We start from the raw sequence: 122,095 nt of genomic DNA, 5'->3' as shown, positions 1-122,095 counted from the left end.
ATTATCTGTGGCTATAACAGTAAGATTATAGACTGGCCAGACTTCTCTGTCCAGTGGAGAGTTCACAGAAATGATACCATTAGATGGATCAATAGAGAAGGAGAAATTCGTATTTCCATGCTCAATGCTGAAGAAGAAATGATTCCAGTTAACAATGGAGTCCTCATCCACAGCACTCACAGTTGCCACAGATGTCCCAGATGGGCTGTCTTCTGTAACATTCGCCATATAGCGTGGAGATGTGAACATCGGAGCTTCATTTGTGTCAATCACACTAATGTGGACAAAAGTCTCATCTATATCTGCGCCAGTGATTACACCAGAGTTCTTGGCCAGAACTTTCAAAACTACATGGCTGTTACCTTGTTTCCTCAAACTATTGGTTGTATATATGTCTCCAGAACGTTCGTGAATTTCAAAGCTCATATTTTTTTTTCTGGCAAACAAAAAGAAAAACACTTGACCTTCAGAGCCTCGGTCACCATCTGTAGCCGTCACTTTTCCAATAACAGTTCCAATAGGCACGTTTTTAAGTACTGAGAAGTTAAATTCTTTTTTGATGAATCTAGGCGTGAACTCATTAACATCTGAGATTTGGATGACAACATGTGCTAAACTAAATAAAGCATGTCCTCCAGTATTGGAACCTTTGATGGTTAAATCAAACATCTGCTCTTGCTCATAATCAAACATCGCCAAAGTGGTGATGGTGCCATTTCCTGAATCAACTGCAAATTTATCTATATGGCCACCAATGAGAGAGTAGAATATTTGTGCATTTGCACCTGAGTCAATATCTGTGGCTGTTACGTCGAGAACATTCGTTCCAACAGCTGAGTTTTCACGAACTGATGTTATGTACTCTGAGGATGAAAAGACTGGGGGATTGTCGTTCACATCCATGACTAACACTGTGACATTTAATGTGCCAGTTTTAGAGAACCAGCCCTCATCTTTAGCTTTAATTTGGAAATGATAAATAGTTTGTTCTTCAAAGTCAAGCTCTCTGATCAGTGTTATCAGTCCAGAAAATTCTCCCACAGATAGTGGTAAAAATTGATTTTCTGGGGTAATGTTGTATGTGATCGCCCCATTGGGACCATAATCCCCATCTTCTGCTTGAATTTTTCCTATTACTGATCCTACAGGCAGGTCCTCAGGGACAGAGAAAGTAACATAAGATTCGCTAAAGCTCGGAGTAAATTGATTCCTCCCAGTAATTTGGAAAGTGATTTCAGCTTGGGATATTAAAGGGGGTGTGCCCTCATCTTCAGCCACAGCTATTAAAGTGAGGATCTGATTTTCATTCTCTCCTAAAGTCTGATTTAAAATGAGTTTTCCAGTGTCACCTTGAATCCAAAAGAAATCAGATGCATTCCCTCCATTCAAAAAATACTTAATGCTACTATTGCCATTGACATCCAGATCTACTGCTGTAAACTGGACCACCTCACTTCCCACAGCCAGGTGATAAGGAATAGCCATCAAGGGTTGTAAAGGGAAAAAGATAGGAGGGTGGTGGTTGTATTGTTCTAATCTTACTCTGATAGTGACATTACTATGCAGGGGGATACTGCCACGGTCAAAAGCAGTAACCATAAATTGATAGATTTCAAAATTACAGTCACGTAACATCAGGGGCTGCTTTGTATAGATTTCACCAGTGGTAGCGTTCACCCAAAACTCCTCATGTTGAGGGTCAATAACATAGAAAATCTCACTGTTTTTCCCAATGTCTGCATCTGTAGCAAGAATCTGCAAAACAAACGCCTCTTCATCTTTTGTTTCAGGGAGGATAATGCTATAGAAATTTTCAGAAAATACTGGTCTGTTATCATTGACGTCTAAAATGACTATAGTCACATCTGTGCTTATACTCCATGCTGAATCATTTGCACTTACTTTAAGGATATAATGATCCTGCATTTCCCTGTCCAAAACTCCTTCAATGGTGATGTAGCCAGTGGTGAAGTCAATATTAAAAAGCATATCATCACTTTGCTCAACTATTGAGTAATTAATCACTGCATTGGCATCAGTGTCATCATCTGTAGAGCTGACTTTTATAACTGTCTCTCCCACAGGGGTATCTTCAGACACCTCTGTGAGAAAAATCTGAGAAAATCGAGGAGCATTATCATTTCTGTCTAAAACAGTGATGATAACAGTTGCTTTGTCTTTGTGAAGCGTGTTTTCTAGTCCTTCTGCTTCAACCGTTAAATTAAATTCAGGAATATGTTCTCTGTCTAAACTTACAGTGGTACTCAAGTAACCATTTTCAGGGTCAATTGTGAAGAGGTTATCATGGTTTCCGTCTGTTATGTTGTATTGCACTGTGCCATAATAGCCAGAATCTGCATCAATTGCAAGTACATCACAAACCACGGTAGGCGGGGAGTTCTCAAAAACCTCACACCTGTACTCAGCTTGAGTAAACTGTGGGAAATTATCATTTGCATCAGTGATGTTTATGTGAATTTCAGAAAAAGAGGAGAAAGGAGGCAAGCCTGAGTCTCTGGCTTCTATCAACAAAGAAAACTCGTTTTTGCTCTCAAAATCCAATGGTCTCTCTACTATCAGGGCTCCACTTGAATGATCGATGTGAAACATGTTTTCAAAGTTTCCAGAAGAGAGATAAAAAGTGACAGGTTCAGCTCTAATACTCAGGGCAGATACCACAGCCACCAGTGTTTCCACTCGCTCATCCTCTGTGAGGGAATAACTCAGAACATCCACGCTCATCTTTGGGAAATCAGAGATGTTCTGAAACCTGATAGTAACAGTTGTGGTGTCAAATTTGGGATCTTCCGCAGAATCTTCCACATGCACAGTGACAATAACATCATCCACTGACTGTAGAGCCGCTGAAGTGAAAACAGTGCCACTGTAAGGATCGATTGAAAACATATCAGAGCTTTCTCCCTGTAACGAATAATGTAGTTCTGCATTGATCTCAGTGTCGTCATCTGATGCCCTCACTGCACAAACAACAGAGCCTGCAGAAAAAGGGGGGAAAAATAATACAATATTAATACAATTGCCAATATTACCCAGAATAAAACATATAGCTGTCAAATAGAAAGGTAATCTCTCACCTGGGGCTAACTGGGTTGGCACATAGGCCACATAAGGCCCATTCATAAACTGGGGCCAGTGGTCATTAATATCTCCAATAAGTACAGTAACAAGCACAGAGCTGGACAGAGGCTGAATAGGATGCTTATCACTCGCAGTCACTTCCAAATTGTAAATGGCCACTGTCTCCCTGTCCAGTATGTTTGTGGTAAATAGCTCTCCAGATGTTTCATCAATGGCGAAAGGTACATTGAGGTTTTCCATAGAATAGCTAAACAAAACAAATAAAAATAAAAACACTGCGCTATGCAAAACCCTGAAAGTTACTCTAATATAACACAGTCATTAAATTCAAAAGATTATAAAAATACTATAAAAGCATTTTGTTTTAAGAAACAAATTATTATCACATTTACCTTACTTCCCCACTGACACCCTCGTCGACATCAGAAGCAATTATCACAGCAAACACAGTGCCTATAAGACTGTCCTCAGGCACTATGGTGTTGTAGACTTCCTCGGTAAACTCTGGGTGGTTATCATTGACATCGTCAACTATAATGTGCACAGTCAAAGTGCCTGTTAGAGATGGCAGTCCTTCAAATGACAGTGGAAATCATTATCAAACAGTGTGAAGTGAGTATTAGAAAAGCATAGACCATTATTTCCATACTGAATTAAGTATCTTGCAGTTTTATTTGGATATAAGTTACCTGAATCAACAGCAGTGATGGTGACTATATATAGCGACTCCTTCTCTCTGTCTAGGGTGTGCAAAATATGAAATGTGCCACTGGGAGTGATAGAAAATAAATTATATCCATTTCCTTTCTCTATAAAATAGGTAAGCTGACTGCTGTTTCCTAAATCTTCATCCAAAGCTGAGACCTGGCAAAATTTTAAAAACAAAAAGAAAAAACAATAACAGAAAATAAATAAATAAATAAATAAAAAGACAAACATTAAAATGCTGTCGTTTTTCAGCAGAATTTTACTGCACCTGATATGTTAGCTGAGTTGGATCCTCCTCATTCTCCTTCATGTGAATGGTCAATGTTTCTGGAACAAACTGGGGTGCAAAGTCATTGACATCTATCACTGTGATATGGATTGCAGCAGTAGCAGATCTGGGTGTGTTCCCCCGATCTACAGCAGTTATGATCAATGTGTAGTTTGAGTCCCTCTCTCTATCTAGTTCATCCATGATTGTGAGAACTCCTCGAACTATGTCCACCACAAATGGACCTATCTGGGCCAACATGTATCGTACTTGTCCATTGGATCCAATGTCTTGATCGTGAGCCTGAACCTGCAGCAGGCTTGTTCCCCTGGGGATATCCTCTCTGACTGTCAGGCTATAACTGCTTTGTAAAAACTCAGGGTCATGATCATTCACATCCTCAACATGCACTGTGAGGTTCATAGTGGTTGCCAGCATGGGTAAGCCTTCATCAGTAGCTATTATAGTAACAGTCAGAGTATCTACTTCTTCTCTGTCTAATTTCTCCTCCAGGTATATCTTTCCACTTCTGTTATCAATGCTGAATATCCCACCAGAGGTGTTTAAATAATACAAAACCCTCCCATTGGATCCAGCATCTTCATCCTCAGCATGAGCAGTTATTACAACAGAATGCAGTGCAGTGTCTTCTGGTAAACTAACACTTTCGGCTGACACAAACATTGGAGCATTGTCGTTGACATCTTCAGTAATCACAATAACATGCGCTGTACTTGTGAATTGTAAAGATGCAGGCTGGGCACAGTCATTGGCCGCCACAGTCAGATTGTAGTAGGACTGTCTCTCCCTGTCCAGAGGTTTGTTAAGGCATAAGGTACCAGTTGAATCTGTGAGAAACACTTCCTCTTCGTCACCACTGATCACTCTCAGTGTCATTTTTCCATTATCACCTTGCAGACAAGAAAAGATAGCATATGAATTATTAAAAAGGCTTAGACTTGGTGTCAAGTAAGATATCAGTTATAGACATCGATTATAGACCTTTCTTGGAAGCATAACCAAAAATGATAAATGCGTCATATTATACTTTCTGAAATCACATTTGTATCATAATCCTTATATTTTCATTGCAGTTGTCTTAAACCTGTATAAATCGAAGAGCAAAATAAGGCGCTTGAATGTGAACTGTGAAAAATGTGTGTTTTTACATCAATGACTTATAGGGCTACAGTTCAATCTAGCTGCTGATTCCTTTTATTTATATGAATTATTCGTTTGAATGATCATGATAAATATAGAAATATAGAATTTTTGTGATGTAATATTTTCCTAACAAATATACTATTTCACAGAATACTTGACAACAGGCTCTAATTAACTTTATCTGAACAGTGAAATACAGGGATGGTTATGGGTGTGATCCCCACTGACTACCTGAATGTATAAATCATTTGCTTGAGGAGCAGCTCCAATAAAAAAAATAGAATGTATCCTGTATTACTACAAATGCAGGATTCATTTTCATGATTAGGTATACAGAGACCCTGATGCAAGAAACAAATGTTTGTTTTTCACACTTGCTACATAATAAAGTCTTTCAGTAATATACAGTCTGACCAACACTGCTCAAAAGAGATAATGTTTTGCATAAAAAAGCAGAGATGTTTTCACACTGAGTGCATTTCCCTTTTGTTATTTAACTATAGCCACTGGAGGGAGTAGCTCACAGGTGTATGTATATCCATGTAATATAATGTACAGTCACTGGCCATTTTGTTAGGTACACCTGTTCAGCTGCTCTTTAACACAAAGGAATCAGCCAATCACATTGCAGCCACTCAGTGCATTAAGGCATGTAGACATTGTCATGATTAACTGCTGAAATTTAAACTGAGTGTCAGAATGCAAAAAAAGGTGATTTAAATGGCTCTGAATGTTGTATGAATGTTAGTGCCAGACGGATCTAAGGAAACCATCTCTAAGGTTTGCAGAGAATGGTCTGAAAAAGAGAAAATATCCAGTGTGACATTTCTGTTAGAGAAAATGCCTTGTTGATGCCAGAGGTCAGAGGAGAATGGCTAGACTGCTTCAAGCAGAGACAGGAGGGCAACTGTTACTTAAATAATCACTTGCTACTACCAAAATATGTAGAAGAGCATTTCTTCTGCTCTTCTCTACATCAAACTTTGAAGCAGATGGGTTACAAAAGCAAACGACCACACTGAGTGTCATTCTTGTCAGTAAAGAACAGGAAACTGAGGCTCAAATTCACATTGGCTCACCAAAATTGGACAATAGAGTGGTAGTATTCTTATTCATCTGTAGGCATGAAAAAAGATTTTTGAACTTCATTTTTTTAAACATGTACTTTTCAAAGAGTCTTTTACATGCCCACTTAGGTGGACAACATCACCTTTGGAGTAGGTGGCAGGGTATGAGTGACACATCAGTTTCCAATGTAGTGGTTTATGTGCAAGTACACACTGACACAAATACAAGAAAACAGCCTTTGAATAGCTGTCCACTGTAGTGACCACTATGCATGAAAGGGTTAAGGTAAAAGTAAAATCCATTGAATGTATGATGGCAGTAACAGTTCATATTCACTTTGCACACTTACCCTCATCTTTATCTGACACATTCAGAGTCAGGAAACAAGTTCCAATGTTCGTGTTCTCCAATAACACTGCAGAAAAGGTATCTTGACTGAAAACAGGGGGGTTGTCATTCACATCTAGCAAATTGAAATACACCCTGATACCAGATACCTGCAGATCCCCCTGCTGCACCTCCACTGTGAGAATGTAGAACCTTTGTGCTTCAAAATCCAGGCTGCGGGTTAATAAGAACTCCCCCGAGAAAGGGCTGAGGAGGAATAGGTTCTCACCGTCATCCTCCTGAACTGAGTATGTGATAGCTGTGAGACTCTCAAACTGTGTTTCCACTTTTCCCACAATTGTTCCTGTAAACACAGTGAAAAATAATTTCATACTAGTGGATTGAACAGCAAAGTTATGTCAAAATGGAATAATTTGAAGTATATTTGAAATGGGGACCCAAAGTTACACATTAATATTTCAAAAAATAATCTGTCAGCTAACATGCGCTTACATGGGGAAAGATGACTAACCTGGTAGTGTGTCTTCTTTCACTTGAAACGAGTAAACAGTTTTGGAGAAAGCCATCTGTGTTCGCCATCTGTTATGAGGGTGTAGGCTTACTTCACCATGCTCCAGCACAGCATCAACAGACGAAGGATACCAGGAGGGGAGCGCATGCTGTCCTAATATGATATCTGCAAGCTCCCTCACACTACTTACATTCACCCTATTTCCAGATGAAAGTTTATGAGATGATGCAGTAATAAACACCTGAAGAAGGCAAGGAGTCACAGTTTCGAAGCAAGCATAAATTGTCAACTTCTGAAGTAATGAAATTATTGGAGATATGTAAAATGTGCTGGAAGCGTTAAAAACAAATAGACATCCAAACTAAATTCAAAGCCAGTTATCAAAACACATCAACCAACAGGCCAACTTACCACAAAGTGAATAAATATAATTATATATTTCCTCCTACATCTGATAGAATCCATTTTTACTTTACTTCTTCAGCACCTCTTTGTTGATCATAGTTAGAAAATCAAGTAATAATAGCAAACAAAACAGACGTGGCATTAAAAAGTAAAATCCTGGAAACTGTGCAGCCCCCACACAAGCCCAACAAATGGTAAACTATTAAAGCTGTATCCATAGTGATTACTCAATCTGTTCAGCTTGTAATCCTGACTGACACGCCTCTTTGACATCACTCTATGCAAATCCTGCAGCTGGGGAGGAAAAAAAAAGTTTTGTGGGACTTGAGAGTGAAGCAGATTACATTTTCTTTTCTACTTATTTGCTAATGAAAAAAGCAGAAGGTTGAAGAAAAATTACCAGGTAACAAGCAGTAATAGTATATCCAGCTATGGTTTACTGAATCAGTATGTTTTATATTCTCGACTTGGATTTTGCTATTGAGGTTATTCAGCGTAGGCATCAAATGGACTCTCTGAACAGTTGGCTGCAGTAAGGTAGCCTAGAGGCAGACTTTGGTGTTGCATATCAGATGGGGTTTTCATTCAGAGACAGAATGGCATTCATTGGTAAAAAGGGAGTGAAAAGAAGGGGAAAAAACTATTCAGAATCACAGGTCTCAAAACTGACTTCACTTGATACTGTAGCGCCATGTCAAACAGACAGAAACTGATTGCCAACTACAAGGCAATGTCTTTTAGAGCATATGTAATTCATTATTAATCATTTTAGCTGATAGTGAATTATTAACTTTTTATTTAATATTCAAAATTCAGTTGCTGCTGGACTTACTAAACTCTTGTTTGTAAACTGCCACAAAAAGAGAAAGAATCTGGGCTTTTACCATCTTTATGCTTGCTTCCAATAAAAAACAACTGTTGTGACCCTAATGTTAACTACATGCAGGAACACTGAGCTTGTTTGTGTGTCAGACCTACTGAAAGGAGAACACAGTGGTTTCATTCATATTTGCTAACACTTCTAAGAACGGTTACTGCAAAGGAAAACACTACTGAGAAAAGCCTGATGAATGGACATGTGAACCCCCTCTAAGTGATGGTGAGGCCACCGGGCCTGTGAGCCTGCCTCCAGTTACAGGGAATTGCAACTCAATACTACCAAGGGATCACAAAAGGTCCCTGCCTTGGGAAAGAGAGCACTCGGAGAAGGAGTACTTTTCTTATGTTCATTTGGTACTTTGCTGGGAATAAAATACATCCATAATAATATCATGTAGTAGAGCATCTTCGGTGCTTTTTGCTAGAGATGGACCGATCCGATATTACGTATCGGTATCGGTCCGATACTGACGTAAATTACTGGATCGGATTCGGGGAGAAATAAAAAATGTAATCCGATCCATCAAATATCAAAAAAGCACCTCACAAAACTTGCGACACGGCGTAACTCGCCTCATAACCGTAGCAGGTCCGAGCAGTAGTGATAGAGCTGCTGTGTGTATTTGTAGCCTCGCTAGCAATCCAGCATTTCATCTCCGAGGAAGTTATCCCAGAGAGAAGTAAAGCAAGTGTGTAAGTTCATCTCTGAATGTTTGTAAAGCGTACCCACGTTAAGCTTAACAACCAATATATGGAGCGACTGCCTCTCTCTCTCTCTCCTGCTGCTATTGTGAAACTGATTAATGATCAGCTGATCGGCTTTTCTGTCGCGAGTCCGTCTCTCTTCTTTGTTTTTGGCCCACTTTGCGCCAGAAAGAGGAAACCAGCGGCTGAACAACAGCAGCACGTTTAACCTTGATAAGCTGTTGTTAGAATTTATTTAATATTACTTTCTAGACCAGGATCCTTTTCTACGTAGCTGACAGCTGGTAACTGTGCAGGGACGGATCTAGCAAAGTTTAGCCAGGAGGGCCGATAGGGCATGAACAGGGAAAAGGGGGGCACAAAGACATACTTTTCTTTCTTATTCTCATTTAAAATGTCTAGCTTTTAATAAATAATTATCTGAATCTTACACCCAAAGTTTTAATCTGATGTAAAATGTATAAAGTCTATTACTGTATATAGTAACTGTTAAGTCCAATATACCCTAGTAAGCTATACTACTTTTTCCTTTGGGAAAGTACCATCTGTGCAGTCTGCAATTCTGTAGAAGAAAGATGTTGAATCTATTTAATTATTCTTGAAAAATTATTTATTTCTGTGCACTTTTTTTTCACACTGCATCAAATTAAAGTTGATTACGTCGATTAAGCATCATGAGGTGGAGGGTGGGGGGTTGTTCCCTATTTTTTTTTGCTGGGAGTTTGCAACCCTGTTAGTTAGGTTGCTTAATATTTCTGCTAAGTACTCTTTAAAATACCAGAATAGGAAGGATGCAGTAGGTTTAAGTTTATTAGATTGATCATTATTGCTGAACTATGAAATATTTTGGGTGCAGTGTATTTTTTACATACAGGTATAACAGAATAGCTTTAGTGTTGTTGTTTATTTAAACTTGAGTATGAACTTATACAAAATGCAGCAAGATATTAAAAAAACAGTTTTATTGATATTCATATCGGTATCGGCAGATATCCAAATTTATGATATCGGTATCGGACATAAAAAAGTGGTATCGTGCCATCTCTACTTTTTGCATTGATTATCCAAGCCTCTGGAACTCTCCAGGAGGAAAACAAAAACTATTCCTACAAAAGAGATTCCCTAATCTGGTGTTTTGATCACTTTTTGGTGAGTGCTAACAGCTGTCCCTTTAAACCAGTCAGTGATCCCTCGTGTCCTACAGATGGAGTCATTGTCATCCTGAAAAAAAAAACACTCTGTAGAACCTATGGACTTGTCGCTTGTGTGCCATGACAAAACAAGTGTAGTTTAAAGTTTTTAATGCCACACACACACACATACACATACAGGTTTATTATATCATGGCGCCACCTTCTGGATTGAGGTTGCTCAAACTACTGTAGCATGATCAATGTTTCTTACTTTCCAGAGTTTATAAAACATTGTTGAGGATGTGAATGCATTAGCACTGCCCAAATAACAGCCATTGGGCAATATCTTTTTCTTAAACTGTTAAAATCAATAAAAGTTTATTTTCCAATAAAACAATGTGCTATCCTTAATTGTGTTCGTATTACTTGCTATTGACAAATATCTGTCCTTCTGGCTTCATAATTCCATGAGTCCAGTACTGGTAAGGATTATTACTTGTCAATTATCCTTAGTCATTTGTGCCATTAGCAATCTGTTTACATAAAAAGCCTCAAACTCTGAATTCCTCATAGATGAACTAGTATTGTGAACTTGATTGAAAAAGGTACATGTATTAATCAAGACTTAAAAAATGGACTACTGACTTGACAGGTTTGCAGATAAGTATGGTTATCCTCCACAAGAGGTTAAGTCTCACTTGTGAAAAAGGCTAGCCGTTTGCAGACTGCTGTATTTAAACAGCTGTCTAAAAGGGAAGTGTGATATAAAGAGAAGATTGTCAAGATAAGTCAAATCAGGAACTTGGGAGAGCTTTGCAAACAGAGAACTGAGGCCGGTGACAGAGGATCAAGATCCACCACACATAGATGTCTAGTGGTTCGGTATTAGGAAAGGAGCTACAACTGCCGCATTCCTAATACTGAACCACTAGATTTTAGAGTACTTCTTGCTTTCCACTGCTGACAGGCTTTATAGAGATTCTTATTTCCTTTTACAGCAAGATCTAGCAGCTTCCCACAGCGCCAAAACTATCAAATAGCTTGCTGACTGCATTATTGGGCAGCTAACAAACCTGAGCCCAAGAGGAAGATGAGAAACACCCAACACAGAATTACAGATGGACTGAAGGCCCCTATTTGCATGTAATGAATATAGAATATACATGGAAGTTTGGTAGTTTTTAAATATTGTGAGATGATTACAATTAGAAGAAGGAGGAAAAAAAAACAAACTTGTTAAAAAAAAAAAAAAAAAAACGACCTTTATTGAAGACATTCTTGAATGTCGACAGCTGCATTTGATATTAGAGTGGTATTCAAAGAACAATAAAAAGACATTGGGACAGCACATAAAAAAATATTTTTCAAAATAAACAAAAATACACTAGCAACTCAGAAATCTCATTTTTGAGTTGTAACACCTAAAGACTAGTTACTTTCATACTTATTTGTAGTCCTCCTAGACTGTTACATAATATGGCAGGGATAAAGTACTACCACTAGAAAATTCCAAACGCAAGATATGTAGTGTTGACTTTACAAAAAAAAAAACGAAAGAAAAAGAAAAGGAGAATAACACTGTACATCTTAAAAACATTAAATATACACATGATCTTGGTCAATCTGACTTCTGTTTTTCAAGATGGTGAATTGAGATATAAGGATATATGGCATAAACAAAACTGCAGGTCCCATCCCCAAGTGAGCTACTCATCATCATCATCCTCATCTTCTTCTTCCTCTTCTTCTTCTCCCTCCTCCTCCTCTTCTTCATTATCATCATCATCAGCTGCAGCAGCTGGTCCTGAATCCACTTTTCCCTTTGTGCGGTAAGCAACAATATCCTGCAACAGATAGATAAGCTCTTTTCCATGCTCCACAAACAATAGCATTTTTCTATCAAATCAACAAATTTAACTTCCATGTCATTTTGGATTATCACCTTGTCATATTTCTCCTTCAACTTGGCAGCCTTCTTCTCATATGGCTGCTTTTCTTCTGCAGATGAGCTATTCCACATCTCTCCCAACTTCTTTGCCGTGTCCCCAATGGAAAGGCCAGGATTTTCACTTTTTATTTTTGGGCGAAAATCTGCACAGAAGAGGAAGAATGCAGACCTGTGGGGGGAAAAAAGGAAACAAAACAGAAAAACACTTTGCTGTTTAATCGCTCAAAATACACTTACAGTCTGAAAGAAAACGAGAAATGTGACAAAGTGTTGATTATGGCACATACGGTGGTCTCTTGGGGGCATTGGGGTCCTTGAATCGCTTCTTCTTCTGGCCCTTGGGAGGCACGTAATTCTTCATTTCCCGCTCATAACGCAACTTGTCTTGCTTGGCCATGTCTTCAAACTTGCCTTTCTCTTTTGGTGACATTGTCTTTGGAGAAACACAGCCAGTTTTAAACAATCTAAAAAATAAAATACTGAATTTAGAAAATGGAAAATAAAATCTGATATTGTGAATAATTCCTTTTACCTTCCATCGCTCAGAGCATTTCTTGGAGAACTCTGAGAAGTTGACACTGGCATCAGGGTGTTTCTTCTTATGCTCCTCCCGGCATGTCTGCACAAAGTAGGCATATGAGGACATTTTGCCCCTCGGCTTCTTTGGATCCTTCACCATTTTGGCTTACTAAATTTTAAGGAGAGAAAATACAGTTTTAAATTCAAAGTATACTAGCACTTTCATGCAATTTAAGTAACAGCATCTGAATGGCCCTGGCCAGTTGTCTGCCTCCTACTCCATCAGTTCCTCAGATCTATTGTTTAAATTGGGTGGTGGGAGGAGGGTGCCTGGGGTGACTGATGATCCATTGTATGAAGAGGCCAGCATTTATTAAAACTACAATCAGCTACACATTACTCTACTGGCGCGTTAGATCAAACGTTTACCCATATAAGCCAGTAAAACAGTATAGTGCTGCTTAATGTTAGCACTCCGTGAAGCAAACCGGCTTGAGGTTCTACGTGAACACATTAGCTTCCACCTCATTTGATTGTTCATTAGCTTTTAGCCATCTTGCTTTGTGTTCTCTTGCTATCAGCGTTAGCCTTCAAGCTAGGCTAGCATGTCACGGTGCTCATCTCGGGAGACGATTATGAAAATGGCTGATTAGACTGCTAACAATGGCTAGCTGCCTTTTTCAAACACCCCTCACGTCCTTCAGGACAAATTCCCCTGTTACTGGTGTCACCTGTTTGAACGCTACAAATTATTCGACTTAAAGTTTAGTGAAAGTGGCACTAATGCCGGAGAATGATGCTCTGCCTGTATCACCGTACTCCGGTTGCCTCAGCACCAGTCAACGGTATTAACCTACCTACATTCAACAGCCAGCTAACGCTAGCCTTTATGGTAGCATCCAGCCACCTTTAGCACGCACCACAGCAGCGGACGTTACGTTAAGCGAAGTGCGGCAGACAGTTAACTCGACCATCAGGGATCTTGTCCTTTAACCCAGTGGGCACTTTATTTTAGTTATTACTCATGGCCGCGGTGAATGTCACTGTACGGTAACTACTTAGCCAAGTTAGCAAGATAACGTTAAACACCAGGAGCTTGACACTGAGTTAGCATCCCATTCAGCTCAGCCAAGCAACCAACTACGTACAACGGTAATGTATACTGTGCAAAGCATATCGCAGAGCATTGTTTCATTCATAAGAGCCGCACACTATTCGCTTTGTTTAAGATTACGTTTATAGTGCTTACCCCTACAGCGCTATATGAGGCCAGCCGCACGTCGGTACGTCTCAAACAATGGGACGAAAAGCACCGTCAGTGCGCGGTTTTTTGGCTGCGAGGATCCGTCTGTGTTTATTCTGTGTGTTGGGCACCGGCTGTCGGACATTGGCTGCCGCCAACTCTTTGGAGTATCTTATTGGACACGCGCTGTCAGTCCTGCTTGTTGAACGGTTGGTTGTTCAAAACACGGCGGTGTGATGGCGCTCGGCTTGAATGGCAGTGAGTTTAACTGAAGGGAAGAACAAACGGAATGAAATGCAGAGCCCATTAGTAAAAAACAAAAAGGAAAGACTCCAGTAATTTTAAGTTACTCCTACGCTTACGTTAAAGTTGCATTATCAACGAACCATATCGTTTACGTGACACATTGCTTTGAGAATGGATAAAAATTGTCCCCGTTCCCATTTATTTATTGTCTATTTACCACATGTACATGTTCAAGCAAGTTTTAATATTGGACAAGAATAAATTAAAAAAAATGTTTTTAAATGATAGTTTTATTTGTTCAGTGAAATATTAATTATTATTAAATATTAATCAATTAAGTATGATTTAACACATTTTTTGAAAAGCGGAGTTCAATTTCACTGGCTATAGAAAGCAATTAATTAGGTTTTGACAAAATTAAGTGGTCTAAAAGATCTCAAAATCATGCCACAGTCTTTGTACAGGAAACCTTTCCAGGATTTTCCAGCCTACTAAAATGACTCAAAAGAGTGGATTGACAACTCGTCCATGAGGTCATAAAAGAACCCAGAGCAATATCTAAAAAACTCACAGTCTCACTAAAGTCGGAATTTCCAAGTTCTCAGTTGCAATTGTTGAATTTATTTCAGTTCAATTAAGTTTTTTTTTAAATTACAAAAACAGTTGCCTTAAGATGCTTTTTTTTGTTGGTCTGGAATGCCCCCTCGACTCCAGTCTTCTTCTCTGAAAGTTGGACCAGCCCCACCAACCTGCAGCTGTGCATAATACAAATACAGCATATTACAAAAAGCAAGTATTATGCTGTATTGCTTGTGACACAGGAATGGCTCTTCCTTGTTAAGAAGCAAATCAAATCCTGTTTTTCTTTGTATTTATTACTGACATGCATTCACTCGGGAGTAACATCACTCCCAAGTTCTGTCACCCAACGTATGAGGTAACTGGAATGTGCCAATAAGGTCAGTGTTCATAATTCAACAACAAGAAAGAGACTGGGAAAAAAGTAGCATCCATGGGCGAGTTCACTGCTGATCAACAAGAACACATAGGCTTGTCTCGCATCTGCCAAAAAACATCCTCCAAAGAACATCCCAAAACTTTTGAGAAAATATTCTGTGGACTGATGAGACAAAAGTACAACTTTTTGGAAGCCTTGCATAAAACAAACACAGTATTTCATAAAAAGGACATCATACCAGCAGTCAAACATGGTGCCAGTGTGATGATTTCAGGATGATTTACTGCTTCAGGTTCTGGCCAACTTGTCGAAATTGATGGAACCATGAATTTCTGCTCTCTACCGGAAAATCCTGAAGAAGAATGTCCGGCCATCAGTTTGTGACCCAAAGCTGTGAAGTGCAGTTGGGTTATGCAGAAGTCTAAGTCTCTGAATGTCTCAAAAAATAATAAATAAAAGGACGGTTTTAGAGTGGCCTACTCAAAGACCAAGGTTAAATCCAATTAAAATGCTTTTGCGTGACCTAAAACAGGCCATTCATGTTTGAAAATCCTTCAATGGTCCTGAATTAAGACAATTCTAAGATTCATTGCCAGTTATCACTAATGCTTGATTGTAGTCATTGCTGCCAAAAGTGGTCAAACTAGTTATTAGGTTTAGGAAGCACTCACTTTTAAGTTAGGGAATGTAGTGTTATCATTTTTAGCAGCAGCAAAACTAATGATAGCAAAGTTTTGAGGTGACTTCTAATAGTAAAAACTTCTGAAGTCCATTTCATTGTGTGAACATGGATGGATGAACAAAGCCAAAATGTTAAATGTTTACCTCCTGCAACTATGAAATATCTTATTTTATGTCATGTACTATTTTTAGAAAAAAAAATCATGATATTATCTAAAGTATAGTTTATACAATTAAAAGATTTGCAATACAGTTGAAAGAAGTGCAGTACAGTATAATGTTTTTTATTTATAAAATGTTCAGGAACTATTAAATCTATTGCTGTATGTTATTTCTCTTTGAATTGTTGATCAGTTGAATATTGATTACCGAAAAATATACCCAAATGTACTTAGTTACTACCCACTATCGCCAGTAACAGACATATAAGGCACCTGTAACAACGCTAAATTTTTAATTCAACATCTCCCCTGCTGTGCTTCTGTTTAAATGTTGTAGGTCTCCATAACCACAGTGCATACTACATCCTGCTTGGATCAGCTTTGACACTGTGTAGATAAAGCTTGTGTACGTATAATGCTCTAATTTTAATACTCACAGGAATTGTCAGCAGATGCTTTTCATCAGGATACCAATGAGGTGACTTTTCATCTAAAAATTAAATGGATTTAAGTACACTGAAATCAGCTATAAGAGGAGATGCTAAAACAAACCAGCAGTCACCAATGGCAACGAAAGGTAATGTTAAACCAAGGATAGGTAAACACAGAAAGAAACCCAGCATGGAACTTAAAATGTTTTCTTACATTTCTTTTGCATGTTATTGTAACTTACATGTTATACCAGTTTTGTGTTTTTTAAACTTACTTATCTGCTTACTTATGTTTTGTTTTTTCTTGTTTTAAAATGTTTAGTTTTTATTAATTTTTGGTGTTATTTTTAGTTGTTTGTTGTTGTAATATGAGTGTTTGGCAGATTATAAGATTTGAGAAGTTAGGAATTGTTTTGCCCACTATCACCCGTAACAGACATATAAGGCACCTTATATGTCTGTTACTATATATATAAGGCACCTCTAACAAATCCTTATAATACAAGCGCATCAAACACAGTCACAATATCCCATTTTATACTCCCTATTAAACAGATGCACCAATTACTACTCATGTTTTACGTGGCAATTTTTGACCAAATTGACTAACAGTAAATTTTCCTGTATGTTTTCATTTTATTTGATTTTTGAAATCCATGTTATTGTTTTATTTCAGTTAAGTATTTTTTTTTCCGTATGTACAGTCTTATAAATAGAGGAGCCTTGAGGAACCTTTTGAGGTTCCTTGAAGTTCCTCTGAGAAAATTTCTTTCACAGATCCACTTTGCAGTGTTAGAATTCATTTCTGAACTTATTATTAAGTAATAGTTATTGTAGTATTGTAGTAGTTATCTATTGTCAGTAGTGCTTTAGTAGTATTGAAAATACATAAATCATAATTGTGATTTTATTTACTCATAGATAGCAAGAGACAGCACATAAAAGTATTTTATTATTTCAAGTAAAATCTGTATGATATTAAAAGTACAGAGAAGTACAGAACTTAGAAGTACAGTTTTATATTTTCAGTACAAGACTACATTTTAATAGATCAAAAAGTGACATTTTAAGCACAGTTACATTACAGAGGTATTAGACTTTCTAGCCTTTGTTGTACTGCTGTCACTATGTAGATCAAAAAGTTTAATTTGAACCCAGGTTTAGATGTTTATGTTATGCCATGTCTACACTGATTAAAATACAAAAAAAGAAGTTACAGTATAGTAGTATTTTTTCCCAGGGGGGAAACAGTGGTGGGATCCATATGAAACAACTCACAAAAGGCAATTCGTCTACCAGCCCAGTTCAGCTGCAGATATTTTCCTGTAAGCAAAATCATGGACTTATAAGGGCTCTAAATAAGCACATTATGTATGGTTGTGTGTTTAATTGTGCGTCTGTGCTGGTACTTCTGTAGGAAGCCCCTGTCAACGTCATTGATAGACTCATATTCACAGTCTGGACCTTTTGGTTCAAGTATATACAGTAAGGACTTTAGCTGGAAGCCTGCCTGTAAACCTGAATGCATTCGTACAGGAACAGCCTCAGGACAGAGGAGAAATAACCCACATCCCAGCAAGGTTAGTACCAAGCCTCAGTTTTACATTTTTGTGAAATGGCATGCTTGACCTTTCACAGTGTATTGTAACCTTTAAATCAAGCTATTTTTCCCCAAGTCTTTCATGATGTGGAGGCTGCCAAGGGATGTTGCAAGAAACTCTGACCATATTGCATTCCCTTTGAAATGTCTCCCTTCTGAGGGTGAGATCCGTAAAGCCACACAGTACCTCTCCACCTACAAATGTGACTTCATGGGTACACCTCAAGGTACACAATTTTCAGTCAATCTCATGTATACAACAACTTGTTAGAATGGCTGAAGACATCCGTGCACACAGGAATATCCAGATGTCATAACATTTCATAATATTTCTCTCTACAGTTCATTTTCCATTTGCCATTCATTTTCTTTTTGTCATGGTATTTTCTTTTTGACAGGGTACAATGACACTGAAAAAGCAGCCAGGTGGCTTGCACCTATGCACAACAGGCACCGCATATCACTCTCTACTGACACTGTGATGAGGGCCAATTACCGCCAGCCAAACCAAAAATCTGAACTCGTGGCCAGTGTTTCTCACTGCTGCAAAACATATCCAAATGTGACCTGCCCCGGTATAGGTACTGTCTACTCAGAAACTATAGAAGATGCATGTAAACAGCAGCTCTGGTGATTTGCAGTGTATTAGATGATGATTCTCTATGTTACAGTTCCCACTGTTGTACCAAGAAACTTGCAGATTCAGAAGAAACGTGCTAATGTAACAACCTATGACCATTTTTTTGGAAAGCCAGTCAATACTGTCACATCTGTGATGAAGTCTCTGACACCCCAGGAGCTGGAGCAGTTACACAGAATTTTACCTGAAAGGGGTTAGCACCAGTTTGTGTTTTTGGATGTTTTAGCATCATAACAGATTGTTCAGTGATTGTGATTTGACAGACGTGCCTATGTTGGTTTTTATCTTTTGGCTTTACAGAGCAGGAGGCTTTAAAAGTGGTTTTGAGTAAAGATGTCTGTCCAAACAATAAGGAGAAAGTCAATAAACTTCCAGCAGCTGTGCGTGACTCAGACTCGCCAGAGTGGAGCTCAAGCTGGCCAGGACCTCACTGAATTTCATCATTTTATATTAGCTGTTTGTGTTTTTATATAATCTCATTTCACTCTGTAAAATCAGCACAATAGTATTATGAATTAAAGATGAAAGAATTCATTTTTGCTGATTCAGTTTTTGTGTGTGTGATAATTGTGACCTAACCTCTGTGCCCAATAATCAAATGTTCCCTTCCTCTCTTAATTTTATATCCCATATATTCCCCCATCTGACTCAACTCAATTTTTATACAGGTTGATAACAATAAAACAAAAATGCTTAACCTTTGTTGACACATATTAGCAACTGTAGGTTTGCAATGTAAATTAAATGAAATGAGGGTTAAAATGTGGCACAGTAGTTTAAAGAACAAGACAATATTTCAATATCTTATATTTATCCATTTGCAATGTTTACATGGTCACAGCCCTGATTCTTTGCAAGCACTGGGTCTTGTTTTAAGCCGTGTAGTCTCAGTTGTCACTTTTGGTGTCTTAGTTACCAAGGGGCCACCTGCTCTGTTCAGGTGTAATGCATAAGTGAGTATCAGGTGAGCTAGTGTAAGATCTGACTGATTAACGTCTGTTTGGAGGTCTCTTTGAAGAAATGTTTAACACTAAAATGTGCCTTTTACATCACACCAACCTTTAAGATACAGGAATTAAAAAGAATGCCTTTGGGGAAAAAGGTTCGCTCTTCTTCAGCTTCAGGAAGATTAGAGACTCAACATGTACACAGGTAATCTGCTCTGTTATTGTTTACCCTGCCGCCACTGGAAATCACATTGCTTTTAAATGTCAGCTCCAACAGAGTTTAAATGTCTAGACAAGTGATAAAAGTTGAAGCCTTGCTTTGTTCTCAGTCTTGGTTACAAAATGTTTGCTGTAGTCATGGGGCTTGTGTTGCCATCTGTGGTAGTACTTAGTAGTTATCCTGTAATGCAGGAAGTGCTGTCACCTGGGAATCATAATCACATTCCTAGGATTAAACAGATCATGTGCAACATCGCTAATGTTTCTTTTTCAAACATGTGAGAATTTTGATTCCTCTAATAAGTCCCTTATTGTATAACTGAAGGCCAAACATTATTTACCCATATATCAAATCCTCCAGCATCCTCTCAGAACTGAGTGGTTTAGGGGAGAGGACAAGAAACACATCTGGGCTGGGATATCGGGATGAGAAAGCAGATGATTCTTCAGTACCAAGACAACTGACTGACAGCGAGGATGGAAAAGAACAGCCTGATTGGTTGGTGAAAGAGCTGCTCAAACAGAGCAGACGAAGACACTCTGTCACACTCGGAGATAAAGAGAAAATCACGAGACAGCAATATCACCTTATCAATTCAACTTACAACCTCAAGGTAAAAATCAAAATATCTAGCTAAATGTGAAATGAAATGAGTGAATAAATGTTAACCAAACCATCTCTCCAAGAAAAAAGGCCAGGTGGGTTAACGTCATTATAGATTTTCACACCTTACCCATGAGCTTTCTTTTCTAGAGTTGCTACATTTAGCCTGAAGATGTCACTAGAGTGCTGCAGTTCTGAACTTGACTTTACAGACCCTGTTACAGATCCCGAAGAGCTTTTAAACTTGACTACAGCTGAAGCACATCCTACCAGTAGCAGCATGGATGTGAGCTAATGCCAAAAATGCCATTTTAAATCAAGTTGATGATCAATTTACTTGCTCCCTGACAGCACATCGGGCAGGACAATCTATCCCACAGCCCAGGATGGCCATGTGTCAGGCCAAAGTAAAACAAACATTGTGGCTGAGCCAACTACTTAAAAGGTCCCCAGTAGATTCAAATTCAAGCTTTCAAGCTGACAAAAATGATAGAATTATGTGGGAGGCTGGTGCAAATGCAGCAGCTCAACTTAGTGGGTTTCAGTTGCAGATGTCAGTCAGACTCCTAGCTAATGTAATGAGCAGTGCGCCTTAACAGATTAGGCAGAAAAGGCTCAGGAGTTCAAAGTTATGCATCTCTTATAAAGGGATCTGCAAGGCAGTCGAGGTTATGTGAACACTTTTAGTCCTTCCATCACTCTGACTGATTAAACAATTATCTCCCCAGTTCAGGAGATACCGTGGGGAAACCTCAACCCTAGTTTCATCCTTGAGGAATTAGGCTGTTTATCCGTGTTATTTATTAATGATAGATCAAAGAGCTTCATGGATCAAGGACCAGTTGCTAGGAAACCATGGAAAATCTGAGGATAGGCCATTAACACAGAGAGCGTGGCCTGCCATACGGCCTTGTGGAAGCATCTTCGAGACATGACATTGCTGGTGGTGCCTGTGGTGACCATTACAGATAGTCATTATACTCTGAGGTTGAGCCCTAATCCTATGTGCTGATAATGGTTCAGTGTAAAATAAATATATACATAAATAAATACTTTTAATTTGCATTTTTAGCATTCAGATTTTAAGAACTGCCTGGTGAGTGGATTTAAATGGAGTGAAAAAAAATGGAAGAAGCATATTTGCCAATTGCACTTAATTACTTGTTTTATTTTTCATCATGCTGATTTATTGTAATAATCCAGGCTGTCTTGCATAATAGTAACTGTTACAATTCCCTCCTTCCGATTAAGATTGATGAGAAAATATCACTTGAGACCCTCGAGAAACTGAAACTAGCATTTGAGGTATTGTGTGATCTCTTCTTTTTTTAAAAAATGTACTGTCAGGTTATTCATTTCAGAAATGTGATTTGATTTTTTTTTTCCTTGCAAAGGAATTTGAATCAGGTGGATTGAGATACATTGATGTGGCCAAATTTGGACCTATGATGAAGAAGTGCTTGGATTTACCTAATGCAGTAAGCCAGCATGACACATCTTTTTGCATCTCTGTCTCAGATTTTTTAAAATCTGCCTCGTCTGTATTTCTGTTTATCTGCAATTAAGGCAATTGCCTGAATAACTTACCATAGAAAAGTGTCAGCTCATTCTTCCACTCTTTAAATTTCACAGACCTACATGGAGATTCAAGGGTTATTTAAGAAGATTGATTATTTAGGCAAAGGGACGATTTCATGGGTGAGATTATTTATATGTTTTTTGTGGAGCATACACCCCTTCAAAACACTTTCCCATGTATGTAAACACCAGGATTATGCAATTTAAAAAAAAAAGCTAGACAGCAGTAAAATCACTTTGGCTAGTGGGGATTTGTGAACGAAGTATAACTAATAATTATCAGAGCCCTCCTAGCGCTAGGTTGACTGTAAACTAATATATTCATCTTGTGCAGTAATAGTAATGTATCTTCCCTGCACATTGGATTATGACCTTTAATTTAATTGCAAAATTTTAGATTAATAAAGAAAAGGCTAAAAATAATTCCATAAAGAATTGATACAAATGCAATAATAATAATACACAGAAGAACACTGGCATTTCTAACACACAACATAATGTGATACAGGGTGAGTTCTGCACATACATGCTGCAGCAGTATAAAGGGCAGGAGGAAACTGCAAGACGCAACAACCAGGTGGCCTTCATTCTGCCAGCCACCATGAATTCCTTTAATCATGGGATTCCTATTGTCAACATCCAGTCTACCCATGATGGCACCATCGTAACAGTGCGAGAAGACGGGCGTGCCTGTCACTGGAGTCCTGAACTTAAACCCCAGAAGACCAAACACCTATTTGTATGTTTCAGCTTGTGCACATTTACCTGAATGCTTACCGTCAACACATCCCATGATCACTTCCTGACAACTTTTTAAAGTCTGTTGCATTCAGCCTTGAGTTAAGCAAGCAAGCAAGCAAGCAATTTATTTATATAGCACTTTCAGATCAGCCCCCAGCTGAACACAAAGTACTGTACACTTGACATGCCAAAAATGATACATTGAACATGTTAAAAATGAATAATAATAATAATAATAATAATAATAATAATAATAATAATAATATAAAATAAATAAAATATATATATAAAAAGATTATTAAAATGACATTTAAAATAATAAAATTAGCACAAATAGCAAAAACAATAATAAAATAGTATAAAAAATGATGATGAGAATTACATTTAAAACAATAAAATCAGCACATTAGATTAAAACAATAAAATCAGTAAAATCAGGGTCAGACTGCATCATAAGCCAAGGAGTTAAAATGGGTTTTAAGACGTGTTTTAAAAGTGGACAGTGAAGGGGCCTCTCTAATGTGCTGGGAAAGATTGTTCCACAGATTAGGAGCAGCAATAGAGAAGGCCCTGTCCCCTCTGAGCTTTCTCTTGGACCTGGGTACCTCCAGGAGCAGCTTGTCAGCTGACCTGAGAGACCTGGGGGGTGAGTAAGGATGCAGAAGCTCAGAGAGGTAAGTTGGGGCAAGACTGTTTAAACATTTAAACACAAACATGAGAATTTTAAAATGAACTCTAAGATATATAGGCAGCCAATGGAGTGAAGCCAGGATGGGAGTTATATGCTCTCTTTTACAAGTTCTGGTTAAAAGTCGTGCAGCAGCATTTTGGACCAGCTGCAGACGACAGAGAAGATGCTGACTAACTCCACAATACAGTGCATTACAGTAATCTAAACGAGATGAAATAAAAGCATGGATTACCGTTTCAAGATGCGGCCTGGATAAAATAGGTCTTATCTTTGCCAAGCACCTTAAATGATAAAAACTGGACTTGATAGTAGCCCTAATTTGACTGTCTAATTTAAAATCACTGTTGAACATTCTTTCAAACCAGCTTACCAGTGTATATATATATTTAAAAAGACCAGTAAGTTCCTAAAAGAGGCAGGTATTGTGACACTGTGGAAATAATTACTCATACTGGAATATGCAGCACATCAGGGAGGAGGGCATTTTTTCCACAATGCTCTAAATTTTTAAAAAAAAGAAAAAAAAAAAAAAGCATTTAGGCCTTTAAAATTGCATAGTAAACAGCAAACTCAGAACAGCAGGTCAATTGTAATTTCAAAGTGACCTTGAATTTTGTAATTATGAGTTTTTAATGTATTTGTTCATTCTCACAGAATGAAGATCCAACAAATACAAAGTCAAAATGGGCAAGTGATTTTGCTCTGATGAGCGAGTACAACAAGCTGATGATCGGGACAGGGTAATGAGAAGTGGTGAAATAAAATTTACTCTCGTTAACTACAGATCCTGGGCTCTGCTAAGTTTGTTTATGTGGATATCTTTACTATCGTGCAGGGACAGAGAGCTCCAGCTTTATAACCTTTCCTCTCTGGAGCCTTATTGTCAGATCAGTGAACTAGAAACAATACCCCTGACAGTGGACTACAGGTGAGCAGCAATTCTTTATGCTAGCATCGTCTTATGATTATCTAAATAAATTCTTTACACATTGCTGTTTGTTTTTCTGCTCACAGCTACAATGGCCAGGATAAATGCTGTGTTCTATATGGAGACTCTGAAGTAGGTCTTGTTATTAAAAGCTGATTGAATTATCAAACAAAAATCTGGCAGAGATCTAACCGCTTTGTCTCTTAGGGATGTGTGACTATCATTTTAATATCCTCTGCTGGAGATACCTTCAGGTAATGTTGCTTTTTCAAATACTTACACTCACTTAAATTCAAGTTTTGTTTCTGTTTTAATTTGTTCAAGCTATTATGAATGCATTTTAAAGATATTTTTTGTGACATTCATATAGAGTCACTTTAAGCAAAACATTTTGGCTATTCAAAGTTAAGTATTACCTTTGATTTTCTCCACTACCAGATGATCAAAGAAAAGCCTGGGAGAGGCATTAACCATTCATAGACAATCATATTTCATTACTTCAATACTAGTTTTTCTCCCAAATTGTGATCTTGCTTGATCAAAAAGAACTTGCAAGTTAAAAAGAAATGAGAATACCACAGAAGACAAGATATATTTAAAATTTGTTTGGTGATTCTTGAGCATAATACACAGCAATTAAAAGTTTGGGATGCTCTACTGAGTAATATCACCCACTTTACAATAACTCCCACACCACTTTAGTTGCATAGTAACTGCAATACTGAGGCTATTATAAGATGGCTATTATGATTTGCTTTCGTGAGATTTTCTTTTTCTCTCTTTTTTTTTTAATTTTAAAATTAAGGTCAGTTTTTCATCCTCCACTGACTGTGGAATATGGATCCTCAGTGGAGGATCATCTACATACACTATAAATCCAATTTACTGCTTCCTCTAGCACAGTATAATTTTCAACTTTTATATATTTATAAAAGCCAAGTGAAGGAATTTTAACATCAGTCACTTTTGGTGCCACCTGGTTTTTAACTCAGTGATTTTTAATAATTTATTTTGTTTTATTTTAATTATCATGCAGTACAACGGTAAGTTACCTTGATTTGATTCACCTTTTAACACTTTTGAGAGTTTATTTTTAGACTGTTTCACGGAGGATTAAAACGTGTATTTTACTAGTACTGTTACTACTACTGTCATTAAATTCAAATTATAAAGCAACAATCTGTAAACGGAAAAATACAGAATATTAGTCAAATCGGCAACTTCATGTTGCTGGTTATGGTTATGTGAATTAAAATTATACCTCAGATTCTATGTGTCCCCTAATTATGCATAACCTACATGAAGTTCCATCTCTGAATGTCTGATCGTTTTCAGGCCTGACTGAATATCTCCACATCTCTTTTTATAGGTTATGGAATAAAATGCCAAAGACTAAAACTATACCTAACATAGCAATTGACCATGCAGTTCTTTCTCCAAACGTGGCTTTTATTAGATGGAAGGTTCATCATGACTGGGTGACACAGGTGACATTTTACCCTTCTGTGGTTATGCTCCATACGAAGAAATATATTGAGCTTTGGTCATGGTGTGATATTTTACCTATATTATGAAATGAAAGTCCTAAAACAGAAACATTTCTTTCCCAATTTAGATTAAATATTTTCATAGTCTTCAGGTTGTTGTCTCCTCATCAAATGAAGAATCTTCTTCTCTTGTTATAGGTAATTTCTGTTCAGCTCTATTTCCGTCTTTCAGATATTCAGCACAATACCAGAAAATCATACATTTATTGTTGTTACTTGGATGTACATATTTACTTGTCTGTTTTGGATGCATACAGAGTGTCTGTAATGAGAGGACCAAACCGAAAATCACGCATCCTTAAGATGGTCGTTAAAAAATAGATTTTAAAAATCAACTCCTTTGTATTCTACAGTGTTCAGTAATTAAACCCAGTGTTGAACATTAGGTAGCCTGGATGGATAGCTGTGAGAAATGACTCATGATGACTCATCTATCACAAATTCACCAATCTATTCCCACCTGTCTGTGTGCGTGATCACCCCGTATGTGGGCATGTCCACTTGCAGACTTGGTCATTTATTCTGATAATGACTTACCCTTGGTGCAAAAGGCATGTTTTGATTGATGCTTGTACACAAAGCCTAAATAAAATGTGTATTGTCTATGTTTTGTTTTGTTTTGTGTTTTTTCCTTCTTGAGGCTGCCTGCTGCCTTTAACAGATGCTGAGCAACAGTTGAGTGAAATTAAAGAGACCTGTTATGAAGGTAAATCCAAGAAGATCCAACTGAGTTGGACACCACAGGTCCGGGCATCATGTGATCAGACTGTCTTTAGCATCTACAAAGGTGTCAGGACCTTTGACCTCTGTCAGAAGCACAGATTGCTGATTACTGGAGGCATGGATAAACTTATACGCCTGTGGAATCCACATTATTCTGGGTAAGGGACCTGAAGTCACTGGGATTTTGTTCTTTGAAGTATCATGTTTTTAAAACATAATAATTTTTTCAATTTCAATTTTAGAAAACCGACTGGTATTTTGAAAGGCCACTCTGCTCCTATCGTCTCCATCCGCATCTCCTCAGAAGACAATCAAATCTTCTCTGTCTCAACAGACTGCACTGTGAAAGTGACTGATGACTCATTTTTATGTTTTACATGTGATTTTATGTTTTCCAAAATTTATTCAAATGATTTATGATTCTTATTGTTGTACAGTCATCAAGCTTGTGGGCATGTCTCCAACAGTGTTAGAAAACTTGATATAAGGTTAACTTTGCATTAGATTTACAACTTAAGTCTAGCTTAGTTTCCTATTCACTTTTCAGTTTAGTGCCACCATGTTCCAGTGGGGATATATATACTTTTCTTTTTAGTCCACTGCATTTTAAATTTGACAGTGAGTTGCAATTGTATCACAGTACTTGATAGATGATTACAGATGAATCATAATAATAAGGATTCAGTGGTACAATATAATACTGATAGAAGCCATCTGACTGTATATACGGTCACATAAAAAAGAAAGTTTCTATGCTGTTCTGTGAAAAAGTAAGTGCCCCGTTAGTGTTGGCCTGGGCTGCTAATCAAGCACACTTGACTGACCGATCATCATTAAGTTTGCTAATTTGGAGCAATAATTGTGTGTTAATACAATGATCAATCTTCCCAGGAGTAGACAGATTCACCCCAAGGTCAGACCATGCAATTCTCAGAGAAAGTAGAAAAACTCCAAGAGCTAAATCTCAGACACTACAGGTCAGAGTTAGCATATGAAATGTTCATGACGGTACAATTATTAAAAAAAAAAAAGAAAAAAAAAAGACTGTTCTTGTTGCTGGGAGAAAGCCTCTTCTTTCTACAAAGAACAGCAACATGGTTTAGGATTGCAAAGCTGCATTTTAACAAATCACAAGACATCTGAAATAATGTTCCTTGTACACACCAGACCAAAGTGGAGCTCTCTAGCCACAATGAATGATGCTATGTTTGGCAAATATCAAACACAGTATATTAGAACAAAAACCTCATGCGAACAGTTGAGCATGGTGGTGGAGGTGTGATGATTTGGGCTTGTATTGCACTGGACCTGGGCACCTTACAGTCACAGAGTAAGCTATAAATTCCTCTGTATACCAAAGTATTCTAGAGACAAATGTGAGGCCATCTGTTGGACAGCTGAAGCTTAAAGGGGGTTATGCAACAGAACCGTTATCCCAGACACATCACTAAATCTGATTTGTCTGGTGAGTGGGCCAAAATTCCAGCCCACCAGTTTCTCATACACCAATATGAGAAGCTGATCAAGTCATAAAGAAAATGATTACTTGAAGTTATTGCTACTAAAGGTGAATATGCAAAGTATTGAACACATAGTATTTAGATGTAGGATGTAAAAAATATATTTTTCACATAACTGTATAACTCTACTGTATTTTATTCTCTCATAAGACATAATTTATACTGTGGTTAAAAGGGTAAACAGTAAACAGTGTGAGGTCTTTCACTGCTGTTCATCTGTTTACTTCAGATTTGGCATCTTCAGGATCAGTGTTGCCTGTTTACAGCAGACCCCAAAGCAAGCCGGATTCATGGTGATATATCTGCATGCGCATATTCCACTGCAATGAAGTCTCTGTATATTGCAGCGGACTGTATGACTATGCTCCCTCTGAAGTTAAGGTAGGATGTCATGCCTTTGAGCTCAGTTAGCGAGGGGATCTAATATGCTCTGAAGTTCAATACAGCTGTTGATTTTAAACTAAAATCCTGCTTTCCATCAGAACATGGAGATTTATTTTTGCAGAGATGACTGTGTCTCCTTAATACTAATCTCGCTCTAGTTATTTCATTCATCTTCTTATCTTTTTCTTCTGTCAGGCAGCGGCTTCACCGTCACTTCACTGTTTCTCATAATGAGCCTGTTTCGTGCTGCGGTTACAGTAAGGAGTTTCGTCAGGTAGTCAGCTGCACTGAAGGATCTGTGAGTAAATTACTGCTTTGCAACACGTTAACCACCTTAGGAGAAAATGAATCCAGTGTCTGTTAAAACACATACCCACCATCATATTAGATATTCTGAAAATCAAGTGTTTAATAAACCTGAGCTGTTGCTGGTTTTAGGTTGTGAGAGTCTGGGATTTTGACACTGGGTGTCAACGTTTTGAGTTTGGTGGCACTCGCGAACTGTCTTCTATCACTTGTTTGACATTTGATCCCAAAGGGAGAAGGTATGATACAATATTTAGTTTCACCTTTTATATAATATAATAAGCCACTACCTTATCATGCTTATATTACGTTGCCATAAGATGCCATTCTCACATCGTATCTTCTTGAGTCTGCAGACTTGTCACTGGTGGAAGAGATGGATCTTTAAAAATCTGGAACTTCAACAATGGTCTATGCCTGAAGACATTAAAGAAAGGTATGGGTTTCTTTTTTCTTTTTCTTTTACTCTCTCAGAAAGTTTGAAACACTAAATTATCTGATCATTGAAAAGTTACTTTAACCCTTGTATGGTGTTCGGGTCTTGAGACCCATGCCATTTTTATATACCATCAAAACCTGCAAAATATGGTATAAGGATATGTACACTTGATTAGAACTGATTTTATTTTTTTTATAACATTTTATTGACAAAAAACGAGAAGCACATTAATTCATAAATGTGATCGAACAAAGGTAAAAGGAAAAAATTAACCATGTTTGCTGTTCACATGGCTCGTAATTGGGATAAAGTAAACATCTGTTGAGTAATTTAACATAAAATTGTTTGATAGTGTTAATTGGAAAGCCAAAACTCTAGCGGGTCCACCAGACCCATGAACACTGGCTGAGTAACAAAAATACGAACACCATACAAGGGTTAAATTTTTATTCTCCCCGTAGATGGTGAATGTCGTGAGGTGTGTGACTGCATCTTTCTCCAAGTCCACAGGAATTTGTGAGTAATGATGTGATATTTGGAAGTGTTTTTGGCTTAGAATAAATTTGAATCCACGCTGAGCTTGTGCAATTTATGTTTGAAGCTATGTGATGTCAGTGGGAAGGGACCGGAAGATTGACATTTACCCAGTGAGTACAAAAGAAATGAACGAATTCAAGGTATTATTTGTCAGTTGTATTTCAGAAATCCCCATCCAATTATTTCTTCTTTCCTCCATCCTTCCATCATGTTGCATCCTATTTGCATTTGTTTACACTGCCATTACCAGCTAACCTCCATTCTGAAATAGAAAAAAAAGACAGTTCATATCACATATGCCCTTCTTAAAACTGTTTTATAAAACCAGATAAATGAGGGAGAAAAATGGTGCACATTTTTAATCCCATGTCTAATGACACGTTTTATCCTTAAAGGATGTTTTAAAGATGAAGGGACAAAAAGGTATTGCTAATATAAAAAATACAAAATGCCTCCCTGTTTGCTGATTAAACGTCTGTATTTTGTCAGGACATACCTGAGGATCTTCATCATGTCCAGAGGCCACAGGCTTCATGGCAGGATGATCTGGTAATTACGAACACTACTACAAATATTCTTTTGACAACAAGTCTAACAACAAAAGTTATTGTTAAAAAGGTGTTTAGTGCCCTCTGATCAAGCTTGTGTTCCTTTGTGACATGTATTTTAGGTGAAGCTGATGTCAGCCAAAGCAAGGGCTTTTGTACTAAAGTGAAAAAAGGGCAAAGTGAGTCTAGTGGAACACATTAAAAAACCAGAGTTGTAGTCTATCTAGCTGAATCACACCCTTATTTGTGTCAAATTATCATGGTGAAGTCAGTGTGTTGTTTTAAATATACATTGGAGATTATTCAACAATGCACATGATCATAGCATGGAACATAATCTTATAATAACTGTTATAACCTGGTTGTATACAAAATATTGAATCACATCCACCATTAAAATGCTTTTCATACAACAATTGTAATGCATTCTCATCATGTGCCAGTGCAAATTCCTGGTCTGCCAGAGCATTTTGCTGGTCATACTTTTGTGTGAAATTTTAAATGCGGAAAATTGCCAATGACACAGTGTGGTATTGCTACATTTAAGTAAAAGAAAATAGCTACACCTACCTCTTGTATTTCTAGACAAGCTGAAGCCTGCATCTGATTTTTCAGTACCTACTTAGGTTTGCCTGTGTAATCAGAATGCTACACACCACACCGTGGTGCATTTTATCCTTCCTGTCACAGAACAAATCATCTTTGTACATTATTTAGTAGCGGCTGCCGGGCCAGTCCTGACCATGATTTGCCTCAGTCACTGTTGCACCTACAAACAGTGAAAATAAAGCTTCCCTACTGGTCCTGTGTTCATATTATACAGACATATAAAGAATACTATAGTCTTAAGAAAGTCCAAAGAATAATTTTTGCTGACTGGCTGAAAAGCTCAGAGGGAGAGATGGGTAACAAAGCTTCCCTGATCTCTGCCCTGCTGTGTTGCATTGCCTGCAGACAGATTTTAAACTCAAGCAGTGAAATATCCCTTCCCGCCTCACTCTCCTCTCCTAACCTCAGTTTTGCACCTTTACTCCTCTCATAAAATTGTCCTCATAAATGTCTGACAATACTTAACTATGCTGGCATTTTACTAATTTTATTCCATACACATCAGCGTCCTCACATCACTTCTTTGGGTCTTAGTTCCAGTGCAGCTGAACTCTAACCTGTCACCTATACTTGCATTTCATGGCACGCTCTGCTCCACACAATCTGAGATTCTGCTGAAATGAGGATGTTTCTCTCACTGATTTAGTCCAGAATGCAGACCTTGAACACTAATATTACAGTGTCTTATAAGGTTTCTTATTATTTTGTGTATACATAAAATAATATCATTGTTTGTTCCTAAAGAAAAAATACTTGAAAATTGGTTAAATCTTATTGCAATACCATTAAATGCAAACCAAATGCAATCTTCTCTTGATGAAGAATCAGAGAAGATGTGTTCTTTTACCACCTTCTAGTGTATTAATAAACAAAGACTCTATGTTCTTATATAATGGCATTTGGAGATGAATATTGCTGATATATATGTAGTTAAAAGATTCCGAAGTATGTTTTGTTCTATTTTAAGACACAAGAGGAAAGCTCACTATAATCTCTTTTGTCTGACCATCATATCTGAATATGATGAGGCAATGCAAATCTGCACCCCAAAAAACAAATTATGCTGCTTTGGACACTAAACAATTAATCCCCTCTGCAGACCAAGTGAATCCTCACTTCATTACCAGGTAAAACTGCCAAGTGCTCAGATTTCTTTCCATTTTCTTGAAGGTGACTAGTGCTCTCAAAGCTGCGTAATCAACCCCTCCAAATATCAGCTCATAAATTACAGTTTTTGTTTCATCTGATCTCACCTGACTAATTTGGTGGAGTTATCTCTGACAGCGGGACACAGTTCTGCATACATGAGCTGCAGGAGAAAAACTGATTCTCATTAATGCCGTATGATTCATTGAATGAGGCAACTCCCATGCCCTTCCATCTCTTTCATTATGCCTCATGGTTCCTTTCACCCTCAAAGACGCCCATTAGCAGAGCAGAAAGGCTACATTACAGTGGCCAAGAAGAAAAGTGACCCCTTTGATTATCTACAGCGGGCTCTCTTGAAATTGTTTTTCATTAATGGCCTGGAGGAGGAAGATCAATGGGTTGTTTTATATGTACTGCTCTCCTCCCCATTACCCACTGAGCCTCCAGTTCAGTGTGAATTTTTCAGTTCCTCCAGATGGTCAGTGTTGTGTTGCATCTCATTAAACTTTAAAAACATGACCTAGTTCCGCTAAATATTTCACTTTGGCACGGAATATAATCTAAGTTCAAAATGCCATCTGCTTTTTCCGGTTCGTGGTGTATACAGTTTCACATTGGCAGCATCACTCCAAGCAAAATCCTCCTGTTGAGTGCAGTGAGAAATAGGCACACGAAGAATGAGATGAATCACTTTGTATCAGTGTGTGAAGTACAGCAGCAGGAGTAATGTTTGGCTTGTCTGCTTGCTCAGGGGTTTGACATCAAATGAGTTGCTAATCCATGTGTGACATATTTGGCTCGAATATTTTAGGCAAAATCAAGACTTCAGTGAAAACTCTTTGACATTGATATTAGGCCTGAAATAACTCGAAATATTCTCTATCCTGGTTCCTCCCAGCTCTTTAATCCTTTGATTTTTCATTTCCTGTAAATTATTGGTTAACAGAAGTTGACCTTTCTGGCATTTACTTTTTCTACGAGGTGCACAAACTTCTTGATCATTTTTAAGCTAATAAGATTAAGGAATTGTTTTGGCAATATTTTACAAAGTATTCACAATCACGCAGAGTTAAATGAGAACACTGATATATTGTTCAAATTGCGCTGGTTGTTTCCTTTTCCTTTCTTTCTTTTTTAATATATGAAAGAACTGAGAAATGACATAAGTTAATCAAGCTAGCTCTTAGAGGTCCCGTATATGATTTGTATCAGTGGATATAGAACATGTGTAGGATTCATTGTTTACTAAAACGTGTTTAGGAATAAAAATCAAGTGAGAAAAGGTTGGTTTCCAAAAGAAACAGTACTTCTTCAGAAACATGTGCATGTATTCAAATTGTTATGTATTTAAGTAGTTATAAGCTGTTACTGTAATGTAGATAACACACAATGAAATATAATGAAATAACATATGTGTATGTGAATAGAATCCCCATTAATAGTTCCATATATATACATTTGTGTGTATGTATGCTATCAATCCAAAAATATAGAACATAGTTTTACTGATTGAACACAGAGTGTTACAATCACTTTGACCTTCCTATCAATCTATTGCCCTTGAATGAAGTGTCAGAGGTAAAATGTGACATGATATTTTAAATAATTATATAGTACTTGTTATATGTTGACGTTGTACACACCACCCTTGTGTGACGACCCACTGCACCCTGCCTTCCTTTTGGCTTATGTGTGTCTTGTTTGGAGGCGTTGGAGAGGCAGAATTCCAGTTTATGATCAGTGACACTGGCAACACCTGGGCCAGTGTGCCAGGACTCTATATAAAAAGCTTCTAGGGCACAGTCGTTTTTTTTGGCTCTGAGACACCATTTTAGACTTTGGCTGCGTTAGGTTTGACTTTTGCTTTTGACACTATTACATGCATCATCTTTCCACTCATCCACTCCCTAACACTACTGATGGTACTGACTACACACACCACTGTTTGTTTTTGACAGAAGGGTTCTTTTGGGTTTTATTTGTTTAAAAGAATAAAGCAGCTTGGAATACATTCCTAACCATGTCTGGGCTTTTTGTCATGATGTGCGGCCCAGTTCGTGACACTTGTAAAAAGCAGCTTCTGAGTAATAAGACCTTTTCCCCATTTTGATGTCATCTTGTTAACACGATCCCACTCTACCCCACTCTACCATAACCATAAGCTATGCATTTTACCTTGTGTAAAGATAGATAGAAACTACTCAGAATAACTCAAACTGGACTGCAGTTTTTGGTTTAGGATTAATCATTTTGCAATTATACTGACACTAACAGTTTGCCTCTCCTCAGAAAAATGGACACAAGGATGACATCCTTTGTATGGCACAGTGTCCCCCATCTTTTGTGGCCACTGGCAGCTCTGATGGCGAGATTATAGTGTGGAACGTGGATTCTGGACGTATACAGTGTCGGTTTGTTAGTCCTATTGTAGCTGAACAGCAAGATGTTAAAGGTGATTTTGGAGCTTCAAAGTGAAATTTACTGTGATCAAATCACTGCATTTGTCTCACATTTTCTCTCTCTCAATTAGGTCTGGATACGAGTGTTCCAAGCATAGTTTTCCTGAAGGATTCCTATTTAAAGCAGTTTTCCTCAACTACAGCTCTCCTGTCATCTGGGGCCGAAGGTCAGTGCTATAAACAGGTCTAATAAGCAAGACTGCACTTGTGCAACCTTACAGAGTGTCCTCCATTACAATGTTAATTATATATTTTTCTCTTCTTAAAGGCTGTGTAAATCTCTGGAATGTGATCGGCGGAGGAAAGTTTGTTAGCAGCTTCAAAGCTGTAAGATCTTTTACTCTGCAATGTTTCCCTGTTTCCCTTTCGGCAATCAAGGAATACTTATTTTCTTTCTCTTATCTTTAAAACAGCTGAATAAAAGCAGGATAATATATAGTCTGCATGTTCTTTGCTTAGCTCTAGATTTTAAGAAACTACCAGGTACATTCCTTGCAGCTAAGTAATGCAAAGCAGGGCCTCTTGCTTTGGGAGGTGGGTGAACATGAGGACATCCAAGCAGTTCTCCAACCTCCTCAAAGCTGAAATAAAACACACTGTATGCCTAAACAATTCTGCTGAAGTCAGCACAAATAACACAAGAAGCAGCACAAAAATATTAACAAAGACCTGCAAAAATCTTCAGAATCAAAACAGTTGTTGGTTTCACCCGTGTTTATTAACCAACCATCAATGGGTCGCATATTTGCAATTTTTTTTGTTAACAGTCAATACAGCTTTTATTCTATTATGTATATGTCATATTATTTGAAGAGGAACGTTATTCAGTGAAATGTAGGCTATTAAGTCCCTCGGCGGGGAAGGTAACATTTGGTCACGACGGGGGAGATAAGTGTTATTGTTTGATTTTGTTCCTTTTATTCTGTTCATTTGAGCTGAAGAGAGCCATTACTGAATAATGAATTTCAATAATCAGTGATCGGTCTGTACAGAAGTATTAAGTAAATTCCAATTTTTATTTCCATCTGCACTTTGTAGTCCAAATTTCAACAAAAGATAACAAAACTGGCCAAAACAGAGAAGGATGTTCTGCTGTACATGGCTGACAGAATTGGTTACATCTATGTCTACAGCATGGAAAAGCTAGACCCTGAGAAGACATCACTAAGAGGTTAGTATATTATTTTTTCTTTGATTTCTTCTTTGGTTTGGCAAATGGTGAAATTTAGATATTCTCTTTATCAGGACACTTTTTTTCCTTTATTCCTTTAGCTGAAACCTTTTGGCGCGCCCACACCAACACAGTTACTGGGTATGTAAAATACAGAAATAGAGCAGAGCATTAATTCAGGCGGGTCACAAAATCAAGCTCAGTCTCAAGCCAGGCAGCTGATATCAGTGCCAGCCCACACGAGCCACTCTTCTAGGATCCAATTCACACATTTCATATAGGACATGGTATTTAAGCTGTTTTAGTCTGCTTTACTGTGTATCTGCAAACTGCTTTGCAACCCACCTCCAGGCCAGCTCCTCTTTTCATGCTGTGTCTGACTTAATCAGTGTCATATGTGTTATCATTGGTGCCTGCTCTTTTCGCTCAGAGGTCTTGCTGCTACCCTCCCCACCTCTGGCTTTACATGTATGCATTTGAAAGAGTAGGAAGGCATAGAAAAGAGCCATACCATGAAATATAAATTACTACAGCTGGAAATGTCATCCCTTTTTTGACTATAGTGGACCTGACTGAATTAGACTCTTTGTGTGCTTAACTTTTAGTTAGTTGCATGCTTAAAATTCCTCATGGGTACATCCTTAGTGAATCCACTCATTCTCAGTCTGAGGTGTCAGCAGCAGCTGCAGCAGCAGCAACAGAAACAGCTTACCGGTAACTTCCTTCTGCTGCAGTACATAAACAAAGTATAGAAGAGACTGCATGTGGGAAGGGCTTAAATGTACAATCAGTATAGGTGAGAAGCTGCCCACAGTGCATCTGCCATCTTACGTACCAACAGGGTAGATGATTTAGTGTGTTCTGCCAGAAATGCCTTCTCCCATTTCATCTCATGTCTCTTTATTCTGGTCCAGCCTGCATGTTGTTGACAATGATCAAGTGGTGCTTACCTCATCCACTGACTACACGGTGCGTCTTTGGAGTGCACAAGGAGAATTCATAGGTAGGTGACATTTTCCACATGTCAATCCTCCTGTTCTAGACTTTATTAAACAAAACAGCATTAATGTTAATGAATTCAGTGTGAGGGACATGGCTCAACTGACCAACTGGAGGGGTTGGGGGTCAACTCTTTCTGTATTATGCATATGCTCTGTCAGCTTCAAGTACCCATTAGGTATAATTAAATAGGCAGTACTCCTACAATACCTGCTGTTTGGTTTGGTGCTGATTTGTGTGGCAGCAACTGGAGCAGAAGAGCTGTAACAGTTTGGTTAGAATTGTAATTGCTTCTTTCCAAACCAAAAGAGGACGTTTAAACAAACCAGCTGGAAAACAGTGAAGTGGGAGCCTTCTGAAGCTGGAGTCCTTAGGAAAATGTGTTTGATATCAAGTTTTCATCACAGAGACACATAAATATCCTTTTAAAACTCAATTTGAGCCACCACTTTGAGCCAGATGCATTTTAATAAAGAGTTTCATCCACTGACTGAATTGCAAAGAAAACTGAAAGCAAAATTCAAACAATAATTTCCCTTTTTTTGTTATTTACAGGACAGCAAACCTCTTAGAAGGTCTGCTGCCCAGTTGGATAGCGCTGTAGAAAAATGACTTTAAATGGATTCAGACATTGTGACATTTTAAGAAGCCGTAGTTTTGGCCATGTCACTTGTGTTCAGCACCACGCTGTGCAAACTGGTAAAATATCAAAACTGATCATTTAGTTCCCTCCCCACAGGCACCTTTGGGCAGGCTGAGAGCTGGAGCATTCACATCTCTTCGTCCTGGATTCATCCTGGTGTCCCCTTTGAGGTTCTGACTGATCCGCTGAGTATGCCAGATCATGAAATTTTGAATGTAAAAACAGGTCTATCTCAAGCAATCAATCCTGACATGACTGAGGAGGATAGAGGGGAACTAAAGGTGAACTGCATTATTTCACAAAAACTTACCTGAGCTGTGCAAGATACGGTATCCCCCCTTTGTCACTTCCCCTGCAAAAAAAAGAAGAAGAAAAAAGATGCAAATTTTGCTGAAAGGAATAGAAGACTGGGTGAGACAGAGTTATAACTATTCTTATGGCAAAGACTACTGTACATACGCAATACAAGTCTTAACTCAGTCTCAGCTGAAAAAAGTGGGAGATTTAAATTTAGAGCAAGTGTGTCTTCTTTTGCATTTCAGACTTTGCGATGAAATTGTCAGGCATACTAACAAGCTATCGAACCACTCCGCTCTGAAATGCTTTGATGCTGTGGCGCCACCACACACCAGTGAACCACCTGACCTCTCCCTCGCTTCTATTGATCCTATCATAAGCAGCACTGATGAACTGAGTCAACTGAAAAAAAATGAAACTGTATTGATCAGTATTGGGAAACTGGGTCATTGCAGCATCCAATACTTTTAAAGACAGAACATGGAATATACAGTAGAATGAAAAAATAGTGAAAAATTAGGCCTCATGTAATCATATACAGTTGACTCTCTCATCAGGAAAATCAAACCAAGTTCATTAAACCAACAAAGACAGCACGAGTTCACCCAAAAGGAGATTTATATAATTTATGGAAGATGTGGAGCTGTTCATATTCAGGAGGACACTGGGTCACCTGCTGTTACAAAAATTTGTTCTGCTCTCATTTCTATTTTGAAACACTTTTGATCTCATTGCTGACATGAAGCAAAGTAGGAAGCAGCACTGCTGAATTTTGACACTCATTACTTTAAACTGTTAAGATGACATTTTCTTCCGTGTCACTGAGTAAACAAATTTAGCTACTGATTTTTTTCAAAAAATACCTTTGTGTTGAACAAACAGAAAAAAAAACATGCTAAATTTTATTTTTATAGCCTAGTCAAATATTAAAGCAAAGCATTTCATTCTTTCAAAGGATGATTATTTTTCAAATCTCTGTACTTTATAATTAGTATCTAAATTCATAAGAACAGATCCCACACACACCTGCATTTATCTGAGAGAAATGACGAAGCAACAGGGAATGATCACCTGACATTTCTCTTTACAACATCTTATAGCTCATACTTTTAGTTACAACCTAAAATGTTATTGTTTTCACTTCCACTGTTTTTACTTACATCATGAATCAGTTACTCAGAGTCACCAAAATATAATTGGTTAGTAAATATTTAAATGTAGGAGAGCATGCGAAAACATTAATTCATTGATACTTTTCTTTCTTTCTTTTTGTTGTTTGCTTGAGAATTTAACATTATTGGGGGAAAAAAACAGAATCGTAGAAAAAAAATGGGTTTCAATTAGCAGAACTCTGGTTTGCACACTTTAATGAGATTTTTAACCAAAATATATGTATATGTATATGTAGATTTATATGTCCATTATTCATGATTTTTTTTTTCAGACTAACATACAGTACTGTGCAAAAGTCTTGATCCACCCCTATTTCTTTATATTTTGGTTGCAAAAAGTCAGACTTTTGTCATTTTTTAAAGTGGCCTTTAAAAAATAATAATAGTAATTCTCCAGGCTTTCCGAAGGTCGTTAAAAGACAGCACTGACTTATGAATCATTCAAGCATTAAAAAGTCACCCAGTGCAAGGGAAGAACCAGTGCCATATGCTCACCAGACAACTTAGCAAAGAACCAATTTTAATTGTATTTTAGGTGCTTAGTTAGCTGCCTGTCACAAAAACAAATAATTTGTTTTTGTTTTGAATGTAGAAAACAATTACACAGTACTGTGCAAACGTTTTAGGCAGGTGAGGATGCTGTAAACAAAGAATGCTTTCAAAAATGGAAGTGTTAATCAGTTATTTTCATCAATCAGCAAAATGCACTGAATTAACAAAAGAAAAATCTAAATCAAATCAATATTTGGTGAGACCAAACAGCATCAATTCTTCTAGGTACACTTACACACAGTTTTTGAAGGAATTCAGCTCGTAGATTGTTCCAAACATCCTGGAGAACTGACCACAGTTCCTTCTGTCTCTTCATGTAATCCCAGACACACTCGATGATGTTGAGATCAGGGCTCTGTGGGGGCCATACCTGAAGATAGTTTTTGAAGATAGTTCTTATATTTATATACTTATATATATATGGAGGTCAAGAAAGAGGTACAACAGTGAGTGTCTACAACCATCTGGGCAGAATTTCAGCCAGTGTTGTTGGGAATCTTGTCAAAATTGATAGAATTGGGAACACAAAAAAGTGCCACTATGCAAAACATCTGACTGACAATGACTTCATTTATCAGCATAACAATGATCCCAAAGAAGAAATGCATACCTGGATAGAAAAACACATAATGGGCCTCTATCAGCCACGGGCTGATGTCCTCAGAGTTCCAACCTTAACATTACTGAAGCAGTGTGGGATCATCTTGACAGAGAATGGAACAAAACAACCAACATCCAAAGAAGAGCTTTGAATGTCCTTCAGGAAGCCTGGAGAACTATTCATAAAGACTACTAACTTAAAGAAAGTACAAGAGTGCTTATCTAAGAGAGTTCAGGCTGTTTTGAAGAATAAAGGTTCAATATTGACTTTCAAGATCAATAGCACTGTATAAACATATACATTGTATGTCAGTGCATATCAATAAATTACCCCATCCACAGTACTGTACATTGTCTTCTTAATAAAAGTCTGCTTGCTTTCAGATTTTTCATTCTTATCATTTAGAAATAAAGCATTGCAGTTTACATTAAATGCCCTTCTCTGTTTTTCTGTTTTGAGCACATGAATGAGAAGGATCTATCTGATCCTTGAGTCTAAACAGGAGTGTAATAGTCTGGAAACACAAACAGGAAGTGCAGTGGAACAAAAGTATTTATTTGCCATACAGCTCTCCTTACAACAATTAACTCCGAGCTTCTTCACAGCACAATATATCCTCCTCTAATGACAACCAGCAGCCTTAAATATGTTCAGCTGTCACAGACTTATTCCACTCTTAGGTAAATTCTTAAATCCCAACCTTCCACCACAGTATACAATATATCAATTAGAATAAATAAATACATTTCACATTTTCATATTAATAAATAGTTCACACTTTAATGTTACACCAAACCCAATATTATAAAACCCAGAAACCCAAGCACAAAAAAGATTCACCACACTCTCTTTATCAATGGTCTCTCCGGAACCTTTAAATGGTGTCTGGACCCGGGGAAACATTTGCCCAAACACCCTGAAGAGGACACAGGCAAGAAAGGTGAGTAATCATTATCTTACAAACACTTATTTGCGCCACTTTTCTTCCTAGATTTCTATTTGCATTACACTGGTAAACCTTAATCATCATCTCAATCACCATTCTTTCTCCTAACAGACAACCACCACATTCCTTGACATTTCTGAATCAAGGCTACCAACTGATTTTAAAAAATAAATAATCAATAAATTTGTGTGCAAATGTTTTACTGCAAATTCATGCCTAAAGTGCAATGCTAAATAGTGCTTGATAAGGTGCTTTTAATAAAGTGAAAGGTGTGCTCAGTGCTATACAGATAATACCACAAATAAATGTAGGAGTCCTCTTCCTTACAAGGAGACACTTGCTTGACGTATAACAGAGATGGAGACTTTCATCAGAATAAAGACAATGGCAAATTAAGCGAAAAAAACAAAACAGAAATTATCTTTATGTTTAGTGACTGTGGTAAAAAGATGTGTCTAATACATCCAAAACATTCCATGTGATTCACATCACATTTTCATACTTATTAAACCATTTAGTGACCCGTATAGATTGGAGTCTCATCATCCTGGAAGAGACCACTCATCGGGATAGAAATGTTTCATCACAGGATAAAGGCTAATCTCTCACAACCATTCTGTATTGATTTCCCTCTAAGGGGACAAGTGGATCCTGATTCTCTTAGTAAAAAAGTTCCAAGAGCCACCAAATCACTTCACTGTAGGGGTCAGGGGTTTTAATTTGTCACCTGCCTGTATAAACCAAGTAGTGTGGATGGCAATATTTTAGAAGGAATTTATGCATGTATTTCAGGTAAAAGTAAGGGGAATGCACCGCTGTAGACGGAGTCATCTTTGTGAAAACAAAATGAAATGTGACATAAAATGAAAAATGAGGGAATGAGATAGTGTGCATAGTGTGTAGTTCATCAAGTAAATTGTCACTATGGTATTTATTTTTTTTCTTCTGGACCTCCATAGAAACAATATCCATGGAGAACTTTAAAACCTGCAATCCATCATCCTTTTTCTTACACACACATTCACACACACACACCTGAATAGTCCCCAGTCCTTCTCTTACTGGGAAAGCATGAGGGTTTGTAATATAATGTTAACAAACAATAATTAGAAGAGAAACCCAGGGGAGGTTATGCGCGTCTGATTTGTTTTTTGATTACAGTAACGATTAAATCTTATAATAGTTTATGTTTATAGTTAATAACATTATAATTACAGGTTAAAGCTCTCCAGAAATTCACATTAGTTACACATTTAGGACACAAAAATATGTTAATGTTATTATTTAATGTTTAATATAGACAGAAAATGTAGTAACTTCAGTGACAGTGGACTGGGGGCAAGTTGCTTCATATGTTAGCACTTAGAAACCAGTCAAGTTGACTTTGTCTCTGTAAAATCAAGTCACCGTCATTGTTCACAAACTTGCTCTTTCATGTACTGTCACTGGAGGGAAAAAAAACAAAATCCGGTAAGACACTGTCTTGATTTTCTTTTTTCTAGCTGCGTTCATAGTCACAAATCTGTCAAAGTGCAACTGAATGAATGCTGCCTTCACAGGATGTTGGAAAACGTGTTTCTCACATCCCACGTGAAAGATGAATAACAGAAAGCAGTGAATTTGAGCCACCCCAGTTGCCAAAATGTAACATTTATAGAGCTTGGAGCACAGAGATGCTGCCACCAATTGAAATTCAAAGTCAATTGGGCCTATTCTTCTGTATAATCATAAAAAGACATTTTGATTTTCATTACTTGTTTTAGTTTTAACAGTGATTTTTTTTCCCCATTAAATCACAATAAGCAAATAACAATAAAAAAAATTGAGCTACTGCTGATCTTAGATGCCTAATTTGTACAGGATCATTAAGAGCTAATCTACATTGCAGCCCTCAGAAAAGCATTCAATTTCCAAGGATGAAAAAAATGATGAAAAAAAAATACAAGAGAAAAAAACTAAAAAAAAAAAACCCCCAAAACTAAAATGCAATATAGTAAACATGCTATAATGTTAGTTAAGCTTCTGTTTCAGATGCAAAAATGTCCCCTCAATTTTAAGATATGTTCCCATAACGTCACATTTTACAACATAGTGACATGGCTACAGAAAGCTATTGATTTGGTTACTCATACCATAACATAAGAAGCTCAATATTACCATATTCTCAATAGAACAAGGTAATATTATGCAGCTGGTAACGGCTATGTTACGACTTAACACAGTTTCAGACCCAGCACATAACGGTTTTAAGTTATTGTGCTAATTAGGCCCCTGCTCACATTTTGCTGGGAATTAATGACGTAACTAATCCACTGTCTCCTAATTAGAACAATAAAGGTGTAAGCTGTCCCAGTCTCACAAGTTCAAATTAACTCCAGATATGAAGGAACCAGAGTCTGTTCAGGAGAAGTGTAATCAGGCAAAAGTGCACATTGACTTTGTAGGGGTTTTACTAGATTTCTTGTCATAGCAGGAAACAGTAAGACATAATAACATAGAAACAGTAAACTAGATGCACAACACTATCATGACATTGAAAGAGCTAAAGAAGGGGATTTTTTTTATTGAACTTACATATACTCACCAGTTTCATTATATATACTTTGCAAGTATGGGGTTGGATCTCCTTTTGCCTTCTGAACTGCCTTTTAATTCATGGCCCAGATCCAACAAGGTGCTAAAAACATTCCTCACAAATTTTGGTCCATATTGACATGGTAGCATCACAATTGCTGCAGATTTGTGAGCTGTGTATCCATGAGCACGATCTCTGTTCCACCACACCCCAGTGCTCTATTTGGATTGAGCTGTGGTGACTGTGGAGGTCATCTGAATTCAGTGAACTTATCGTCGTGTTCAGAAAACTAGTATGAGATCATTTGAGCTCACGACATGGTGCATTATCCTGTTGGAAGCAGACATCGTGAACCATGCTTTCATGTTGTTTGTACCAGATTTTGACCCGACCACCTGAATGCCATAGCAGAAATCAAGCCTCGTCACACCAAGTAACATTTTTTTTTTCTTCTGTTTGTGCAATTTTGGTGAGTCTGTGTGAATTTTAGCCTCAGTTTCCTCTTCTTAGCTTACAGAAGTGGTGCTCAGAGTGATCTTCTTCTACTATAACCCATCTGCTTTAATGTTCAGTCACAGTCTGCATATGTTGGTTGTAACGAGTGGTTATTTGAGTTATTTGGCTTCCTACCAGCTTGAAGCATTCTAGTCATTCTCCTCTGACCTCAACAAGGCCTTTTCACCCCGTTTCCCAAAGAACTGCTACTCCCTTGGTTTTTGTTCTTTTGGACAATTCTCTGTAAACCCTAGAAAAGGTTGTGTGGGAAATTCCCAGTAGATCAGCAGTTAGTGAAGTACTCAGAGCAGCCTGTCTGATACCAGCAAGAGTCAGAGTCACTTGACTTCCATTCTGATGCTCATTTTGATCTTCGGCAGGTCATATATGAATATATGCCTAAATAGACTGAACTGATATTTGAGATATAAGATATTTGCATTAGCAAATAACTGAACAAGTGCACCTAAATAAAAAACAACAACAACAACAACAAAACAACTAATGGCATGTATAAAAAACAATGTGAAAAATGAAGGCTTTGGAAAATGTGAGTCAGAAACATGGCGACAGCTGCTTTATGGGGATCTATAAAAATCTACAAAGAAGTGTTGGGTGAATGTGGAGAGTTTTTGATAAATGTCTTCCTGTGGTTTCTTTATGTGCAAAACCAACAGTCTGCATTGCTGTATATAGCAGATCTGCACATCATTATTATCAGGAACGTAAGTTGTGACCTCTTACTGACATTTTCCAGGAATATATTTCAACATAAAGCAAGGAAACCACTCAATGAAATTCTAACAATGGCTGCATCCTACTTAGGCGTCCTAGTTCCAGGATCCGGCAATTATCTAAGCTGACCTAGTGGCATGGTTTATAAGAAGGCATACATGAAACCAATTAGTTCATGTCATTGGTTGCCCATGTGATTTCCTCTGGTAAGACATGACAAATGTTTACTGTGGGGGAGGAAGTGACAAAACTGTACAGAAAACTGAACAGTTATCTCCAGAGTAGAACTGGAACTACATAATCGATTAGTTACTCAGGTAAACATAACATTTCTAACAGGCTAGCGAACATTTCTTGATACCAGCTTCTTAACTGTGTGGATGTGGTACTCCGTTAATTAATAGTAAACTTTATAAAGTTGGATTATTTGGGTGGATTTTTTTTTTTAGCATTTTGAATTCTCTAAAGTTATGGCTATGCTTTAGTTGGAGCTATGGGTTAAATTTTAAGCAACTCACAGCTTTAAAAAAAAAAATGTATTTAATAAAAATTATAAATATAACCTTTGATAAACCTACACTGACCATTTCGAACACGTTTTGATTCCAAAAAAAAAAAAGACTGCTCGGTAAGATGTATTTCCAGCTCTAGTGCTAAGTCGGGAGTTTCACGGGAGCACTTGAAGGCAGCAGCAGTAAGCCTCCAGTAAGCGTTTCTGTTTTTTCCACCATCTGGCCGGGCAGCCTGTCAGCTGAGCTCAGTGAATTCATCCCGCCAGCAGAGCGCGTCCCTGCGCCTCGTACAGAAAGTGGAGATGCCTCCTACCGGAGCACAGATCTACTCCCCGTTTTCCGTGAAACTGTGAAAAGGAAAAGCCCAGTTGTTTGTTTTTTAACAGTCAGAAAGCTCATGCTCTGCGAGCTTCCTCCACCACCTACACAGCTCAAATAGGACTCTCCCAGGATGCTGTCGAACAGCCCACACGTCGGTCACAAAGTGGCAGGCTGTTTGCTTTTCCTCTCTTTCTGTAAGTACTCACTTTACTTTCTAATCTTCAAGTCAGGGGGCTCGGACCAGACAGCTGTGAGGGACGTAACGATCCCGCCAACAGTAAACAGTTTGTTCCGTTTTTCAAGGCGAAGCTGATTTTTGTTTGGAAACAAAGGACAATGTTGCGCTTGATACAGTTTTGCCAACAGCGCGAAGAGGCGAGCTGCGAGTGTATTTTCTTAAGTGTGAAGTGCGGAACCATGATCCGCCTCAACTTCCTGAGGAGTTTAAAGGCGATTTGCACTCACCGGGTGCCATGTGGCTTTATGTAGACCAATGAGTTTATATTAGAGTTAACGGCAGAGGAGAGGGTTTGGAAGCTCTCTCGTGGCATTTCTGTTGAAATCTATCCCCCCCTCGCGACAAGCGGGGCTGCTTTTTTCCCTGACATATCGACGTTGCACCGACAGGAGTCAAGCCCGAGGATCAATGCACCTCAGGCTACAGCTCCCAAAAGCTTTAAGTTGGGGGTTTCTTTGTCGCCCTGGATGTGCGCTTGGAATTTAAAAAACAAACGCAGAAGATTAAACAAAAGCCACAGTTAAAAGCATGACTTGTTCCTATTTTTGTTGCTGTAAGAGAGTAAAAGGAAATTATGTCCACAGACTGAAAAACAAGTGAAAGGATATCTTTGCGCTTTGACTATATATATGTAGTTTTTAATTTGTAGCACAAATATTGGCAAAATTGTTTCATAATTCCCTCAATGAAGTTGATTTCTTAACTTGATTAATGTTTAACTGATATGTTAAATCTTTCAGTTGAATTGGTTTAACACGAATTAATACATGCTCTAAGCATGCTCCACGTATATTTGTATTAGCATATGTGCGTGTACATGTTCCGTGCACATACAGTCACATATTCAGTGATGTGACATGGCCGTTGCAGCACACAATTTGTGGCTGCAGCTGGGAAGAGAATTGGACTGAGTGACCAATATTATATCTGCCCAGTGTACCATGGTGAAGGTCCACCTGAACAAGATGAGATAAATGCTGAGCTGCCTGCCTCACTGGGACTGAAAATTGTCATGGTGACAAAAGCTAAATAGCTAAATACACAAGGATCTGCAAATGTGTTGCCTTACCACAGGTCATTCTCAGTACTACTGATTCATTATTAATTGGATTCGACCTAGGATAATTAAGATTTTAACCTACACTTAGCCGCTGTTTTACGTTCCCCTTCTTTGCTTTGCTTTGCTTATTCCAAACCTGAATATGTTCATGACTTTTTATTTTGCAGAATTTCACAAGAAAAAGGAGACAAATATATCGCATATAATTTCTGATCAGCTTCCTTCCTTGGATGCTTATTTCTGGCAAAAATAAATAAATAAGTAAATAAATCAAGCCTTGTCTCAGTTCAATTAATTCTTAATAACTGGAAAAGAAGGAAGTGCTGCTTTGAAGCCTACCTGCGGATGTTGCACATTAAACAAAACCGGACCAGTTTGAACAAGTCCTCAAGTCAATGCATGTGTGATGTAAAATATGCACTACATTCTGGGCAGTATGAGCAGCCATGGTGTCTGCTGCAATCGACCCTGTGCCCGGGTGAAAGCTCTGTTTGTGTATTTGGCCCTGAGTCAAGCACATTTAGCTGGGCATCACACTCAGACAAGGCTGCTTGTCTGCTCCCCCTGTATGTAATATTCATGGACCTAACATTGAAGTACAGCCGAGGTCTGGAGAACAGCCAGTTTGGTGACATTAGGGTGCCACCTCTGCTGTTTTTCAATGATGTTGTCCATGGAGCCTCAACCAACTGTCATTTCTGATGTGCGCTCAAGTGGTTTGACGTTGAGTGTGATGCAGTCGGGACCAGCAGTTTGAGACCACAGCACGTTTTCTGGGTCCACATGGGGCGCATTTCAATTGTGGTACATGCGGTATCTCCATAGAGTGTGCAGTTGCTTGTTGACTTAGAGATCGTGCAGTGATGTACAATACGTGGGGTTGTAGCGCTATATAAAAAATGTGGATTCAGCTTTTCTTATGCTGTTGGTGAACAGCAACATTTATCACTTGTGGCTGGAGAAGCCGGTAAAACTGTGCTGTTAATTTAGAGCAATTAAATTTAAAACACCAGTTATTTATTTACTGTATAAATTTGTCTAAACATGAGCAGTTGGTTTGTTGGTTGCTGACATTTTCATTGCAATCCAGAAAACAGCTTCTTAAAGGTTATTGTTTTTTTATTTGTTTTTTTCATCATGTGTCTAAGTGACAGATTGCCAATTTATCTTCAAAAATTTTCCCCATTCCTCTACCTTAGGATGACTCAGTTCAGAGACAGTAAAAAGGACTGTGAGATTGAAGTGGGCGATGATGGGGAGAAAGGAGAGCTGAGCCAGCTCTTAAACAATAGTCTTTGTTCTGACCTTCAGCTGTGGTCACTTTTGGGTTTTTAGAAGTGACTGAAGGCATACAGCTCACATGGTGAGGAGGATTGGGATTCATGATTACTTTGGGGTTTAACTGCTGATATGGCTCTCGCAGGTCCTGGAACAGATCTTATCCCATGGGGGAGCGGAAAGATATGACTATATCGACAATGAACGAGGAGCTTTTGGCTAAGTGACAAATTGGTGCTTAGAAGTCCTTTAGCTGTTTAGATTGTTGATTTAAAAACATCAATTTAGCTTCATAAAAAGGCACAGGGCCAGTTTAAGGAACAGTTTGCACCAGCATAAATTCCTTTCAGCGTCTTTGTGACAGAAAGGCGTGGACACGGTTATTTCTGCTGCTGCATATGTATTTGTAGGAGTTTCCCTATTAGAGTGCAAAACTTGGATTCAGCGAATTAGAAAATCTACTAAGGCTTGCAGCCAGCAATTTACTACCAACTGCTGAAAGCACAGAATAAAAGCACGTCTTATTTTTTTGTAGTGATAGTCATCACTTGAAGCATTAGTTTTAGTGGGAACGGCAGTGAGAGATGTTATGAGAATAAAGGCGTGAATGAAACACCTGGAGCAGAAAGCCAAAGTTTTGCCTCTGTCATGTAACTCTTCAGTGAGTCTCCATCCTCAGTGCTTGGATCTGATGTATTTCCGGTCCTTAATGTTAATATTACTTGTATATTAGTGTTGGAGAGAGGGGGGATAATAGTTGGCAAATGCTAGCATAGATGCCATGGATGTAATGCAAGCACCAGAATTAGTTGTTGCGGTGCTTCATGTTCCAATATCAGTCCACAAGAAAAACTGCAGAGTGAACTGTGTGTTTCTTTACTCACGAGTACACACACTCGGCCCTGCAACTCACAAATCGCATTCATGTTTTGTTTTTCCCATTATTTCAGTATTATTTATCTTTACTCCTCTCTAATATGAAATGTCTGTAGAAATATAGCTATTAATGTTTCTTTGCTGCCCACAGGTGGCTGCAAATCAAATTAATTCCTTTGACTTTAATAAATAACTGCAGCCTCTTGTGGCAGGCAGAAAAAACAACATGCATACATTTCAGCACATGGCATAGCAACCTTATTAACTCGCAGATCAGTCAGGATCTGAACTTAAAAAATGTTTTGTTCTTTTTCTTCTGCGTATCCTGCTGATCACCTGTTATACACGGATTTAAGATTTATATTTCAGACTTGTTTGTTACTCCACCTGAGCTGTGAGATTTAACCAGACAACCGCTGCTCAAAACCTCAAAGACCCAACACAGTCTCCATCAATTTTCTCACAGAAGACTTCACCCTTATATAGAAACATATCGATTGCCATGCTGTAAAATGTGTGCTTATGCTGTCTTACTATACCACTGTTTTTGTTGTTTTGTCAGCTGATTACTTACTCCCTCATTAGGTTTTGACGACCCGATGTGCTCTCATTTTGGCAGACTGTGTACCTGTACATTTGCATATTGTTGAGAGATAACCTGGACAACTTTCCTCTCCCATTGGCAACATGTTTTGTGATGTTGCACTCATATGGTTGTGACATGTCAAAAAGTAGCTATGCCTAAAAATATAGCCTACTTTGTCATTCACTGTGGGACCATGATTTTAAATATGAGCATTAAATATTATTAAAATAGACTTAAAACTATTGAAACTGTTGGTTAGTTTGATATGTGTAAACTGATGTTATAGATCTGGTGGGGTCATTTTCTTATAAAATCATGTTGGGAGGCTACACACATCTTTATGTACAGTATATGGTGCCATCATTGCAAAATGTGCTCCTGGAAACACCTAGTTTCATTAGAAAAAAACCACGACAAAGGCAATTTCCTGTATTTTTTCCTGTCACTCTAAATGTCTGCAGCCAGATATTGACACAGTAACTGGACTTGACAGATCTGTAGCTCAGAACAAAATGAAGGTCAAGTTAAAGAATGGATGTGGTCCAACTTATGTTTGCTGAGTATGGCATTGTCCTTGTCCATTACTTTTTAATATATTTGCGGAATACAGCATCTTAATCTGCTATATGAGCCCTCTGCAGCTGTCTGGTTGTTGTTTTCACCTTGTGAGTTTGTGTGTGCATGTGTTTGTGTGTCATTCTGGCAAAATCTAATCTTGGAGACACCCACTATAGCAGTGGTGGTTTTAGTACTTTGGCATCTTTATATATCTGAGACAGTCTGTGAACTAGACATGAAGCTGTATAAACAAATAATAATTTCATGATTACAAAACTGTTACAAAAGTATGATAACATTTATTTAATGTAATCAGCATTTATATATTTAAAAAACCAAACAAACAAACAATAAAACATTTGCACTGAGAGTGAGCGCCATAGCGCTAACTGGATTACGTGTTGCTAGTATGGATCCTTGATGGCTGCTGGCGGTGCTCGAGCTGGGAGAGAAAGTTTAAATTTAATATGACACAATCTCAGATGAAGCTTCTGCATCTTGCATGCCGAACAGTTTGCAGAGCAGTTGTCAAAAAATATAAACCAAATGAATTATTACAACTGTGTGTGAAACTGTGTGCCATCTGTGCCAGCCCTTTGAGGAGATTTACTTATAATAGCTTTTATTGTTCTTGTTGCTGCTAAGTTCTATAATTTTTCGATGAGCAATGCTGGCATCCTGAAATCATCTTACCTCACATATAAGTTATGGTAAGTTTTCTTCAGCCTGGGGTTATTATTGATCATTACTGATGAAAATTCATCATAACAGCCCTTGATGTGCTGCCCCAGTGGTTGCTGACTGTCACTAGGTGAAAAAGGTTGCTGCATCAAAAACCTCCTTGTGATTGCCTTGGTCACTAGCAGATCGACTTGTGCCCAAACTCCACCAGTGACAGAAACATCTGCAAAAAAGGTTTTTGATGCACCAACATGTAACTTTTTGTGACTGATTTCACCCACTGTAGCAACTGCCAGCAACCATTTGTCCCTATTCCCACCGAGGGTGGAAACAACAAGCTTGGTTCCCCATTAGAGGCAAAAACTAACAGGTGGTGATATGCGACTCAAATTTAAACGAATGACTCAACCAAGCATCACTAGCTGCTCTTGTTAGCTGAAATTTATGTGACAGGAAAAGAAGATGGGGAAGGAAATTACTGATGTATTTCCATATAGTTTGGCCAAGTATATGATACCAGTTCAAACAGTTGAAAAGCGATGAATCAAGCAAGGAGAAGTTTCTTTAGTTATTGTTAAACTAGTGCTTAGAAGTTATTTTTGACTTTTATTTTAAATTCCAAGGGAAACCCTACCTAGACTACTCTTGCGCTTACACTTGACTCATGATGAGTCACCTCTATTGTACTATAATGCTGCTGCTGCTGCTGCTGGGACCTTGTTTCAATGGATTCACACTTCAAATTAGGTAGTCTGTCATCAGTGACAGTAACTCATTGGAAAAGAAGGGTAGAGAATGCACTTCATTTACTTGCACTCATAAATGCTGCTGCCTGCAATGTGCAGGCATTGATAAAATGTTGTGCAGTTTTTTTTTTTTTTGTGTGTGAAATATCGTTATCACAAAATTTCTTGAAGTTTCGTGATATAATTTTGAGGCGTTATTGACCACCCCTAGACACAATCAATGCCAAAGTCTGCCCGCACAAGTAGGAAACCAGAAGGGATCCGATTTTTAATGTAGAGGGAAAAGAAAAAGTAGGAAGGGATCCTAACATTTAGCATATTTGTGATTCTTTCTTTTAATTTACTGTGAAGTAACCCTGACTCCAACCCATCTATTAGATATGAATGGCAAAATTGATCTTACCAACAGAGCTTCATCAGGGGATGTTGGTAGTGGACTTAAACGGTATGATGGGATTTGGATGTAGATTCCAGGCACTGAGCTGCAGTCACACAGTTGTTAGCAGAAGGATAGCAGAAACTATGAAAAGGAAGGTTTACAAAATTGTACAGAGACGTGATATGATGTGTGATTTGGAGATGTTTCACTGACAAAAAGACAGTAGGCGGAACCATAGGTGGCAGAGTTGAAATGAGTTGCAGATTAGACACGAGAAGGGCAGCTCAGGGTAAGTGATTTGGACACAAAGTTAGACAGCCATGGTTGATGGTTTGGACATGTACTGTTGAACATGGAGCTGCCAGGCAGGAGTAAAAGACAAAGACCACAGAGGGGGTTAATGGATGTAGTGAAGGAGGACATGCAGAGTGTTGGACTGATAGATGAAGATGCAAGTGATGGGGTCAGATGGTCCACTGTTGCGACTAAAGGGAGCAGCTCAAAGAAGCAGAAGATTAAAAAAAAACCTGTGGCCTGGCTCATGTTGTGATGATATTTTCAAAACATTTAACATTAATAAAGCAGGATGAAAATTAACTTTGTCTTTAACTTGAAGATACTTAATGATTGAAATAGGCCAACATTAGAAAACAAAGCAGTTTTTCCCCACCTGTGTTATTCAAGTCAAATATTCGTGCATCTTTTCTCTCGTTTCATTTTCCTAAATGTTTGTTCTTTTTACCAGCCACTTTACAACATATTGTGCCAGGTAGTGTTGTTGTGTAAACAGGAGGGCTATGGATGGCCTTTCAGAAGAGGTTGGTAAGAGCTGAATCCATGTTTAATGGCTCTCAGCTTGGCAGTGTTTGCGCGCTGGTCTCAGAAGTGGTTTCTGGATAGCAGCCCTGCCACATATATCAGCACTGTGAAGCTAACAGGATTTTAGATTTTATTGTTTTTGCCAAATTAAATAACTTTGTTTTTTGAACCACTGCAGCTGCAGTTCAGAGCGTTCTCTATTCAGTCTATTTGGAAGCCCTTAGTTGTCTCATGTTGCTTTGAATACCCCACATGGACATGGTGATTATCAGAACTCTTTTAAAGCAGACACTGATTGCTAATTTGCATTCAAGTTAATATAATACACCTGAATAACTGCCTTTGTTAATGCGATTTAGTTACTTCAAAGCACTTTTCATGTGGTGTCTCTATTTTTCCCAGCTCCCTCAGTGCCCATTAAATGCTGGAAGTAATTAAAGTCAGACACTGACCAATTGTCAAACAAGCAAGCCATTGTTTAATTACTATGAATCCATTTTTCATTAGCAGGAAATGGCTCTCAGTAGAACCCTTCAACCTGTTTGAATTTAATAAAGTATCTAGCAGCTCTGCATACATTCTTTGTGAGAGTCTTGAATTTGGATTCTCCTAAGATGAAACCCGAGTGCAGCGTTTCCTTGATAATTGCACCGGACATGTTCTGTTATTACGACAACAGCGTATATTCTGCACAGGCTTGTTTAAAAGCTAAACCATTCAGAGCTGTCATCATGTAAAGGAATTTCAAGACTTTCTGAAATCAAAGCCACTTCATCTCAGTGTGGCTCAATTGAAAACACGGTTGGAAACAACAGACTTGATTATGCAGGCTGAGGAAGCAATGAGATGGAGGTGCTCCAGTCACCGCTCCTGATGTTATGTATGGAGTTATTCCCCCTCTTCCTTTCTGTGCATCTCTGCCTCTCCTCTCCAGGGTGAGCCATGAAAAGATGGGAATTTTGAGCAGAGGTAGCAGAATGTATTGTCAACTTGTATGTATTCCTGTAGGAAGCCCAGTTTCATACCAAATGTTGCATTTTTAATACTGACAGAAACCAGAATACAATATCATGATGTTGTGTGTAGTGTCTACATACCTAAAGCTTTGTTGGCTCTCGCTTTATGTTTGTGAACTTCACATAGCTTTTAGGATATACAGATATTAGATAATGATGTGAGGGGAGGGGGGTGGGGGTGTACAAAATTGAATTTTGCTGGCTTCTCATGTATAGTGAAGAAAAAAGGAGGCAGTTTAAACCAGATTGTGATTCTCACTATGCAAGATTTGTTATTTTGAGCTTCTCATTTTATAAATACCGGGCTCACCCTCTTCTTTCTTTTTCCTTTTTCTTTTTCTTTGGGCACCCTGTGTCTGTAAGATGCAGACTCTTTTTGTGGGAAATGTTTGAAGAGAGAGTTACCTGTAAAATATAATAGTCTAAAAAAATCAAAGAGTTGTCAGTAGTGCTGGTCAATACATTGCATTCTTTATATTCATTGAAATATGAGCACGGACCACATCATAAAAGCTGCCTGAAACACACTGGAAATCCATTTTATTTGCAGACACCATGATTTTACACTCCAGAGGGAAATATTTGACCTTGTTCAGCAATGTTTGAAATAACTGCTTTTCTTTATTCCGGGGGAAGTTGCTATCCAGGATTTTTTTTTTTTTCTATACTGAACAATGTTGTTGCACATGCGTTTATCTATTTGCTTTTTTTTATGTCAATTTATACCCGTTTTATCTGAAGTATTTAATCAGGAAATGAAACCATTATTAAGTCATTTCTTTCACATTAGCCTAAAAGTTGAGCATGATGGTTCATTCTGCACTATTATATAATGATACTAATGTTATTTCTAATTAACAAAGTCACTGCTGAGTCATTGTGGAATTTCTTTTAAGACACTATGTGCTGTGGAAACAATGTTTTGTTTCTCTGTTAATTATTTGAATGTCATTCATGTTTGGTTGATTTAACAGCTCATCAGCATCATCTTTTGTGACTTCTCTCCATTTGTCTTATTTTGTCCTTGTCACACAAACACTTTAAATTAACTCCAAACTGCTGTAAACAGTAGCAATAAACAGGAGTTATTTATTTATTTATGAATGCAAGAAAACCTAAAAGTAACTAGTAAAAATCAGACAGTCTCTTACGTCTTCAGGAAAAATAAAATCTGTTCATTTCCTTTAGATAGTTTGAAAACTGTCAGCATCCACTGTTATTTTCAGTGTGTTCATTATAAGAATAATAGCAGTCACTCATTTTGATCTGGTAGCTTCATTCCAGGCTTTGCAGACAGAAGTATTTAAATGTACTTTTTGTGCTTGTTGAATAATTTAAGTTAAGGGTTTCCTTACTATGGCTGGAATCAATATCTGACCAAATTATGGCAGAGTGGTTCGCAGAGATTGTATCAATCTTATGAAATACAGATAGTTATATCTTTTTCTGTAGAGCCTATATTTTGGATATTACAGAATGGTTCGGTTGAAGCTCGAAAACCTATCTGCTGCTTTTAGTTTTTAATGTGAACTCTCTGTTGACCTTTTTAATGGCCACAGTGCAGTGAATCAGCAGAGGAAATTTAACAATTTTTATGTTATATCGTCTAATTAAAGTCAGATTTAAAGCTGAGTGATGTGGGAGTGAAGGCAGTGTAATTTAATATAAATTGCTTTATTAATTCATTCTCAGCAACGCTGCCGTTTTTGATGTATTGATTTGAAATCCTGGGAATCTTTCTGAGAAGATTTTCTTGTCTCTGAATCGATGGCAATGTAATTGGATAGAAGCTCTCAAGGCTCTAATTATAATCTCGAATGGTGAAATGCTACGCTTTCAGACATCCAGCAGCAACTCGGAATGGAAGAAAACCCTGAAATACCTTTTAAATATGTTGTTTTTCCACAAATAATAATAAACAAGTTGTTTTGTTTTAGCGTTGCATTTGTATGACAACTTTTAGATAGTGAAGACTGAAGCACAAAGGAGACTGTTTCACTTTTGAATATTTTATTTCTTTTTGCAGGATTATTTGGAATAACATAATCTTTTTCCATTGTTTCAGTTCACCTTGCTGCTGGCAGCTCAGGAAAAGACACAGAGGTAAGAGAAAGAGTTGACCCCCATTATTCTTTGTTTCCTATGTGAAAATTAAAGTTGATATGATACCTGATACTTTACACTGTCAGTACACTGAGGTATTGTAAGTAGTTAATCATTTGTTTCTTGCTTTTCAGTTGTTCGGGAAGCCTCCACTTCCTGACCAGCTCAAATTAGCCATGTTTTTGTAATTGAACGCGTATTGGCCTCTAGATCAGAAGTTTGATTTGCTCAGCACAAAGTCGATTTTCTGCAAGTTCAGTGTGGTTTTCTTGCTCTTGCACTTTCTGTAGTCTGCAGTTGCTGCGTGATAAATAATTAACATTTTCAGTTGCTCTACTTCTTATTGGTGTGAGAAGATGTTGACAGTAAGCCTCCTGGCAGAGGTGCTTAGCATCACAAAAACGGCAAATTACCATCTTACTTTTTTACTGATGTCAACTAATTCTTTTCCTGCTGAGGATGTTTTGCTCTTTTAGTTTGACACTTTTTCATTTTTGTTCCCCCATGTTCTTATAAATGATGGAGAAATTGTTTTTAACTAAACCTCCAGTGTGATCCAACTGAATATAAATACCCTAAAACAGTTGGTTCTTTGTTGGATTGTATTCATGAGAACTGCAGAAGCTATTGGCATCCAATTTAAACAAAAAAAGAAGGCAGTTTCCCTAATAAAATAACCAAATTATTAGCGTATCTATTAGAAAGGATACTCATTCAAATCATGATCTCCTTTTTTAACTAGGGAACCATTTGGCACAGCTGCCCATCAAAGTGATAAAGTAAAAAGATTTATATAATATCCACCCAGGAGAAGAAACCCATTAGGGGCACTGAAAAGAGCTGAGTTTTTACAACAATGAAAAGATAATCAGAAATAAAATTGCTAATGTGCTGAAAAAAAGACGTGATTGTGAATCATGCCACAATGATAACAGCAGAGAAACCAGTTTATGGAGTTCCTTTATGTCTAAACTGCAGCAATGAATCTATTCATACACTTAAATGTCTGCAAAAAGCACGGGGAAACAGCTCAACATTTATTTCTGTCTTTTCCTATATTTACCCTTGCCTGAGGTTGCTAATGGTTTTGAAAGCTCATGATCTCTTTATACTCCCAGCATATGAATTTCCTAATGCACTCACTGCCCACTGCACAGGCTGTGGCTAAAGGGGCAGGGTAGGTCACCCACTGCTCAGAAGTTTAGTGGTTCAATAACCCCTACTCCAGGCTGCACGTCCAAGTGTCCTTGCACCATGTTTACAGTGAAAAGTGCTGCACTGACGTGTGGGTGCATAGGTGAATGTTGCTTATAATGGAAAGCACTTTGAGTGTGTAATTAATAGAAAATCACTATATAAAATCCATTTACCATTTAGAAAATTTTAGCAGGTTTCTCAGACATAAAGACACTTTGCTTTCTGTATATCCATTTGTTTTATTTAGCGTGTGTGTTTTGTGTAACTCAGGTCAAATGCAGAGTGTGAACCAGGTTGTTTATTTCCTTTTTAGATCTTCCGAGCTGAGAAACAACATTAACAAATTAGAATGGAATACAAATTTTTAGGTCATGGAAGTGCTCCAGTTTAGTTATGAAAAGTCATAAAATATAGATCAGGGCCGTGGCAGGAGGCTTGAAGGTCACTCACACATAAAACATTTTGCAACATATCCTTAGAAATTAGTCAAAGTTTAAGAAAACAACTTTAGTTTAATGTTTGGAATTTTATACCGTTTATGAATAAAGCAACTATTAAATGCTTGTCCCACTGATAGTTATTGACATTTTACAAAAGTGCTTGTAGAGCCTTTTTTGTGGCATGGGTAATATGAAAAACAACAAATGTTTCCTGCTATACATCAAAAATGAGTTGTTTTTGCAGTTTAGATTTTGCTTCCTGATTCTCTTGTCCATATTCATATTCATTTATTTTTGGTTGACATTTTTGTAATCACTTGTTATTGTGCAATAAGTGGTTCCGATCATTAACAGGGCCTCATCAGTGCAAACACAGGAAGTGCTTACAGAATCCACTAAAAATAAGCAAATACTAATTGGTATATCTAATAGAAATTTCAGAAGCAATAAATATGTAAATGCCATTGTTTAGATATTTAGTAGAGTAAGCCTTTTAAGTAAATTACTGCTTCTTCAGAGCTTATTTCACATGATTTTCAGACCAAATGGTCAGCACAGAAGATCTGCTGCTGCATGAAAGAGGATTCCCCAACTGACTTCAAACAGCTGCGCTCATCAGATCCGAATAAATCTGCACGGCTCGTGTGGTGTGTGATATGGGAAATGCTAATATCAGAATGCAAAGAAGCAACAACCAATTTTACTGCTGCTTACTGTTTACTCCTTTCCAATGGAAGAAGAAGTTTTGCTTCATACTTTGCTTTAATCAGCTTTTTGATTACACCATTGCAACAAGAGACTCATCATATGTAATTCAGGAAACACAGTTGCAGCTGTAAATATCGGTGTAATCAGTTGTCGTCTTTCAACACAGTCAGTGTCTTGCATATCGACCCCCTCCCCGCCTCCTTTTTCTTTGAAGATGGCCTGAAGCCGCTGATAACGTGCAGCAGTTTGAACTGAAAATGACTTGGAGAAGGTGGCAAAGGCAAGCACAGGTGCTGTGATTATCTGTCGCTTCAGGGCTTCAGAAACAACAAGAATACTACACATTTGCTTATGTAAGCATAAGTACCTTGATTGTGTGTACTTTGAGGACTCATGAGGAAGGATGCAAGAGAACTATACAATGTGAGAACAAACCTCCTGCTGATGGTCCTGCAAAGCCAGTGAAAAGCATTTCTCTAATGCTTGACTTTGAGGCTTTGCAAGTTATGAATACACTTCTAAAATTAAATACATGACCCAGCCTGAAAGCATTCCACTCTGAAAGGGTCAGCATCACCTTCTGGTGGTGTTAATATATGTGGGGGGGAAAGCACAGAGCAGTCATCTACCACACATATGGAGACAAGCAGAACAAATGTAACTGAAAGTGCATCTTTGTGAGTCAATGAGTTATTTCATGTGTTTTTGAGAGTAAGTGGTATAGTTTCACGAAGTTATATAATATAAACATTTTCTTGAGTTTGCCTGTACACTGTGCAGGATGGGACATGGTGTTCCCTGAAGGTAGGGACAAGCATTCCAGTTAGTCCAAAATGACATAGTTTCTTTGTGAAGTAATCCAGATAACAAATATAACAACCACTTATTTTCAACTGTGACCGGCACAGAAGAGTGCTTTTTGTCTTTTGTAGGTTTTAAGTCTTGAGTACATTTCAGTGGTTGACATAATGATTAGTCTTGAAGATAAAGAAAAGTGATTCCTTAAAAATGCACTATTTGACTCACCGTGTTTGATTGAACAATAACACCTTCCCCATCGTTTGCAGGTTGTTGTTTTTCTGCCAGATTTCATCTGTAGAGCCTAAACGGCTGTCACTAGAAGCAAAAAGAGTTTTTCCTATTATTCCTATTCTCTTCACCTTGGGCAGTTGCTTTGCAGAAATCAAACTCAAGAAGAGACGTCTGATGTCTGAATCATTGCTTCAACTCGTCTGCAGTGACCTCAGCTCAGGAAAAAAGATTATTTCTTTCTCAGATAACAAACCTTTGTGAATGCTGTCAATATTCATTCAAAGATCCCACAGCACCTGGAAAAAAACCCAAGTACCAGCAGTTCCCAGATATTACACACTAATTTGCATTAAGCTCCAACATTATCTATTATATCTGGAAATCTCATGTTTGGAGAAAACCTGTGTACACACATGCAGCTCTAGATTAGCCAAAAGCATTTAATCTTAATTCTTAGTAGCCCAGTTAGTCTTTATCTGAATCACATTATGTACATCATTGCTTTTCACGGTCAAAAATACTGTAATTTTTTTATAAGTTATTATTAATAAAGTTTTTATCATTAAAAAAGGAGGCAAATGAGCTTATACCTAAAGCCTGTTTCAAACGTGCACTTAATTCCATTAATCAGATGGCATCTAATGTGTTTGCTTCAGGTCTTAAGTCCTTATAAAAGTCACAGTAGCACTGGATCAAACTTTGTGAAAAAAACATCACTTTTCAGTCTATCACAGGTCTGAACAGCAGACTGTTGTCTGCAGTAACGAAAAATAACTTGATGTACTATCTAATCTTGAATAACAACAATATCGTCTCTATCACAATTGAGGTCATGTCTGATTGAAACCGTGAGGAACATTAATCTAAAAATTTACCTATATTGAAAGAGAATACCATCACTTAAACAGATTGATGATCAGTCATGTTATCAATCACATGTATAAAAAAACGTAATCTGTTTTGACTGGCTTGTCATTGTCTATGTTTAATTGACAGCAGGTACCAAGCACAGGTAGAATAGACAAAATACAACAAACAAGCCGTTTCTGATTCCTAAGCCAATTAAAGTGCATTCACAATTACCGTCATGTGAAAAGGAAAGGAAAATGACAGTTTTCAAAGGACTGTGTGGGTCTGTGAAGAACCTAGTACACCCCAGGATTCAGTAGCTTATACAACCACCTTTAGCAGCAATAACTTGAAGTAATTTTTTTCTGTATGACTGTTTTCAGTTCCTCATATTCATTCTTTATAACATTGCTTCAGTTCATTGAAGTTTGCATACATTTATATATGCACAGTTCTCCTTAAGTCCTGCATTGTAATCAGAGGTCTGGACTTCAGCTGGGGCATTGCAGTACCTTGATTCTTTTCTTTTTCGGCCATTCTGGTGTAGATTTGCTGCTGTGCTTTGGATCACTGTCCTGTTGCATGATCCAGTTTCAGTCAATCTTATCTGTTAGATGGATGGCCTCACATTTGACTGAAGAGTGCTTTGATATACAAAGACTTTATGGTGAACTTAATGATGGTGGCTACAAAGAAGCCCAAAGTCACCACCACTTCACCAACGTGCTTTACAATTGGTATGAGCCGTTTGTACTGATATGTTGTGTTTGGTTTTTGCCAATCATGACGCTGATTATTATAGCCAAACATCTTCTGTTTGGTGTAGCCTAGCCAAAGGACATTGTTCCAAAAGGCTTGAGGTTTGTTCAGATCTTTTTTTTTTTTTTAAAGTCATTCTACCCTGTTCTTTTTAGACTTTTTAGGCTTTCTCCTTTTTCTAATTGTAGTTGCCGAAACTTTCACATTTAGCATGCAAACTGTAGAGCCTGAGTTGTAGCTCTTGGGTTTTTTGCAATTCTCTGAGCATTACTCGGTCTGACCTTGAGGGCAATTTTTAGTGGGAAGTCCACTAAAAAAGATTGTGTTGACATACACCTGAATGCTGCAGAATTCTAAAACCTCCACATTTACGATGGTGGTCACAGTTGCTGATGATCAGTTGATAAAATGTATCTGATTAGCAGCACCTGGTTGCTAATTACCCTCTTAATTTCTATGGAAATAGTAAAGGTGTACTTAGTTTTCCTGTGGACACTTTATTTTTCATTTGACTGGAAGTGTTTCTACCCAGAATGTTTGTTTGGGATCAAATTTTGAGGAGAAAAATGGTTTAATATCCCAGGTAAAAAGTCATTTTATTTTATGAAGTTGTTTTGTTGAAAGATCTCTTTCCTTGAAATGCAATTGAGGATGAAGTGTAGATCTATATTTGATCATAACTTTTTGGGGACAGGAGCAAACTGTCACTGTTGTGTATGGATACTGTTTTGTTAGTTTACAGGTAATGAAACCCTAAACAAATCAGCGACTTTTGTTTGTGTGTTTATATCCTTCAGCAATGGCTCCATAGTGTAGTGGTTTACATATTTGCCAAATAAGCAAACACTGCCGGTTCAAAACCCTTTGGGGTTGTGCCAGAGAGGATATCTGCCATTAAAAAGAAAAAAAAAGATCTGCCAAATCAAACATTCGAAGATACTTGCTGTGGTGGACATTTGTGAATAGGGAAGTAGCCGAAAATAGCTTTAATGTTCCATCAATCAGTAGCCATGCCAGTTTCTTCAAAAGCTAATTAATCAGTAAGTATGATTAAAAGAAAATACAATACTGCTGTTAAATAGAAGCCCACATATCTTCATCTAGTTACTCTTAATAACAGTGGAAAGTGTTTTTAAATGGTCCTCTGGGTTTTTTTTTTCCAAATGGCAAGTATGCCAAAACATGAGAGGAACAAGCTGGGGCTAAGATAAGTAGTATTTTTGTTTGTAAGTAAGATAAGAAGGAGAGTTTTGTATGAAAGTTAATGTGGGTTGTTGTCTGAAGTCTGTGCCTCTTGTGTGTAGCTGGCTGCTGTCTGGTTGTTACTGTGACCATCTGCCTTTGATCAAATGGTGTCATTATTGCTTTATCCAGACATGGTTTAAAATGGGGTGTTTTAATTAGCTGTGCAGAAACAAGGTCTCCATCTATGTCATCAGAGGACTAACAATATTCTGATTAATTTATGCCGAGATATAGGCCACAATCATTAGGATTGTAATGGTTCCAAAACTAAGACCTAATCAGTGATACAAACATCCACAGTCTCGTATGGCTGTTCTATCTTCCCGTTTCACAAAGTTGTGCCGCCCACCACCTTTCCCACCCGGCCTGACCAGCTGCCACAACTCTTACTGCTGGTAATGAATGGATGTTACAGAGAGAAATGTTGCAGAAGTGTATCAGCTCATTGGATGAATGTAAACACAGACACGAGGGGATTATGTGTAGCAGCCATCGCAGAAAATGGAAGGATCACCTGCAAAAATATGTTTAACTATAGTCTGTTTAACCCTTTTTGTCGTGGTATAAATAGCATGTGTAAAATGCACTGGCTGAGAAACAACTTAATGAATGTAGGCCTACTGGTATACAGTAGGTCTACCTGTTAGATACATAGGTGTTGGTTAAATTAATAAAGAAAAATGTGTAGTCCTGTGTGATTGATCTCATTTTCTAAATGTCTAAATTTCTAAATAGGTAAAATTTCGTCAAAAACATCTACTCAGCTATGTTATGAAGAGGCCACGGAGCATAGTGTGACCCTAAATAACCTACACAGCAGGGCTTGACAATAACGGCTGCCCGTTGCCCCAGGCAACCAGATTTGGACCACTGTCAACAATTTTGTGCTGTCTGGTCGCCTGTGTTGGCAACAGTTCTCCAGTGCTTAGAAAAGCAAAGCTAAATCCCTCAGAGAACAGTCTTCAAACTAAGCAAAAGTGCCCTCGTTGAACTATTTCACTGCGTGAGAAATAGAAGAAAAAATGAATAATAACACAATAGATCGGTATTATTGCCAAATAAGACAAGTCAAATCTCCGGAAAAGTTTATGAGTTAAATACTGTGTATGTTTGGAAATAAAATGCACCTCAAACTCTGAAAAAAATTACTTCTCCTGATAAATTCAATATCAGTTTGGGCAAGGAGGCAGTGGCAAAAACCAAAGCAGCTGGTCCACCTATGGAAAGATTAATCAACAATGCACTTCAACTATTAGCTCAGCAAATCAGTGCTGTATTTTCGACAAGAAAGACCCCTTTTCAGACTCGACCAGTGTCTCTAGAAAAGAAAAGGAAAACAAAAAAATTAAACCCGGCTTGCAGGAGTTAAATATTAATCCCTTTGTAATTTAACATCCTAAATTCATTACCTTGCAAATGTGAAATTTATATTCAGTGGAATCATTCTTTCATTCTTACTTTTAGTTTGGATTATTAATAAAGCTGAGCCTCTTGTTCTTAATCGAATCCATGATGCTTGTCGCTATGGATACAGCTATAACTTTATGCCAGTTAATTACATTTTAGAGTTACTTGATTGGATGCATATAATTACTTACTGACATTTATTTTGGTTAGCTGAATTGTAAAAATGATTAAGGGTGCATGCAGTGATATACCCTCAGTATTAGCTAACAATAGCCTGCTTTAAATCTCCCTATACACTTGCCTGTGTCTTCTTAAGTACCAGGGCTTTCAGAACACATCTACATCAAGTGAATCTCTCATGGTAGTCCCGGTGATTTGACTTCTTCTACTTCTATTTGATGCAGAAGCAGAGAGAAGAGCTTACTGTCATTATATTATTGCAAATGTTGTCACATTAGAAGAATCGAAATAACAACATATATTTTTTTGCTCCAGTTTTATTCAAATTTTTGGATAGTAAAAATAATGCTGAAAGTTTTAAAAAAACATATATACTTTTTAGCTCTGTAATTTAGCAAATGCAACAAAAAATATGCTATTAATGTAATGAAAATGCATCAGAAGGTTCATTGTAAGGCTTAGATATGTTTTTGGTTCGATGTAAATATTTTTACTCAAAATGGCTCAAACATTGCTTAGATTGATAGTCTTTGGTCTATACAGTGTTACAGTTACTAAACTATATATATACAGTTGGGACAATTATTGTTTGATCCCCTGCTAAATGTCTAAGTTTGCTCACTTCCAAAGAAATAAACAGTCTCTAATTTTTATGGTAGTTTCAGAGAGTCAGAATATGAATCAAAAATCCAGAAAAAATATCATCCATCAGTTCATTTATCCATCCATCTATCCATTTGAAAATACATTATATAAAAGATGAATTGACTTGAGTCATGGTTTGAATGTCATTGAAGTTCTGGCTCCCTTATGGCATACAGATTATAATCAATCAATCATATTCACTCACCCATCCAAATCATTGAAATTAGGTGTTCCAATCACTTCCATGGCCACAAGTGTATAAAATCAAGTACATAGGCATGCAGACTGCAAACATTTGTGAAAAATGGGTTCTTCTCAGGAGCTGAGTGAATTCTAGTGTGGTACCTGGCAAGTGTAACAAATCCAGTTGTGAAATTCCATCACTACTAAATATTTCACAGTCAACTATTAGTGGTATTATAACAAAGTGGAAGCGATTGGGAACAACAGCACGTCAGCCGCAAAGTATTAGGCCATGTAAAATCACAGAGCAAGTTCAGCTAAAGCTGAGGCGCATGAGTACAGAGGTCGCCAACTTCAGGCAGAGTCAGACGCTACAGACCTCCAAACTACATGCGGGCCTTCACATTCACGCCTAAGAACAGTGCACAGAGAGCTTCGTGGAGTGGGTTTCCATGGCTGAGCAGCCATGGATGGGGAGGTGGCAACTCTTGGTATGATTATTTGGAAAAGGAAGAAATATAAAGAGGTGGAGCTCCATGCTAGATCTTGCGTCATGGAATGTAGATGACCATGAGAAGCTGGTGGATCACCCAGAAACTACATGGGAGGAGCTTGTTAATGATTCGGGGGCAGTTGGAACACAGTCACCAAGAACACTATTGGTGACACACTACACCATAATAGATTGAAATCTTGCAGCACTCGCAAGGTCGCCTGCTCAAGTAGGCACTGTCCTAAATTTGCCAGTGAATTAATGAGTCCAAGCAGGCTTTTGAGAAATTGCTGTGGTCAGATGAAACCAAAATGAAGCTATTTGGCATCAACTCAACCTGCCATGATTGGAGCAAGAGAAATACTGAGTGTGACCCAAAGAACACCAAACCCACAGTCAGGCATGGAGGATGACTTCATCACTGAGAAGCCAATTGACAAAGCCATGTGCTGTAAACTCTTTAACGAGAACCTCTTTCCCTCAGCCAAAACATTAAAAGATGGGTTATGAATGGGTCTGCCAACATGAAAGTGACCCAAAACATACAAAGCAAGGCTAAAGAGTGGCTAAAGAAGAAGCACCCAAAGTCATGGAGTGGTCAGGCAATCTCCAGATGTCAATCCTATAGAAAAATCTGTTGATGGAGCTGAATGTTCAGGTTGCCATTTGGCAGCCAAGAAAACTAAAGGATTTAGAGAGTTTCTGTAAAGATGAGTGCCAAAATGCCTCCTAATATGTATGCAAACCTGGTGACCAACTACGAGAAATATCTGGCTGCTGTGCTTGCCAACAAGGGTTGGCAAATACGAAGTCGTGTTTTGCTTGGGGATTAAAATTCTTATTTCACTCAGTTTATGTCTTTTTTGCAATGTGTTTTTTCTGGATTTTTAGTTGATGTTTTCTCTCTCTCCGTTAAAATGAAACAACCATAAAATTAGAGACTGTTCATTTCTTTGTGAGTGAGCAAATTTGCTAATTCAGCAGGCGATCAAATAATTATTTCCTCCACTGTATTGCAACAGACCAATACAAATGGTGCATGAAAGGAAGCACTCATCAACCTGACAATGGTGGCATTGTGGGGGAAAGTTAAAAAAAAAAAAAACAGCAAAAAGTCTTGTGAAAGCAGAAGGCCTGTTTGTGAGATATGTCCTCCAACTATAATTTAGTTTATAACATTCATATTACTTAATATTTGCAATAAATAACGAATTGCTGTGTAGGCGCTTTCAGTCTCTCTGTACTTTGACTACTTCTGCTACTACTTCTGTGATCCAAACCCAGTGGTTCCCACTAAGTACAAACACATTAAACATTAAGGAAAACACGTCACAAGTAATTATAGTATCATTTTTCATAAAAGTTGAATAATTTCATTGAAGAGCTGGGCACTTTAGCTTTTTGCAAATGTTGCTCAAACAGGAATAAGAAGCACCTGTGTTAAGGTCTACTTTCATTTTCATGTGGTGCACTATTTACAATGTATAGCAGAAGGATGGTGCATGTGGGACTAACTCAAAATAAACCACAGTGTGTTTATCATAAGCAAAGAACATGTCAGCCAGTGCAAGTGGATCACTGGTGACTCACTGACATGTTTAATATTTTTTGGACGACGACAGAGCTCCGTGGCTCAGAGGAGAAAGCTTTATTTGGCTTTGGCTATGTAGGCAATATTTGTTGCATGAATTCATTGTTGTGTTTTGTCTTTCTTGAGCTCAAACTATTTGTTGATTAACCACATGAGCCATCATATGAAAGAAAACCCAGAATAAATAAATGTCAAGCAACATCTGAAATGTGAAAATATGCATCTTTTATGTTTTTATATTAGTGCATATAACTTCATATATTCTAAGTTTTGTCATTCTTATTTATTAGTGCCAGACAATTAAGGATGTCACCTTGCTGTCTGTTGAAATTTGATTTTTATTTTAATAATAAATATTAAGTGAATGATTGATCAGTATCGCTTTCATGGGAGGTGTTGACCAAGACATTTGTCTTTTCTTCTTTTTCGAAATGCTTCTATGGAACATCATAACATGAATGTGCTTTTTTTGGCATCAATAACAGCAATGTCTATGACCTGATATGATACTTTTCAACTGCTGTCAACAAAATGCTGAAAAGGGCTAGGAAGAAAACCTGACAAGAATAGCTTGCTAATGTTGAGACAGAAGACGTTTTAACTCATTAAGTCATTGCACATTAGCAGTTTTGCTTGTGTGAAAAATTGGCAACGAATAAAATTTTAATCTGTCAGTTCTCTGGACACCCTAAAATTGGGGAGGGATATGAAAGACGTTTTGATTCTTAAACCGCTCAACAGATCTAAAAGCATCCATAAAATGAAGCTGACAATTTGGAATCATCTTAATTTATAGTTAAAGCTGCAATTTTAAAATAGACAGCCCTCCTCCTGGAGCTCGTCCCTACTCACTGTTCTAAACCACTCCAGCTACACAAACACAGGCATATGCATACTAAGACTATGCATGCAGATTTTTGGTGAATGTGTTCTGCTTTGCCCATTGCATCACTGTATCCAGTATAAAAGTTGTCAGATTGGCCAAAGCCTAAACACAGGACTCTGTTTACTCTGAACGGTTTGGGGTATCGTTTTATACTACTTTAGTTGCAATACTCTGAGGCTGGTTTTATAATTTTATGCATTTTATAATTTTATGTAAAATTACACAAGAACCCAGCTTTAACACAAATGTAGACCAATATAATCTCCAACCTTTCACATTCTTAAGGTGCTCAGAGTCCTTCTAGACATCAGCTTCTCTGAACATCACACATTTTCCACATGTCAAAATCCAGAAAATCCTGCAACCTTGAAACATGCTTGCCATCAGTAAACAGAAATCTAATGTGACCTGACGGGTCACTCATGTCAGTGAAGCGTCTGTGTCCTCGGGGACTGAGAGCCGTAACAGGGCCAGGAACTCGCCTTTGTGTGTATGTGAAGAGCATCCAAATCGAAGGCAGGGATCAAAAGGTTGTCATTGCAGTGTCCTTGATTACATAACAATCGCATTAGGTAGGCTGAGGATCGTTCTTCAGTTTACACATGTACACCTCTGAGAGTACCTTTACTGCGGTGCTGCCTTTGTTCTAAGGTTACACTACATGAGGCACAATCTTTCTGTCTGTCTGCATCAGTGTTGTGGTGTCTTAGATCAAAAGCGCTCAAGGGATGGTGAAACTAACCCCTTCAGATGGACAGTATAGACTCTCAGCAATTTCTTTTTAACACCAATGGGTGTCTGATTCCCGCTGCAAATGGCTGACAGCCTGCTGTCAGATGGGATTAAGAAGAGCCTTACCTGCGTGCAAAAGTATAGAAGGCTAAGAAGAGCTGGATTCTGTGAGCTGAGACTAATTAATCTCTCAGTAATAGTAAAAATGATATGAGACCTGATGTGAGTTCACTCTGGCGTGGAATATGAGATCATTTACCAAAGAAAGATTTGTAGCCCTTGTGTCACCCAGGGATTTTATGAAGTGAAACCAAAGAGATGGCTTTAAAGGGAATTTTAGGTAAAATCCAATGACTTATTTCTTCACCATAGAAATTTGTTGTTGAAGCAGATTTTATTTCCATGTTGTTTACATGCAGTAATAGATCAAGCTTGTAAAGAGGCCACAATATGCTCCTTTGTAGGTTCATAAATTTATTCTGGAGGTTTTCTGGTATTGGTTGACATCGCTTCCTGTTTGAAAAACCGTTTTTTATTCTTACCGTGCATGATGCAGCACTTCACTTCACCGTTTGTCTGAAACGCTTTGTTTTATGTTCTTTCTCTCTAAAGCCTCCGTATTAAACCTAGTCTGCTTTGATTGGTCAGCCAGCTATCCATTATGTAATGCCTTCTTTTCTGATTTTTGCAGACGAGGGAACTGCTGCAAAAATCCAGCACTGAACTATGCCTGGTTCAAGCAGCAGCCTTTGGTCAATTTGAGAGAAGACAGTAAAAATGCGGGTAACAGTGTTGAAACATAATTTTAATCATTGATTCTTTGCTCCGCATAAATTAGGAATTTGTTTTGAAGAAAATTGTGCTTGCTCTACTCATCCTCTGTTCTAACTATTAAGCAGGCATCTCACTGTAATGCACCAAATCTTTGTCTGTATGTTTTGTCCACACAACTCTTGTTACACAACCCAGACTTCAGCAACCACACTTGGCACACAGGTACATGTTAGGTCCCTTAAGGTTCTTATGTATATCAGATATTATGATGTCAAACCACCTACCAACAGGCTAAAATGACTAATGTTTTGCATTTTATTAAAGCATTGGATCATTTTAATTTCACATCACTAACAATTCATTTGTATTGAAAAAAACCTGAATTATCCATTAAATATAATGACACAATCATGTTGCCTGGCAACCACCTACCAAAATGGGCTATTTTTAATATTTATGCACCTGTAACACTTTATAAAACCATCATATCATTTTAATCTCATGACTATGACTTGTAATTTATAGCCACACATTTAAATAGTGTAATATATTGCAATATATGTCATATGTTATGATGCCATAAGCAATGGATTAAAATGAAATTCATATTAATAGATCAGAACCAACATTGCAGGAGACAAAAATGGGCTGATACATTTTCTCAGTGCAATCAAATTTATCACTTTGCCACCAGTACAAACATGCCAAGCAATACTCTAGCATGGGCATGTACTAGTTATGTAAAAAGAAGAAAAAGCAGTACTGACAATACATTTCAAGTGGTGTTTTCTGTGGGAGAAAATAATCCTCTTTGGTATAAACTTCTAACCTTGTACCATTCTATACAGGCAGAAAGAATATATAAAATACACTCAAGAAAAGCATAATATGACCTCTTTGAAAGAAAAAGTCCAGTTAAACATCAACAACCCAGAATTTGATCCATCTGAACAAGCTTGAAAAAAAAAAACCTTCAAAAGAAAATGAAGCTCACGGCACATTGTACTGACTGCTTTACATCTTCTATTTCATCAGTGAGGTGGCATTAAACCTTTGCAGTAGAGGAGAGCTAAACAAGATGAAGTAATTAAAAACAGAAAGTCAGACCTCATATTCAAAACATGATAGAAATCTGACATTTTATGTTTTTCATATTTTCAGTTAAGAGTTTTTTGTTTTGTTTTTTAAATATACTTTTATTTCCCTTCTCTGTCCTACATAGATTTGATGTTTTGATGCCTGTATTTATTGGTAGGTTTTTTTTGTTTTGTTTTTGTTTTTCTCAGTGGAGCTGAAGCTTCAGTGAGGTTTCATTTTCATTCTGTCAACTATTTATTTATTTTTTAATACATCAATTGATAAGAGGTAAAACACAATGCGATGGCAATGCACCTATAAGTAGTATAAGGGAAAAAAAACAGAAAAAGATTCAGATTTTAACGTCTGCCACGTTGTTTTTCTCATACTCCTCAGTGTTTTGGGGTTTTTACTTCTATGCTAAATGAAGAAAATATGACATAACTTTGTTGTGTTTTTTACTTTTTTGAAAATCCACCGTTCACTGGAGGTTAATAGATACTCTATGTAAAACTTATCATGTTTAAAGCAATGTCTTGGTGAGGTAAGCGAATAAAAGAAAATGCATCAAGAAAGTACATCAGGTAGCTTAAGCAGGTGTTAGAGCTGAAAATAACATTGTATGAATAAGCACAAAGAGTTTACAGCGTGTACAGGTGAGAAGATGAAATGTGAGCCGAAAATTCCGGGTTGAGTAATGGAGCTGAGTTTGAAGGCTAAACAGAGGGTAAAATGCTGTGCAGCTGTTTCACAGTGCAATAGCACATGATTCTAGGAAGCTGTACCAGCAACAATTTTCTCCCCCGTCACTAAAAGAGATCGGTAACTGAGAAAAGGAATATGCCAAGAATGTGCTCTTGCATGTGATTGAACAGTCAAAACAGTCCCTCGCTGGATGATGATGATGTGTTGGAAATGTTCAGCTTTTGCTGTCAAATGACCCAGTGGATTTTTTTTTTATATATTTGTGGCCAGAGGCAGCTGCGTCAGGAGCCCCGCTGTGCCAAAACAGTGGTCTAAATGAAATGAGTGAGGAGGCTTCTTTTTTTTCTGACTCGACACAGATTGTATTACAAGAGTTCATAACAAAATAACTGATTTAAAAAGGAAAAAAAGACACAACATTACAAAATGATTTATACTGGTGTGGGGGTACTGGGTCTGTTCTGAAATTTCTCATTAAAGTGTGTCACAAAGCATTAGGCCTTGTTAAGGCTTGTGTAAAAATCATTTTCATGTACACATTGTAGACACACAAACATTTGTACACATACAATCAATATAATTGGCAATGTTTGACAGAGCAGGTAATTCGTCATAATGGGTGTCTTGATTTATTTTTTCCTTGTAGTCACAGTGCAGTGATTTACTGTTTCTTCTTTGCCCCAGAGTGAAGTTGTGCTGGGAGAGACAGAGTGAAAAGCATGTGGCACGCCTCTGTCACAACCACCATATATATAGCAATTTCTACACCCCTTTAATTTATTTTATGATACCTCCACTTTTTGAGTAGTTTCTCTTCCATAATAACCTGCTATATTTTCAAGTTGAAGAGATTTTATAAGACTAATTATCTGATAACAAGTCAGATTCTCCTGGCTTATGAGATGTTTTTTTTTTTCCTTAGGTGCCTTCTCTCTTCAGCTAACGAAATGATTTCAAACGAGTAATGTCTGATAAGATGAGACAGAAGCCTTGTGGGCATGACTAATGCTACTGAGTCCAATTAAGCTGATGTACCCACTGAATCAAATCACCCTGATATGATCTTGTCTGCCTGTGCATATATTGCCTCTAACTCTGATCACCTGAAAAAATAGGAGAAGACAGAGAGCATCACACATGCACAAATCACTGCTGTGTTAATGGCGTTATGGATGCCAGCTTTTTTTTTTAGTTTACTGCATCTCATGTCAAATGCTCAATTTCGAGATTTGATCAATTAACAGAGGGGAAGTGCAGGAAACGTGCATACCACAAAAATAAATGATGTGTACTCATGACAGTTATAGGAAGGTGTTCAGGTGGAAAGTGGGTAAATTAATGGGCTGTTCTCTAATCTAGAAATTGTTAGTTTGTAAATGTGCTGAGAGAGCACATTTATATGTAGCCTGCTTCTTGCAAATGCCACCAAACTACTGTGATTCCCTGTAACCGCTGTACCACACCCACCCAGAGTGAATTTATGACTTAGTTAAGCTATCTGAAGGCTGCAACAGCTTGCCAGTGAAATGATTGTTAGTCTAGAGGAAGTCATAAATCAAAAAAGGGTTTGGTTTGTCATTATCTATTAATACTCTGCAGCTCTCGGTCTAGAGTTCTGGAAACAGGCAGAACTCAGACATTCATGCCGTCTTCCCCAAGACTGAAAAATTTCCTCTGAAAGATAGAGGTGAAAGACAGCTCTTCAAAGTTTCCCTGGCTTGTGATTGATTTACTCATCCTTCCATGGTCTGCAGCCAGTGCTGACAGCTCTGGAGGTGGAACAGTGCAGAATGCCTTAATTGAGCCTCATGCACAGAGCTTAATGCTGCAGGCACAAAACCCACACAATTAGGATGGGCTAATGACGTGGGGTGTCGCCCATTATATTTCCAAATATCCTGTAGGGGATTCCATATTTAGTATCACTAAGTCTTAATTAGTGATTAGCGAGAGGAAATGGGGTATTTTGCAAAAAAAAAAAAAGATTTTCACACAATTCATATTTTGACACTTTTTACATAATATGTTAAAACAAAGAAGTGAATGTATGTAGGTCATTATTTGAAGACTGCAATTTGAATTATTAAAAAGTCTCTCTGTCTTTTCAGAGCCAGGATGATTTGCACGTCATTCACAACAATCAGCTGGGTAAGTCTTTTATTCCTAATTAGAAGTAAAAATGGAAGGTAAAAAAAAAAACTTGTGTGTTTGTGGAGCGTGTATAATTTTTAATATTCTGTGTGTGTGTGTGGTTTGCTAATAAAACACTTAAAAGCAGAAGGAAACTGGAAAATAACAAATTAGTGTTTAGGAGGGAACTGAAAACCTGAATCACATTATCCAGTACTTGCAGTGCTCAGACAAGAGAGCATAGGCTTAAAGAGTGTGTCCTTATCTGCTGTAGATACAGCTAAGGACACAAAGAAAATTAGTCAACATATACTATGTGTACCACTTTACAGTAATTTCAAATGCTTAATTAAAAAATACAAATGATTTAGTTCCAGATCTGACTGGAACTTATTTTGGACCTCAAAGGTCATTTTACTAGTTGACAATATGTCAACAAATATAGATTCAATCTTATAGACGCAACTGTAGAATTATAACTTATTTACTTTTAGCCTGATGGGGTTTTTTCATCCATTCATTACACCCCATTGTTCCATTTGTTTTCTACCACTTATCTGAGGCTGGGTCCTGGTTGTAGAGGCTATACAAGGGGTTTCAGACATCCTACTTCCTAGGAACATTGGGGTGAGATGAGATATATAAAATCCTGTGAAGTCTGGGTCTTGCAACAGATTTACTCTGAGCTCCATCTGCATGTACAAGCTCCTCACCCTATCTCTAAGCCTTAGCACAGCTAGCACAAATTTTGTCTGCTTGATCTCACTCTTTCAGAAACTACCTCGAGCTCATGAGAGCAGGATAGGATGGGAACATACACTCACTGGGCACTTTGTTAGGTATATCTTTTCAACTGCTCAATAGAACAAATCTAATCAGTCAATCTCAAGGTGACCTATTTGTCTATATGTAGGCATGTAGACATGGTGAAAAAGACTTGCTGAATATCAAACCAAGCATAAACCAGACATCGATTAAACACTTGAGCCTATTTTTACTGACCATGCTCAGTTCTGTATGAGCACAGTGTGTCCATCTTCTGATGGCTGTTTCCAGAAGGATATTTACCGTGTCACAAAACTCAGATCATCTCAAACTAGTTTCTTGAACATTACAGTGTACTCAAATGGCCTCCGCAGTCACCAGATCCCAGTACAACAGAGCACCTTTGGGATGTGGTGAAAGTGAAGGCTCACATCATGGATGTGAAGCCAGGAAATCTGTAGCAACTGTTGCATGATGCTATTATGTCAATATAGTTGCTACATGTTAATTGGTGAGTGTAGATCAACTAAAAGATTAAAAGCTTAGCCTTCCTGCTAACCTGTACAATTCCTGCATTGCTGCTGAAGCCACAGCAAGATATCTCTCCAGGTCACGCTGCCATATACCATTACTTTTAAACAGTATAGTAAAGCTTCTTTAGGGAAACAACTCTTCCCCAATCCAAAGGCAGTAATCCAGCATCTCATCCTGGCGGCTTCACATTTGACTCCAAACAGCCCGAGACACTGAAGGTTGTGCTCTGATGAACATTCTCTGCAATAATGTACACTATAATTATAATAACAAGATAATAAAAAGGTTGTTGCACTGGTTTACTGTGTGCTTTACCACAGTAAAAGTTATTTGTGTCTCTACCAATTTTTTGCACGGTATGATATCGCACCTATGAGAACACTGGCTATTTTAAGTACCGAGTAGCGATAGTACAGCACCATGTTATGGAACAAGACTAAATAGTTATCATATTTAGTCTAAGCACGATTTTTTCCCTTTACAATCTCTATTTTTTATTAGTAAACAATTAACTGACCTGCATTTTATTTTATAAGCAAATGGAGTATGATAAACATCCATATATTCCTAAAAGTATTCATATTTGTATGTACTTAATTATAAATACAGGTATTGCTGTCTTTGATAGTGGAGTTCTTGTATTCACAGTTTGATTTACAGTATTTTGATGTTACTGCATTTGATAATTCAGATCAGACTAGCTCAGTAGAACTAACCCGTAATTCCAAATGACATCCAAAGGGATGAACTATTGCTTAATATAGTTCAATTTTAAAGAGCGCTGTATGGTGAAAGAATTGAATTGACATTATTGCTTGATAAAATCATGAATAATAAAACCTGAAGTGAATAATATTGGACAGTGTGAAATTTAAATGGCAAGTACTGCAAAATCAAAATAGTAAAATGGGTTTTGCTTATGCCTACCTTGAAAATTTAATCTTGAGAGTTTCGCAGACTTCATAAATAAAGTCCCATCTTTCTTCAACGACTTGACAGCAACCAGGAATTTCATAAGTAGAGCAAATAAAAAGATCTCATGCATGCTTTTCATGCTTCAGGGGACTCGCACAATCACCATCTGAGAGTGATTTTCGGGAGACTGCAGAGGAGTTTGGAGCCCGCTTTCTGGACCTCTGCCTGTTCATTCAACTGGGTCACCACAGACGCAAAAGCACACAAAAGCAACTTCATAATGCTCTCATTTGGCACCTCGGCACAGAAAGGAAATACAAACAGACAGCGATCTGAAAAATGGAGCTACACTATCTGGCACTGCCATAGTAATTCCCTTTGTCACACCAGAAAAGCTACGCTCGCCTGCAGAGAATGTTGTTTGTGGGCAGGAATGTAAAAGATGAATCAAGGAGAGGCAGACTCCCTTTTGTTTTAACAATACAGCAAACTTCAGGAGGTCTGACTGGATTGTTTATTTTAAAAGCCCCAGTAACATTTGATGGGTATTAGAAGTCATTCATTTAGCAATCTTTCTTCAGAGGGAGTACAGGGTGCAGAGTTTAAATAAAGTAAATGCATTATATGCAGTATGTACATGCTACAGATATTCATAGTTGGAGCAAAAAAAAACAGTGGGAGCCCGCTGGTCATATTGTGCAATAAGTAGTGCTTTAAAAAATGCAGCATGCAACATCTTAACAACAGATAACTAAATTGTTGAGAGTGTGACCTACCTAAATGCACTGGGTATAGAACTGTTTAAATACAGATAGATGCTTAGATGTGCATGTTCCCCATCAGTTTCCAGGGCTGCAAGTCTCTCCCACTGCGCTATCACCGAATGGAATCTGATTTTTTTTTTTCTTTTTACTCGGTTAAATGTGTTCTGCACATTAATTTCCAAGGTTTTGTTTGGGCTTTCATTGAAGCTCCAAAGTACCATCATAAATCTATGCCGGCAGGAGGACGTGTCTTCAACTTATCGATAAAAGTGAGCAAATTTCGAAATGAGACTATTGTATTACATTACAATAGCGTTGCGTCTCTCATCTTATTTTTCTTCTCTTAATCAGTTTGTATTGAAGTCAAAAAAAATTGTTCAGCATGAAAAAAAAAAAAAAAAATTAAACATCACAACAAGCCAAAGCTTGTAAGTCCTTTATCTGTCTAGCTTAATCAATTCAGTCATTTCATTTCACTATCACACTGCTAGTCCAAAGAGGAAAAAGATCAAATAGATAAAACGTGCGTTTTATATGCATACTGGCACAGCAGAGAAGTCAGACTTATGAACAGCAATACATTAAAAAATCTCCTATTAAACAACTTCATAAGAAGATCACGTGCATTGTTTGGGCTGTTTAGAAATACAGTATCAGGAGGTAAAACATCTGAACAAGAATAACTTTTCTGCCTTACTTTTATTAGGTAGATCCAACGCAGTGTTTATAACTTACATACATGGCTAAATGAGGCAGTTTTGACTAAAATCTATCCAGGTCACCACTTAAACCATAGTAATGCATTACTGACTTTACTATTAGGCTAATTTTAATACCATCAGTGGAGATGTGTGAGGTTAATTAGAGGTGTCGCAGCTGGCTGCTGGGGCATGATTTCAAGATTTATTATTGTAGCTCGTTTCTAAAGGATACTGAGAGTAAGAAGTAAGAAAAGCACATCTGACTTCATAAGAAGTCATAGAACTTTTCATTTGAACTTTTGTCTTTTTTTCCCTTCTATTAGGGACACATTAATTAGCAGCATATTATAAGAACAGAATGGAAACCTTAATACAGACATCATTAATTACATTAATATAGTCTAATGGTACCTTTGCTGTTTATTTGGGTCATCACCAGTATCTGTGTGTTTTTCTAGTATATTTCTTTAATTTTCAAGATGTTTATTAAAATGTTTGACTTTAGAGAAATGGTACATACCAGATGTTTAAAGTTGATATAATAAATAAATAACCTTTAGATTGTTTTTTTCAGGGGATGTACCAGCATAGGGCAGATGTGTTTTAAATGTAGATTTAAAAGTAAACTGTTATATAGTCGAGGTTATATACTAACTCTATTCTACATCTCCTTTTTCAGAACAAAGCCCAAATGCCAGAATTTAAATCCAATTATCACTATAGCAGTAGTTAATCCTAGGAGAGCTGTGTTACTGTCCCGTATGCAGCTATATTATATTTATTCAGTGGCTCAGAGCCAGCCCCTCCAGGCCAAGAGGACACGCAAGAGGATAGAATGCATATCAATGTTCACAAGATGTTGACTGAACTCCTTTTTCTGACTTTAGTATTTCTTATTTTCCTTCTCTTTTCTCCCTACAAACACTGCTTTGCTGCTTGCTTGTGACAGTGCTCTATTGTGTCTGTGTCTTTTCTTTATTCAAATGGTAAATGGCTTGCACTTATAGGTCTTTTCTTCTTAGAAGTACTCAAACTGCTTTGCTTTGCTGCTTTGTGTCTCGTTCACTTTTCCACATACTTACAATGGAGGTGCAGTTGTCATGCAAGGTGCTCACCAGCCACCGGGAGCATCCTGTTTAGTATTTTGCCCAGGGACACTTGTGGAGAAGCCAGGGATTAAATCTCTAGCCATGCGATTAGTGGGAAACCCGCTCTAACACCTGAACATAGCTGATGGCTTTATTTCATTTAATTTAAAAAGCAATTTAAAAATCAGGCAACCATCCTGAGAAATAAAATCAGTCGTGGCATATATTGCCAAATAAGATATGAAAGCAAACATATTCCCAAAAATTCAGCTTTACAGAAATTAGAAAAAAAATGTTTTAAAGTGATATCTAATCCCTTCTCTACTCATTCGATACTTTAATGGGTAACGAATGGGATTCATAAGCAAAACCTGGAATCTGTTAAGCGTTAATTGCCTGAGCTTCCTGAATTATTGATTCTAAGTGAGGTTTAAGGATTGAGTTCAGCACTCATTAGTCTTTAGCAGAGTTGTCCACGGAGTCAGGAACTCCAGAGAACCTCTAATGAGTGTGATTATCACAGGTTGGATGCAGCTTTTTTTCAGCCTGTCCTTTTACATGTTGTAATTTCTGTGTGTTTCTGTTTTACTACTTGAAGAGATGTTTATAAAAGATTCCTTGTTTCCTTTCCTGGCTTTCCCATCATGCTTCTACCTCATGCACAGTCTTTTCTTTCCAGTCTTTTTGTTGTTGTTGTTGTTTTTCAATGCAAGTGACTCCCTATCTTTGTCTGCTGGCTTGCTTCCTCATTCCGCTCCCTTTCTGTTGTTCCCCTCTTTGGCATTTTCCTCCCTGTGTTTTATTGAGAGATATTTATGATACTGACCTTTTCAGCAGTAAGCTAAAAGTTAAATACACCATGCTCTCTATTGATCTTGTGCAGGGCAATTAAAAGTCTGTATTAATAGAGGAAGAAGGGTGATAGAAAATCATTTTTACTTACAGCAGGGGCCTTTGCCACACTAGATTATCACCTTTCAAGAAGGTAAATAATTTTTATTCCTAAAACTCAACGGAATAAAAAAAAAAAAGAGAGGGTGTATTCATCTTGAATAATAAATCCTGGACCTGGTTGGTGTTGTGGTCATGGTTAGTTTGGACAGAAAACTGCAACACAGTTTGCTCGAATGAATTTTGTCTCTTGCATTTTGGACACGAGGAAGGGAAAGATGGAGGGGATTTTTTGGGAGATAGATGATTCTCGGGGAGTCCATCTTGTCTGGAGGGAGTCCAATGCTGCTGATGAGTCACTGAGTATGGAAATGAGCAGACATCCTCTTTCTCTCACTATGTGCTGGCAATCAGCTGCTGGATGGCAGGGGTATTGTTCCCACAACAGCCTGCTCTGAGCGATATATATGATATAAGATGTGAAATGATTTTTGCTATTGACATCCTCTGTCATCCGTGGACTATGCTTGCTGGCAATGAGAGCTCTGAATCTGTCATGCTAACCACGCTAACGAGCTAACCACGCGAGCTAACCACGCTAACGCCATCCCACGGCCTGAAATCTTTCTTCAAAAGTTGACCGCAACAGCATTATGTATGAATTCTGGTTGTGCTTGATGATATGCGAACAGTTTTTCATGTGCTAGACGGCGCACAGCAATCTGTCAAAAATGTTTCAGTACGACTTTGGTGAGCTACGGAGCTGCACCGCTTGATAGATTGTCGGAGCATTACCTACCTCTCATGGAGTGATAACTGTGCTTCAAACATATTACCGACATTGTGTGTATAAGGACCATAAATGGCACCTGTGCAGAGCTGTTAAGAGATTTCAAATTGCAGGCTGTCAGTTGAGAATTGCACTGTGAAATCTGATCTGTTATTATTCAGCATCAGTTTACATTTTCTCCCAAAAAACAACATTGTGTTCTTTTATTTATGGAGCATTAGCATTTAATTTGATAATTTATTGTTCTTCATGTACATCTACGCTGTATGTTAATAAAAGTGCTGTGTGACATCTAGGACACAGCTTTGACTAAACTCTCTTTTTGTGTGTTTAAATTTGATTGTGCAGGAGATGGAAATACTCGGGGCTGAGATGAAATGTTTCTGTGACAGTTCCACTGACTACACACACCTGCTCTGTGACACTGATGGAAATGACAGAGCTGCAGGAGAGCCTAGAGGTCAGTGTGCTCTCAGCTCCGCTGCCACTTGGCAACATCTGCAATCCTGCTCTAAGGAAGTGTCACTATTGATTTGTGTCAGTGAGGTGACAACACAGCACGGCCAGGCCACTACAAGAGCACACGATCTATATACAGCCGTGTATCTATCTCTCTCTCTATGCCCTCCTTTCCGTGTGCATACCTAGAAATACAAACACTTCAGCCTTGATTCTTTAATCAGCCTGATCATACCCTCTTATGCGCAGAGATGCTGAAGCAGTGAGTACACACGAGACTCGAAGCCTCCCTGTGGAGTTTTCCACAGATCAGATGGTGATGGCCTTTAAAGAGTGGTTTCATGAATTGAGAAAAGCATCAGATCAGAGAGAGAGAGAAGGAGGCAGAATTCTCCAGTGTTTCATTTCATCCAATATATTTCAAGGCTGATACAGTCCTTTTTTTTCTTTTTTTTTTCTATGGAGTTGCCTCTGTGGAATGCTGAACGAGGGGAGATAAACGAATACTGCTTTCTAGTTCCATCGACCTGGCAAAATAAAATCATCTGCACTGAGGGGACTAGGGCATTGGCTTCATCTCCTCAGGAACCTTCAATCTCTTTCATTCAAGGCATATTATTTTCAGCCAAGAGGGATCCTTTGATAATTTAATTTAACTGCAGGAAAAAGCACTGTGTTGTGTGTTTCGCACCAGGGTGCAACGTCACATCTTGGGCCTATTATTAAATGGATGAATTGATTGCATACTTTCACCTCTGGAAATTCTGCTATTAATACAGCTACTACTGCTAAGATTAATAGTACTTTTTCTGTGACAGCTGTGAAAGCAGCACATCCAAACAACCATTAAATGCAACTTGTCAAACTTCCGTAGTCACTCTGAAAGCTACGACCATGACCAAAAACACCCAAGAAAACATCTGACATCCTATCTAAACACACTAGAAACTGTTTAAAAAAAAAAAGCAGGCTTGGTACTTAATTTATATAGTGTAAAACTGCATTACATGTGAAGGAAAGGAAAGAGGAAAACTGGGCTACTTGGATGCTTTTTAACTTTGCAGGACGCTGTGAAGGAGTAAGAATGGTAAAATCATGCCGAGCTTTTTTTTTTTTTTTTGTCCTTGAAACAGTCAGACATTCCTGCTGTAATAGGGCCTAAAAATACCTCCCATTTGCCAGATAGCACAACAACTAACAACCATCTCCAGCACTTACACTCTCTTGGCACAATTGCCCAGCAACAATATAGCAATCAATTAGAAATCGTACATGTGAGCGATCACGCCAGCCACCTCAACCTAGCCGCAAACCCCCAAACACAAACCACACACAGTGCATTTACCAAACGTGTAACTTCTTCTCAAGTTGAATCTATATAGATCTAAGCCTAGAGGCATCACTGTATAATCTTGCCTGCACAGTGAAAAGTGCTGGCTCTGAAGGCATTGTTTTAGATCTCGGTCCTATAATTACGTAAAGGTAGATGTATCGATTGTATCGAGAGAGTATACAAAGGTGATTTTTACCTGAAAGGAGAAGGACGGAGAAAAAAAGAGATGAAGGAAGAGGGGTACTATTATAGGATTTTTCCTCTTCCCCTTTTCTCTCCATTGTTTGATGATTAATCGAAACCCATTAGTGTGGACTCGAGAGCAGTGAATTCAGTTTTAATTAGTTTCTTTTTTTACCCCTCATTCTCCTTTGCTTTGACGTAGGGTACGTGTTATCTACACAATGAGGGATTGGCAAACTGCTTATCTGATTTTGCTGTTAGTCTCCTGCAGCTGGTATTATTGCTGTACTGTGCAGTATCAAGAGACTGGTACCTCACTTGGGGCTTTAAAATGCACTGCTTTATGTGAAACCATATGCGCACGCACGTACGCGCACATTCATTTAGCGAACTCAGCAGAAGGACATTTAGAGGTGGTGTAAGGGTATTCACTATGTAAGCTCAGCTCAGTTGAGGTTAGATCTGTTGGGAGATGGACATGCTGAGATTTAGCAAGTAATCTCCCCCATTACTAGGGCTCCAGGATGAATGGGATCTTTGTTATGAGCTGAGCAAAGCAGCGACACACCCACCAACACTTAATTAAAAAGATTTGACACAGATACTGTACTCTGACATAGTGTCTGTCCCTGACCCCGATGCTAATATCCAAACTCAGTATGGGAATAGGTTCAAGTAGTGTAATTGAGGTGGAGGCAATCCATCTAATCCTGCCAATGTCAGCACTCGCCATTCTCCTTTTTTCCTCGCACAACTGTTCCGAAGGGAAGACTGTAGACCTGTCAGCGGTGACTGCTACTTATTTGTTTTGAAAGACTAAAAAAATACACTTTCTCAACAAATGTGGGAAAGCATCGTTGGAGAATTCCTGCTGGTAATTAGAATTCAAGATGCAGTGTATTCTCTATGACTGTTTAAATAAGTAACTAATGGAAACGGATAAAGCACGTTAGAATTATTTGGCACAGACTGTGCTGTTTGTTTGAGCTCATAATAAGTAAAAGTGTACACAAGAGCCCTGCACGTCCAAAGTTTCTGAGGTGCCAGTCATAACTCTTACACCTCCCCTGTTTCTCCTTCTTACTTCACCTACCTCTGAGCTTTAAATCCTTGAGAAGCTTTTGAGTTGTAACAGTCATTCCAGCCAGGTGCTGCAGACTCTATTTGATGTGATGGACAGCTTACAGGATTTAGGAGTTGTCAGCTGTAATTGTACAGAGCTGGACAAAATGACAGGTTTTTTTTAGGGGTTTTTTTTATTCCCTGCCTCTGGTCCTTTGGTCTCAGTTTGATTGTAGTGGTCGTGAGAGCCACAGGCTTTATATGGACTTGTTTGTGTAGCCAATGTCATTCTTCACTGAGCTGTGTCACTATTACTAGCCTGTAAATAGATTTCACATGAAGAGGAACGGCAGCTAGCTGGGTCAACAACAAAGGTAGAATCTAAAGGTGTTGTCAGCAGTCTATTCTATAGCTTCTATTAGCAGATTTCAAATGGACATTATTGAGCTAATCACTTTCTCTCAACCTTGGCCTTAACATCGTTGGAACAATACTTATTTCTACTGATTTTGCAGTTGTGTAAGCCAGCTAGAAATGAACAGCTGGGCTGTGTCAACCTTTGGGTGTTACAGCACCTCAGAGAAAGACTTCTGACTGCTAATCTTTTATTAACTAAAACAGTCTGGGATGTGACATTTACATACTCTCTCCCCAAGCCAATTAAGCTCTTGATGTCCTGGTTATTATCACCAGGCCAGTAATGGATATTAGCAAAAGTCACCTCTGTTATTCAGGCTGTGGCTCTTATCTTGCCTTGCTTGCAGAAGGTCATCGATTGCCATGATCCTTTTTCACAGTATGTGAGCTGTCACACATTTTTGTCCTTTGTGGTCCTCCAGACCTGCGGGAGATAGTGTTCGTCATCCAGAGTCAAAGCAACACCTTCCATGTGAGGCAGGCAGAAAGACGGAGAGAGGATTTGCTCAAGCAGGCACGCGGTTTTACGGAGGTAAGATTCAACGTGCACGCGTTTTTCCTATGGTGGTACATTTTAGTATAAATATGTGTTGATCGTGACATCAGCTTTCAGCATCAGTCTCATCTGAATATGAGTTCTTTCTGTTTATGTTGCTGCAGGGTGTCATTAAATTCAGTTAAATCCATTTTTCATTTAAAATCTACACACTAAAGGGTTTAAACATAAACACTTTGCTAAGTGTTTACTAGTTGCGACGTTACTCATTGCTCATCAGATCAAATAATAAATATTAGTAATTCATGGTAGTTCCAGATTAACTTGTAAAGTACTTTTAAATTAGAAGTATGAAAGTGTCGTTTGAAATAGTTTCTCATGTGCTTTTAATATTTTATTTGTTATTGAAATCCAGTGAGTTGTCTGATTTTCACATGTATCACTGTGACCACTACATACTTAATAATCATCATCAAAAGTTTGTTTGTTTGTTTGTTTTCAGCATTTTAAGGGGTTTGTAAACTCCCAGTAAGAACATCAGCATTATGTCAGCCTGGCTTTTTTTCTTCAAATCTATTCAGAGCAGATTTAACGTAGTGCAATGTATGATATAATCTATTCAGTTAAATAGCCAATGCGGTGTTGCTAACAACAATATTACATTCAATTAGAGGACGCAGTCACTCGCTGTGTTTATTCTATTGAAAGAATTTTTTTCTTCCTCAATATTCTTGGATTGGTCACTGAGTTGGAAACAATATTGTCTCAGTCTCCTGCTCAGTGCTATGTATCTTGTATCCACAGTATTGACTAACTGTGCCAAATTTAGAGCAAGTCATTTTTTTCTGTTTCGTGTTGCCACAGTAATATAAATAAATAAACTAATAAACAATACAAGCTAGATGTAACAAAACATTTAAGAAGAAATTTATACATGGAGGGAAGCCTTACAGCACGAGACAATTAAGACACAAAAATTAAATTCTAAATGAAAACAGCAAAAGTGGATAAGTGTAAGAAAATGGATGGGTGAACGGATGGACAGATGGATAGATGATATAAAATTAGCTCAAACTGGAAGCAGTGAGAAAGCCCACTTCTAAAAACATGTCTTTAAGAGACAGGGAGTTTGTCAATTTGATCTCCTTAGGGAAGTTGTTCCAGAGAGTGGGTGTCCTATCAGAAAAGCCTGGTCACCCTTCGTCCTCAGCTGAGAGTTGAGATGGCTAGCAGGGCCTTGGTCAAGGACCTCAGATTGTGGCCAGAAGATCTTAAATATCTTAAATATGTTGTAGTTTGTTGACCCAAACATGTGTATAAGGAGTTTTAGAAATTGAACTGATATTGGTAAGTCTCCTGAGTTCCATAAGGAATGAGGAGACAATAGAGTTGACATGCCTGTTCAAGCCAAGGAGCTTTGTCGCAAGATTTTTAAAATATTGGCCAAAATTCATGGACAAACACCCAAAGATGATGTGTTGTCGTATATGCTTGCCCTCCATCAGGACCACTAAATAAAGATTCACATAAAGATTACATCAGTCTTATTTATATTTATTAAAAGAGGTTCTGTGCCATCCAGCATTTGATCATGGATAAAGTATGTTGAGTTGATGAATGTCATTGGGGTTAAAAGAGATGTGCAGCTGCATGTCATCTGCACCGAAGTGGAAATTCACACTATATCTACAGATGGCATGCCTCAAGGGTGACATGTACAGAGAACAAAAAAAGGTCCAAGGACAGACCCCTGAGGTACTCCATGGGTCGTTTTTATAGAGGATAACCATGAATTGCCAGGTTTTACACTAAAAAACCTATCCTGTAAATAAGAATAAAATCACTCTAAAAGTGGACCAGAAATGCCAAATAATAATACATTTTAAAGGCATTTATTGAAATGTCTTTAACATTGTTAAAGACATTCCAATAAATATTTTCCAGCATCACTGGCAATCATCACTCTAAGGAGTGTAGTGTCTGTGCTTTGGTTTACTCTAAAACCCAACTGAAGCGTTTCAAAAAAGTCTGTTCCCATTTTAAAAAACCAATCAGTTTTTCAGCAACAACTTTAAACCCTTAAACCCTTCCCTTGAAAATTACTGGAGCCAGTATTGTCTTCTTTTTTGTCTCATCTTTGTGTGAAAACAACCCCAAAGGCGCACACTACACCACAAGAATTACAAAGTCCAAAAATAAGAAATTAGAGTTAATGTCTAATTAAATTTTTATAGGTCAGATTTTTTATTGCATGGTTTGATAACTGGTACGCTTTAAAAATATGATTCCATGTTTGCTGTAATAAACAGTGGCCTCAGTTTATGCAAGACGACAAGACTTGTCACGATGAGATTTAGTTACACTAATCCACATCAAGTTTTATGAGACGAGACAGACTTGCCACATCATGTTCTGTTTGCATTTGTGATCTCAGAGATGACTGGCATTTTAGCATCTGTTGCATGCAATTACGCAAACTAATTTCAGAGCCGGCATCTTCTTGATGAGACATCAGTAAAGGCTTAACAGCTTTTTAAAGAGTTATAAGATTTGTGATAAATCAGAATTTTGATTGAAATGCACAAAAAAAAAAGCTCAAAGGAGAGTGAATGCTGCTGCTACACAAAGGCTGCACATTCAACACGTTAACACGTTAAAATTTAATGTGGGTCTGTATGAAACATGATTTAACCCAAAATTAAAATCTAGTAGAATTTATAAAGTGTGAAATGTCAGATAGAAAAACTGCAAATCCAAAAAGAGGGAGAGAGGACAATGGAAACAACAATTTTTCTCTTATATGTATATTTTTTTTCAATAAAACCTTTTATTTCATTGTTTACCTTTACCGTGTTCAGTTTTTAATTCCATGACTTAATAAAATGTTGTAGTCTTTTGCTAGTGCCTTTAATTTTAATTGTAATAAGCAAAATAATTCTCATTTAATAAGTCCACTAAATGAAACAACAAAAGAACATCTGTATCTGTAATGGCACAGCTTTTTAAATTCCTTTTAATTGAATGCCAAAATTGACAAAGCAAAATTACTTCACTGCGACAAATCTCTTATTTTTAATGGAAAAAAAACATTTTCTTGTGGGCGATCGTGGCTCAAGAGTTGGCAGTTCGTCTTGTAATCGGAAGGTTGCCGGTTTGAGCCCCGGGTCCGACAGTCGTTGTGTCCTTGGGCAAGACACTTCACCCGCTGCCTACTGGTGGTAGTCAGAGGGCCCGGTGGCGCCAGTGTCCGGCAGCCTCGCCTCTGTCAGTGCGCCCCAGGGTGGCTGTGGCTACAATGTAGCTTGCCATCACCGGTGTGTGAATATGTGTGTGAATGGGTGGATGACTGAATGTAGTGTAAAGCGCTTTGGGGTCCATAGTCCATAGGGACTACTAAAGCGCTATACAAATACAGGCCATTTACCATTTTCTTATCTGAAGCTGCTATAGTTTAGGTTTGGATAAATCCAGGCACAATCATCTTTGAGTAGTTGGTTAATGACAGGGAGTGATAGCGGCAGTGATGAAAGCAATTACCAATAACCACTGTTAGGAGCAAGGAAAGGAAGGAGCACTGGTTTGCTCCATAATAAAAACTTGGAGCTGTGTTGACCCATTGACAGGGGATTTCTTTAAATCACCCTGCCGTTCTTCAGCTGAGACACCCATCCATCCACCAAGATCTCACAGCAAAAAAAGTCAGCTAAACTTTTGTTCCGATATGAATCAGAATTTACATTTTTCACTCTTTTGTTTTTATGTTCATGTCTATAAACAGACAGACTTAAACATAGCTTAATAAGGTATCTACAGTAGTCATCCAAGTAAGGCCTCAGTCACACACCCCTAGAGTCTGACCAGTGCCTATGGCAACATGTGTATTTCCTGACTGACTGGCAGCGAGTGAAGGTTGGAATTTTGCTCACTGTCCACAGGGGAAATCGTTTGCAAAGAACTGCACCAGAAATCTCTTTTGTCACTAGTGAATTGCTGCGGTCCCCTGTAGTTTGTTAGGAAGATGCTGACTTGTCTGCAAACACTCACCATTTCAACTCATTACATCCCTGAGTGTAACATAAACACACTTTGACTGGCCTTCAGAGTAACAGCTGTGCCATACCACTACAGCCAAAACAATTCAGAAGATGCAAGTTTTACTTTGAAGGTGAACATTCTCTAATTCCAGTTTGCATCGTGTTTGTATAAAAGATGCCAACTTATCTGCAAACTACTGGTGACTGTAGCACCAGTAGTTTGTATAAAACAGGAGCTTTTCGGTGCAGCATCATATACCTCTTTGAGACCAGTTTCACATGTACTAGGTAGCTTTGAGTGCTAGGTAAGATTAGAAAAGCACTATACAGTTGGTCCCTCGTTTATCGCGCGGATTACGTTCTAAAAATAACCCACAATAGGTGAAGTCCGCAAAGTAGCCAACTTTATTTTTTACAATTACTATAGATGTTTTAAGGCTGTAAAACCCTTCACTACACACTTTATATACTTTTCTCAGACAGGCATGAACATTTTCACACTTTTCTCTCTTGTTTAAACGCTCGCGTTCAAACCTTCGTAGAAAAATAAGTCCAGTATTATAGAATGAAACCAAAGGCACCTGCAGGTGTCTTTGATGGTGCAAAACATTTCGTCAACATTGTTGTTTGTTGGGGAGAAACTTACAAACATACAGTACAGCACTTCAGAGTCACACTGCTAGCGATCGAAGATTTATGTAAATTTGACAAACTGGACGCATTCTGTACTGGACAGGAGACACAGCATGAGATTGATAGACAATGATCTACAGCCAATCAGGACGCAGAACACAATGCGCTGAAAAAAAGCATGCACAATTGCACACACAAAAAATCTGCGAAACAGCGAGGCCGCGAAAGGTGAACCGCGTTATAGCGAGGGACCACTGTATAAGAACCAGTCCATTTACCATTGAGCAGTCCAATTACCAGCAATCTGGAGGAACCCTCTCATCAACCAGTGATAAAGTATACACATTTCTGTTAGGGAGTACACATTTGTCCCTCACCATGAGTAGTTACTAAATGATCACCAAGAGAGCTCTCGCCTGTATGACTGAGGTCCAAGTTCAGTTAACATATTAAAATATTTTCATTTAGAATAGCTCCTAAAATCATCAAGTGGCAGTTTTTGTGAAAGCTGCTTCTGTTTTGCAGGATCCTGTTTTGTTGAATTGCTGTCAGAATAAAAATATGCCGAAACAAAAGCAGAAAAGGTGTTCGAATAGCATGGATAAAATGTAAACTCCAATTGATATTACTGTCTGCCAGCCTATCATCCAAAGCCAAACATAAGTTATAACCAGCTGTCTATGTCTACAGTCACACCTCCGAGGCACATCACAGAAATTCTTATAATTCTAACAGTCTTACAGGGTGTTATAGAAACAGTGAAAGAAAGCCATCAAAGCCAAAGAGACTTGCTAAGATTGTACTTTTGCTATTTATTGTTATTTTACATGTATACAGTTCTGTGGAACAGAAAATTAAATGTCATGAAAATATCTATAAATCATTTTTTGAGACACAAAAACACAGCAATGATAATGCAGAAGAGATAACCTTGGATCGTTTTGGTAATGACGTTTGGATGTAGGCAAAATGTTGTTTTAGATAATTAAATAATTAAAAGCTGACACTGTTTATCTAATTATGTGAAGTTTCAGGGTCAGTTAACTGGAAACTTTCTGATATTTCTGTTTTATCCTCATTGGACTCCTAAAGGTTGTGTTGCACTGATTTACACACAGGAACTTGTGCATTCTGTGTCGGTTCACAGCCCATGTTCCTACAGTCTGACATTCTGCCTTCTGGGAAAATTCACATTACATTTATAGTGTTTTTGTCATTTAGCCAATGCTTATATCCACAGAGACGCGCTGAGACTACAGCAAAATGCGATTAAACTAAAACCTTTACCAGCAGTAGTGTAATATGCATGTTTTTTAATGCTTTCCTGTTCATCACTGTAATAGCAATTCATGCGTATAAGAAGCCACAGTGATGAAAATTTGTTCGTATGAAAAATGGATTTTCTTTTCAACTGCAGTCCTTATTTTTACAGGTGGCTGCTGGATCTTTTTTCTTTTCTCCAGCCCTTATTGGTTAAAGCTTCCTATGACTGTATTACAGCCAGGTCCCACTGACCCCCATTATCTTCCTAGTCAGCAAGCAATCAGTGTCCTGTTCATGTCCTCGTGAGGACTGACTCTTATCTGTTGATTAGCAGTTTGCAGCTCGCGCCCAACTGCTATAAAACTATGTCTGGTCTTCTTGAATGCCTCTTTTATCAAAAGAATGTCGATAGCTCTTTGAAGAAAAAGCCCTCGTTTTGAATTTGCATTATTATCTGAAGATGATGCATCTTTGATTTTATTTTTCCCCTTTATTTTTTCATGGAACAACAATGGTGTAAATGTCAAGTAGAGAACTGTTTAATAAAACATGGCAGATGTCAGACGTGTGATCGTTTTAAGAGTACACTTGTGTAATTTGGTTAGAGATAATAAACCTCAGCTGACTAATAAGGATTAATATGTATACACAGTGTCGGTCTCATCAGCTAAATCAAACATGCTGCTGCTAGACAGAACGACTCAGAGGAGACTGTTCTCCCTGACTTCCTGCATGATGAGTGGACCATGCTGTAATGAACCACGGGGTCTTACGCTCTGCTGCTTTGTTTTCCTCACAGTGTGAAATGAAACATTGGCTCTCTCAGACAATCCTCACACAATTTCTCAGCTCTGGCCACTCAAAAGGAAATTTTTATTTAGAAGGGATTGTAGGCACTCTACGCATCCTGAAATATCCTGTTCTTGTTTATTTCTTTCTTATCAAAGTATATATTTTAGTGTAAGGACAGGAAGTAGCAGCAGCAGCAGCAGCTCTGGACTTAGTTTTATAGTTTTTTCGTCATGTTTTTTCTAATGCCACAATCAACTGATCTGATACAGTGACCATCTCAAAAGACAGAAATATCCTGATTTCTCACCATCGTTGTTGGGAAAACTTGATGTTCGTTTACGTGCTTCAGCATGATGATTTCATTTGGAATATTCTAATGAGCATATCCAGATTCATGAAAATATGATGAGAGGTTTTACATGTGCAACACAATCCAGATACTTGAAAAACCCAATTATAAACAGAGTAGTTTAACAAATGCATTCATCAAAGTGACAATACTTTTGTGAAATCATTGACTTACTTATTGATTTACTGAAATTAATAGTAAACAGTAGCTGTGCTGTGCAGAACAGTAAAATATACCAGTCTGATTTGCAGAATTGTACACAGTACAGTATTATGGAAAGCTGGTAATGCACAGTTCAGTTTTTCATGTTTAGCGTCTAAGGAGCTAGACTTTCTTGTAATTGGTCTTAAGCAAGAGTTCTCAGGGCTTTTTGAAGGTATTCAAAGTTTGTCTTTGGACATTGGATGCTTTTTCATTTATTTTCAGTCCACTCCTTGTACCTGACCATTTTCTTTTTTTCGTTAATCCACTTAATGCTGACCTATGAATCATTTAGACATAAAAAAGCCACTCATGTTGTTTCTACACATAACAGACAACTTAGCAAAGAGCCAATTTGAAATAGTATTTTTAGGCATTTTGTTACTTGCAGCCTGTGCCAAAAACACATTTGTTCCCATTTCTTTGGCTGAATCTATGAAAAATACCAAAGATAATACAGTTTGACAGGCAAAAAATTGTATTTTTGCACCAATAAGGTGATCCTGAAAAAGGTATTAGCTAAAAATTTGGCATATAATGTAGTGTGCCTTTTTTTTTAAAGAAGAAGTGGAAGATCTAAAAAATTAACTACATCAGATGAATGGTACCTGAAAGTCATGCCCTTAAGAAATAGGAAAAAATCCACCAAACACCTTTTACGGGACCTGAGAGATAAGTCTGACCTGTCAGTTGATCCATCTGCTGTTTGCCGAAATGTCTCAATGGAAAAAAGTGAAATTTTTGGTTCAAATTGTCATTAATATGAAGAGAATATGAATGTGAAGAAAGATGTACAAAAGTGAGTGTCTAAGGGCATCTGGGAGTGCATTTCATCCAGTGGTGATGGGGTTTGTAATTGTTGGAATTATAAACACAAATAACTGTAAAAACAGAAATCAAATTTCGATCCACCATACAAGACCATGTGGAAAGCATCTGATTGGCAACTTTTTGACACAATTTTTCAGCATGACATGCACAACGCGCTGCCGATAAGTACAAAAAAAACTACACAATGGAAACCTATCAATCATGGACTGGCCTCCCCAGAGCCCAGACCTCATTATTATTGAAGCAGCGTGGGATCATCTTAAAAGAGAATAGAACAAAAGGCAGCCAATATCCAAACAAGAGCTTTGAATGTCCATCAAAAAGCCTGAAGAACTGTTCCTGAAGACTACCTAAAGAAATTTCAAGAAAGCCTGTCTAAGAGAGTTCAGGCTGTGTTCAAGAATAAAGGTGCTCAAATCAAACAAGCCCGTTAGAATGATGCAAACTCTGTTTTTGCCTTAAATACTGCATTTCCATGATTATTTGTACAAATTGCTGAATTTTTTCCAACTATTAGATATAAAAAGAAATGAAGGGTATCTCAAGACCTTTCACACAATACAGTCTGTAGGATTTGGAGAAAATCAGCTGAAAATAATATAAATAAATATAGGAATAATATAATAAAATTAATATAGGAATGAAACTTATATAGAATATAAAAAATCTGTTAATAGAGGGAATGGAAATTCTTATCTGTCGTTTGTGTTTCTTTCAGAAACAGCCGGTGGTTTTGCTTCTTCACGGTTTATCAGAAAATGAAGGCGACTGGAGCATCCTTCCTCTGCTGCCTTAGTAAGTATCCCTGAACTGGTAATGATTGGGTGTGATTAACAAACAGTTAACACAACTCAGCTTTGTGCTGAGGACTGCATATGAGAAACACTGTCTTCTGTCAATTTCCACTGAGTAAATTTGAAATTTTGAAGGTTAATTTTGATGTTTCGAGGACATTTTGTTGCCACATTTGTGCAGAAGCCATTACTAACACAGTAACGGTGATTTATTGCTTCGTTTTATGATAAATACCTTCTTAGTGTGCATGTAGGTGTGACAACAGGTATTCAGCGGTATGAACAGCATGATAAAGGCATTAGCTTCAGTTGTCTGGATGCCTGAGCCTTTTTAAAAATCAAAAATATGTCTTATGATTGTTGTTGTTTTGGGGAGGTGTGTAATAGCATCTAAATGTGTCCTCATCATCCATGGCATAGACTTGTAGCATAGAATATTCCCAGACCATTATATAGAAAGGCTTTCCTCCCTGAAAGAACTCAGTGTGCTTGTGTTGTTTTTTTGTCTTTCTGTCCTCTGGGGAAAATGTTGTGACTGCTTTGATCTGACTGGGTCAGGAGCCTCAGCCTCAGATATCTCCTCAGACTAGACTGAAGTGAAATGTTTTTATTATTTAACTCTATATATTTCTGCCTGCGTGTGTGTCCTCAGCTTATCGCATTCCTTTGGGAAAAACTCTTCGTGGATTGTATTTCTTGAGGAAGAAACAAACGTGAAGTTGATTGCCCTCATCAAAGTCCTTGCAAAAGTTGACAAAAATAAAGTAAGCGTAAAATATTTTCTCCTAATCTACATCTGTCTTTCTCTCTCGCACTCGCTTTCTCTCTTGCTTTTCAAGAAATTCATCAGTGAGACCAAAGCTTCCTGTTTTCATTCCAGCTTAGCCGATCATTGCTTCAGTTATATGAGATACAGTATCAGGTTGGCTGCAGCTTCTTTGCAACAGTCGAGCTGCACTGAGCACCACCAGCTCACAGCGTAACCTGTCAGATATGTCACTCCAGTCTCAGCTGTAGACCTAATTTAAGGCCTGTCCCCCCACTCATGAAATTATTTTTCATCTATATGGGTTGGTGGAGTATGCCAAGTATAAATATTGAATGAGCACTCCAGAAATTCATGCATTGGAATTGTCATTTCTCTTAGTTGAGCTCAGCAAAATAACTTTCTCCTTCAGTTCTTCATTTATGAATTATTTAAATAACACAAATTTGTGGCACATTTTTAACATTTGTTTTTGAGATTTAAGCTGTTTGTAAGGAGTTCGCTTTGCCTGTGCCCTTGGATTGTCATAAAAGGCAATTTCCACCCTGCGTGGGATTTCAGTTCCAACTTAGGGATCATTATTGAACGCATCTCCGCAAATTCATTCTAAAGCGAAGCCAGCAACAGATACGACGTCCTGATGACTTGATTCATTACAACATGCCCAAAGGCAAAATCTTCTCTCTCAGGTGTTATAGCTTAGTGGGGTCAGCCTCATGTTAAGTCACAAAATTGGATTTCATATCAGAGTGTTTTAAGCAGCGAAGGCTCCTCACAGAAATGAGTTGCCGCTTTCCAATTAACTTCAACCAGTTAGGCGCCAGAGCATGACAGTAATTAAACACAGTGCAACTTGTGATATACTGTAGTTGCAATTTGTGGATTTGTTTGATAAACTAAATCGAACAAAGAAGAGAAGAAGGTAGTTTTGGCTGTTCCCCTATTTACCGAGGGGTTGTCTCAGTGGCTGGATCCGCATGTTGATTTGCCACAGATTTTGTACTGGATGGCCTTCCTGATGCAACTGGGGTAATATCCAGGGCTGTGACCATTACTAAGAGTGCACTAGCCTGTGACCACCTGTTGCTGGGCTTGAATAAAGAAAAGCAAGTGTTTAATTAAACAGACTGTAGCCACTCTATCATCCATCTACCATTCCCAAGGACTGCTACTCCTGCTACTGTTGAGTGATGGTCAGATTTTAGTGAAGCTTACATGCAGTGACCTAGTGGGTTTTCACACATACTCTGCTGAAGGTTAATGCCATATTTGTCATTTTAGAGACATTTCCATTTTCACAGCACAACCTTCACAAACACTACTTAGAATTTAAATTTCACCACATTTCCACTCCTGATGTACTGAATAAAATTCAGAACTAACCATTTAGCAAACTTGTTACCATAAAATACATTTTTCATGCACAAAATGAGAGAAACACCAAATTATATTTATTCCTTGAAATATTGCTTTGCCACACATGTTGCCCACCACATGTATTCCTGATGATCATGGTCTTATTGGTCATAATCATGGAGTAGTCCTAATGGTTGACTCCCACACTGGAAAGGCGTGGTTGGGTTGGGGTCTTCTTATCTCCATTATGCTAATAGAAGAAATATAGTCAGTGCTACTCTGATGCATATTTTCATGCTTTTTATGGCCATGGTTACTACGGACCATGTAGTCAAAATACTCTTGAATCTTGAATCCTTTTATTAGGTGATCAACCAGATTACTTTGTGGCCTGGGTTTGTGAGCCCCGTTGATATCTTAGTGAATTTTAATTATTAATTCTCATTATATTTTGCAAAACAGCCAATCAAAATGTGTCACTTTCTTTATATTTCTCACACATTACAGTAACTTGTGATTTATGATGGGTCATGAGTTGGTTAAGCTACTACAGCATTGACATTCTGATTTAGACGCATCCCAGTTTGGTCTGTCTTATTGATATTAATGGTTCAAATAACATATTAGAAACACCTTTACACAAGTCATGTTCACAGTGAACATAAAACTCAACACAATAAAGTGGAAACTTCACGAAGGAACTTTTTAACCTTTATGAAAGGCAGGATTTGCAGCAGGGGTTTAGGCCTACTGGTGCTAAGATAAGCTGACTGGCAGCTAACTTTACTGTAAAGATATGAGAGGATGGTGTTGATCTTCCTAACAATTCTACATCAGAAGCATGAATATGTTTACTGAACTGTTGGACAATTCCTTTTAACTCGATCTACTTCAGCTCTAGGGGGATTTTCTAAAACTGTCAGATTATTCTTTTTCCACCAGATATGTCAAGAACCATGATCAGAGCCTTTGTAGCTACAATATCTGTCATCTTTGAACTTTACTCAGTGAAGAAATCTAATTATTTCCCCGAACAAACCTATTCACTCGAAATAATTTCAAAGATTTTCTGACAAGTGCAGTGCGAAAATTTAAATTAGGCCACAAGTGCAAATTTTTCTTTTCATGATGTTTCACAGCATTTTAATGGGAAAAACAACAAAAACTTTTTATGTTTAACATAGTGAAATGTGTCTCTTAAACTTATTTATCAGGAGTGGTTTCTGGGTAAGCCCCTCTTTGATGAGGAATCGACCATCATCCATCATTATGCCTTTGCAGAGAACCCCTCCATCTTTAAATATCCAGACTTTGCTGCCTCTTGGGCCTTAAGCATCCCCCTAGTTGTTCGGTGAGTATGTGCAATAAATCTGTAAAACTGAATTCTTCAGAAAATAAGGTTACATCACTATCACGTATATTTACACATACATTTATGTATTTACTATTTATTTGCTGTGTGTTTGATTTCAAAATCTGATTTATTATTTTAGGCTTGCAAAGAAAGTGAAAGAGGAGCCACTTAAATCTGACTTCACTATTGACCTTAAACATGAGGTAAGATACTATGCAAGTCATGCAGTTACCTTCTGGGCTCTTTTGTATGGAGCGAGATCACGAGCCTACTGGTTTGCAACCATTTTCTAACAGCTTTTTTCACTCTCAAGTCAATGCCAGCCCATTATAATTTATTTGCGCAAAAAGAGCAAGGCATGAAATTCATCTAACCTTGAAGTGAAATCTCATTACTTTGGAGAATTGTCATGGTGCTGTATTGAGGCTCTTATTTTTTTTATCACTGAAATTCAGCCAGAGAGGCGTCTAGGGATTTTGTTCAGTAAACACAACATCAGACTTATCTGGCTCAGTCTGAAAAAAGGTGGTGCAGCTAGATCTCTTTCAGTTGAGTAGAAATATTACACCTTCTGCCTATCTTATATAAAAAAATATAGAATTCTGAGTTGTTGTTTTTTTTGTTTAATGAAATGTGTGCTTTAAATATTACTGTACATGTAATATGTTGCATGAATTACAGCAGTAGTTCATTGCTGGTAAGTTTACAGTTTCTGTATTTTTCTGCTACTTTAGACAGTTCCAGACAGCACTAGCTGTCGCATCTCATGACACATTCTTACTCTCTAACATCTCTGTCTTCTCCATGCAGAATATTTAACTTGAAACCCAGATTTTCTTCTTCAGAAAGAAATGCAGTAATACTCACCAGCTCTCAAGTCTCCTCTACTCTCTCCTCTTCTTAATCTTTTTTGTTATTCGGCTTAAATAGTGAATATGCTCCTTGTAATTTTCTAAACTGTTCTTTTTATTATAATACAATATAGTACAATAATAATACAAAAAGTAGCACAGGTTTATGTTTTTAATCAGTCATTAATGTCTTAAGGATTGCATTCTGTCCTTAACTCATAAGCTTGACCACATGACTCTGGATTTTTTCAGGTTGCCTTGTATATCTGGGACAATGGGAAGGGTCCACATCTCACTGCAGTTCCTGAGCTGTGTACTGTGCCAGAGGACTCTCCCCAGGCCAGCCACTGTGCAACCACTGTGAGCAAAAAGCCTCCACTGTGTGTGAGTATCTGCTCTGTATTTGGATCAGTTTGATTGTCCTCAATTCCCAGGAAATGGACAGGGAGCAAAATTAAATGGCAGCACAAAACAGAGGATGGTTCGCTGTGAGATACTGGCAGTCATGTAATGATGTATGATGGCCCTCATGCCCGAGGTTGAATCCAAGCCACTGTGACATTTCACGGTGAAGTGCTGCTTTTATACCGCATACTGTGCAACCAGAAAAGATGAAAGTCTTTCATTTGTTTTGCCAAATTAATTTAGATATCAGCCAATTGTGAAGCAACATCCTTTCAGTTTGTTGCCAAAGTCAAATCAGATTTTTTATTCTGCATTTTTCTTCTTATATCTAAATATTTTTCTATGTATTTACTGTCAAATGTCAAACATCACTATGCAATGCCTTTTTTCAAGCTCACACATTGCTCTGTCTGTGTCTTAACCTGAACTCTTGCATTATATTTGAATATTTGTTGTATTTGTCATTGAAACATAAATCAACATGCAGATTTATTGTGTCATGAATCTGCAGCAGATATTTCTACCGTCTAAATTGTGCACTGGGGAAACATGCAAAACACGAAAGCAGTTTTGGTTTTCTTTATAAGCCTCCATTAGGACATTTTTTTATTTTTCGCTGTATCTGAGTGGGAGCCAGTGAGTGGGTGTAACTAATGGAAAAAAAAAATTGATTAGGTCAGAATGTAAGTAAGGTCTGTAGAATTTCTACTGAAGCTTAATCATACTTGCTGGGGTAGATTTTTTGTGTTGGTTAGATTTGCTCTAACTGACTATGCTGTGCTGAATTCTAAACAAAATTCTCCACAGGATCTCCAGTGTATTTATGATGTTTGCTCAAGCTGAGAGAAGTTTGGTTTGTGAACTTATTAGAAGGGTATGACATTCTTTAGCCTGCAGCAGTTGGTTCCACACACACCATAAATTGATCAGTAATACTAGTAAGAAGTGATTGTTTGGGATGGATGCGACTCGAGTTTTGTGGAGAAGGTGAGGCGAGTTGAATTTGAGATGCCAGAGCTGGCTGCTGAGTGTCCCATTTCTGAGTTTTTCCATTTTAATTTTTCATGATTTTCCCTCCTGGTTTTGACAGAAAAAACAAAAATTGAATCTGATCTTTTCATTTGTTATTCAAATCACATAGTGTATGTGCATTTGTGGTCTTGAGTCTGGTACATGTTTGCTGCAGTGCAAACTGTCAGATTTATATTCATGTGGTTATTACCTCCCTCTCCACGGAACTTGCCATCCTCATAAAACGACATTCATTTAAACAGAAAACAGGACAACAAGCCAAGCAGCCAGCAGAGAAACATGAAGGTCACAGGTTTAATAAGTATTCAGGGAGAAGTTTCCATTCAGACAGAACAGGAGGGGATGTATCGTAATCGGACAGTGAACGAAACAGTTGTGAGACAAATTGGCAAGTGGCTTAAGAGCAGCACTCAGCTGCAGCGTCGACAAAAGAATCAGGAGCCTCAAGAGGCAGATTTAAGAGGGCAAAATGATTACAACCAAAGTGGCAACGACAGCAAAGCCTGTTGTTTTTATTTTAGGCAATAACTAAACTTATTGTAGAGCGGTTTCTATCAAAATGCTAAACATTTCAGGGCAGAAGATTGTTCAAATTCCCACCCTACAACAGTCGTTTTCAAAAAAATTAGTAAGACAGGCCAATGAATAACAACGAAGCCTGAGAAGAAAACTGATTGGGAGGCGTGAGACCCAGAATAAACAAAATCTTAGTATCCTTGAGGTCTGTTTTTTTTCCTTTTTTGTGTATGTGTGTCTGTATTTTTTATTGTGAAAAATAGGTTATGTTTTGGACCGCTCAAAGTCCATTTGAAGAGGCCACTTTTAGCTCTGCTCAGATTGTGATGAGCATTTTTCACTCGTTTCTGACATTTTATGCATTACGTAAAAAAGCAAAGAATCTCTTTTCTCCAATAATATTTAAATGTACCGTGTGTGTCTTTTAGTTTGTATTTGTAGCTCAGGCTTCACGGCACAAGAGGTCTTTACATTACGTAGCATTTTGTTTCATTAATATTGTTGAAAAAGTAACAGTTTGTTCAGCAGCTGATGATGTTTTTAATGTGGCATACATTTTTAATGCACTCTGTCTGAAGGTGATTTAGTGAATTGTTTTTGAGAAAGAAATTGCCAAAGCGCATTTAGATGTTCGTTTTTCTTTCATTGCTTTCTGTCTCTCACATCATGTGGTTTTTTTTGTTTGTTTGTTTGTTTGTTGGTATTTTTTTCATTTCCGAGACTACAGATGCTACAAATGAAAATTGAATTCATTCCTGCATCCCTTCAAATATGCTGCACGGTTATCAGATACTGTCTGTCTTTAGTTTCAAAAGGAGAACCGAAGGCAACTAGAAGGACAAATGACCTTAGACCATATGAAAGGAAAAATCCAATTCTAATTTCACTTTGAAGATATGAACTCCCACTAATCACTTGGACATTTAATATAGCCTGGAAACTGAGTTTCAGCTATTTAGCTGCAATACATGTCGAGCTTCAGGTTTACTTATATGTGATATGTGTGCTTTTTGTCTTTGACTCATGTCTCCTATTTTTATCAAAGGGGGACCCTGTAAATAAAGAAGATATATTTGTTGCTGTGAAAACATGCAAGAAGTTTCACAGTGAAAGAGGTGAGTCATTCCCTCTCATACCAAATCCAGACATGATGAACATTTTCCCTTTATACAGCACATATTTTTGTCCTCTTGCTTTCTCATAATTGATTTGCTTTGCCTTTGACCTATATGATTGTATGAGCAAACTCTTTCTGTAAATCTTTCCATCACTGTTATGTCTAGACTGATAAAAATACCTTTAGCTATACTTCTTTCTGTGTCTCCCTTATTGCTCCAAATGCTCAGTCATCCAGCAATGCCACTTACTGGCACGCACTCCCTAACATTAAGCTATCTATAGTAAATGTACTCCACTTTTAAACGGATAAAACTGTTGCGGGTTAAGTCAATAGATCAAATTTCAAATTAACTTTAGATGGATCAGACAAATTGAACACTATACGTAAAGGGCGTCACTCAAAAGTAATTCCACTAATTACCTTAATTACATTTCCTTTGCCAAGCAGCTATTATCAGTTTCAAATGCAGACAAGATGAAAATGAATATTGGATTCAGACATCAAAGGTTAGCTTAGCTATGTAAAGCAAGAGACATGAAAGTGTATCACGTTTAATTTGAGATGTCAATCAGTGTGAAGGCTTTTTAATCTTCTGTAGCTGTCGCGATTACGAAGACAATGAAATACTGTAGGATGAACTCTCATTAGGGGTGAGGAACAGAGCCTCAAAACTACAGTGGCTTGCAAAAGTATTCGGCCCCCTTGAACTTTCCACATTTTGTCACATTACAGCCACAAACATGAATCAATTTTATTGGAATTCCACGTGAAAGACCAATACAAAGTGGTGCACACGTGAGAAGTGGAACGAAAATCATACATGATTCCAAACATTTTTTACAAATAAATAACTGAAAAGTGGGGTGTGCATAATTATTCAGCCCCCTGAGTCAATACTTTGTAGAACCACCTTTTGCTGCAATTCCAGCTGCCAGTCTTTTAGGGTATGTCTCTACCAGCTTTGCACATCTAGAGACTGAAATCCTTGCCCATTCTTCTTTGCAAAACAGCTCCAGCTCAGTCAGATTAGATGGACAGCGTTTGTGAACAGTAGTTTTCAGATCTTGCCACAGATTCTCGATTGGATTTAGACACCAGACAGGTCAGGGATAAAGTTATTGAGAAATTTAAAGCAGGCTTAGGCTACAAAAGATTTCCCAAGCCTTGAACATCCCACGGAGCACTGTTCAAGCCATCATTCAGAAATGGAAGGAGTATGGCACAACTGTAAACCTACCAAGACAAGGCCGTCCACCTAAACTCACAGGCCGAACAAGGAGAGCGCTGATCAGAAATGCAGCCAAGAGGCCCATGGTGACTCTGGATGAGCTGCAGAGATCTACAGCTCAGGTGGGGAATCTGTCCATAGGACAACTATTAGTCGTGCACTGCACAAAGTTGGCCTTTATGGAAGAGTGGCAAGAAGAAAGCCATTGTTAACAGAAAACCATAAGAAGTCCCGTTTGCAGTTTGCTACAAGCCATGTGGGGACACAGCAAACATGTGGAAGAAGGTGCTCTGGTCAGATGAGACCAAAATGGAACTTTTGGCCAAAATGCAAAACGCTATGTGTGGCGGAAAACTAACACTGCACATCACTCTGAACACACCATCCCCACTGTCAAATATGGTGGTGGCAGCATCATGCTCTGGGGTGCTTCTCTTCAGCAGGGACAGGGAAGCTGGTCAGAGTTGATGGGAAGATGGATGGAGCCAAATACAGGGCAATCTTGGAAGAAAACCTCTTGGAGTCTGCAAAAGACTTGAGACTGGGGCAGAGGTTCACCTTCCAGCAGGACAACGACCCTAAACATAAAGCCAGGGCAACAATGGAATGGTTTAAAACAAAACATATCCATGTGTTAGAATGGCCCAGTCAAAGTCCAGATCTAAATCCAATCGAGAATCTGTGGTAAGATCTGAAAACTGCTGTTCACAAACGCTGTCCATCTAATCTGACTGAGCTGGAGCTGTTTTGCAAAGAAGAATGGGCAAGAATTTCAGTCTCTAGATGTGCAAAGCTGGTAGAGACATACCCTAAAAGACTGGCAGCTGTAATTGCAGCAAAAGGTGGTTCTACAAAGTATTGACTCAGGGGGCTGAATAATTACGCACACCCCACTTTTCAGTTATTTATTTGTAAAAAATGTTTGGAATCATGTATGATTTTCGTTCCACTTCTCACGTGTACACCACTTTGTATTGGTCTTTCACCTGGAATTCCAATAAAATTGATTCATGTTTGTGGCTGTAATGTGACAAAATGTGGAAAGTTCAAGGGGGCCGAATACTTTTGCAAGCCACTGTATATTATGATATTGCAAGAAAATTTGCAATATTTCTGGCAATGCAGAAACAAAAAATACTGAACAACAATCACCATTTATGAGTGTCAATAAATGAAGGGCATTTTCAATTATGAGCTACTGTCATTTATCACACATTGCCTAGTTTGAAGTGTGAACCTATTGAAACTTGTTGCCAGTGGCAGCAACCTTGTAGTGCAATAGCAGTAACACAGCATAAGTCAAATGTAAGCACAAAAGTAGCCTGGGTAGTGTTCTTCCTAGAAACATTAACTACAAGTATAACTGACTGCCTAACACTTTAACAATAACTAGCGTCATTCAACTTGCATGTTGTATTTTGCGTTGAGCTTTTTCTAACCAGTTTAGTTCCATTCACTGTTTGCTCCTCCTGATGCTCCAGTGATCTTAGGTTCAGGCATTTGGGTCACACATCATCCGCTGTAGTCAACGGTGTGTTTTTGCCTCAGGTGGTGAAACAAGTTTGTTTCCACCTTTAGTGGGAACGGTTTTCTTACATATTTTCCAAAGTACTGTGCTTTGTTGGAGGTTGTTGAAGTGGGTTGCTTTCAACGAAATTGTGATTGTAAAATTGATTTCTAAACAAGAAGGTAGCACCTGGAAGTAGCCTGTACTACCACAAAAAGAAATCCGTATGCAGCTCTATTCTTAAGCGGACTTTTTTGTGGTTCTGCACTGATTTGAAACACAAATAAATGCAGAACCATCAAGTCAGTTTTGTTGTTTTCTATAGCTTTCATTCTGTCCAAAACATAAAAAGTCAACATGAGTTGACAAAAATATAGAATGAAATTAAACATTAAAGAACAGCATGTTACCCTTCTTAAAAGCAAGTTGAAATGTGGCATGCAGATAGTGTAGTATAATAATACTTTATTTTTACTGTGATACTCAATTTATTCACCTTTCTCTTTCCATTTGCTTTTAATGAAATATTTACACAACTTCTTAAGAACTACAGAATCTCATGCCATCTAGTAACACAGTCTCTGCTTTAACTGTGTTTTAATGTACTGGTATGCTTCAGTTTAAGTGGTATTTGTCTGATAAAATACCATTTCATATCCTCAAGAGCCACAGTTGTCTTCTTTTAACAGCAATCCATGTGTAGGTTGGGTTTGCTGCTTCACTCTGTGTTCAACGTTTTCTTTTTTAACCTAATGATTGTCTAAAGCAGTCAATATCTGACCTGAATGATGCCTTTGGAATATACTTGTTTGCTTTAGCTGTTTAATGTGGTAATGTAAGATACATGTGTACTTTGAGCTTGATTGTACTTGATGTTTCTTATCAGTTCAGAACCTGTACAGGCACTGAACACAACCTTTTTGTTTTTTGTTTTATTCTTTTAATCTTAAACATGCCACTTTGATTCATTTTTGATGATTTATGAGAGATGAACACAGCCTTGAGCTGCTGATGCTGCTGTAGATGTCAGGGCATCCTGTGTTTCTCTGCATTAATACTCTGCGACTTTAACAGCCCAGAAACTTTCAAATATCCAAAAATTTATGAGTCCTATCCTAATAAAATGTAGAGGAAAACGCTGACCTTTGACATCAAGAATTAGGTCAGCAACTTGGTGCTCACTGTGCCTTATCCTACCTGTGATAGCTAGTTGAAACGCAGCATATAAATAGAATGAAAAATACAGATACAGTAATCTGCTATCTGCAGTACCTTTCCACTGCCAAAAGCTGCAGGTTTCACAGTGCTACTGGGCATTAAGCACAATGAAGTTAAATTATTTCTGAAGCCTGACAAAAATCCCCAGAGTCAAAGCTCTGAAATGTAAAAGTAAAGGGAAGAAACCCTTTATTTTTCAAGTTACTTTGAAAAGTTTTGTGATTTACTTTGGTGTAACTAATCATATGACTAATCAAATATTGAATGCCAGTCATCCAAGCCAGAATCAAAAGAGGCTTTTCCCCAAGTAACAAAAGAGCACAGTGTCGGTACATACTGAATTAATCTAATCTGAACAAAGTGGAAGGATTAAAGGGAACATTGTTTATCATTTCACTATCCTTAATGATTCATCTCCCTAAATAAAATATTTACTTAAAAAATACAGAATATCAGAATGTTTTCATTTGGTCAGAAAACATTGCACAGAACATGAGGTCTGCTTGTTGTGAAACTCTGAACACAGTATTGATTTTTCTCCTTCTATCTCTAGTGCCAGTGATAAAAAAGACTTGGGAAAAGGACGCCTTATTTTTGGAGTACTACAGCGATCATGCTGATCCTTCAATACCAACCATTAATTTAGGTGTTCCAAATACTGAAAGGGGTAAGTTATCCTTTCACAGCCTCACTTGTCATCACACCAATCATCACTTGTACCAACAGATACACTTACTGGCCTAGTATATTGGTCCAGGCTGAACTGGCTAATTAGGCTTAAAAGTTATACACCTTTCACCACCACATGAAGAGGATGTGATTCAAATCCAACATTTCAGGAGAACTGGAACCAGAGTGAGCTGGAGTACTTTTGTTAGTGGGTATTTCAACTTTTCAGCATAAAAATCCATTTACTGTAAAACAGTGACATGAATAAGACTCTTCTCAGTTGGCAGCAGGAGTGTGCTGCAGTTTTTCTTTTGTAAGACTTTTATATTTTTCTTTTAGAAAACTGGCTTTGTGCCTTCTGTTTGATATTGGCTTTAAGGAGCTTCTCTTGACCACTTTAACCAATAATCCCCCACTGACTCTAGGACTTAAATACTAGCAACCCTTTTATGACTAGTCTTTGTTCCAAATATTTGTTTTAAAGCTGGTGGTTTCCTAAAGTTGGTTTATTTAATCATTTCACCAATGTAGCAGTTTCAATGTTATGCTGTCGCACTCCTTACAAGCATTTAATTCACAAACAAGTGCTGTTTAAAAGATCTATACCCATTTCCTTTTCTTTTTTTTCTTTTTTTTTGAAAATGGGTATACATCATGTAAAATCCATCCTGCTGTACTGTATAATTACTTATCTGTCTTCAAACATGCTTAATTGGAGTTTTGGATGTCACTGCCCCTTTAAATACTTAACAGTTCTCCACTTTAAATATTTAACAGTTCTCTGTCCTTTGGCCACTCTCCAGAGTATTTAAAGACAGCCTGTGTGCAACCACTCATCAAAAAATCTGGCCTCAATCCTTCTGACTGAAAAACGTAAAGAGCAATTTCAAAGTATTACAACGAAACTTGTATAGACAATTGTCTGTCTACAGCTTCTAGAAGCATCGCATCAGAACATTTTAAAAGTTTTTTAGTCAGGTTTAGTTTAGTCAGCTTTAGTCAGACACCACAGATTTTGTGCTTAGCAAGGTAACAGATGAACTACTGATACCAGTCACTGTTCTTCTCTGATGTTACTTGATGTAACTGCAATATTTGACACAGTAAACATTTCGATGACCAGACAGAATTTTTCTACGGTGACCAAATTGCTGCTTACTCTGTACTGTGGAGACCCTCAGGGGTCTGTACTAGAGACCCTACACACATGCTATAGTGACACATTGTTCTATCACTCCAATAAAACCAAAAACCTGTCCAGTCTTACAAATTAACTGATATTAAGAAATATTTTCCAAATTTTCTAAAATTAAACACATTCTTATTGTTGTGTCGCACAAGCTTCATCCAAGTATGATTCTTCCCTTTTCATTTATGAGTTTATGTGAAATCAGCTGTCAAAAACCTGGTTGTGCTTTTTAATTCTAGTCACACCCTCAAGAAACATATAAGCAAGGTCATCCAGTACTGCTAAGGAATATGATCACTTCTGCATTTTAGTGAAACTCATTGATTGCTATCCATGCCTTTATTTCCTCTTGGTTAGATTGCTATGGTGGTCTTTAAACAGGGATCAATCAGAAAGTACGAAATAGACTTCAGATTGCAGCAGCTTTCTGCCATTACTTTTACAACTGATTTTAAGATTTTACTTATTACTTTTAAAGTCCTTCACCACCTGGCCCCAGAATATATACTCAAAGTGATGTTCCCATCTTAACCAGTTCAGGTGCAGATCCTCGGGCACGATTAACTGTTCCCACCAACTGCTTCAAGGCAAAAGGTGATTGAGCATTTGCTGCTAGGGCTCCTCAGTTGTAAAATGATCTACCTGAAGATCTCTAGCTGGCCTTGTCTGTGTCTTCTGTTAAACCGCTGCTAGTCTCATTTGTATCATTAGGCTTTTTATATACATTTTAACATAGATTATATATCCTACTTCCATCTTGTTCTTTTAACCTTTAGGTTATGTATGTTAATTGTAATTTATTCTTTACAATGGAACCACCTCATTCTCATTCTTATTTTGATGTTACACTCGAGTGTGGCCTATTTCAACTGATATGTAAATTGTTTTTATCTAGTTTGTTTGTTTATTCTGTGTTTCTGGGAAGCACTTTGTAACACCAGTTTTGATAAGTGTCATACAAATGAAAAGAATACAGTTTTTGAGCATAATTTTTCATTTCTGAGAAACATCGGCTGTTTCAAATGCCCGTTTACGTGTTTCAATTAGATCTCCATTTAGAGCTTGGATAGGATAGAGTAGCATAGATTCTGATGTCAGTAGTGAGTGCAGCTACAGAAACAGGTTGGTCAACAGGTCATCCAAAGCTGATTCATCTTCTTTGTTTCTTATACAAGCTAATATTAATGTGTGTTTTCCCTTCTGGGCCCCAAATTAAATGTAAGCACTGATTTCTCATGTTAATTTGAAAGCATTAGAAGTGGTGCCTGAAAGATGTTGATCTATTTTGTCACTTAACTTGCTGTGAGTAAGCCAAAATGCTTACATCAGACAGGGTTTAAAAGTAATTTCTTAATTTAACTTAATTTAACCAACCTCATTTAAAACGCTAAACAAGATTTATTTGAGTGTGTAACATTGTAACATGTCACATGTGTACAAACAAGCAGGTACTTTATGTGAAGTTTGGAAGAGTATTACCAAGAGTACAGAAAAAAAAAAAAGGTGTAAACCAGGAGAAAACAGTTCAGCAGGTGTTCAGTTGTTACCAACAACTGTCTACACTTTTAACAAAGCTCAAAGGAGGCTCCCGCAGGAGGTGCACCAGACTTGATTGACTGGGAGGAGACTCTGGGGCAGACCTGGTTTCTCTGCTAGAAAAATACATCCTCAGGTGGACTGAAAGCCTTGCAATCCCCCAGGAGGGTCTTTAATCCAACAACATCCTCAAGCTTATCCTAAGGGAGAAACTGGAGGATGTTGTTGAGTTAAATGATGCAGAGCTGGTCTACACATGGAGGGATGGATATATTTATTGTTGTTCTACCAAGAACAATAAATAAATGAAATACAATGTAGTGTGCATTGATGTAATAATTATTTTCAATATGGCTTAGTCCGATACTCTTTGCATCTACCTTCATCCTTAAGCTTCCTTCATTTCTGTGTGAGCAATAAGGTCTGTTTTGTTTTTGTTTTTTTGCAAAATAAGATATCTCAGCTAATTTATTTATGGTCCTTCATTTTTATATCAAGGATTTATCTATTATTTGTAACTTTTAGAGATATGCACAAAATTTACTTATTTGTATTTAATTCATCATTGCATCTACGGTGCAATGATGGAACAAGAACCTTTCCAGATGTAATGTAATCATAGTAATGTTAGAGAATTATGGAATGCATCACACTGGGTATGGTAATGGGAAACGTGCACAAACATACAGTACATAGACCTGAAGAATGCACCAAGCAATCCAGGGTAGTTTACAAGAACGGTACAAACTCTCTGCTTTGGTGCCTTTCTGATTGCTTCAGGCAGAGTCCATTTGGGCAAAAAATTATTCTACAGCCTCATAGCCATCGGCACACAGTGACACCAAAGACTCCGCGTTCTGCACTTTAATAAGATGCTGCATTGGCTGTTGCCAGTTTAACTCCACTGTAGGTAAAACTTGTTGTTCAGAGAGATCTGTTGTAGACCCGTGCCTCCTTTCAGTTACTATCTCCAGGCAGGTTAGTACTTTTAACAAGGATGTCTTTTGCAACCTCTCAGTGTATGGATGTAAACTGCCACTGGCTACTTGCTAGTAAATTTGTACTAGTATGATGCAGATCTGAGCCTTCCAAAGAACAAAAGCCAACCTTCTCTAGCAAAGTTACTGTCTTATCAGTGCAGTTTGGTGTTGATATGCAACCCCCCTACTTGAGAGCCGCCTCATCTCCACCTCCTCGTTGTAGATAGTGGCAGGTCTCACGCACTTCTTGCTCTTAAACAAATCCAATACGAGAGCCTTTGCTTTTCAAACACTAAACAAATAGTTCCTCTGCACTGTCGATGCTGTCAGACTTCAGACTGAAATAATTTTGATTTTTTAAAATCAAACTTCAACAGAAAAAAAAAAAATGGTATATGCAAATCAGATTAAAGGATTTCTGGATTTCTATCATGCTGACGCCTCTGTTGGTTCTGTGACTTGCATTGGGGTTTAAAATAACTCCGCAAGAAGAATATGTAATTCTTACCTAAACAAACCTGCATCTTGTTAAATTTACTTATGTGGATGGGGAAAGAGCAGAAGTATACATCTCATAGTAGTGAAGTCTTAAATGCACAAGTTCTTAAGGTGACATAACTGGTGTACTGTTGGAGGTCGTATGTGTGAAGAGTAAAACAAGGTGACAGTGGAGTCCCCTGGGCCCCCTCAGTGCACTCAGCAACTTATTATGCATTGCTAATGCGCAGCTGTTTGGAGTAGGGCCACGTTATAGTGAAAGTAATCCTCTTTCAGTTCCCTTGAAACAGTAAAACCACATCGATTTAGAAACAGTAAAATCCAAGAGAAATCGTTAAGCATGCCACTACCTGATGTATATGGGGAGTGACTGCTTAGGGGTAATTGAAAGTGTAAAAATGCTCATACAATACTCAGTCATGTTGAATTCATTGATGGAGATGTGATTTAAATCTGGAAACTGACTTTTTTGTTTACTTGTTCTTTTGTTGCTTGTCACTATCCACAATGAGGAGGTTTCTTACCATAGACACCATAGCATATCATGTATTACTGATGTTGTGTTTACTGAAATGTTTTTTTGGGTTTCCAGTCAGAACAACGTCTGAATTCATTCAGACCAAGGGAACATGATCACTATATAAAATCTAAAATATAAACATGGCTAAATACACTGTTGATAGTGTTAAAAAATATTGGCCAGTGCTACCCAACAGCCCTCCTAATAGATGTATTTATGGTATACATGTGAACAAATACTAGGTGTTTTTCAGTAAAGCTGACCTCTGACCTCGAGCTGACCTCTGATCAAGGCCACTGAGATTAAAACCCATCCAAGATTTTTAGTAGCTGCTTCTGTTGGATGAATTTAGAAGTCCTCCATCACCTCATTATCACGTTATCAAGATATAAAATACAAAATCAGCCGTTTACAGTTGAGGGGTAAAAACTAAGGTGCTGCCTACTGTAGTATACACATAGACGTCATCTACACTAGCCTAAAAAAGGTAATGAGAAGTTGTCATTAAATTTTAAGGCTGCTTTAACAGATTTACATCATCTGCTTCCAATCAAATATGTAAATGGTGGTCTAAATCTACAGTTTGTCTTAGTTTTAGTGGGCAAGCAAGAATAAATAAAAATGGATAATTAATTGCAGAGTGTGGAAGTGTTCCTTAGTCTAGTGGATCTGATCTTACCTAAAGATGTAGATCATTTAGGTTAAAGAACAGTTGTTTAATTATTGCCCAAAACAGAACTGATATTTCATGATTGTTTCTCTCTAGACAATAGAACATGGGGTAAGGGCAAGACACCATTCACAGTCTGCAGACAGCCAACCAGACAAGCCTGCAGCTGGTTGTGTTCTGACAAAAAACTCAATTTGAAGCTGTCAGGATTCTCATTGAGTTTATTCTTTTGCATAAGTCAACACATTACCTTTATTACCTAAAAGAGTACTAAGAGTTGGTATGATTTGCCCCCTGAGTTTTACACCTTGTTCAGCAAAAGGGCAGTGTTGGCCAAGTCTTTCTCCCAGGTAATCTAAAAGAAAGTGCCTCCTTCCCTTCTGCTGCATGCCAGTTTGCTTTTGGGAGGCAACAATCTAGTGATGGCAGCAGTCCACGGTCCATCATCAAGGCAGGGGCATCTTCACTGATTCTGGTAAACAGCCAGATACTTAAGCTACTGTCAGTGCATAATGTCAGTCAAACAGAACTAATAATAAGATTTACATCCTGGAGGATGTACGGTAGATTGGATTTCTGCAGTGATTTGAGTGTGATGTAAAAGATCTAGTAAAAGACTTTAAATGAGATTGCCCCAGCCACAAACCACGACAACAGAAAAAACCCTCACTGATTTACAGTATCTATATTTAGAAATATGCAACAGTGTCGGGCACTTATCAACATGAGGACAGTGGCCATTACGTTAATAAGATAAGAATGCAGTGAAATGAGACATAAAAGGAATATATCTGTCTCAAGGAAAGGAGGAGATGATCGGTACATAAAAAATTAATTTCCATTTCTTTTGCTCATTTCTTTCTGCTTCTTCCCCAAGGCCTCAAACTTTATGCTAATGATTGCTGAGAGCATCCTTGAAGTTCATCATCGTCAGGCATCGATATGTCAAGAGTCTGTGTTCATCACTAACATTGTTGCCTGTGCCCTCGGAGCAAATCTTAAAACCATATCGTGCATTTACATGTGCACAAAGAAAATGAAATGCAGTATAAGCCGTCACATTTATCAAGTAAAGAGGCACAGACTGGCAGACAAAATTATTGTCAAGAGTCCAATGTAAAAACAGATCTGACATAAAATAAATTCATTCGCATTGTCCTGAAAAACAAGTATTCACCCAACTCAGAACTGTCTAGCTCATCATGCATCTGTCTGAAACCACAAAGAAATATTAAGTCTGGTGAAAACCCACATCTTTACAGTATACATTTATTTTGAAAATGGAAAAATACACTCAACAGGCTAAGGTTAAAAATTTATATAGTCTGAGCAAGTGAGGCAGAGAATGATGCAAGACCTTGAAATGGAAAAGTGGCATAGGAACTTTATCAAGCAAGTACGAGTATGATTCACGGCCGAGTATGAACAAATACTTGGGTAAAAAAAAAAAATGTCAAAGCTCGGCCAAAGCAAAACTTTCTGTAGTATTATGTTCATATGAATGTAGCTGTGGTTGTTTGCTCTTTTCTTCTAAAGACTGCATTAAACATGAAGAAGAAAACTACTATCTATCCACGACCCTGATCTTCCCTAAACTCCGCCGACTAGATATAAGATTACCAGAGATCAGCGTGTTTTTGGATTTTATTCCTGTCAGCAGTTCAAGGTGTCCCTCCTTATTCTATATTCAGATACCAGCAAAAACACCTTGGGTGCCTTATAAATAAAACAGTAAGGCCTCAGTATTCTTTGTGATGCTTGCCACCAGAGATTTCCATGTCTCAGCTCTCAGCCCTGATGGTGCACATATTTGGATTCTGATGGGCATATTTCTTTGGTTTCTTTGTATTTGTTGTTTACTTCCACATCACTGTTTTTGTTTTCAGGAGTTGGCAGAAAATTTTGTTCCATCTGGCCGTCATGTCAAACTTGCCAGAGTAAAAGTTTGATCTTCCGGGCTCATCATTCCAAACATACCTTATTTTTTCTTTGAGATGTCAGAATGTAGACAAGGGCTTTCTTTCTTTTTTTCTTTGCTTACAAAGCTTTGTAGGACATATCTTTGCACTGAAAAGCCCAGAGAGTATTTTATTCCTTGCTGTGCAATCCAAATCTTGAAGAGGTGAATCATTTTTTTAACAGATCTTTACATGTGCGATCACCTGTTTGACCTGTGCAGTTGCTGACATGCATGTGTAAAGGCAAGCATACTTTTGAGGTGTCTTTGAGCAGAATGCAGAGCTGCTCTTTGTTTGCTCAAACAGTCCACACCGCTGTCAAGTTAATGCAGAACTACAAGCAAAAGCTACAAATAAAAAGCAGAGCCCAAATTTAAATTTTGAGGACTATGGTCGTGCTTATTTTTATTACCTCCTGAAAAGGCTCCTATTGAGAGAATAAAACTCTAATTAGTTACTTGTTATCTAAACGTAGCTTGAAAATCAAGTCTCGTATGCTTTCCTAAGTTAAACATTGCTCTTTCTGTAGTTAACAACTGTGACTATTGGTTTGCTTCCTTCCTTTCAAATCCAGTCCAAATAATAAATGACTATAATTTTTGTTGCTACTGCCTTGTGCCTGCGTTTGTGTGCATGAAGGCATCTGTGCATATAAATAACTGCTTATACCAACTGTGATTTTCTTCCTAACAGGGTCATTTATCTTTGTAAACCAGATGGTCAATATGTGATTAAGTCATACTGGCCATTCTGTTGATAGCATGTCTGTATTTGCAGGCCACTGTGGAAAAACATTTGCAATCCTTCAAAGATTTCTAAGCAGCGCTGTGCCGGACACCAAATGGCTCCTCATTGTGGATGATGACACACTTATCAGGTATGTTCTTGTCACTTGGAAATGTGTTTGTTTGGGGTTTTGTGGCCTAAGCTTGGCAATTTCATTCATCTGACTGTTTTACTGACATTTATTCATAAAATTTCTACCAGATTCTGTCTTAGCTGTGAAAAGGTTGAAAGAGGGAGACACTTGGAATGAAGTCACTTTGTGAAAATGAGTTCCAGAGATATTACCATCCTATCAAACATCTAAAAAGCTCAGCATATAACTTCATGTCCAGCTGGCTTCACTTTCTGTCAGGTTGCCTCTTCATTTGGAAGCCTCTGGGTGTTTAAAATAGCCCGAGGGAGCGCAGTTAATTCTCCCTCTAGATGAATAGTTTCTTAGGTGTGTAGGCACCAGAATGTGCGTATGATGATGATGATGATGATGAGTGTGTGATTAGTTTGATCTGTGCTTTCTCCAGCATCCCCAGACTGCAAGTCTTGCTGAGCTGTTATGACTCCTCTGAACCAGTGAGTCTGGGGGAGCGATACGGCTATGGCTTGAGCCAAGGTGGCTACAGTTACATAACAGGAGGTGGTGGGTGAGTTAGTTTCACTGCTCAAATGCTCTGGGAATGATGATGATAGAAGATTCAGGGGCAGCAGAGGAACTATAAAGTGTGTAATAAAAAAAACGTAATCTGTAATTTACAGATAAACCCTTTCAATTTAGTTTAAAAGTGTGGCGCTCCCCTAAGGGAAATGAGTTTGGAGACTGCATTGCAGTAAAAGAACTCAATAAAAATATGAAATAAAACCCCACTGAATCACAAATGGCCATCAGTTGTTGAAGCAGGTGAAAGAAAAACACCCAGAATTTAATTAAAAATCTGATTTTAGTGCCATTTTGCTTACATCAGCTGTAAGCTCGTAAAGTGGGCAAAAAGCAAAAGTGGTAGTTCACTTTTATTTCGACAGCACAAATCTCACCTATTTGGCAAAATCTGTGCTTAGATACCTCTTGAGCTGTGAGTGAGCTGTGTGAGAAACTCCATTTAGGGACACTTCAGTTGCTGTGACACTTCACAACACTACAGCTGCCAGTTTTCTGAAGAATAATATCTTAAAAAAAAGACCCATTCTGAGTGGCAATGAGCGATTTTTCTGTCAGCTTAATATTCATTTTGTCATCTGTAATTGTTTCTCTTTTCATTGAATTGTCGCATCATTGTTACGCAGAGCCAATTTATATGAAAAAACCCATCTCGCTCTCAGCTCATAATTTTACTCTATTCTATTGCCCTCCCCCTCAATTGAATGAAATACGCATAATGGACCTTAAAGTGATAGCGGAAAGGCATGCATATATAATTTCCTGGCAAAAAAAATTCCTTCTAAATTGATCATTTACACTTCAGATAAGTGTGTTGTGTGTCTCTTTTACATGCCTTTTTGTATGTTGCTGCAGTATGGTGTTCAGCAGGAAAGCTGTGGTGCGACTTCTTAAGAGTGGCTGCAAGTGCTACAGCAATGATGCGCCAGATGACATGGTGCTGGGCATGTGCCTCAATGCTCTCGGACTTCCCGTCACACACAGTCCTCTCTTCCACCAGGTTGTAATCACACTCTCACAATACATTCTTTTTGTGTGAAGAATGATAAGGATTTTTTTATGTCAATAATCTTTTTTTTCTTTAATGAAAAATCTCTTCAGGTATTACGATAAAGGAGATTTTACAGTGAGATATGTGATGACTTTTAAGGAACAGACCGTGCAAAGGAAACCACATTTCTTTTTAGGTGTTTCAGCCTCATCATCTGCAGGCAGACTGAGAACTGGCTGATATCTGATTTTCAAAAGCCCTGCACACCTACGCAGGATTTTTTTAGTTTTTCTGGTTGATTAGGCACTGCATATGCTAAAGTAATTTTCTATCACAGGTTCTGTAATTTCAAGCTAGTGAACGGTGAAACCATCCACATTAGAGTTTGTACTTCTGAAAGTGTGATGCAGTCTGAACCTCATATTTACTATCCTTTTCCCCTGGTTCATTTAGGTAAGCTGAGCTCTTAGAAAATTCCTAGTTGTAATTATGGGGGTGTTGATGTGGGCTGTACTTACAAATCAGAAACTGGCAATTACAGCATCACTAATATAAATGTTAATCCCATGTAGAGATGCAGTGTGGACTGTGTATAGAAGAAACTTTTCTACACAGAGTTTCTACACATACTCTGTGAAAAAGGTCATTTTATTGCCAACATTTTGAGTTGTAGGTAGGAAAAGCACATTTGTTCCTAAAAAAAAAAAGTGTCAAAAACAATAGCAGAGTGCTCAAATCCAAAAGGGTAAATGCTCATCAATACGGCCTGAATGAAGGGGGTGCTAGGAAGACAGGTTGGGTGACAGCATGGGGGCATAAACACAGGAAGAGAATAGCTGAGGTTGAGGATACTGCTGACTGATAAGTCACGGCATGTCAAATATACAAGACTGGAATGTCCACCAGCAACCAGTAGTGAGCTACAAAGCTACGGGCGACAAGCAGAGCGCTTAACATGTGAATAGGACTTACTGTGGGTAGAAGCAGTCCTGTGGGACTTCTAGGGCATGTCCACCCTTCTCAGTGATAAAAATATATTTACACTTCACAGGATATTGATCTTTTTTATCCAGCAATGCTTCGCTGAAAGTGGCAAGACAGAAAAAAATTGGAAGACTTATAGCAGTCTCCAAAACAGCTAGATAGCCTTTTTCCAAAAAAATAACAGGAGCTTTTTTTCCCTTTACTTGCTTCTTCCTGTTATGTTTTAGTGACAGCTTCAGAAACAAGGCAGAGTACAATTGCACTGGTGCTCCTGTGGTCGGGCATCATTACAGATGCGCGTGTTTAGGTCAAACAGTCAAAAAAAGGAAGAAAGCAAAATCGTTCATCTTTGAAAACTCATTTTCATATCATCTCATTTCCATGAGAGTTTGCCTGATGTTATCCAAACATAGCTAAGGTTGAGAAAAAGAAACTCTAAAATGTTGCTAACACCATGTGTGATTATGTGACTGGGTTAAATCGGTTTTTAGACCACTTTATTTCCTACTGCTCCTTCAGTTCAATATGTACATCATGTACATATACATTGATAGATAATATTTATATAATCTGCCAAAAGCTTATGTATAGACCCGATGTGAAGTATTCTTCTCCTCAGTTCCCCAGGAGTATATACATATGTTTATGAAATCTCGTCATGTACATTTCATAATCTGTAAATAACTCATATGAAGTCCTTTTTAATTCCACATGTTTACAGCCATGTAAACATGGTCTGTAAATAACTCATGTTTCATCTTTATGTGCAGTTTTCTTATGGCCAGTCTTATGTCTGTCATTTATTTTTATTCACCATGTGAGGGAGTATAGCCATAATTTTGTTTTACTTAAATATTGACACTAGAGAGTCTTGAATATTGAACCTTGAAACTTGACTCTTGCTTTAGCAAAATGAGTGTAAAATACACATTGGTGATTTCCAACACATCCTCTTATTGTCCAGGTTTGGTTTTATTACTGCACTGCTTCACTGATTACCCCAACATATAGTATTGCTCATGCAACTGATAGCCTGATGTTTTTTATGTGAGAGCTGAAGTAGGGTGTTGGGTGCAGGTAGGGTGCCCACAGAGCACCACAGACTGTAAAAAAATAAAAGGGGCAAAAAGTATGTCTATGGAGTGGCATATCATGCATTCATAGATAAGCACATCTCTTTGTAGGTCACACACTTCTTGTGAGATTCCAGTGTTACTAGAGCCAGTCAAAACCGCATGCATTGCCCTAGTACATGGGAGAAGGGGACAAAAGGCTGTGCAGTTTGACATAAAACAATATGCCTGCTGATTCCAGGTGGGAGGTGATTGTTTCACATCCAAAAGTGCATTTAAACCTGTGCATTTGCTGCTCTGATATTCCAAAATGGCTTTGTGTCATTTCTCACAATCGTAAAAAAGTGAAATGTCAAATGATTCCCTACACCACAAGCATGCGTGACCTATAATTAGACATCATAAGTGTTACTTTCTCTATTTTCAGGAGGCATCTGAACATAAACTCGTGCTTTCATACCTTTTCTCCTACTCTCAGCTTGCAAAACGTCTCCTGAGACAGCTTCCAAATATAAATTACCGTGCTTAATCTTACCTTTCAGGCACGCCCAGAGGACTATGCCAGAGACTTCCTCGCTCACCAGGTGCCCATCTCTTTTCATAAACACTGGAACATTGACCCCATTGCTGTCTTCAACAAATGGCTTAAGGATGACTTCACAGCAAGTCAAGATGAACTGAAAAGTGCAAAAACAGAACTATAATGAATTTAAGCACACAAACTAGCCTGTATTAATACTTTTATATGTATATACAGTGTGAGTGTGTTGAGTGATGGGAATATTATCAGTTCACAGATGTAAATGGTTTTTTTTTGTAATGTTGATGTTGAGCTGTTATAAAGAAGGGCCATGCGAGCATGTGTCCGTGATTTAATATTTGAGTGTTTTCATGGCTGAGTTGCATGTTATGGTTCCTGTCAAATTTGGGAATATGTGTATATTTATATCATAATCTAATACCTTATAGAGGAGCATATCGTTTCTTCTGAGAAATGGTGTCTTTTAAAATGATCACTAATGCTGTACGATGTGCTCTATTTTGTCATAAAGGTATTAATATTTCAAAATGTTTTGCTTTTCGCTTTCATTTGGGACCTATTGCAGGATTTAGTCTAACTGGGCAATGTATAAATGATGAGGTTGTTAAAGGTTAATTAATGCTATGACTAAGATGGCAAAACTACAATATGAGCAGTCTCTTCTGTGCAGCTACAAAGCAGCGTGAATTCTCTCAAAAGCATTGTGGAAATTTGTGCCCTTAAAACGTTTACTTTTTAAAGAGTCCTACTGAGCACAGACAGATAAACATTTTTAAACTCGTCTATTTACATTGGGGTTTTTTTTCATAATCATCTATTTCTCAAGGTGTTCTCCTTCCTCATAGAGACACAGGCACAAAATTTCATGGGCATACTAACATGAAGAAGGTATGAAGAATAAATGTATTATTTAACAACATCAAAACCAATTCATTTTCATTTTTTCTCTATCTCCTAATTAATTAGTGGACTAAGTAATTTGCTGACCATTAATAAAGGTCTTTGAAAGACCTTGAGCATGCAGTTGAAAAATTAAACTTTTCCTGTACTGGCTGTTTGCCATCTTGAAAAATTAGCTGTAATATTTCATTCTCAAAACACTCGGAGTGACTAGTAACGGCCAAAAAAGCTTTAGAAAACCGGTGGGTTATGAAAGGCTCGATATTTATTACGCTCGGCTAATGAAAATTTGAAATGTTAATAAAGGAAAACTCATTACCATCTCTCAAATGCACACTGTAAAACAGAAGATGTTCCTCTCTTTACAGATCTTTTCTGCACTAAGGTGCTAAATTTACACCGTCCTAATAGCACAGCAGGCTGGTGCAAGTTCATGAAAAGTCTAATGGCTTCAGGCATTTGAAACAGTGTAATAACTCAAGCAGACATCCTCTAACACACCTATGAATTGTAACCTATTTGCAGGAAACAAATTAAATTCCTAGTGGGACTCACCCACACATGGAGTGATGAGTGATGGTGAAATGGTGCTGTGCTCAGAGGGAAATCCTCTGTGTAATTCAGAATAGTATGTCAGCAGCAATATTCTGGCCAGGTTCAACTTTGTCAGGTGGTGAATTTTGCTTTTTTGGCTTGTCTAGAACATTGAAATAGATGGATGACATTCTCCAATGCCATGTTAGGCTTGCATCAATGATTTTACAGGATACTACTAAGGTTACAAACTCAAACCCTTTTAAAAGAAATTTAACCAAAACACCTTGGGTAATTCTAAACTGTAACCTCCCCTGAAGAAAAATTCCAGTTTTTACTGGAAAAACCGACATGATTTAGGATCCTCAGAGGTAACAGTTGTACAGTCTACAGAGTTGAGTCAAAACCTTGCTTGAAACATCAGCTTTAAAACTAGAAACATTGTAGAAAGATGGCCATGGAGTCAATGCTGGGAAAACAAATCAATATCTGGATGTTTGGAGGCAGGTGATGGTTCATTGCCTCAATTTTGCCAAAAGCATTTGGTTAAAATCCATTAAAGTAGTATTATAATATTTATTTACACAATTAAGGATGTATATTGTAAATTCCTGTGTTTAAAAATTACCTTTCAAAATTATTTAAACTATTGAAAAAATGTTTAAAAAAAATACTGCCATAACTTTATATTTAAAACATGTATGTATTGTTTTGGGGCTGTACCAGCTCAAGTTGAACGAGGGCTAAGCTGTACTTTGATGTAATATCTCTTTCCATCACAAGATGGCGTGATGAATCAGCATAAACTCATTTTAAGCATGCAAGCTGTTAAGAACACATTATTTTTTCAGCCACAGTCTGAAAATGGAAAAGCCTGTTGAGAAAATGGGAGTATCTAAAAATATGTAAAGGTTAAACAGCAGCACATATCTGAAAAACACTACAACACACCAACTAGGAAAAGACTGCCCCCTGGTGGTTGAGATTTTAGTGAAAATTTTGCAAAGAATAACAAAAAGTATGTTTAACATTACCATACATTAGATACATTTCTTGGAAAAAGAAATTTTGTTATTATAAAATCATAGCATTTACACTGTAAGTGACCCATTAACAGCAGATAGGAACATTCCTGAATTTTATGTTTACACAAAGCTAGCCAGTAAAACCATTTAGGCAGTCACCCCACAGGGCTGCAATGTATTGTATTAACGCTGATAATGGCAATTATTATAATTATAATTATGCTCAACGAGCAATGATTATTTCTGATCATGTGCGGTTTGCTGTTGCTTTTCTCAGTACATTTAAGGAGGAGCAGAACCATCTCGAGCCCATCTGAATATTGAGGGAATCTGTGATATATATTATAACTATGGCCTTGATTTCACACTCTCTTTTTGCACCTATTTATATTTATATCTCCCTTTTAAGCCGTTCATTGAACAGAAAGTTTAGCTTGTCACAAAATTCACTGTCTTCTCATATCTTTGTAAAGACACATGGCCACATTATTCATAAAGCTTTATTTGAATAAAAGCTTTTGTGAACCATAAAGGGTTCCGGTTGGAGAGCAGTTGGAGGGTGTTGAATTTTCTGCCTGGGATTCACTGTGCCCATCAGGGCCACCAAAGTAGAGCGGATGAAAGAGCTGCTGCAGTTACATCTCATCTCATATCTCTGTCATAGTCATGTCTGCTGAGGCTTTTATCATCACTCACTTTTCTCATTTGTTGTCAGTCTGTTTTCCATCCCTTCAGAAGAACAACAGTGCCTGCAGTGATTCCTCTTACATAGTTACAAGACTTTTTTTTTTTTTCACTAGTTGCAGTGAGTTAAAATGAAGCCTTGGGAGCCATCTGCTCTTAAACATAACACCCATATTTAAGTTGTTGCATTGTAGCTTTTCAACCTTCAACATGTTAGTTAAAATAGCTTCTATGCCATGTATAACACTGAAGTCGTTTTCTATCAATAAACTTGGCTGTAGAGTCACTTTGTATTATATATATATTTTTTATTTCTATAACAAAAAACTATAACGTTTATGTGCCTTCCTTTTTTGTGAGTTACTAACTGACCCCTCTTTTATAGTGATTTACAGGATGACTTGCAAGTAATTTATGCTTGCAGGTCATTCAGTGAATCACATTAATGACATAAATGTAATATGTGCCAAACTGAATCTTTTAACAAAATTACAGCCAGTGAAAAGGTCAGGTTGAGAGGGCAAGGAGATTTATTAATATGGTAACTCATGATTTCTTAATGTTTTTTCCTTAAAGTGAGACCATGCACATCTCTCTCACTCCCTCTCTCGCTCTGTTTCAGACATAGACAGCCAGAAATTAATGTTACATGTTATAAGGACATATGCATATACAGATGCATCATAGGTGTCTCTTATTCAGGCTTTACTGACTCCATCTAAATGAATTTGATTATATACGCATTATTATGCATTCAGAAAGTGTTCCTTAGCAGAAGTCATCTGTTTGCTTGTCGATTTAGAATAAGACAATCAAAATAATAATGAATGTTGGCGTGTCTGGCAAATTAATTATTTTCATGTATATGTATAATTCAGCTCTGCACAGTAAGGATAATATGATTGAGCCTGGGCAATTTCTCAAAATAAATTCAGTGTCAAATTACAATACTGAGCCTGAGATGGGCCTCTTGAAAAAAAGAGAGAGTGGATGATAGAGGAGATGTTGAACTTGTGCAGATGTGCCAGGAAACAGGCAGGTGCAGTGAAAGGCAGGCCGAGGACAAGTGTTGAAAGTCAAAATCTTACCAGCTCTTAACCATCAGTTATGCAAGACTGGTTTTATAGCTGATCCAACAGTAAAATAAATAGTATGCTGTCATGTGTCGAGTTACTGATAGCTATTAAAATATTTCCAAATGCTTCTCATCCGCCAGCTGCCTGCTCTAAGAGAAGATTAGATTATATCAAGTAAGCTTTATTGTCCTTGCAGGGAAATTTGTCTTATACACAAGATGGATGGAAGTCACAGTAGCAAGGACACAAAAACAGTAAGTAGAATAATATCAAGCAACAACGCAAAACAGAAGCATATATCACCCCAAAATTGCAATTAATGATATATGTGATGGGGAAAAAATCACCCAATTACAGTAAATAACCACTCAATATAAACAAATAGAAAAAAGAAAGAAAAATAGGAATAGGAATGCCATACACGTGTGTTTGTGCAGTGGAGACCGAGACTATCATTCTGAGTTAATCAGTTTTATTGGCAGGGGAACAACACACCCGCTGTCTCTGTTCAGGCTGCAGTATGGGACACCGTGTTGTCTGCCTTGTGGGGGTAGATGGTATTAGCTGTCCAAGAGGTAAGTGGAGTATATGAAGCGTGCATGTGTTTTTGAGTGTCTGTATCTAGAATTTCAACATAGGGTGTATATCTTCAAAGCTTAATGCATTAACATGGAGCAAACAGCTGGGGCAAAAGGTAAACATGCAAAAAAATATGTAATCTAAAATGTTACTCGTAACAGCCCAGTAACAACCAAGTACTCCAATACAGCGAAATGTGTATTGGTTCCCATATATTTTAAAATCAAATTCTGCTAAAATATTACTAGTTGCAAACTAACAAGAGTAAATATATCTTTAAAATGGCCTTTCTTGTTCTCTTTATTTTCTCTCATATAATCTTAAATTCATCACTGTGAACCAAAACCTTCAGCTCCCACCTGCTCCAATGGCTCAGCTTCTCACAGGTTTTCCTACTCTTGGCTCTGCACAATGTCATCCCAGGGACACATCCCTAGCTGTGAGCCTGGCAGTCCCACCCACCTGCTGTTCAGGTCTTCTGTTTGTCAAGGGCTGCCAATCAAAAGAAAGTTGGAGTAAAGAGAAGGTGGCCTCAAAGAGAAAAGAGGTAAAATCCTTTCTTTGAGACG

General features: G+C 37.8%; 4 protein-coding genes across 5 annotated transcripts; 3 read left to right on the top strand and 1 right to left on the bottom strand.

The window, feature by feature from the left end:
• Window positions 1-10,439: 10,439 nt before the first annotated feature.
• hmgb1b (high mobility group box 1b) lies at window positions 10,440-14,199 on the bottom strand. 2 transcript variants are annotated; one of them, XM_031727771.2, is made up of 5 exons: window positions 14,005-14,199; window positions 12,769-12,924; window positions 12,524-12,669; window positions 12,231-12,405; window positions 10,440-12,132 (listed from the first exon to the last, which is right to left on the bottom strand). In XM_031727771.2, the coding sequence occupies exons 2-5, from the start codon at window positions 12,913-12,915 to the stop codon at window positions 11,995-11,997; spliced, it is 606 nt and encodes a 201-aa protein (XP_031583631.2). In that variant the 5' UTR covers window positions 12,916-12,924; window positions 14,005-14,199; the 3' UTR covers window positions 10,440-11,994. The 2 variants fall into 2 exon arrangements, with proteins under 2 accessions (XP_031583631.2, XP_039454174.1); XM_039598240.1 differs by lacking the exon at window positions 14,005-14,199 and having other exon boundaries at window positions 12,524-12,700; window positions 12,769-12,894.
• A 3,520-nt stretch (window positions 14,200-17,719) lies between these two features.
• Window positions 17,720-19,250, top strand: LOC120432889. The gene is made up of 6 exons (XM_039598239.1): window positions 17,720-17,800; window positions 17,893-18,055; window positions 18,152-18,302; window positions 18,474-18,656; window positions 18,747-18,908; window positions 19,016-19,250. Exons 3-6 carry the CDS (start codon window positions 18,158-18,160, stop codon window positions 19,147-19,149), a joined length of 624 nt encoding a protein of 207 aa, XP_039454173.1. The 5' UTR covers window positions 17,720-17,800; window positions 17,893-18,055; window positions 18,152-18,157; the 3' UTR covers window positions 19,150-19,250.
• A 540-nt stretch (window positions 19,251-19,790) lies between these two features.
• On the top strand, window positions 19,791-40,444 carry wdr95 (WD40 repeat domain 95). The gene is made up of 28 exons (XM_039622526.1): window positions 19,791-19,867; window positions 20,243-20,495; window positions 21,737-21,790; window positions 21,880-21,963; window positions 22,118-22,183; window positions 22,572-22,802; window positions 24,150-24,235; window positions 24,331-24,423; window positions 24,510-24,555; window positions 24,631-24,677; window positions 25,793-25,910; window positions 26,039-26,108; window positions 26,611-26,851; window positions 26,936-27,041; window positions 28,443-28,594; window positions 28,793-28,895; window positions 29,036-29,142; window positions 29,260-29,339; window positions 29,804-29,858; window positions 29,944-29,989; window positions 30,369-30,428; window positions 34,475-34,637; window positions 34,716-34,811; window positions 34,913-34,971; window positions 35,683-35,815; window positions 35,917-35,956; window positions 36,730-36,818; window positions 37,554-40,444. The coding sequence occupies exons 1-28, from the start codon at window positions 19,800-19,802 to the stop codon at window positions 37,769-37,771; spliced, it is 2,964 nt and encodes a 987-aa protein (XP_039478460.1). The 5' UTR covers window positions 19,791-19,799; the 3' UTR covers window positions 37,772-40,444.
• Window positions 40,445-45,537: 5,093 nt separating this feature from the next.
• Window positions 45,538-117,044, top strand: b3glcta (beta 3-glucosyltransferase a). The gene is made up of 15 exons (XM_031727770.2): window positions 45,538-45,857; window positions 55,966-56,003; window positions 73,015-73,054; window positions 83,361-83,470; window positions 92,256-92,332; window positions 92,984-93,095; window positions 95,668-95,804; window positions 95,947-96,010; window positions 96,911-97,042; window positions 99,657-99,726; window positions 104,238-104,351; window positions 112,482-112,581; window positions 113,009-113,128; window positions 113,995-114,139; window positions 116,730-117,044. The coding sequence occupies exons 1-15, from the start codon at window positions 45,794-45,796 to the stop codon at window positions 116,889-116,891; spliced, it is 1,485 nt and encodes a 494-aa protein (XP_031583630.2). The 5' UTR covers window positions 45,538-45,793; the 3' UTR covers window positions 116,892-117,044.
• The last annotated feature ends 5,051 nt before the right edge of the window (window positions 117,045-122,095 follow it).

The sequence above is a fragment of the Oreochromis aureus genome, linkage group 14, assembly GCF_013358895.1.
Source record: "Oreochromis aureus strain Israel breed Guangdong linkage group 14, ZZ_aureus, whole genome shotgun sequence".
NCBI classification, from domain to species: domain Eukaryota; kingdom Metazoa; phylum Chordata; class Actinopteri; order Cichliformes; family Cichlidae; genus Oreochromis; species Oreochromis aureus.
The sequence above is the reverse complement of the archived record's forward strand: the minus strand, read 5'-3'. Positions and strand labels throughout refer to the sequence as shown.

Coding starts and splice junctions, on each gene's coding strand:
- hmgb1b (XM_031727771.2), bottom strand. CDS start 12,915: ATGGTGAAGGATCCAAAGAAGCCGAGGGGCAAAATGTCCTCATATGCC. Junction 12,670..12,768: donor AATGCTCTGAGCGATGGAAG/GTAAAAGGAATT, acceptor GTTTCTCCAAAG/ACAATGTCACCAAAAGAGAA. Junction 12,406..12,523: donor AATGCCCCCAAGAGACCACC/GTATGTGCCATA, acceptor TTCCCCCCACAG/GTCTGCATTCTTCCTCTTCT.
- LOC120432889 (XM_039598239.1), top strand. CDS start 18,158: ATGATGTGGAGGCTGCCAAGGGATGTTGCAAGAAACTCTGACCATATT. Junction 18,657..18,746: donor TGTGACCTGCCCCGGTATAG/GTACTGTCTACT, acceptor TCTATGTTACAG/TTCCCACTGTTGTACCAAGA. Junction 18,909..19,015: donor CAGAATTTTACCTGAAAGGG/GTTAGCACCAGT, acceptor TTGGCTTTACAG/AGCAGGAGGCTTTAAAAGTG.
- wdr95 (XM_039622526.1), top strand. CDS start 19,800: ATGCCTTTGGGGAAAAAGGTTCGCTCTTCTTCAGCTTCAGGAAGATTA. Junction 30,429..34,474: donor CTTCATGGCAGGATGATCTG/GTAATTACGAAC, acceptor GCCTCTCCTCAG/AAAAATGGACACAAGGATGA. Junction 35,816..35,916: donor TGAGAAGACATCACTAAGAG/GTTAGTATATTA, acceptor TTATTCCTTTAG/CTGAAACCTTTTGGCGCGCC.
- b3glcta (XM_031727770.2), top strand. CDS start 45,794: ATGCTGTCGAACAGCCCACACGTCGGTCACAAAGTGGCAGGCTGTTTG. Junction 56,004..73,014: donor GCTCAGGAAAAGACACAGAG/GTAAGAGAAAGA, acceptor CTGTCTTTTCAG/AGCCAGGATGATTTGCACGT. Junction 112,582..113,008: donor GATGATGACACACTTATCAG/GTATGTTCTTGT, acceptor TGCTTTCTCCAG/CATCCCCAGACTGCAAGTCT.